This window comes from Delphinus delphis, chromosome 5 (genome assembly GCF_949987515.2).
Source record: "Delphinus delphis chromosome 5, mDelDel1.2, whole genome shotgun sequence".
NCBI classification, from domain to species: Eukaryota; Metazoa; Chordata; class Mammalia; order Artiodactyla; family Delphinidae; genus Delphinus; species Delphinus delphis.
Genome location: NC_082687.1, coordinates 71,331,819 through 71,475,997, shown reverse-complemented (window position 1 = coordinate 71,475,997; position 144,179 = coordinate 71,331,819). Strand labels below are relative to the sequence as shown.

Here is a 144,179-nt window from a genome sequence, read left to right as displayed (position 1 = left end):
TTGTTAAACTATTCTACACTGAGGGGAAAAAGGATCCTAAATCCAGCAGAAGGACAGTGAAGGACGGATGATAATAGCCTCAGTATTCTTCCTTTCAACAGTGTTGGCTACATCCTTCTAGTTGCACAAGAGAATATTATTTCGTGGAGATATACTTTTCACATGCTTCTGTAATAATTATTATAACTCTTCAAATGTGTTTAATAACCTACTCACCCACAGCTCTTTGTGATGACTTAAGGTTTTGCTTAAATATCCCCAGGAAGTAGATTTTCCTTCCCTTTTTGTTATCAGCTATCAAAAGTATACAAGCTACCAGGAAAATTTCATTAACACTGCAAAATATTTCATACATCTGCTTCACAGTTTCTGCAAACCTGTAGTAATTGTTGAGCATGGTTACCTTTGATTCCAAAAGAAAGAAGGGCAGAGCAGATAGAACTTAGTGTATCTCTGTCAAAGAAGCTAAGATCAGGGCTTCCCTGGTGGTGCAGTGGTTGAGAGTCCGCCTGCTGATGCAGGGGACACGGGTTCGTGCCCCGGTCCGGGAAGATCCCACATGCCGCGGAGCGGCTGGGCCCGTGAGCCATGGCCGCTGAGCCTGTGCGTCCGGAGCCTGTGCTCCACAACGGGAGAGGCCACAACAGTGAGAGGCCCGTGTACAGCACACACACAAAAAAGAAGCTAAGATCAATCACTAATCCCCTCCTTCTATTTTACCTCTGTCCTGTCCCTCATGGCCCTTTATGCAGCTGTGCAAGTTGTTCACTGTACACAGGTATCTTTACAAACAGGTAAGTGGAGGCTGAAATGTAAGTCACACTCCATTCACCAAGGCATGTGCTCCAACATAGGGCTGCATTTCATCAGCACAGCCACCTTTTTCAAATTCTCAAAGATACCCTGTGAGCTCACAACTGCTTTGCCTGTCTTTAACTCTTGGGGCATGGATGGAAATATTGACATAATGCTAGGCAGTGATCTCTCCTGCATGAGCAGAAAGGTCCCAACAGAAAACTACTAGTGAGTATCAAACATCCCTTTCTCCTTCCTCCTGAGAAAACCTGCTTTTATTCATGATGGCAATATGCCCAGTTGAAAACATTCAACTCCTTAGACTCCCTCAAACTAAGGAGTGTTCAAGCTACACAGTTGTGGCCATAAGATAGAAGCTGAAGCTTTCCAGGTAAGCTTTGCTCTTTCTGATATAAGTGCCAGCCCTTCCTGTTTCCTTTCCTTTTTCTTTTTGCTTGCAAAGCAGATATTGTGCTGAGGACACCTCAGCCATTTTGTGATTAGATGACAACATGAAGAAAAATATTCTTCCATGGAGAAGGGTGCACCACCAGGAAGATAAAACAATCCAGGAGAGTAACAGCATTATGAAGACACTTCCCCAATACAAATTTCCCACCTCCAGGCTGCTTGTTGCGTGCAAAAAATAAACTTTTTTGTTAAGCCACTATATACTGTCCCACACAGCAGAAAGAACTCTTAACTGACATGTCAATCTGGCCTCTACCTTGGAAGAGATGTGTGAAAAAGTTGTTGCTAGTTTTCATTTCCAGAATAGATTTTGTATATTAAATTCATCCAGTTCAAAAGTCTCCTCATTAATTACCAAGGAGAACCTAACTTACTGTTCCTACTACATAGACCAGTAATTTAAGTAGGTTTTAGTTAAACGGCACAGATATATTGCTAAAGACGAATCATGAAAAACACCAAAGTTAGCAGAAGGAAAGAAATCATAAAGATCACATCAGAAATAAATGAAAAAGAAATGAAGGAAATGATAGCAAAGATCAACAAAACTAAAACCTGGTTCTTTGAGAAGATAAACAAAATTGATAAACCATTAGCCAGACTCATCAAGAAAAAAAGGTAGAAGACTCAAATCAGTAGAATTAGAAATGAAAAAGAAGTAGCAACTGACGCTGCAGAAATACAAAGGATCATGAAAGATTATTACAAGCAACTATATGCCAATGAAATGGACAACCTGGAAGAAATGGACAAATTCTTAGAAATGCACAACTTCTGAGACTGAACCAGGAAGAAATAGAAAATATGAACAGACCAATCACAAGCACTGAAATGGAAACTGTGATTAAAAATCTTCCAACAAACAAAATCCCAGGACCAGACGGCTTCACGGGAGAATTCCATCAAACATTTAGAGAAGAGCTAACACCTATCCTTCTCAAACTCTTCCAAAATATAGCACAGGGAGGAACACTCCCAAACTCATTCTACGAGGCCACCATCACCCTGATACCAAAACGAGCCAAAGATGTCACAAAGAAAGAAATCTACAGGCCAATATCACTGATGAACATAGATGCAAAAATCCTCAACAAAATACTAGCAAACAGAATCCAACAGCACATTAAAAGGATCATACACCATGATCAAGTGGGGTTTATCCCAGGAATGCAAGGATTCTTCAATATACACAAATCCATCAATGTGATACACCATATTAACAAACTGAAGGAGAAAAACCATATGATCATCTGAATAGATGAAGAGAAAGCTTTCGACAAAGTTCAACACTCATTTATGATAAAAACTCTCCAAAAGTAGGCATAGAGGGAACTCACCTCACCATAATAAAGGCCATATATGACAAACCCACAGCCAAAATCATCCTCAATGGTGAAAAACTGAAACCATTTCCACTAAGATCAGGAAAAAGACAAGGTTGCCCACTCTCACCACTATTATTCAATATAGTTTTGGAAGTTTTAGCCACAGCAATCAGAGAAGAAAAAGAAATAAAAGGAATCCAAATTGGAAAAAATGAAGTAAAGCTGTCACTGTTTGAAGATGACATGATACTATACACAGAGAATCCTAAAGATGCTACCAGAAAACTACTAGAGGCAAGCAATGAATTTGGTAAAGTAGCAGGACACAAAATTAATGCACAGAAATCTTTTGCATCCTATACACTAATGATGAAAAACCTGAAAGTGAAATTAAGAAAACACTCCCATTTACCAGTGCAACAAAAAGAATAAACTACCTAGGAATAAACCTACCTAAGGAGACAAAAGACCTGTATGAAGAAAATTATAAGACACTGATGAAAGAAATTAAACATGATACAAACAGATGGAGAGATATACCACGTTCTTGGATTGGAAGAATCAACATTGTGAAAATGACTATACTACCTAAAACAATGACTACAGATTCAATGCAATCTCTATCAAACTACCACTGGCATTTTTCACAGAACTAGAACAAAAAATTTCACAATTTGTATGGAAACACAAAAGACCCCGAATAGCCAAAGCAATCTTGAGAACGAAAAATGGAGCTGGAGGAATCAGGCTCCCTGACTTCAGACTATACTGCAAAGCTACAGTAATCAAGACAGTATGGTACTCGCATAAAAACAGAACTATAGATCAATGGAACAGTATAGAAAGCCCAGAGATAAACCCACACACATATGGTCACCTTATCTTTGATAAAGGAGGCAAGAATATACAGTGGAGAAAAGACAGCATCTTCAATAAGTGGTGCTGGGAAAACTGGACAGCTACATGTAAAAGAATGAAATTAGAACACTCCCTAACACCATACACAAAGATAAACTCAAAATGGATTAAAGACCTAAATGTAAGGCCAGAAACTATCAAACTCCTAGCAGAAAACATAGGCAGAACACTCTATGAATAAATCACAGCAAGATCCTTTTTGACCCACCTCCTAGAGAAATGGAAATAAAAACAAAAATAAACAAATGGGACCTAATGAAACTTAAAAGCTTTTGCACAGCAAAGGAAACCTTAAATAAGATGAAAAGGCAACCCTCGGAATGGGAGAAAATATTTGCAAATGCAGCAACTGACAAAGGATTAAACTCCAAAATTACAAGAAGCTCATGCAGCTCAATATCAAAAAAACAAACAACCCAATCCAAAAATGGGCAGAAGACTTAAATTAGACATTTCTCCAAAGAAGAGATACAGATTTCCAACAAGCACAGGAAAGAATGTTCAACATCATTAATCATTAGAGAAATGCAAATCAAAACTACAATGAGATATCATCTTACACGGGTCAGAATGGCCATCATCAAAAAATCCACAAACAAACAAAAAAAAATCCACAAACAGTAAATGCTGGACAGGGTGTGGAGAAAAGGGAACCCTCTTGCACTGTTGGTGGAATGTAAATTCATACAGCCACTATGGAGAACAGTATGGAGGTTCCTTAAAAAACTAAAAAAAGAAATACCATATGGCCCAGCAATCCCACTACTGGGCATATACCTTGAGAAAACCATAATTCAAAAAGTGTCATGTACCAAAATGTTCATTGCAGCTCTATTTACAATAGCCAGGACATGGAAGCAACCTAAGTGTCCATCAACAGATGAATGGATAAAGAAGATGTGGCACATATATACAATGGAATATTACTCAGCCATAAAAAGAAACGAAATTGAGTTATTTGTAGTGAGGTGGATGGACCTAGAGTCTGTTATACAGAGTGAAGTAAGTCAGAAAGAGAAAAACAAATACCGTATGCTAACACATATATATGGGATCTAAAAAACAAACAAAAAAAATGGTTATGAAGAACCTAGGGGCAAGATGGGAATGAAGACGCAGACCTACTAGAGAATGGACTTGAGGATATGGGGAGGGGGAAGGGTAAGCTGGGACAAAGTGAGAGAGTGGCATGACATATATACACTACCAAACGTAAAATAGATAGCTAGTGGGAAGCAGCCGCATAGCACAGGGAGATCAGCTCAGTGCTTTGTGACCACCTAGAGGGGTGGGATAGGGAGGGTGCGAGGGAGGGAGACACAAGAGGGAAGAGATATGGGGATATATGTATAGGTATAACTGATTTACTTTGTTATAAAGCAGAAACTAACACACCATTGTAAAGCAATTATACTCCAATAAAGATGTTAAAAGAAAAAAAAAAAAAGACAAATTATGACTTTTCCTAAAGTCTTGGTAAGATTCCAAGGAAAGGGGAATAGCAGTTAACATTTAGCTGAGCTCTGCTGTTTTTTCTGTTTAATATGCTCAGCATATACAATTTTTTAAAGATCTTGGCACATGGTCAGTAAATATTGAATAATGATTACAATGATGGCGATATATCAACTGTTTTAATTTCCAAAAGAATGGTTTATACTATAGATAAAAACAGACTGGATAAATTATACATCCTGATGTTACAGCTCCTAAAAAGAACATCCCTCCATCCTAGAGGGCAAAGTGTCTTGCTATTTAAGAACTGTAAGGTTTCACTAAAAATTTACTCATAGTAAACTTTGATGAAAGTCTACATAATTATTTTCATGAAATAAGAACTTTTGTGAGTATCATTTAAAAGGAGAGTTCCAGAGAGTTGGTATAGATGCACAGTGTTTGTGCCCTGATGACTGGTACTACGTGTAAGATGAGAAATAATCATTTAGCAAACATCCTTTGTGCCTTATGTCCTCCTCAGAGTGTCAACTCCAGAGGGCACTGTTTTTCAGCCTCTGTAAGCTTGGATCTTAGAATATTACAATTCACCCCCTACTGAAACTTCTCTCTGTTGTTTTCCAGGCACCATGTCACTAGAGGTGAAAAAGTAGATTACTGTGTTCTCCTGGAAGTGTTCATGGTTTTTTGGTGGAAATATATCTATATTTATACCAAAATAAGGAGAATCTAGTAATTGAGGTGGTTAATCACCTTGCAATTGTAATATATGAATAAAAACTGCTAGAAATACAAAGGGAAACAGGAAAACATAGTACTAGTAGGGTATTTTAAGACATGTCTTTCAGTCTTTGATACAACAAGCAAAAATAATCCTAGAAATAATAGAAATCTGAATAACAGATCTTTCAAACAGCTCTATAGAGAGGAAAACTTGTATCACATAAATAAATACTTTTTAAAATTGCTTATAGAAAATTTCAGACACTGACTCTTTATTTGGCCACAAAGAAAATATCAAGTAATTCCCCAAAGAATGCAAACAACATTCTCTGATGACTGTGAAATTAATCTACAAGTAAAAAAGATATAAACAGCCAATGTGCAACCACTTAAAAATGTTAAGAAAACATATTTAAATAATATTGGGGCCAAGAAAAATTAAAAATCTTGCTTTCAAATTATTTAGAAAATAATCATTAAAAAATATTAAACATCAAAACACATAGGCTGTAGTTAATGCTATTTACAGAAAAATTTATAACTTTAGAAAGTTTCATTAATAATTAAGAAAAAATAAAGATAAATTACTTAAACATTTATGAGTTAGCATAAAATCGTAGAATTAAATAATTCTCTCTTTCGTTAGGTTATGAAATATTTTTACCCAGCTTTGATTACTGGAAATCAGTTAAAGCAAAAATTCTTACCCTGGGCCCATAGATACTTTTTTCTGTGTTCCTATGGTATAAAAGGCTTTTTTTTTTAACTTGATGAGGAAACATATAAAACAAAAAGCTTAGAATAATTGTTTAATCAATCAAAGAAATTTCTCTGTAAGACTAGACTTAACTGTATCTTTACATGATATAGCAAGAGAAAAACTCCACGTGTGTATGTGTGTGTAATTTCCCTCCATTCAATATAAAGAGACAACTCTTGTGTTTTCCATATGTTACTAACTAAGCTTGTGAAATTTTGAAGATGGCTACCATGTATCATCGTTTTCCTTTTGGAAAAGAGTTAATCAACAATATTTTTAGAAAAAAGTGCTTCTGGTGCTCAAAAAAACCTGTATGTAATATGGAGCTGATTTATTTCTCATTAAGGAAAAAAGGAGAATAAACCCAAGGAAGTGCAAGGGTAGAATTCAAATGATAACAGTGAATTAATAAATTAGAAAACCAAAAATCAAGGAAAATTATTTGTTATGTGGTTTTTGGGGAGAGGGATAGGGATAAAACCCTAGGTATACTAACTAGAAAATTAAAAATTTTCTAGTTTTCGTATAAAAATTTTCACATTTTCATATAAAATATGAAAGGGCCATGTGTAATAAGTACAGATTAAAAGAAACTTGAATTGCTTATATGAGAATTCTGCATAATAACACCATAATGATAAATTTCATGTTAATGATACCACGCAATGATAAAGTAGACTATTGACTAAATGTATAAAAAAATTGATCTAAGAATAGGTCTGACAGAAGTTGCAAATAAAAATACAAGATGCATAGTTAATTTGAATCTCAAAAAACAAATAATTTTTAATTAAAAATTCCCCATTCAACATTTAGGCCATATTACACTAAAGCATTATTCACAGTTTATTCAAAATTCAAATTTAACTGGGCATTTTGTGTTTTATCAGACAACCCTACTTAAGAAGAAAAATGGTTACCTTTGAAAATAGTACTGAAGGAAGTCTTTCAAACCTTTCAAAAGACATATTTACTTAGTATGTAAATGGTTCCTAATCATAGATATGTTTCCTTTTCCAAAAAAATCAATAAAGGCGATGTAACAAAGATAATACAATTTCACAAAAATAATACAAACAAAATTAACTATAAACCATTTAATTCTGTAAATAAAGATGCAAAAGTTTTAAATAAAACATTCATAAATAATTACATCAATGTATTAAATTAATAGAACACCCTGAACTGTCCTTCATTCGAGTAACAGAAATATGGTTCAAATGGGAAAAGGTGCAATTATAACAACCACTTCTATCTATCCTCAATGTCACCCTCTAGTTTTCCCCTTCGATATTCTAACAAATTGCAGTCTTTCTGCATCCATTCTTACCCTTTCAAACTCATTTTCCAACCTGCTAACAGAGTAATACTGTATTTTGAAAACACATATATTAACATTTCACACTCATTCTCAGAACACTTAAATCATCTATATATTATCTGTAGAATAAATCCCCAAACTCTTAACAAGGACATACAAAGCTCTCTCAAATCTACATCTGCATTATTTATTTTCTCTTTGTATATGCAAATATGTAAGATATATGTAAGCTATAATGCATAACGATGAAAGCTTAAGAACCCATTATGTAAATCAAGAACTAGAACATCACCAATAATGTGTTCTTTCCTCAGCATATCCTTCTACCTACTCACCCCCAACCAAATAACCACAATCCTGAGTTTTGTGATCATAATTCTTTCATTCTGTCTTTTTTTAAAAATAAATTTATTTATTTATTTATTTGTTTTATTTTTTGGCTGTGTTGGGTCTTCGTTGTTGTGCACGCGGACTTTCTCTAGTTGCAGCAAGCCGGGGTTACTCTTCGTTGCAGTGCACAGGTTTCTCATTGCCGTGGCTTCTCTTGCTGTGGAGCACAGGCTCTAGGCACACAGGCTTCAGTAGTTGTAGCACGTGGGCTCAGTAGTTGTGGCTCGCAGGGTCATAGCACACAGGCCTAGTTGCTCCACAGTATGTGGGATCTTCCTGGACCAGGGCTCTAACCTGTGTCCCCTGCATTGGCAGGCGGATTCTTAACAACTGTGCCACCAGGGAAGTCCTCTGGTTTTTTTTTTAATGAATGAATTTTTAAGTAATAAAGTAATTGGTTTTACTTGTTCTTGAGATTCACAAACGTGGCCTCTTACTGCATAGTTTTCCAAGACCAGCATTTTCTTTCAACCTTGTTTTATTGATATTATTATCATTGCATGTATATGTGGGGATCTACTTTAAGCTGGGTTGGGGTTTTACCAGACAGGTATGATGGATGGAGAGAGACCAAGGAAGCTGAACATGTAAGCAAGGGTGTGATTATAATGATTGCCTATGGAATTTAAAGAAGATATTGATCACACAAGAGGGATGAGGAGCATGGAAAACATGACTTCATCAATGCTTTATAGGTCCTGGTGGGGATCAAAAGATTGTTAGAGTCAAACAACTAGTGGAAGTAAGTTAGAAAGATAGAAAGTGATATTGAGAGAATATATTTCAAATATTAATGAATATGAAAAGATCAAGAGAGCAAAACAAAGATGTGAACTTTTAACTAGATGCCAAAAAAGCCTATTTTTTTGAAATTATAGATAATTTTATAAAAGATTATAAAAAGGTATATTTCAAACCAACACCTAGCACTATATTTAAGGGTGATATCATGTCTATTAAAGGTAGGACTAAAACAGTCTTTTGCCTTATCATCAATGTTATTTAGTATTGTTCTGGAGGAATTACTCCAAAAAATTGAATTTTAGCTCCTGACTAAAAATATTCCTCTTCACTCCAAATTTCTGGCACCATTTTCAGTGATATCAACATTCTGCTCAGATACAATGACCTTTCTCTTTACTTCAGCAGACCTTTGCATCACCAGAGACCAAACGCCTCCAAAATCTCAATTTCTTACACTGTACCCTCTGAACAATTCCTTTGAGTTTTCCCACTCTCTTGCTCACGTATACTCCCTGTGACTATAAAGAGATTGGACAAATTTAAAAACAACAACAATAATACTGTGGGTTACTGGACTTAAAATTATTTCATTATTCTCAATTGTAATTTTGTTATTTTCATCACTTGTTTTACCATCAAGGAACCACTTCTGACCCACTGATCTGTTGTAATACAACAGAAACCAATGAAGCGTGCAAACTTAATAAATGTAAACATTAATATGCAAATGCTATGAAAATAATTACTCTAGGAATTACACTCTCAATTTAATGTAAGTTGAGACAGTGACCAACATAGTCCTTAAGTATATGCACAAAACTTGAGAACATTAATTTTTATTAAGAACATAATAAGGTTACTATGAAAATTATAATCAGTCTTAGAGTTTAAATTTATTATATGTTTGAAAACAAATTAATTACATTTATTTTTCTTCTGCATATGCTAACCTGACCATGGAACCACAAGAGGTCCAAAGAACCCTCATTGTGTAACACTCCTATAGGTTTATTGATGTGGTAGGTTGTCTCTGGATACAGCCAATATCAGTTCTGTTCCTCCTTGTATTTGCATGTCACACCTACGTCAAATAGTTGAATCTAATTCCCTTCTTCTTGAATCAGGCCAGATTCTATTGTCTGACTAATAAAATTCTGTGGGAGTGATATTCAAGAATTTCTGAGGTTAAGTTTCTTCCTGCACCTCAGAATGCTCCTTCTTGAGACTTTCCCTCTTGGAACTCAGCTTTTATGCTGTGAGAAGACCAAACTACAAGATGAGTCTATGTGTAGGAGCTCTGGACTTGAGATCCCAGACAGTGTCACCTGCTGGCTTTGTGAATGAGCCATCTAGAATATCTAGCTTAGTCAAGCCTTTAATGACTCCAGTCTTACCTGTGAGAGACCTAACTTAGAACTGCCCCACTGGGGCCCAGTCAACCCCACAGAACTGTGAGAGATAACATTTTATTTTAAGGCATTATGTTTTGGGGTGATTTTTTACACAACAATAGATAACTGGAAAACACTCCATATTTTTGTAAATTAAAAAATGTATCTTTTGGGCTTCCCTGGTGGCGCAGTGGTTGGGAGTCTGCCTGCCGATGCAGGGGACACGGTTCATGCCCCGGTCCGGGAAGATCCCACATGCCGCAGAGCGGCTAGGCCCGTGAGTCATGGCCACTGAGCCTGCGCGTCTGGAGGCTGTGCTCCGCAACGGGAGAGGCCAAAACAGTGAGAGGCCCACGTACTGCAAAAAAAAAAAAAAAAAAAAGTATCTTTTAACGATTCTGGAATATACTTTTTGCTCAAGTATTTTTCTCAGATCCTTCAGATTTGCTGTTGAAATTCATCTTTTTTTTTTTTTTTTTTTTTTGCAGGAAAGAGGACTGCAGGCTCTAGGGTCATTCTAGAAAGGTCCAGGCACAAAGATGCAGAAGGACACTGTGCTAACCTGTACTGGCAAGAAAGGGATGAGAAGGAATGTGATGTGTATGTGTGTTGGGAAAAGGAAGTGCACAAATTATAAAGGGGATGACCTTTTACCTCTCCACACAACTTGGAAGTTTCTAATGCTTTCCATTATGTCTCAGCATATACGTAGGAAATTTTCTGCCTTCTCCCACCAATCAAGGTTTTCAAAAGGTCCCTCATTCATTCATTCATTCAACAAGTATTTATTAAACAGCTGCTCTTTTCAATGCCCTAAGCTCGGCAGTGATGATACAGTGACAAACAAGACAGACAACTAAAATGCCTGGGATGTACAGAGGAGGCATCCCAAAATTCAGTTTTAAAGAACTTAACAGTAGGATGCTGATGCTATTTATGCAATGATTGAAGAAGTTTGGGTGAGGTACTAAGGCCTAGCCAGGACAATATACTTCAATAATATGATCAAAATTCCTCAAAAATATTAAAAATAGAAATATTATTCAGCCATAAAAACAAGGAAATCTAGGGCTTCCCTGGTGGCGCAGTGGTTGAGAGTCCGCCTGCCGATGCAGGGGACGCAGGTTCATGCCCCGGTCCGGGAGGATCCCACATGCCCCGGAGCGGCTGGGCCCGTGAGCCATGGCCGGTGAGCCTGTGCGTCTAGAGCCTGTGCTCCGCAACGGGAGAGGCCACAACAGTGAGAGGCCCGTGTACCGCAAAAAACAAACAAACAAACAAACAAGGAAATCTTGCCATTTGTGACAATCATGGATGGACATTGAGGGCATTATGCTAAGTGAAATAAGTCAGAAAGACAAACACTGTATGATCTCACTTATATGTGGAATCCAAAAAACAAACTCAGAAAAAGAGATCAGATTTGTGGTTACCAGTTATAAGATAAATAAGTACTGTGGATGGAATGTACAACATGATAACTATAATTAACACTGCTATATGATATATATGGAAGTTATTGGGAATAAATCCTAATACTTCTCATCATAAGGAAAACAAATTTTTTCTTTCTTCTTTTGCACCTATCTGAGATGATGAATGTTAACTAACTTATTGTGGTAATCGTTTCATGATAACTAAGTCAAATCATTACACTGTACATAATATAGTGCTTTACGTCAATACAGTGCTTAAGCATATACAGTGCTGTCTCTCAATTATATCGCGATAAAACTGGGGGACAATTGTGATCAATAGCCTGATCGATCCAGGCAGGTTGCTCCAAGCCTCGGTGCTGGAACTGACTCTCTGGGCAATGCTGTTTCTGGGTACTTGGCTGAAGCAACTTTTAGGGAAACATTATCTCTCATCAGTTCTTCTGTGGCTCTACAGGCTCCAGCATTTTTATGACCACCGTTCATGCCTATGGGACCACCATCCTTGTTCTGACTCAGGAACCATCTCAGTCTCCCAGTACAGCATCCTTTTGCATTGTCCTTGCATTGTTCCTCATCCTTCTCCAAGTTTCCTTACCTCTAACCTCTTCTTCCTTAAACACTTATAAACCCAAACTTTATTCAGCTCCTTTTATTTGAAAATAAAGACCATTAAAAAGTTGCTATCAGAAATAATCTCTAGACCCTAGCAACATAAAATTGTCCTTTTCATTGAGTTCTAATCTGAATTTTATCTCACAGAGTAAGAAAATATGTAATAAAAGTTTAGTAATTTAGTTATAATACCCTGGTTAAAAAAATTATGTGTCAAGGTCTTTAGTTTTTGCAAAACACAAAGTTAAATAATTCTAGAAGAGGAAAACAACTACATAAAACTCAGAAGGAACACTGCTATAATAAAATATTTAAAACATTCATTATTTTTGAAGTAAATACAATTACTTTCTCCCTTTGTATACAACCATGGCTAGTCCACAGAAGAGGCAATGGGAGAATTATAATTTAGACAATACAGTCAATAAAGCTAACCTTACTGTCACTGAAAACCTCCCAATCCATTTAAAGTAAGGAAATAAAACACTCAGAGCTTTTGGCTATAGCTGCAAAGATAAATGAAGTAATGGAGTTACATTAAGTGGCTTAGGAAGAGAGCAAATCTAACCATGGGTGGGAAACTATAAAAATATATGAACTAATTTTTGTCCGCATACTTGCAGATAGGAAAACAAAGAGAAGTAGATCCAGGCACTTTTATACGGAAAAATTATTTGCATAAATCTTCATCACTGAAGAAAGTCCTAATGACCATGGGACATTTTACCAAAGATTTTTTTATGTATTTATACTTAAGTTTAATGTACTTCCAAAGAATTACAAGAATCACAGACCAGTGCTAATCAAAGGAGATCTATATAGTACCAAAATAATTAAATTACAGTATTTCAATAAATAGAACTTGGGTCCTTAAAAATGATTGGAAATAAAAGTAGTAGCCAAAATTCTGTTAGATTCTATTTTTTAAATACCATAGAGGATTTCTTCTTCCACAGTGTTACTCAGGGAAAATTATTTTATCTGTACAGAAACCCACAGAAAGCTGCAAAACTCGAAAACAGCTAAGGTTCTATCCCTTGTGTGCTGGCTACAAAAAGAGAGCAAAGAAAAGGAAAAAAACAGAGTCCAGCGAAAGACAAACTGGGATTGAGAAATTTGTTGGGCAAACTCAGAGGTATGTTATATTATTTCTGGCTCACTAGCATGACAAAAATACCCAGGTTATAGAATTTTATTCAGATTCCCTTTTTTTTCTCTCTACCATGCCTGTTGTAAAGAGTGAGTTCAACTTGCTTTTGCAAATACATATGATATCAAGAATATATTTCCACACTTTTGAAGGCACTTAATTATATTAAGAGGAGGTAAACATTTATAATTATTGAGCAATTGGTTTATTTTTTAAGCTGCTTATATTTCTCTTTTGCAAATATGTCTATTTCCAAAGTCTAACCAACAGTTTTACTTTAAAAAAAATAGGCAATAAGACTTAAAAACATATACACTTTGATTGACAAAGATCTCTAGACATTACAATAAAATGGGCTAAGATATAGGAAGCACAACTTTTTAAAAAAAAAAAAATTAGAAAATAACAATATCACATGTTTTACAACAATAAGAAAAACTCATTAAACTGGAATCTCAAACTTCAGGTGATTATATGAACAAATCATTACAAACCATTAATATTACACTGAATCCAGGCTTCTAATGTATAAGAAATATCATGTTTTAAAAAAGCAAACACCTAATATTAGCAATTAATGACTCGAATCAAGATAAATAACTACTCCTCATCTTTAAAAATTAAGAAGCAGTCACAGAAACCATGTAGTTTATCTGGTCCCTTCATTGAGAGCAGCAGGATCTTGGCATGCCTTTACTAATCCCATTCTCTGATTCCAGAATATTCCTCCATCCTTCACCCTGCTCCAGTCCCAATCATGTCTACCTCTCCCATTTGCAGAATACACTCTTACTCTTCTTCAATGTTCAGCTGTGGCATCACCTCCTGAGCAAGCCTCACCTGTCCCTCAGCCCTTGGTCCCTGCAACACTGAGGACTAGATAAAGTAACTTTATATCGATATTATCTCATTTCGTGCTACTTAGTTAACTGCCTTATGCTGTCTGGGTGTCTTCAGGTGTGAAGCAGCATCTTATTTACCTTTCTCACTAAGTCCTGTGCCTGATGTTTATTAAGCCTTTGAGAAATATTTGCTCTACTAAACTGAATGGAATTTAATTTTTTCCTAGTCAGTTTAACAATCTCTGAAGCTCTATTAATTTGGGCCAAAAAAAAAAAAGTTGAGAAGAATTGAATAAATATTATGGAATGAACTATGTAGCCTTAAGCATAACAATAATAGCAAATCTTTTAAAAATGGATAAGATTAGTGTCTGATTATTGTATGAATGACCAGCCCTTCCACTCTAAGACATAAAACTCTTAGTTAGGTGCCCCCAAGGGAATCTCTCTGTCCCAGATCTGGTCCAGATATGCTTCTACTATTTTTACCTTCTTTTTTTTTTTTTTAAACCACCCACTAACCCTGTTCTGCTCCCAAACTGGTTCATGTCAGGCTAATTACTTCCTTTTTATAAGAGCTTCTATACAAATCTCAAAGACTTCTCAGTCTCTGCTATAATTGATCCAAGCTGACTTTAATGTAGAAACTTTCTCAACTCTATTCCTATAACCCTAACACAGATTTGTAAGTTGGCAAATTTTCCATAGATGTGATTCTTTTCCAAATCCACTTCTGTCAAATATTTTTCAGCAGCTGCCTGAGAATTCCCAGAGATAGTTTTTCTTTTTACTTCTGGAGGCCACTCTGATATTTAGGAGAAGACAATAACTTCTAAGCTAAATAAAACTCTTCTCCCAACATTAGAAAGAAGAAAAACTCTATAGTTACGTGGCATTTTAGCATCCAAAAATGCCTTATGTTTATTAATGTTCCAGGTACATTTATGCACATTGCAATTTGCAGTACCTACATAGTGTACACAACTCATTTACAATGAATCATAAGTCTCTATTTAGATATAAAATTTATTCAATATTGGAGTTTATTTTAATATGAGAATTTGGGATAAATTGTAGATATCAGCTAAAATAGGAGCCAACTCACATCATGCTTGAGTCTTCTGCAAACTTTTTCAAAACACAAAACCTTAAAAAATCTCATTTTTTTTTTTTTACAGAGACAGTAGTAGCAGCACTTAAAATAGCAATTACTTTCCACTTCCATCACAACTATTCATGTGGATATTCACAAGATATTGCTCTCAATGCACTTTAAGCAACAGTTAAAAGAAAGTATGTTCATGTCACATTCTACAAGGCAAAGAGAAATGGAAAAGTATAGGCACTAGAATATCTCAAAACAAACAGTAGAAAGATAATCTATAGGCAACTAAAGGAAGAAAAAAGTTAGAATTTTGAGGTGAGAATTTTATGTTAAAAAAACACATGATTAAAATAGGAAACAAAGATCTTTATGAAGCTTTATTTTTATTGGGGTAAAGCTCTTAGCCAGTTATGTGTTCTTCTTTTAAAATGAACTCAAACTCTTGCATCAAATAAAAATAAATCTGTTAGATTGAATTTGCAAGTAAAACTATATTCAAGCACAGAGAATATTTGTCAGTAATAATATTGAGGAAATAACAACATTCATAATAATGGAAAAGCTAGGTTTCACACAATTTGATTTAAAGCTTTTCTGACTATAAAAATAATAGAAGCTTATTGTAGAAAATTTAAAAAGTCTCTAAATAAAAATACGTGTAATTCTATCTCTCAGAATTACATTTTCACATTTTTCTTTGCATACGCTTTACAACCTGAAATAATATTTGAAATTAAAAATTATGTGGGTTTTTACTATTTAATATTACTATTTAAGTATTATCTGTGTCTTTGATTTATTTGCAGAGAATTGAGACACAACTGAAAATGGCTTAAGCAAATAAAGGTAAATTTTAGCTGGTATGAATAAAAAGGTTACTGAAAAGGCCAGGAGTAAGCTTGCTTGGGCTTTTGTGCTCATATGAATTAATCAAAAATTCATCTCTATCCACCTCTTAGCAGTGGATTTTCCTGTGTTGATTTTATTCCCAATCAGTTCTTCCTACAAGATGGCAAAAGAATCCTGGAAGCTTTTCATTTAGAAACTCCCATGGAAATTTTCTGCCTCTTCAATAATACTCCCACGGAGGGTTCTCAATGGAGTCCTTCACTCTACCTAGGGGGATATAGCATTATTACTCAGCCCTTAATTGCCTGGGAAATTTGGGAGTCATTGGCATGAAGCTGAATCCAAAGTTCTGAGGCTGGATGATATGACTGCCGAGGGAACAAGTAGAGATCCAGAAGAGAAGAGTCCGCAAAATAAAACCTAGGTCACACAACTAGACTTGTAAGTAGATAAACATTTGATAAAGAGCAAGAGCAGTGGATTCTTTTTTGTATAAATTCCATAGTCTTGGTGAATAGTCAGAAAGGCCATGGACTAAAACGTTCATGTATTCTAACATATACCAATGTTAGTCCCAAGGTGACAGATTTTCAGAAGGAAGTATTTCAGTGAACATCACCAGAAAATCAATATCACAAAATCCAATTAAAATAGTACAATTAAAATTTACTACATGGGTTCAATGAAAGCCTACATTCAACTTTAAAGAAAAAATTCATTGCTCTGTACCTAGCGACTATAAATTCCTTCATGGTCAAACAGTTGAATAAGACAGCCCAGCCTGCTCATCTTCAAAATCAAGTTCAACAATACCTGGGAAGCCATGACAAAAGACAAACTGTCACCCAAGATTAACATATATTTTTTCACTTGATGTAAAACTGCCACTTCTAAGGGTATTCAATGTCTTTGAAAATTTTATCATCAAGACCAAACTGCACAAGACTAGAATTTTTTAAAGTAATTTATACTCTATAACAATTTGCAAAGAATTTGGCATAACAGAAAATAAAATACGAAGCTTTACTACTATGTTACGCTCATGTTATAATGAATAATTTGTAATATTTCCTTTAGAATCTTTAAATAATATAAAGTAAACTACATTAAAATTTTTATATGATATAAGTATATATAAATATCCTTATTAGCTTTTGAACATAGCATGGTACATAATCTACATTATTGCTGGAGGAATCCTAAATTGTACAAAAGAAACTATATTTCAATGTTTTGTTAGATTTCTCTGTTAAAATAAGAAATTATGGAATAAAGATGCAGACGTAGGGCTTCCCTGGTGGCGCAGTGGTTGAGAGGCCGCCTGCCGATGCAGGGGACACGGGTTCGTGCCCTGGTCTGGGAAGATCCCACATGCCGCTGAGCGGCTAGGCCCATGAGCCATGGCCGCTGAGCCTGCGCGTCCAGAGCCTGTGCTCCGCAACGGGAGAGGCCACAACAGTGAGAGGCCCGCGTACCGAAAAGAAAAAAAAAAAAAAGATGCAGACGTAGAAAATGGGCTTGAGGACATGGGGAGGGGGAAGGGTAAGCTGGGATGAAGTGAGAGAGTAACATTGACATATATACACTACCAAATGTAAAATAGATAGCTAGTGGGAAGCAGCCGCATAGCACAGGGAGATCAGCTTGGTGCTTTGTGACCACCTAGAGGGGTGGGAGGGAGACACAAGAGGGAGGAGATATGCGGATATGTGTATATATATAGCCGATTCACTTTGTTATACAGCAGAAACTAACACAACATTATAAAGCAATTATACTCCAATAAAGATGTTAATTAAATTTAAAAAAAGAAATTATTACATAAGTTTACAAATTAATTCTTGGTCTACAAGGTCATATAGTTCTAATTTGTAAGACAATCAAAACTTCACTGTGATAGAAAGCATGTTCTGAATAACTCAAAGCAAACTTATTAATAATATTCTTTATCCGCAAAGAAGAAATTAGAATATAACGTTCACATTTATTCTATATACTTCTGTTTTATAGGACTTTTTCAGATAATAATCTCTTTTTATAATTATTTAAAAGCAATTTGTAGTCTTAATGAAGTACTAGAAAAATATATCAACTATGTCAAATTGTAATATGCACAAGGATCAACTCTCTTTCCTAATTAAAAAAAAAAATACAGATTATTTGGGCCTCACCCTGAAAAAAAATCTAATAAAATAAGTCTGGAGTGGGGCATCTGGTTTCTACATTTTAAATAAGCAAACCCAGGTGATTCTGCACAGGTGCTCTGTAGACTACAATTCAGAAAAACACGGATAACGAGGAATAATTTCGTAATGCTATAGAGGAAGAGAACGTTCTGAGCCTGTTAGCAAAAGCAAAATCTAGGAAGAGGAGATAGACAGATCTGACAAATAAAAATTTAAGACTAAACTGTATCAGAAAACACTGATCAAAATTTAAAAGCAAATAATAATTTGTTAAAACTATCTTAAAATAAAAAATCACAGTTAACTCTGATATACTAAAATGTTTAAAAATCAATTAAAACAATGCACATCCTAATAGAAAAGCCCTATAAGATTCTATATCTCAAGAATTTTATGTGTTAAATACCAAAAAAAAGAATTAAGCAATTAACTGAAGAATATAGCTGTGAAGAAGAAGCAGCAGAAGAAGCCAGGAGGATTAGAAGGGGCCAAGAGGAGTTTAGGTTTGGGGGCACAAAGGGTCAGAGCAAGCTGAAGCTTTGAGGAAGTAGAGTTAGAAGGCAGAGTAGCGGAAAGACTACACAAGTCAATACAAAGAACACAGCACTGCTGTCAAGCTCCTGACAATTCATGAACCTCCGCTGCTGACATGATTAGTGCTTCCTTGGATCAGGTTCCATATGTATGATGGCCAGCTGTACTATGGTTTCCATTCTTGGAACCCTATTCCATCTCTGTCTCTCTAATTGCCCTAAATATTTCCTTACTATAAATCCCTCATTATTAAGACAACTTGAGTGAGTCTATGTTTCCTGCGACTAAAAGATTATAACTAGAACATCTGCTGAATTCTATCTAATGCAGCTATCTCGGTGAATATACTAATACACATTTGGCCTTGAAAGTCAGAAGAGTGTTCCTGATTTTTCCATAGTAACGGGTAGCAGCAAGGTCATGATACACTGTTATATTTCATACAACCAGCTAAATAATTACATTCTATATTTATAGGCAATCATCCATTACATAGATTGTAAGTCTTTTGTGGGGAGGAGCTGTGTGTTTTTCCTTTTAAGCCCCCAGCACATACATAGTACTGTATAGTCAACAGACTGTGTGCCTGGATTTATTGTGATCTCTCCATATTCTCTCTTGTCCTGTCTTCACTAGACTCAGATACACACAAATTATGAAACTGAGATAAAATATTTGTATAGTTACCTTTTCTCTTAAATAAACTACCGTTATTTCAAATTAATACTCTCATTTTAAAAATGTTTTTTAATGACATAATTAAAAGTAACTTGGTTCTATTACATCCATCTATTACATTGGTGACACTCTACTTCATAAACAATGTTCCAAAAAATTTCCAGCATGCCCATGTTTTCTTAAACAAGTTTAAAATATATATATTTTTTTTAACATACATTTATATTTTATATATACAAATTGCTATTGGTCGTTCATATCACATTATGTGGCTTTCATATCATGATGCTTTATAACCCTTCAGGGACTTCACTCTGTTCTTCAGTATATGACCTGGTAAAAGGATGAAACATAGCAGACCGACTGATAGATAGATGATAGATAGATAGATAGATAGATAGATAGATAGATAGATAGATAGATGATAGGTAGGCACACAGACTTTTACTTGCTGTTCTAAACAGTTGAACTCATATCCAGGAATTAAATCAGAAGCCACTTGAAAGTGTTATTTGAAGGAAGTGTTCAACTGACAAAAACAAAGAAACTGAAAGTTAACTGTACACAAGCTAGGACCCTCTCCTCATGAAAGCTCCTTTTAAGAATTATTTAAGGAAGTTTATAAAGTATTTTTCCCAAGTATTCCAAGTTAAATGCTTGGTGTAGTTTTATCTGCCTTAAAATCACTTGGTTGTTAAGATTTACTGATGAGGTTTATAGGGTAATGTTGATCCAGATAATCTTTTTTCTGATAATAAACATGATTTGGTCAAGTTCCACTATTAATTCACACAAACACAAACTTCTAGCAAGGAGAATAAAATCACATAAAAATAAAACTAGATTATAGAAAAAGATCAAACTGAATATTCTCTCCATTCTGGAATCTGAACAGAATCTGTGCTGAAAATAACAGTTTGGGGACATATTGAAGAGTTTAATATCAATTGATCTATTTCCTAAAATTCTATGTTAAGAGTCTCTCAGTCCATCTTAAGACAGATAGAATAAAAAACACTGAACAGAAACAAGCTGTTTTAATGTTTGTAGGTACAAGGTCCAAATATACATTGAGATTAGGCCTCATTACCATCTCTGCTTCATCTAGAACTGAAACTTTGATGCATACATGAACTATTGAAAGTATACTTCTTACCAGCACTATCTGGTATCAACAGTGTATAGACGATATGAGAATCCTTTGGCAGGGGAGCACCATGGACACCAAACTGCAAATTCTGGGGGAGATGGCACTCTGTATCATCTCAACAAAACACCACATATAACCAAGCCAAATCCCACATTTGTAATAGCCCCACTGAAATGCAACTCAAAAATTAGGGAAGCAGTTTCTCATATAAGTACTATTCATAATTCAAAAATAGGGATACCTTGTAAACAGGGTCATCAGGACACAGGAAATGCACTCTCTAAAAGGTGTGCTAATGCATGCAGACACTTTAACTCTCATTCAGGCTTCAGAAGTTTCCATCAACATTCAGTTTGCTAACTCAGGGATATAGGTAGACATTCTGCATGAAAGAGAAACACCTAGACTGAATGTGGTAGTCAGAAAGTATCAATATAGCTTAAAAGTCAGAAAATATTATTGTTCACATAGCAGGGAAGTCCAGGAATTGATTGTTTTCAGAGAAGGGAAGATGGCTTAGGATATAATGGTATTTAAAATAGTGTTTACAGATAGTAATTAATGCAAAGTGGAGGTTAGTAGATGAATTTTTAAAATATTTCCTATAAATTTTAAGAATTTTTGTCAAAGTTGTTGAAACAAACTTTCTTTAAAATCACAACAATCGCAGAATTGATATTATTGTGAAATGTAATGTGGATTCAATTCCACTCAAAATAGGTTTATTGAGTCCTATTAAAGAAAACCCAGAACTGGACAGCAGTTAAAACAGTAAAAACATATTTTACTCAGGAACTACTGCAATAGAAGAAAGGAGACCTCATTTCCAAATACAACAAGAACAAGTAGGGATTGATAGCCAAGGATTGGGGTGGTGGTCAATGGATGGAAAATTACTGAGAGGAAACATCAGGGATAAGGAAGGATTCTGGCTAAACCAACTTAACAGGAATCTTGCTGAAGGCAGACCAGGCTGATCAGATATCACCTGGGAGATAGTGGGGGATGAGGAATTTGATCAGCTATTGAAGGTGATCAGATATGGAGGGTAAAGGTTCTGGCTAAACTGACAGCATGATTTTTGCTAAAACTTGGCAATGCAAAGAAAAACAAGGAAACCCAAATGTTGGGACTAGTTGAGAAGATGACTCACAGGATCCTGTCTAAAATTTAGTCAAGGAGAGAATCTGTCAATACATACCAGATACAATGTAATAAAACAATTGCAGTAAGAGGTAAGAAGAAGAATAAGTTACGATTGCTGTACAAAAGAATCTAACACTGAAGCAGGGGAGATATGTCACTTATTTAAATATGGTCATTAGCTCTGGACAAAACTATCATTAAAATCATGTTGCCATGATGGTATAAATCATGAAGGTCCTAAAACCCCACCAAGTTGGATGGCAAGCTTGAGCATGACCCTCCAAGGATTTCTTCACCATTGTCTCTAGTGAGTCTCTACTAGAGGTGGTCCCTGCAGTTCATGAATCTACAGAGCCCCAGCATCAAATCTTTTACTGATGGCCTCCAGTAGTTCTGAGAGCACGTGATCTTCTTCAAGCCTCTATTATGGTCACTACCTAGCTTGGGAGGGGTGTGAAGAGTCTACACTTATATTCCCAGAGCAGAGCTCAGCTTAACATTTCGTGAGACTTCAAGGAAGCTTTAATACCAAATGTAGATATTCTCAAGCCCGCAAGCCCAGTATTCACACAGCACTTCCAGGCTTGGCTAAAGGCTGACTCCATGTGGCAGGGACCAGTGTAATTCTACCCCAGGTACACCTGCATGTACTAACATCTTCAGTGAAATGTCAGATCATACCTTCCACATTTATCCTTCCCACCTGAAGGTCTGCCTTCCAAGTCCTTATTTCTTCTCCTACCTTATGCTTTTTCCAGGAAAACTTACAGAGGACTTATTTGCTCTATTCAGGCAAAATTCCACCCCTCCCATCATCAGTAGTGTGTCCTGATTCTCTCTCTACAACTGGATAATTGCTTGAAAAAATGATTCAATTGTCCATTTTCCCAATGCTGATCTCCCTGTGCTATGCAGCTGCTTCCCACTAGCTATCTATTTTACATTTGGTAGTGTATATATGTCCCTGCCACTCTCTCACTTCGTTGAGGACACAGGGAGGGGAAAGGGTAAGCTGAGACTTAGGTTCTTAAACATGCCTGATATTAGCTGGTGTGGTATTTAATCCCTCTTAATATCCTTCACATCCCTGTGTTTTAATTTTGACATCATAACAGGCAAAAGTTGATTCTCGTGGTTATCAGTGACTCAGGCACTGCCTGAATGGAAAACTATGGTCTCTCCCTCCCTATCTCAATCACACTGTATACCTTAGAACTGGAACTCAGGTCCACCAGACCCAAAATCCATTTGTTATTTCCATAACTACTTGTCATGTTACCTTGGCCTCATTTCCCAAAGATATTTCAGAAATATTCACAATGGGCCCATAGGATCCCAGGTACACTGTTCTTCCTTCAGTTGTCCAAGCTCGTCAAGCTCTTTTCAGCTTCTTGGGCTTAGGGCCTAATGTTTTTCTCTCCCTGGAAATGCTCATCTCCCTACTCTGCACATAGCCACCTCCTCGTGACCTTCAGGTTTTTATTAGTTTACTGTAACAAAATACCACAGCCTAGAAGACTTAAACAACAGACGTTTATCTACTCACAGTTCTGGAGGCTAGAAGTCCAAGATCAAGTTACCAGTAGGGTTGTTTTCTGGTAAAAAAAAAAATTCTCCTCAGCTTGAAATGGTGTCTTCTTGCTATGTCCTTGCATGGTCTTTTCTCTGTGCACAGAGAGAAAACTTTGGTGTTTCTTTCTCTTTTTATAAGGACACCAATCCTATGCAGATAGGGCCCCTTTATGACCTCTTTTAACTTCAGTCACCACTTTAAAGGCCCTCTCTCCAAATACAGTCACATTAGAGGTCAGGGCTTCAACATATGAATGGGGGGTGGCACAGTTCTGTCCCTAACAAGATCTCCAGTTAAAACTTACCTGGCCAGAGAGTGCTGACCTGCCCCTGCCTCTCTAAATTTAATCTCTTCTGTTTTTCTCTCACAGTTCCATGTTCATTTACTTCAGTGTGTTTGTGTGTGTCTCTGTGTGTATATACATATGTACACATATACATGTAGATTTTATACTGTTCATTTACTGAGTCTGTCTTCACCACGATAGTATAGACTATATCATAAGGGTAAGAGACAAGCCCACAATATTCAGGATTATATGTTCAGCATATTAGCATAAGGCCTGGTACATACAGGGCAGGTAATACATACTGTGTGGTTTTCTCACTCATTTATTTATTGCCTGAGAACATTTTAAATCAAAATGCAAAAGAAGAATGATTCCTAACATTTACTGAACTCCTCTATATCCTGGCAGTGTTACATGCATTCTTTAAGCACTATCTCAAGTATTCTTCACAGCAATATAAGCTGTTGCCATTTTATCTTCCAGTCGGTAATGATAAACATTATCTGCATTTATGATCCACAAGAGTGGAATGACTGGGTCAAAACATATGAGCATTTTAAGGCTCTTGACAAATGTTGTTAAACTGATTTTTAGAGAAATTTGTAGTAATTTACACTACTACCACTGCACACCCACACAACTGTTAACATTCATTTTTATCTTTGCTAATTTTAGGGGTAGATGTAGGACAGTATGGCTATTTTAATTTGTTAAATGTAATTTATTTGGTTACCAATGAGTCTGAAGGCAAGGTCCTTGGCTATCTTCCCTGCGCATGTCTTGTCTCATATGCCTCCATATGCCCCTGCTTCTTCGCAGGAAGTTGCCAAGAAGCCTCCAAGAATTCGTGAGTGTTTCAGCAGCATGTTACAGAAAGATCTTAATTGTGATGGGTGCCTTAAAATTGCTCAGGAAACTCATTTTATTTTTGGTTAAAAATTTATTTGCACAAAATTCTTCAATAACTCCTGATGACCTTCAAAAGTAAGCCCAGACTCCCTCTTACAGTACAGAAGTCACTACCTTTGCTGGCCACCACCTCACGTCCAGGGTCATCTCTCCCCATCCCTGCTTCACACTTTATGGTCCAACAACACCCAGCTGCCTGCAGGTCTCTACACGACAGTACTTCTCATTCCTTTCTCTTGGCTGACGATCTCCCCTCTCCCTTGGCTATGTTAGCTTTCCTGCTTTTCCCTTTCCTATTTTCCTCAGCCTCGTTCCATCTGACAAGACACCATTTCTATTCAGCATTATTCAACAAATTTTTATTGTACTATTTTTCTGGGCCAAGATATCACCCTCTCTGTAAGTACTTCACTAGTGACTAGATTGAGTGATCTTCCTTCCTCTGTTTCCCTATAGCAGCCTGTGATTACTTCTTAATTAATTATCCATCCGCTTGTGTCTCAATGTTAAGGCAACGAACTCCTTAAGGGCATAGACCAAGTCTTCATCTTGTATTCTCAGGAACACAGTACCAGTGATAATAACATGGTATAGATGTTTAACAAATATGTTTAAATAAATAGGTGAATTAATGCCTGAGTAAATGAACAATTAACCTTGAGCAGGAAATATAACATTTCTCCCTGGGAAATGGAAGGGAAAAAAGAAATACTAAAAAAAACAAAACAAAACAAAGAAGAAGAAATACTAAGTATGATGAGTATCAGTGAAGTTTTGGAAGGAACAAAAGAAAAAACTCTCAGAATTTAATGTGGGAAGGGATTTAACACAGGGTATTAGATCCCAGAGAAACAAAGACTTGGGGGGTCGGGGTAGAGTCAAGCAATCAGGTGATCAATTACGACAAGAACCAAACTGAAAATAACTGTCAAGACTTTATTCACTTGCTGTGACAGTGTAAGCAAGGGACAAAACAAGACATTGGCTCCCCAATGTTTCCATTTTTTTCCCCATGGAATGGCACCAGCAGGGGTCAGGCATGGACAGCAGGGATCACATCACCACTGAGGAGTCCAGAACAAAAAGCTCATCCTTCTTTATGGGTCCATGAGCTGGCAGGAGGGACTCAGGGAAGAGGGCAAAGTCAAGTAGAGAAGTGCCTTAAGCAAAGTTCCTAATAAGGAACAGGAAGTGCCTTGCAGTGTGAAGACCCCAAAGCCCCTGATAAGGTGACCTGTGATATGTATATGAGTGTGGCTGGACCTGGGTCCTTTGCCTGTCACTCCCTACAGAGAGCTTCAAGGCCCTGGCTGTGCAACAAGTCTGTTGTGTAGAGTGCTTCCCCTTAGGAGGCCCGCTGGGCAAAACCTTGTAGTTGCCTGGGGATCAGCCTGCAAGATCAGCTAGGATTCTGACCTGGAGCTGAACTCCTCTGAGGGAAGCCATTAGCATTCAAGAGTTCAGTATATCTGGAAATTGTAGGAAAATACAAATGGTAATCATTTGCCTGTAGCATCAAATTGGAAGATGGGTGAGAGAATATCCAGAAGGTGAAAAACCTCATATTTGCCTTCTGCCTAAGCCCTTGTTTGCCCACCACTTAGGAGGAATAATGGTTTCTGCTTCTCTTCCACCTGCTACCCCTTGCATGAAAGACTTATTGGAATCTTACTTGGAATTTTGGTAAATATAATTCCCAGGTTTCTATGCCATGTGATACAAAGTAGCACACAAAAGGAAAGAATGATTCTGAGTTGTCAATAAAAAAACAAACACAGGGCGGAAGACAAAATGTTGGGATGGAGGAATATTATTGCAAGATAGACTCATTTGTTGTCAGTTAGACAAGTATAGAAATAAAAGTTAGAATGGGTGACCGCTAGAGGACATTGAGAATTCAGAGTGACTGGGAGGAATGGGAGAGTGAGATGACCAGGAAAAGTCCAAGTGATCACTTCTAAAATGTGAATAGGAAATTCATAAAATAATAGATAACAGAAACTTATAAAGTGAAACATTTAATCTTATTAGTAATCAAAGAAATGAAATAGACACACAAAATTTTTGGCCATTTAAACTTACAAAAGCTTGTAAATGCTATCAGTGATACTTTTATATAAGCTATTCAAGGTACCAAGTAAGTTATACTTACTTCCACTATTATTGGAATCTATTCTCAATTTTCTCAAAGATTATTTGTCAAAGTACATGCAGAACCTCAAAGCTTATTTTCTTTAGCTCCCAGGTTCTATCTTTATAAATTCACTCTCGAGGAAAAAAGTTTGAGTTGCTGGTCAGTAACAACCTAAATATCCAGCAATAAAGGAAAGTTAAAAATAAACTGTAATGTGTCTAAAAGTGGGAATGTTATGAAGCTACTAAAAATTAGGCATTGAAAACAAATACCATGACGTGACTAATTTCGTAATAGTAAGGGGCATTTTCCAAAATTTTGTCTGTTATTTATATAGAAATGAGATTAGAAGGAAAAGCACCAAAATCTTAATGACAGTTTTTTCCGTGATATTATAAGTGTCTTTTCCCCTCACACTGTTAGTTTTTGTTTGCTTTCATGAGTTCTATAATGAACATGTTTTACTTTTATAAAATTGAGGTGCTTTAAGAACCCATTTGAGGAACTTCCGGGAAGATGCCGGAAGAGTAAGACACGGAGATCGCCTTCCTCCCCACAGATACACCAGAAATACATCTACACGTGGAAAACTCCTACAGAACACCTACTGAACGCTGGCAGAAGACCTCAGACCTCCCAAAAGGCAAGAAACCCCCCACGTACCTGGGTAGGGAAAAAGAAAAAAGAATAAACAGAGACAAAAGGATAGGGACGGGACCTGCACCAGTGGGAGGGAGCTATGAAGGAGGAAAGGTTACCACACACTAGGAGCCCCTTCGCGGGCGGAGACTGCGGGTGGTTGAGGGGGAAGCTTCGGAGCCACGGAGGAGAGAGCAGCAACAGGGGTGTGGAGGGCAAAGCAGAGAGATTCCCGCACAGAGGATCGGTGCCGACCGGCACTCACCAGCCCGAGAGGCCGGGACGGGCGGGGCTGCGAGCTGAGGCTCGGGTTTCGGTTTCGGTCGGAGCTCAGGAACAGGACTGGGGTTGGCGGGCGAACACGGCCTGCAGGGGTTAGTGCGCCACGGCTAGCCGGGAGGGAGTCCAGGGAAAAGTCTGGAGCTGCCGAAGAGGCAAGAGACATTTTCTTCCCTCTTTGTTTCCTGGTGCGCGAGGAGAGGGGATTAAGAGCGCTGCTTAAAGGAGCTCCAGAGATGGGCGCAAGCCGCAGCTAAAAGCGCGGACCCCAGAGACGGGCACGAGACGCTAAGGCTGCTGCTGCCGCCACCAAGAAGCCTGTGTGCGAGCACAGGTCACTCTCCACACCCCTTTTCCGGGGAGCCTTGCAGCCCGCCACTGCCAGGGTCCCAGAATCCAGGGACAACTTACCCGGGAGAATGCACGGCGCGCCTCAGACTGCTGCAACGTCATGCCGGCCTCTGCCGCCGCAGGCCCGCCCCGCACTACGTGCCCCTCCCTCCCCGCCGGCCTCAGTGAGCCAGAGCCCGCGAATCAGCGGCTCCTTTAACCCCGTCCTGTCTGAGCAAAGAACAGACGCCCTCCAGCGACCTACACTCAGAGGCGGGCCCAAATCCAAAGCTGAGCCCTTGGAAGCTGTGAGAACAAAGAAGAGAAAGGGAAATCTCTCCCAGCAGCCTCAGAAGCAGCGGATTAAAGCACCACAATCAACTTGATGTACCCTGCATCTGTGGAATACACAAATAGACAACGAATCATCCCAAATTAAGGAGCTGGACTTTGAGAGCAAAATTTATGATTTTTTCCCCTTTTCCTCTTTTTGCCGTGTGGATGAAAGGCTCTTGGTGCTGCAGCCAGGAGTCAGTGCTGTGCCTCTGAGGTGGGAGAGCCAACTTCAGGACACTGGTCCACAAGAGACCTCCCAGCTCCACATAATATCAAACGGTGAAAATCGCCCAGAGATCCCCATCTCAACACCAGCACCCAGCTTCACTCAATGACCAGCAAGCTACAGTGCTGGACATCCTATGCCAAACAACTAGCAGGACAGGAACACAACCCCACCCATTAGCAGAGAGGCTACCCAAAATCATAATAAGTCCACAGTCACCCCCAAACTCACCACCAGACGTGGACCTGCCCACCAGAAAGACAAGATCCAGCCTCATCCACCAGAACACAGGCACTAATCCCCTCCACCAGGAAGCCTACACAACCCACTGAACCAACCTTAGCCACTGGGGACAGACACCAAAAACAACGGGAACTATGAACCTGCAGCCTGCACAAAGGAGACCCCATACACAGTAAGATAAGCAAAATGAGAAGACAGAAAAACACACAGCAGATGAAGGAGCAAGATAAAAACCCACCAGACCTAACAAATGCAGAGGAAATAGGCAGTCTACCTGAAAAAGAATTCAGAATAATGATAGTAAAGATGATCCCAAATCTTGGAAATAGAATAGAGAAAATGCAAGAAACATGTAACAAGGACCTAGAAGAACTAAAGATGAAACAAACAATGATGAACAACACAATAAATGAAATGAAAAATACCCTAGATGGGATCAATAGCAGAATAACTGAGGCAGAAGAACGGATAAGTGACCTGGAAGATAAAATAGTGGAAATAACTACTGCAGAGCAGAGTAAAGAAAAAAGAATGAAAAGAACTGAGGACTGTCTCAGAGACCTCTGGACAATATTAAACGCACCAACATTCGAATTATAGGGGTTCCAGAAGAAGAGAAAAAGAAAGGGACTGAGAAAATATTTGAAGAGATTATAGTTGAAAACTTCCCTAATATGGGAAAGGAAATAGTTAATCAAGTCCAGGAAGCACAGAGAGTCCCATACAGGATAAATCCAAGGAGAAATACGCCAAGACACATATAAATCAATCTGTCAAAAATTAAATAGAAAGAAAACATATTAAAAGCAGCAAGGGAAAAACAACAAATAACACACAAGGGAATCCCCATAAGGTTAACAGCTGATCTTTCAGCAGCAACTCTGCAAGCCAGAGGGAACTGGCAGGACATATTTAAAGTGATGAAGGAGAAAAACCTGCAACCAAGATTACCCAGCAAGGATCTCATTCAGATTTGATGGAGAAATTAAAACCTTTACAGACAAGCAAAAGCTGAGAGAGTTCAGCACCACCAAACCAGCTCTACAGTAACTGCTAAAGGAACTTCTCTAGGCAAGAAACACAAGAGAAGGAAAAGACCTACAATAACAAACCCAAAACAATTAAGAAAATGGTAATAGGAACATACATATCGATAATTACCTTAAACGTGAATGGATTAAGTGCACCAACCAAAAGACACAGATTGGCTGAATGGATACAAAAACAAGACCCATATATTTGCTGTCTAAAAGAGACCCACTTCAGACCTAGAGACACATACAGACTGAAAGTAAGGGAATGGAAAAAGATATTTCATGCAAATGGAAACCAAAAGAAAGCTGGAGTAACAATTCTCATATCAGACAAAATAGACTTTAAAATAAAGACTACTAGAAGAGACAAAGAAGGACACTACATAATGATCAAGGGATCGATCCAAGAAGAACATATAACAATTGTAAATATTTATGCACCCAACATAGGAGCACCTCAATACATAAGGCAAATACTAACAGCCATAAAAGGGGAAATCGACAGTAACACATTCATAGTAGGGGACTTTAACACCCCACTTTCACCAATGGACAGATCATCCAAAATGAAAATAAATAAGGAAACACAAGCTTTAATAATACATTAAACAAGATGGACTTAATTGATATTTATAGGACATTCCATCCAAACACAACAGAATACACATTTTTCTCTAGTGCTCATGGAAGATTCTCAAGGATAGATCATATCTTGGGTCACAAATCAAGCCTTGGTAAATTTAAGAAAATTGAAATTGTATCAAGTATCTTTTCCGACCACAGCGCTATGAGATTAGATATCAATTACAGGAAAAGATTTGTAAACAATACAAAACATGGAGGCTAAACACTACTTAATAACGAAGTGATCAGTGAAGAAATCAAAGAGGAAATCAAAAAATACCTAGAAACAAATGACAATGGAGACACGATGACCCAAAATCTATGGGATGCAGCAAAAGCAGTTCTAGGAGGGAAGTTTAGAGCAATACAATCCTACCTTAAGAAACAGGCAACATCTCAAATAAACAACCTAACCTTGCACCTAAAGCAATTAGAGAAAGAAGAACAAAAAAACCCCAAAGCTAGCAGAAGGAAAGAAACCAAAAATCAGATCAGAAATAAATGAAAAAGAAATGAAGGAAACGATAGCAAAGATCAATAAAACTAAAACCTGGTTCTTTGAGAAGATAAACAAAATTGATAAACCATTAGCCAGACTCATCAGGAAAAAAAGGGAGAAGACTCAAATCAATAGAATTAGAAATGAAAAGGAGAAGTAACAACTGACACTGCAGAAATACAAAAGATCATGAGAGATTACTACAAGCAACTCTGCCAATAAAATGGACAACCTGGAAGAAATGGACAAATTCTTAGAAAGGCACAAACTGCCAAGACTGAATCAGGAAGAAATCGAAAATATGAACAGACCAATCACAGGCACTGAAATTGAAACTGTGATTAAAAATCTTCCAACAAACAAAAGCCCAGGACCAGATGGCTTCACAGGCGAATTATATCAAACATTTAGAGAAGAGCTAACTCCTATCCTTCTCAAACTCTTCCAAAATATAGCACAGGGAGGAACACTCCCAAACTCATTCTAAGAGGCCACCATCACCCTGATACCAAAACCAGACAAGGATGTCACAAAGAAAGAAAACTACAGGCCAATATCACTGATGAACATACATGCAAAAATTCTCAACAAAATACTAGCAAACAGAATCCAACAGCACATTAAACAGATCATACACCATGATCAAGTGGGGTTTATTCCAGGAATGCAAGGATTCTTCAATATATGCAAATCCATCAATGTGATACACCATATTAACAAATTCAAGGAGAAAAACCATATGATCATCTCAATAGATACAGAGAAAGTTTTCGACAAAATTCAACACCCATTTATGATAAAAACCATGCAGAAAGTAGGCATAGAGGGAACTTTCCTCAACATAATAAAGGCCATATATGACAAACCCACAGCCAACATTGTCCTCAATGGTGAAAAACTGTAACCATTTCCACTAAGATCAGGAACAAGACAAGGTTGCCCACTCTCACCACTCTTATTCAACATAGTTTTAGAAGTTTTAGCCACAGCAATCAGAGAAGAAAAGGAAATTAAAGGAATCCAAATTGGAAAAGAAGAAGTAAAGCTGTCACTGTTTGCAGATGACATGATACTATACATAGAGAATCCTAAAGATGCTACCAGAAAACTACTAGAGCTAATCAATGAATTTGGTAAAGTAGCAGGATACAGAATTAATGCACAGAAATCTCTGGCATTCCTATACACTAATGATGAAAAATCTGGAAGTGAAATCAAGAAAACACTCCCATTTACCATTGCAACAAAAAGAATAAAATATCTAGGAATAAACCTACCTACGGAGATAAAAGACCTGTATGCAGAAAATTATAAGACACTGATGAAAGAAATTAAACATGATACAAACAGATGGAGAGATATACCATGTTCTTGGATTGGAAGAATCAACATTGTGAAAATGACTCTACTACCCAAAGTAATCTACAGATTCAATGCAATCCCTATCAAACTACCACTGGCATTTTTCACAGAATTAGAACAAAAAATTTCACAATTTATATGGAAACACAAAAGACTCCGAATAGCCAAAGCAATCTTGAGAACGAAAAATGGAGCTGGAAGAATCAGGCTCCCTGACTTCAGACTATTCTACAAAGCTACAGTAATCGGGACGGTATGGTACTGGCACAAAAACAGAACTATAGATCAATGGAACAGGATAGAAAGCCTAGAGATAAACCCACGCACATATGGGCACCTTATGTTTGATAAAGGAGGTAGGAATGTACAGTGGAGAAAAGACAGCCTCTTCAATAAGTGGTGCTGAGAAAATTGGACAGGTACATGTAAAAGTATGAGATTAGATCACTCCTTAGCACCATACACAAAAATAAGCTCAAAATGGATTAAAGACCTAAATGTAAGGCCAGAAACTATCAAACTCTTAGAGGAAAACACAGGCAGGACACTCTATGACATAAATCACAGCAAGATCTTTTTTGACCCACCTCCTAGAGAAATGGAAATTAAAAAAATAAACAAATGGGACCTAATGAAACTTCAAAGCTTTTGCACAGCAAAAGAAACCATAAACAAGACCAAAAGACAAGCCTCAGAATGGGAGAAAATATTTGCAAATGAAGCAACTGACAAAGGATTAATCTCCAGAATTTATAAGCAGCTCATGCAGCTTAATAACAAAAAAACAAACAACCCAATCCAAAAATGGGCAGAAGACCTAAATAGACATTTCTCCAAAGAAGATACACAGACTGCCAACAAACACATGAAGGAATGCTCAACATCACTAATCATTAGAGAAATGCAAATCAAAACTACAATGAGATATCATCTCACACCAGTCAGAGTGGCCATCATCAAAAAATCTAGAAACAATAAATGCTGGAGAGGGTGTGGAGAACAGGGAATCCTCTTGCACTGTTGGTCACAAATCAGTGACCAATGTAAATTGATACAGCCACTGTGGAGAACAGTATGGAGGTTCCTTAAAAAACTACAAATAGAACTACCATATGACCCAGCAATCCCACTACTGGGCATATACCCTGAGAAAACCATAATTCAAAAAGTGTCATGTACCAAAATGTTCATTGAAGCTCTATTTACAATAGCCTGGAGATGGAAACAACCTAAGTGTCATCATTGGATGAATGGATAAAGAAGATGTGGCACATATATGGAATATTACTCAGCCATAAAAAGAAACGAAATTGAGCTATTTGTAATGAGGTGGATGGACCTAGAGTCTGTCATACAGAGTGAAGTAAGTCAGAAAGAGAGAGACAAATACTGTATGCTAACACATATGTATGGAATTTAAGAAAAGAAAATGTCATGAAGAACCTAGGGGTAAAACAGGAATAAAGACACAGACCTACTAGAGAGTGGACTTGAGAATATGGGGAGAGGGAAGGGTAAGCTTTGACAAAGCGAGAGAGAGGCATGGACATATATACACTACCAAACGTAAGGTGGATAGCTATTGGGAAGCAGCCACATAGCACAGGGAGATCAGCTCGGTGCTTTGTGACCACCTGGAGGGGTGGGATAGGGAGGTTGGGAGGGAGGGAGATGCAAGAGGGAAGAGATATGGGAACATATGTGTATATATATAACTGATTCATTTTGTTGTAAAGCAGAATCTAACACACCAGTGTAAAGCAATTATATTCCAATAAAGATGTTAAAAAGAAAAAGAAGAACCCATTTGATATTTTAGTTTATAAACTTGAAATCAAACAAATCAATATTGTTATATGATTCTCCAGTTTTCCACCAGCTCCCATCAGACCACGTATGAAATTAGGAAACCAGGAGTTTATATTAATCTGAGGTTATATGCAGTTTAGCAAAACAAGTTGGGAGAAAGGCAAAGGGCTTAGAGAGTTGAGAACGTGAGACACCATGATATCTGACCTGGATAGAAACAAAAGTTAAATGTCTTGGGAGTGGGAAAAGAATACTGGGGAAAAAGGAAAGAAATAACTGAGGAACAGAATACTAATGACAGTTTTCTCTTGAGATGGATCAATTCTCGAAAACAGCAACGTCCAGAGTGTGGCTATGGTAGTAGAATGGGAATGGAGAAGAAATAAAAGCTGCTGCAGCCATCAAGGATCTCAGGATGGAGTGCAGGATGCACCATCCACACAGATAAGCAGGACCCTTGAGAAAACAGCAGGATACAGTAAGGACCCCATGTCCTCAATGGATCCAAAGGTGTTCCCTGGAGGAGGGGTGACAAGAAAGAGGGTACAGACATGGCCTGAGAAGCATGAGGAAGTGACAGTGGGGGAAAGATGAGAATTACAGCATTGCCTCCAAGTTTGAAGTTCTCAGAATGTTTCTTTTTTTAATTAAAAAAAAAGAAACTTTGATTTTTACCATTTTTAATTATCATCACTCCTCACAAAATGTGTTCAGATGTAACCAATTTTCCTGTGGTACCTTTATGATTACTTAGCTTCTGAAGGGGAAAAGGTTATAGTATCAGTTAATTTACTTCCCAGCTATCATTGCAGTGATTAATGACTGGCCACACAAAGAAGTGTGCTTTTAATTTTTTTTCTCATTAAAATTGTGCAAGGAATGTTGACAGTACCAACTGTACCTTAACAGGCATTTCAGATTCAAGAATAGTTGAGAATCATTCTGTGGATGGTTGCTCCAGTGAATAGATTTCAAATTATGTGAAATTGGTTTCATGTTAAAAGTGCAAGAGTTTGGCCTAAAAATACATTAATTTTATTAAATTGTTTAGTGGCTTGGAGTAGCGGCTTGAAGTTCCCTTTGGACAGAGCTAGATAAGGGTAAGGACAAATGAGAATACCGCTCTCACTGCCTACGCTATGTCCTGGGATAATGCAAAGGAATTCTCTAAGGTAGTGCTCCCCAACCTTTTTGGCACCAGGGACCAGTTTTGTGGAAGACAGTTTTTCCACGGACCCACGGACCGTGGGGCGGAGCGGGAGGGCTGGGTGTTCAGGCGGTAACGAGAGCGATGGGAAGCAATGGGGAGCGGCAGATGAATCTTCACCCGCTTGCCCGCTGCTCACCTCCTGCTGTGTGGCCCAGTTCCCAACAGGCCGTGGACCGGTACCAGGCCGTGGACTGGTACCAGTCTGAGGCCTAGGGGTTGGGGACTCTGCTCCAAGGTTATGGTAAACTATCCATCCTCAAGGTGGTAAAATGGGAACAGGGTTTCACTGAAGCCAAAGGAGCATGAAGTTAGCTGATACTACTTCTAGTTAGAGTTCCCATCAACATATTCTCAGGTAGGAGCTCTCTATCCAAGACGTCTTCCTCACTAACATTTCTAGCCCCTCAGTGTTCCTCCGTGGGCTGTCTTATTGCAACCCAGGAGCCTGGACTTCTTACACAGTGGCTCAAGGCCTCAAAACCCAGGGAGCAGAAGTAGCCAGTCCTCTTAGAGGCTGGGCTCAGAACTGGCACAGTGTCATGTGCTGGCCAGATCAGTCAAAGCAGCCCAGATTCAAGGCAGGATGTAGACACTGTACAGAGAGGGAAGGAACTGTTGGCAGCAGCCATATTTCCTGGGAGTGGACGTGGGAAGGTGGAGGCTATGTCATAAGGGGTATAGAAAATAGTTGTTCTTAGCAGATTGAGGAAGAAATTACAAAATTACTTGGAAAAACAGGTGGTATGATATAAACAAGCATTAACGCTGTGGTGAAGATATAAAAATGATTAGACATGAAGAGTGCTATGAACTAACTCCACCCCCCCTTCCAATTTATATGATGAAGTCCTAAACTCCAGTACTTCAGAATATGACTGTATTTGTGTATAGGATCTTTAAAGAGGTAATTAAAGTAACAATGAGGTCATTTGCGTGGGCCTAATCCATTATGACTGGTGTTCTTGTAAGAAGAGGAGATTAGAACGTAGAAGACACAGACTAAGGAAACAACATGAGAGGACACAGGGAGAAAGCAGCCACCTGCAAAACAAGGAGAGAGGTCTCAGAAGAACCATAATTTAGTGACACCTTGACCTTGGACTTGTAGCCTTCAGAATTGTGAGAAAATAAATCTCTGTTGTTGAAGACACCCATTCTGTGGCAATCAGTATCAGTAATACAATCAGTATCCTCAAGATACTTAACTCCACTGAAGGTGTAGACAGATAAATAGGGGTAGACACACGATGCTATGGGAGCATATGAAATAGGCATTGTATTCTCTTGGTTTGTATTTTGTACTTGCATAATGTCTCATTGCTTTTTCTGATAGTAAAATGAGACATTCTACATAAAACCCTGAAACATAATAGATGCCCACTATATATTGATATTAGTTCTTAGATACTTCCTTCATGCCTATTGTATAAACACATAATGTTTTTTCTCCTTCTACCCGTGGAAGGAAAAAAATGTAGAACGCAAGAGTGGAAGAGTCTAAAAAAAGAAATTCCATTGACCCACATCTCTTGGCTTTATACCCAGAGTATGGTGACCTGGCCTGGGCATATCTGGCTCATGTAAGAGAGAAGCCTTTCACAACCAAATGGCTGCTAGTTCTGAAGTTCTATGAAACTGTGTGCATGATCCAGAATGATTCTGATGATAATCTTAAAATATTCTGGATTAGTTCATTCTGCTCAAGTTAAAAAGCACCTTCTCAAGATTAAACTATGAAAACAAAGATTAGTAAATAGAATTTCTCATTATTTTTAAATAATATGAAAATATAATGTTTAAGGAAATTCTAACGGCTGTTTAAGGAATCTATTTCATCAAAGTTTATAAATGATGAAAGGTTTACTGAAAAGAGTTTATGCCGAAGGGAATTTATCCTGGGAAATCTTTCTGGAAGTGTTATATCTGATAAGATTAAGTAAGTATTAATGCATATCATTCATCAAGGAGAAGTTATTTATATTTCTGATTTCCTGTTTTAATTTAACATTGTTTCTTAATAGTACTTATGACTCAGGGCAGATAAATAGGCTACAGGTTATAGGCATGCAAAATATCATACCAGGCTCAATGACTCCTTACAGAAGCACAGGCCCAGGGTCATGTCCAAAAAGATATAAAATAGATGCTTCTGTAGTCAGTGTTTACAAAAATTATGCTAGGAAAAAAATTCCTTGTATAGTCTATATATTTTTGGACTTGCTCCAGCAATCTCTCTGGGCAAATGAAGAATATAAACACAGAAATGCTAAACAGCATTTTGAGGCCTCCACAAACAATCACACTCTGAGAAAATCCAAGGAACCTGAAAGAATTCTATAAAAGTTCCTCTAATACACTTTTGATCTAAGAAAAACATTGCTTGTACTCGTACTGGCTTCTCTCACCCCGCCTATTCAATAAATTACCCCTCCAAGGGAAGTTCAGAATCGCTGTTTATCTACAAGTCCCACACTTTTTATTAAGTAAGAATGATTTCCCTAGTTACCACATTTTAAAAGGCAAGACAGGCTGAGGCGATGTGCACTCTTCACTGCTCAGTGAGAGGACTTTGGGCTGTTGTTGTTCCCCTCTCCGTCTGCCCCTGCCTGCATTCTGCCTCTAGGAAATATTTAACGTGGTCCTCTTCACGTTCTGCATCTATTCTAGCATGGCTCCTCCTTCTCTACCACATTACACACCATCACATACAGTCTCAGAAGGTTTGCTGGCGGGACAGATAAAATCCATGTTCTTAATTTATCCCCAGAGTTTGGGAATTATACTTTAGTTACCAAAATCCTCTCCTCAGATTACGTTCAGTTTCAAGTGCCATTTTTTTGGTATTGCTTTGTGTTTTGATACCTCCACAATGACAGTTATGTGCTAAGTGTTCTACATGTGAGAGCTACATACAGTACAGTCATCTTCTTAGACAGTGTAGAGAGTACATTTATTTAAACCCTCCATACTATGATAACCTAATTTATACTCCAAAGGTTTGGTAATACTGGGAGGAAATACTCACTAGTTTACTAATTCCTTGGAGTTCTTGATTGCAAAGAGCAGAAATCGACTCTGGTTAATATAAAAAGAGAATGGGATTTATAAGAAAGACATAGGATTGATCATAGAACCAATTTTAGGGCAAGAGAACCAAGCTCGTGAAAAGAGCATAATTCAAAAGAGACCAGGCAGAGAACATAGCTCAGGTCTGGTCAGAGAGAAAGTCTAGTCTAGCAGGTATAACCCCAGCTACGTATTCCCTGCTTCTGTTTCCATGAGTATTTCTAAGTGTCCCTCTGTCCTTGTATCACTTTATCAGGATTCCAAGTACTGAACCAGAGGATCTAACTGGCTGACCTTTGTTCACATGCTACTAGTTTCCAAGAATCAACTGCCTACTTTGTTTTCTGCTTTGGGAGATAGAGAACACCTTCAATATAATAAGGATGTTCAGATGCTTGGGAGCCAAATAATGAAACTTCAGCAAAGACCCTCTTTCAAATTCATAAAATTGTGTTAATATTGTAATAACACAAAAAATGTTTAGCTGGCTCTGACATGATCCCCTCACCAGTTATACTACTATGCTGAAAAAAATGTTTTCCACTAAGTATGTATATCAGTTAAGGTCATCATTCTTTAGTTATAATTTCATTCATGATATATGGAATAGCAAATAGTATTTCTTATAATCTCATTCCAGAGGATCTATTACAGCTGTGGTAACTTTCCATTTATTGAGTAACTACTATATTCCAGGCACTAGGCTAGGTAAGTTATCAGCAGCATCCTATTTAGTCCCCAAAAGGACTTTGCAAGCTCTGTATCACTCACTTCATTTTTTACATGAAGAAAATGAGAATCAGAAAGGTACATAATGGTCTCAAAGTCACCAAGCTCTTTACAAGTAGAGCCAGGACTAGAATCTGATGCTGAAAGCTCGACCTCTGTGCACTGGTGCCAAATCAAATCTTGGAGACAGTTTTGGGTGAAGCAGAAAAGAATAGCTTTATTGCTTTGCCAGGCAAAGGGGAACACAGCAGGTTCCTGCCCTGAAAAATTATGGGTCCCAACCTGGGAGGATTTGATGAGGAGTTTTATAGCAATAGTTCAAGGGTGGGGTTGCTGATAAGATTAAGGTGTGTGCAGGGCCTCCACTCCTCTAATCTGGTCTCAGGTAATCTTATTGATGAGCTTCTCTGCTTCCTTTAATGTAGCCTCAGGAGGTGGAACCAGGATCCTGCCCCAAGGCTGCACTATTGTTTCCTGGCTGCCCCTCTCTTGTCTCAGCATCCCTTCCCTCCTCAGATTAGTAACAGTTAGAATCTGCCCTTTGGAACTCAGGGAAGGTCATGGGGCCTGGAGTCAAGAAACAGAGGGGCAGAAAGGCTTCCACGCCCAGGAGCCCCACAGGGTCCTGCTCGGTTTCAAACATAGAATTTCCTTCCTTCCTTCCTTCCTTCCTTCCATCCTTCCTTCCTTCCTTCCTTCCTTCCTTCCACTTTTTCTTTCTCCTACATCAAAGTCCTTGTTCATGATATTTTCTCTGCTTTGCAGTATAAAAGCCTGTGAATTCCACCTTCATGAAAGAAGTCCTTTTTTTTTCCTGAAAATATATATTTGGTTACCATAATCATGGTTACCATTACTGTTCTGCGGCCTGGTAGGAACCGGGCCACACAGCAGGAGGTGAGCAATGGGTGAGCGGGCAAAGCTGCATCTGCTGCTCCCCATCGCTCCCCATCGCTGGCATTACCGCCTGAACCATCCCCCACGCCCCCACTCCCGTCTCTGGAAAAATTGTCTTCCACGATACTGGTCCCTGTTGCCAGAAAGTTTGGGGACCACTGGTGGACTGCACCCCACAGACCTACAAGCCCTGTGCTTGCCCAGCTCCAAGACTGAAGAAAGAGCCTAGAGTCCGCAATAGAGACATTAATGGTTTAATGAATCAGGGGAGCATTCATGTCCGAAGCAAGGTCGTGGAGCAACACCCCACAGTGTGAGGTGGACGGCAGGCAGGACATGGTGGCAGTTGTTGCTTCTGGGGGAAGGGGAGATTGCCAGTTACAGTGGGAATTGACATCAGGTTGGCTCATTGGTTACCAGGGAAACTAGCAGAGGGGCACACCCCTCACAGCGCCTTTAATAGGAACAATTACTAGCTGGGCCCTGGGGCAAGTATGTAGGAAGGTCAGTCATGAGATTGGGGTGTCAGTGAAGCAGGCACTGGTCAAGCAGGGGATGTACAGAAAGCAAGAGAACAGCCATGTTGAGTGTCCTGACTATACATGTCTAGTCTGGTGGGCTTTTTAAACTTTAAAAAAATCTATATTGTGATTTATAAGATAGAAAGATAGATAGATAGATAGATTTGGTCTTCATTCCCATTTTTAACACAGAGCTCCTGAAACCTTTGGAATTTATGAGTGCAATAATAAAAAAAAAAAAACTTTGGAAGTGATAAGTGCAATTTGTTATGCTAATTAGGTGACTTTTGGACCTCACCTAAGCTGGTTGCCAGGAGAACCAACCATGTAATTAGAAGGGTGTAGCTTTCAGTCTTACCCTCCCACTTCTGGGAAGGGGAGAGAGGCTGGAAGTTGAATCAATCTACAATGGTCAATGATTTAACCAACCATGCCTATGTAATAAAGACTCTATAAAGACCCAGAAGGATGGGATTCAGAGAGCTTCTGAGGTGGTAAACACGTGGAGATTTGGAGAGAGTGGCACACTTGGAGAGAGCATGGAAGCTCCTTTTCACCATACCTTGCCCTACACATCTCATCCATGTGGTATTTATCTGCATCCTTTATCATATTCTTTCACAGTACACCAGTAAGTGAAATGTTTCTCTGAGTTCTGTGAGCCGCTCTGGTAAATTAATTAAACCCTAGGAGGGGGTCATGGAGCCTCTGATTCATAGCCACTTGGTTAGAAGTACAGGTAAGAACCTGGGCTTGGGGCTGGCATCTGAAGTAGGGGAAGGGGCAGTCTTATAAGACTGAACCTTTAGCCTGTGGAATCTGATGCTATCTCTGGGTAGATGGTGTCAGATTGAGTTGAATTCTCAAACTTCCTGCAGATGTTCAAGAATTACTTGTCGGTGGGGTGGGAAACTACCCCTCCCTCCATACATAGAAATTTGGGTCCCAAATCACTCATTTAAAATCATTCCAGACTTCCACTCAGAAATAAAAACTGATTTGAAAAGCTATAGATCCTTCATTACATCACTGAAAAACAGAACAGACCCCACTGTACTCTAAGAAAAAGTGGAGCAGGAGATTGTCCGTATGGTTTTATAGTTGGCTTTCTTTACTGTGAACCAGATCAGAGTAGAAAGGCATCTGTCATCAGACATCGCAAAGGCCACTGCCCTAGTTAAACTGTTGTGAACTGGAGCACTTGAGTCTCAGTAATTCAGGACTTTTTTTATTTTCAGCACATGTCCCCATTCATTCTTGTAGAAATGAAGGCCATCTCTTGACTCCAAATATGCCATTTACCTTTCACATATAATCTGTAACTTTTGTCCAACCAGTAAAAACAGAAAAGTGAAAAAAATGTTGCCTTCTCAGATAAAAGAAGTTGAAAGTGTTTGAGTAAAAGGGAAAGGGAGAAAGTTTGCTAGGGTCTATTCAACCAAAAAAAATACATTTCTAGTTGTGTACCCTAAATGGCTTCCTTTCACTTTATCGTTTTTTCTGTAACGCATCCTACTGACCATAAACAGATATCACCATTAACAAAGGAAAATACCTCCATTCCATACAAATGCATATAATGCAAACACTACTTGCAATGAGGGAAAAAGCCTATATTTTGCAAGATTTTTCTATTCAAGTGCCAGCTAGATCTGAATCGGCATAGCTTATTTCAACTAGAGTTCAGAAATGGACCCAGGATTCATGCAGGTATCTCTTTAGTCCTGTTAGATACTCTGGATTCGTCTTCTATCTTATTATTGTATTATTTTTCCCTGGCAGGTGAAACTCTTTGCCTCTGTCCAGTATTGACTAAGGTCAAGGGAAAAGGATAATCTGAGTAGAAGAGGTAGTAGACATGTTGACGGCCATGAGAAGATGCAATTAGGTTTTTGCTCAGTAACAGGAGGGTTATGTTGTGGTTATGGACACTGGAATCCAGCTCTCCTGATTCAAATTCTGTTTTTTGGCTGAATAACCTTGGGCAAGTGATTTAGCTGATCTGTAACTAGTAGCCTCATTTGTAAAACAGAGGTGATGATAAGAGCACTTCATAGAGGTATTGTGAGGATTAAGTGAGTCAATAAAGCATCTAGGTCAACCCCTAGTAAGTCTTGAGTAAATATCAAAATTATGCAAATTTCATGCATACATTTTCTCATATTATCATTCTTCCAAAATATTTTCATGTAGTTACCTAGCATTCAACCATAGAGATAAACAATAATTGATTTAACTTACTGCCTATAATAATATATTTTCGGATTGTTTCAATTTTTCGCAGTTACACCTTTGCCTATTTTTTCAGATTAACATTAAAGTCACTTTGTATCAAAGTATTTAAAGAAAACTACTCCTGGAATTTTAATTGGAATTATATTAAGTCTATACATTTATTTGGGGCACAATATTTTACAAAGTCCAATTTTCTCATCCTGTGATATAGGATGTCTACATATCTAGTCTTCTTTAAAAGTGCCTCTAATATTTTATAATTATTTTTATAGAGATCATCTATATTTATTTTTACATTAATACTTAGGTATTTCATAATTCTGCCATTATGAACTATTAAATGAATTTATTCCTATTTCTTACTCTTATGAAATATTTAGTATTTTGTTTACAGGGCTTTTTATACAGATGTTATAATTTTTCATAGTAAAAAAATCAAAACTTTTTTGAGTATAACTGTTTTTATGCACAGAAAAATAATGTCAACCTACATCCTGAATTTAGAGCAATATTTGCCTATACTTTTTTTTAATTAAAGAACTTTCTAAAAGATAAAAATTTAAATCCATAATGTAAATGTACCTCTAAGAAATAGGACTATATACCATAGAGAAATCACTATAATAAACAGCATTCTTGCTTCATCTCCCTTAAGCAAAGGGTAAGAAGACCATCTTAGTCCAAATAGAAAGAGCAAGAACTTAAGGAAACTCCATGCTTTGTTAACAGGTTAATTAATGAATTATAAAGTACAGAAGTCTAACATTTACCACAGTGCTGCCTTCTTTTCAACATATTCCTCCTTAGCATTCTTCTCATACTTCTGTAATTATCTTGTTTATTTATTGTTTACTTGTTTATTGTCTTTTTTTTTTTCCTACTCCCAAAGTAATTTCTATTAGGGCTGCAGCCATGGTTGTCTTATTTACTACAATTATCAACACCCACTGCACAGGAGGAAAAATTTTTCTTTCTTCCCTTCTAGGTTCTTTGGCTGACCAAATAATTAAATTGACATAAGGTAGATTAACAGGAGAAAACAAATTTAATTTCATACATACAGGAGCCCCAAAGATATGAGACCTAAAGACAATTTGAACAATTGAGGCCTATATGCCATCTTGAGCTAAGGAATGGGATAGGGGTCTGGAGCTTCAAAGGGGAGGAGGTAATTCACAGGACAATCACAGGAGCAGTTGTTTGGTAATTAGATATTTTCCTTGCCATATGGATAGGTCTTTCAAATAAAAAGTTATCTCTGATAATAACTCCATCACACATTCCCCCTTGTCACTGTCTCTTTTCTTCTCCACATCCAGCCCCTGCACCTGCATAACCAGTGTTTTCCTCTTGACCTATTATTCATAGCAGCACGTAAATATCTTTCAATGTTTCTTACCTTAAAATAAAAATCCTTTGATTCAATATCACTCTTCATTTATGGCCCATTTCTCTGGCTTTTATAGGGGGAATGTGTGTGTGTGTGTGTGTGTGTATATATATATATATATATATGCACATATGCATACACACACGTCTTTATAGATATATACATGTATCTATAAAGATGCATGTAGGTTGATATATCTGGTGATGGGAAGACATACTTTTTTTCTAGATGTTTCTTTCTTTCAATAAAGTAAGAAAGGTCATCAACTAACAGTATGAGAGGAGTATTGGAGATTTGAGCAGTGAAGAAATGATGTGAAACAATCAACTCAGAAAGTGCGAAAGTGAATTTATCAATAGTAGGGTAATGTAATAGGACTCAAAAGGTTGTACTGAGCAGCCATTTAAGATGTAGTCATATAATAAAATAGAAACAAGTGACATTTCCTCCAGTCACATTCATCTATTCAGGGAGCAAAATGGCAAGGGTACTGAGGATATACATATTCAAGGGAGAAATTATAGTAATGAACCATGGCATCTAAACCAAGTAAGAAGGAAGTTAGGGCTTGAAAAAGTGGTGAGTGAATGCATTGTGCAAATGGGACCTAACAATAGTTGTGAAAGTAAATGAATGGAAAGGCAGGAGATTCTTTGACTCTCAGGTGAATCAAACCCTAAATAACACCTCCCCTGAAATTCTCCAAAGGTCCTGGACAGTGTGACTTAAACAACTTGTACACAGCTTGAACTGTCATGAAGATTTCTCAAAAGGCTCACTGTAGATTTCCTCTACCCAGTCAGCATATGATTTTATTTACTTACAATTTCTCAGAAATACATCCATTAAGAAAAGCAGGGTCCATCAGTACAACAACTGTATCCCTTTTTATTTTAAAGTATTTTAAATTGTTTTAATGCACCAACCAATAAGCAAATCATCATTAAAACCAAACAGCCTATTAGAGCCCCATCCTTAAGTGCTGTTTTGTCTCTCTGCTTATTATTCTCTCAACAGCGATAAAACAGAAATCATATGACCAAATGTGAATGCCAATACATTTCCAGGATAATCTGAGCGACAAACAAATAGAATCCTGTAATGCCATCTCAAATAATCTTCAGAAAACTGTTAGGAGGGCAAAAAGCCCATAAAGTAAGGCACAAGGGTAAGCAATGAGAAGCTGCTGTCCTTCCATGGCCAAGGCTGAAGTGAAAATTTTGGAGGCTGAGAGACTACACCAGCCAATGATGACCAGTGCCAACACAGTTCCAAAGGTGCCCCTAGAGCAAAGACAAAGGAGATGGTTATCTTACACCAGGAGAAAAAGGTTATTGAATCACAGCTGCCTCTGAAATGTCCTTGGTACAATATTTATAACCACTTTCTCAATTTGTAAAAGGAGGGTGAGGAACCACAGGAACTCAAAGGCCTCAGCTATTTAGAAAATTTTTGAATCAAGTTCACCACTAGAAGCTAAATATTTTATAGGGTGGTAAAAACTCAGATTATTGGAAACAGAAGAATTGACCTGCTGTCACTCTCATGAGTCAACATTCAAATCCCAACTTCCGAAATTCTTTCATATAAGCTATGGTTAGAGACTTCTTTTACAGCTACAGATTTCTTTTCCCCACTTTCTTCCTAAATTTACCCCCAGTATGAGCAGAAAAATGACTGGACTCGCATTCCAGTGGGGTTCCTACTCCCCAGCGCACCCAGGTCCATGTCCTGGGTTTTTGTCTAGGACAGCAAAGCCTGACACAGCTCAGTGAGGGAACAGATGCAGCAGTAAGGCACAGATGTGTGTGGCCTCCCACCTCATTGCTGAAGATCACTTTGGCAAATAAACGTGTGGATTTTTATAATATCAAAATGGATTTGTTCAAATTGGTATCTTCAAAAAGTAACTGTGGAGACAATTGGTTCTTTAGGAAGAAATGGGAGTGAAGTGACTTAAAAAAATTGCAAAGTGAAATGGTCATTAGGTCAAGTGCTGCTAAGTACCAGCATATTGTTCTAGCCACTGTCAAACTATACTGCCTCACTTGATCCTGGCTGAATCTGAAATTGAGAATCGTGTTTATTATTTGTGAGAATGACAGAAATACCTACTTTTAATAATTGAACCAAAGCAAAACAAGTGAAAAAGTGTACAATATAGCTTATGATGCCTTAGATTATGAACAAACCAAAAATATTTTAAAACACTCTAGTAAGTATTACATTTATAGGTTTAGTTAATATCTATTAGAAATAAAATTTAGAGTGATTCAATTTACAGGTTTTGGTGAACAAAAATGTGAGATTATATATAATTCATTTGAATGTTATAGTAATATGCCCAAAAAGGCAATTTCAGTTTAATGGTCTTAGAGATCAGATAGCTTATTCCCCATTAATATAATTTAAAGGATTTCTAATTCATCCTTTACATTTCAGAATGAAAATCTAATGAAAAATGTCCAGACCTCTGATGAGTCTCAAAATTCAAGAGTTGTAGTTTTTATTTTCTTTCCCTAATAATCTGGAGTCATTTAAGATACCCCAAAGCTAAACTTTGATGGAAATAATGTCTAAAACCTAGAATTTTTAAATGGTTGATCATTATAGTATTCTTTGGCAAAAGCATCTGACAAAATGGAAGTTGTAAAACTGAACTCTGTAGTAACTTGTCAAACATCTGTACCAAACAACATAGCAAACAGAACAGCTTGCTAAGGAACATGATATACAAAAAGTGGAATTTTTCCATGGACAAGACTCAATAAATACACCTTTAACTCACATTGTACTTATACATTCAAAGTTTCCATTTTCTGTTGTATTCCTCTCTTTTACGTGTTAAGCACTCGCTGGTAAAGTAAGAGTTTGCTCTGTTATTCTCAAGACTATTACTTTCAAAATGAAACCATATTAAAACAAAAAAAGCATTTCCATCTATGTCATTCTCAATAACGTTATGAAGAAAATATCTGAGATTATATCTAAACAAAAATATTAAAGTCTTTCTAAAATGTTTATCTGGCATTGGCAAAATTCTGTATGTAATATCCTATCCAGTATAGTGTTGATAACCTAAAACTTGGATCATCCAAGAAAAAAAAAATGTGAATTGTGTCTCCTTTGGATGTGGAAGAATGAGCACTGATGGCAAATGTTTATTTCTAATTGGATTTGGAGCATGACAGGTGACAAAGGACTATGTAATTACTTACTCTTCCCAACCAAAGTGGTAGTGATATGCACTGCCCGACAGAAGCATATCTACTGAATCCCCATTAATATTTTTGAATTGCAAATACTATCTGCCCAGGAAGTAAAAAGGAAAAAAAAATATTGACTGAGCATATATGCTATAAAGTTCTCTAGCAGTAATATCCTCATTAGGCTTCCTGGGAATTCTGCACTGCAAGGAGTCCAGCTGAGAAAGAATACTTGTTTCCTGCCTAGAAGGCAGAGTGTTTGGGAGCTGAAGCAATTTGTCAGTGTGCACCAGGCACTTACTCTTCTTAATTCAAACAAGTGAATTTTCTGTTGTTGGTTATATTACCCATGACAATAGTTCATACTGAAGGATGTGACAACTTACAAAGTGCCAATTTTAAAGATAACTTCGTTTAATTTATTTTTTAAATCATCGAAAGGAACAGCACCTGAGCCAAAACCGACCTACTTTCCTGAATCTGTATGTAGCTTTTAATAGCCAGTTTCCCCAATCCCACTACTAACATGATCAGAAAGAGGCTAACTGTTGTACTGGTGTGGCAAACCTTAGCGATGATTGTGCAGGTGGGGTCAATTAGCACACACAGACGCTTACTGCAGTGAAAAGAAGATGGCACAGCTGGACAGGATGACCATGGGTATCAGGCAGTAACCCAGAACACTCGCCACGCAGCCACAGGACACCCCTGAAGAGCTCATCAAGTTTAGTAAGGCGTGAATCCCTAAGCAGCCAATGGCACTCGTGCCATACACGTAACCAAACTGGACTTTTCCTGCCTGAAACAACGGGAAGAAAACGGTTTGAACATAGAACAAACATCAAGAAGAAATCAGATTGTCAACAAAGCAGAGAGTATTTTCGAATCAATCAGCTCAATGCTGCTCATGTCTTTGTAGTATAAGTCTCGAGACTGGGAGTTCTGGAAAAAATACTGCCTGTTATACGGATTCAGGTCATGAAAACAAACACCACCACCCCCCCTCCTTGAACTATACGTGAGATGGCACAAGCGTGCTTATATTTCCAGATTTATATTTTTTATCATAGATTGCCTATTGGGGTACTAGGCATAGGTAAGGATATATTTTTCTCCCCATATCTGTTGAACAATTAAATGGATGAATAAGTTAATGAAAACATTCCAATTTAGTCTTGGAGATTTACAAAACATATTAGTAATATTAGCAAACATCTGTCAGATTTACTATGTTCGGTCCTATTCTAAAGATTTCACATATATTAATTTATTTAATCCACACAACATAATTAGTTGGTACCATTGTTGTACCCATTATACACATGAGGAAACTGAGGTGCAGAGAGGTTAAGGAACTTGCCCAAGGTAAAATAATGGTAAGCAGTGGAGCTCAGTTTTGAATCCAGGCAGTCCAGCTCTAAAATTTAGGTCTTTAACACCTGCAGGAGCTCTAACAAGTCGTAAACAAGGGGACTTATTTAACCTTATTTAAGCCAGTATACCCCAAACTTATCTGACCCCAGAATCCTTTGTTTTCATAATGCCTATTACCAGCTTAACTGAACAGACTTTATGAAAAACTGATTTATATAAACCAAGTCACAAAATCACAAAAGAGGTATTGTTAAAGGAAGTCAGTAGTGTTCAGGATAGACCACTGACCTGAGGATTCATCAAAATAGCCATCACCCACAGAGCACGAGAGACTTGTTCCTGAGCCAGCACCGTTAAACTCATCCAGGGAAAGTCACAATCTACTACTGATTCAACCCAGGATATTTTAATGTTTGCTACCCGAGGGTGCCAAAGCTCCAGTAAAGAATGCATGTCATTTTTATATATATACATTAAGCTGGTTAGAAATTCTAGATAAAGATTGAGGAGGCTGACTCCAGTTTTCATGGGAATTATTTGAAAACAACAAAGGATCTGGTAAGTTGATTCAGGGAGAGAGCTTTTTAGCTGTCCTTTTTTCTGCTCCATAGCTGTCCTTATGTCTTACAGAATAAAGAGATATTTATTTTGTAATTAATTAATGGAGAATATCATGACCGTTTTAATGTTTAAAATTGTCCGGCTATTTTGAAGTTTTCTTCCTCTGCAGTTGGGGAAGTTGATCACTACAAAGTTCTTTCACAAAATGTCCCTGGGCTATGCTGCAGAATTCTTTGCTGCATTAGTCATAATAAGTCCTCCTGGCTATTTTGTGAAATAATGCCAATAATGCTAATGGGCATGCTAAAAGAAACACATCAGTTATGTACTGCTCTATTGGGTGAGTTTGCTCCACTTGGAAAATAGTGACAATTTCAAATCACTTTCATGTATTAGAGAAACATTCTACTTAATATTTTAATTGGGTGGGATAATTCTGAGGTAGGAATGGTTGTAATGGTGAAACACAACTTCCCTGTACCCAAAGGACACATAGCTGGTCCATGACCCTAACCAGTTTTGTGCATGGGGTAAACAGAGGGTGGATAAAACTAATTTGGTAGTAAAATTGTCCTTTTCCATATCAGTTACTGACCTCTCTCCTTATCTCTTACTCTTGTTAGTTTATCTAATTTGAGGTACAATTCCATCTGGCAGGGCCAGTCCCATTTTTTAAGTTGTTTCAAATTCTAACAAGGACTTGTAATTGAAATGGAAAATAAATGTTCGATTTCTTTTTAAATTCAAAAATTTTTAGGTCAGCCTTGTACCACCCTTATTACTACATCTTTACTTGAAATACTTCTTATTCTTCTGATTATGCTTTTATATTGGCTGTGCATGTTCCTTTTCCAGATCACACTCTTAGCTCTACTAGAAAAATTAAATGGAGCCATAGCTTTAAAACACTTGTGTTCATGGTTTGGGGGGTGAAAATAATTTTAAGAGGAAGAATAAGTAAAGTTAAATTTGTGTTGAGTGTTTGAAGCAGTTCTTTTTAGTTTGCTTCCTTCAACATGAAGAAAGTCCACTGAAAGGTGTTGTGCCTTATATAATTATAAATCATAAAAATGATGAGTATGTAACTATGAATCTTACGCCTCCAGAGATAATGAACAGATTTGAATATTGTTTCTGGATTTAGTTTTGCTTTCTCTAGTACAATGCATATACCAGCCCATAAAATCATCTTTTACATTTTAATTTTAGATATCCAGGGCAGGGTTAACAGCCTCAAATGGACTCTGAGTTAAATTTGGCTTTATTAATATCCAGTGGAGTTTTTCGGTCCTTATTGTTCTACATGTATCAGAATCAGTTCTGAAGTGACCACATCTAATGGTAAAGGTGAAGTGAAAATATTTGCCTAAAAAGTTTGAGAAAATACGCACTTTTACACATTCCCTAAAATTTCACAACTGAAACGAACCTTAAGAACCACTTATATAAACCTCCTTTTTGATCTTCAAAATGAAAAAAATGAAGGCCAAGAAATAGGAAAACAAAAAACAAGGTTCAGGATCACACCTGGAGGCAAAGTTAGGGGCAGATCCAATTTTTCCACTTTCAGTTGAGTTCTTTGCCTGTATTACTTTGCACTTAAAACAAAAGAGAGGATATTTAAATAATTCCAACTAACATTATGTACCCAAAAATGATCTTAATGGGATTAATGCTTTCCTTCAAGAGGTGGTAATAGTAATATTTTCTACAGAAAAACAAACAGCTGTTATATTACAAATTACCTGAAAAAGAAAGATGAGTTAATATATTAAATTGATTGTTTCTGACAATTTGATTAATTGACATGGTCTTACTTAGCAGCTTAATCTAAGATTATCAAATTACTATGACAAAGACAGAAGGGACGTTAGAGACTAAATTAAAACTCTGGTTGATATAGTGCTAGATTATTTGAGTATTTGCATTTGCTGTAGTTCAAAGGAAGAAATAAGATGCTATAACTAAGTACTATTGCATTGGGTAAATATGATGTGATTATTGACCACACTACAATGCAGAAATTAGATTTCTATCAGAATTTCGATTAGTATTATGTAATTAATAATGAAAAGTGAAGACTCATTTAGTTGCAGATACATTTTACAGCTAGTTTTGAGAAGTATAGCTGCATTAGGGAAGTGGATAGCTGTAAGAAAGGAAAGTGAAATGAGTAGTTATTTTAAGGACTTTTCTTAGAATCTTTAATTTCCTATATTACCTCTCTTGCCAAATTTATCTCTTTGTGCCCTAATGAAACTGTACTTGTCAGACTGGCTTGACCATCTTGTTCATCCTCTGTTTTTAATGTATTGTCATTACCTCCTTAATACAAAATCATAGACCTTTCTCATTTCTTCTTTTTCTTCCCTTTTTTGGGTGGAGAAATCATTTTTCTAAACTATAAGCTAGAATACCTTCTAAACTTAACCTAGGTGGAAATATGTTTTTCTTTTCTGATGACTCTGAATATCATTACTCCCAGATTTAAAGAACAAAAGAGGCCCATACACAAGACAAATGGAGATGTCAGGGGAAAAATTGCCTTCATAAAAAAGAGAAAACTAAAATGATAGGGGAAATATACAGGTTGAATAAACAAATCACTGCTTATCGTTGCAAGTCAATTTATTCATAATAGCCTAACCAGAAACAAGGAGACTCACCCCATACCTAACAGAATATTTGAAATAGTCTAGAGATAGATACACCCCAGCAATGAAAATGATGAGTAAATAGAGGGGATTTGTCCAGTGTCACAACAGAAATCTCACAGAAAACAAGAAATAAAATTTCAGCCCTCTGTTTCCCAAATCCATGTGTTCCTCCAACTTTTTCAGATCGACAGTCTTTTCTAAACAACAAAAAAGACTTAAATTACAAGCAAATCATTTATATGATTTCCTGCTTTGTTGAAAATCTGTCTTGGTGATTTGATTTTTGAAATTCTATTTAAATTTACATTTTTTATCTGTTGTAATACATGATGGCAGTTTCTCTGTGTCATTATGGTTCTATTAAATATGTCTCTCTCACCAAAAAAAAATGTAGTTATGAATCAAACAATTTTCACTTCATAAAGTGCTATACTTTCTTCCGTATTTACAAAGACCTCTTCAAAAATGACATTTGAAAGGACGTGCCTTAAAATCTGGTACTTGGCTGTGGTGTATGCCGAAGTATAAATATAATGCTGTAAACATGAAACTTAGATAAACCAATGTTAGCTTAAAAAAAGGAAAAAAAAAAAATATGTAATGCTTGCTGCCGTCCATTACCAGAAGTAGGGAAGCTCCTAGGACCCCACAAAACAGGATGGGCCCAGTGAGGTCTGTTTCATTCATAAGGCTGCCATCTGCTGGCTTCAGTGGGTTTAACACTGTCAATGTTTTTTGCCGTATGTGATCAAAATTAATTCCAAGTTCTATAAAGAAGAAGGGGGAGGAGATAATATAAATATAGAAAAATAAACATGAGTAATATTCTTTAATTAAAGTTAACAAATATTATTAATTTACTTAGCACTTTAATCTGATTGTTATACCTTCATAGTTTAAAGTTCTACGTAATATATAGCAACCTTGAAACAAAAAAAAAAGACTTTTTATTCCCACACAATGAGCTGAAAGATATATTTTAGAGAAATAATTCCATCAAGGAAAAATTTCCCTGCCTTCTGCAGCAAATAGAAGCTTAAAATGCAGCCAAAAATGAGGAAATGGACATTATACAGTAAAAACAAAATATAATGGTAGCTAACAAACGAAAAGTCCCATCTTAATGCCCATTGAGATATTTCTTTTTCCTGCATTTTCTATTGCTTACACTTCTGAAACTTGTCCTACCAAACATGCATAATTTTCAATTAGCAGTATTATCTAATCTAAAGACACTTAGCCTAGGTCTGGGATTTTACTTATACTCCGCCTGATGAGAAGAGCAATACCATGCTAACTGCCTGAAACTCCACAGAAGAGAAAAGGCAATGGCTCATTCAGCAAGTAAAAGCAATCATGGCGTGCATACATATTTTAATAAGGTCAGTGCTGTGTGTTGTTGAGTCTGTGTATTCAGAGATTAAATTCTTGAGACAATTAACCTTTCCCTTTTATGAGTGGTGATGCTAGAATAAAATATCCAAAAGCAGTGGGCTCAGTGTCCATGAGTCTACACTCAATTAGTAATTTCTAATTATTTCTCCAATGCCTTGTTTTTCAAAGAATTCTGACTGTCCCTTTACAGACCCCGCTGCTAGATTCTGCTCCTCTTATATCTTTTTCATTAAAAAAAAACAAAAAAACCAGCCATTTGACATCCACTGAATATAGAAATAAATGCCAACATCACACCAGTTACTTTCCTCACCACTCCTATAAAGCTAAACTTTAAGATGCATCTGGAGTAGAAAAAAAAGGACATTCATAAAGGAGAATATAACGTCACCACTTAGGAACCAGTAATCAAGCTGGTTACCCTCCTTCTCTCATTTTAAATTTGAATATGGGTGAGGTGGAGGTTAGGAAAAACTGGAGCTAAACTACTAGAAAGTACATACATTTGAGCTAAAAAGAGTGGAATTCTTTTTAACTGAATATTTTTACTGAATTTTGCTGTAAGCCTTACAAGATTTACATGTGTTGGTCTTACTGACATGCATTGAGGCTGGTACTGTTATTTTATTCCTACTTTGTGCATCAGATGGCTGAGGTTTGGAGTGATGAACTTTTCCAAAGTCACAGAGCCAGTAATAGAAAACTAAATAAATAAAATAGTCCAATTAAAAAATGGACAGAAGAACTGAACAGAAATTTTTCCAAAGAAGACATACAAATGGCCAACAGGTACATGAAAATGTGCTCAACACCATTAATCATCAGGGAAATGCAAATCAGAACCACAATATCATCTCACACCTGTTAGAATGGCTAACATCAAAAAGACAAGAAATTAAGTGTTGGCAAGGATGTGGAGAAAAGGGAACATTTGTGCACTCTTCGTGGGAATGTTTATTGGTGCAGCCAGTATGGAGAACAGTATGGGGGTTCCTCAAAATGTTTTTTAAAAATAGAACTACTGGGCTTTCCTGGTGGCGCAGTGGTTGAGAGTCTGCCTGCCGATGCAGGGGACACGGTTTCGTGCCCCGGTCCGGGAAGATCCCACATGCTGAGGAGCGGCTGGGTCCGTGAGCCATGGCCTCTGAGCCTGCGCGTCCGGAGCCTGTGCTCCGCAGCGGGAGAAGCCACAACAGTGAGAGGCCCGCGTACCGCAAAAAAAAAAAAAAAAAAGTAAATAAAAAATAAAACTACTGTATGATCCAGCCATGCCACTTCTGGGAATATATCTGAAGGAAACAAAAACAGGATATCAAAGAGATATCTGCACCCCTGTGCTGAAAGCAGCAACTGCCAAGACATGGAAACCACCAAAGTGTACACTGCTGGATGAATGTGTCAAAAAGTTGTGGTATACATATATATATATATATATATATATATATATATATATATATATATATATACACACACACATATATACAACCAAAAAGTTGTGGTACACACATATATATATATATATATATATATATATATATATATATACATATACATATACATACACATTGGAATACTATTCAGTCATAAAAAAGCAAGGAAATCCTGTCATTTGTGACAACATGAATGGCCCTTGAGAGCATTTTTCTAAGTGAAATAAGCCAGACAGAGAAAGTCAAATACTGCATGGTATCACTTGTATGTGGAGTCTAAAAAAATTTTAAGTCAAACTCATAGAGTTGGAGCAGAAAAGTGGTTGCCAGGGGCTAGGGATAGGGTACAAAACAAGAGGGTACAAAAGAAAAAAAGAACCCATGCTTTTAATCATATAGCTGTTGTTGAGTCAACATGCGTCTAATCTCATAAGGTTTGTAGTTTTTTGAAGTGAGCCCAGTTCTCCCATGTGAAGGATTGTCTCCCTAAATCATTGGTACCTGCCATTCAACTTCCCTTCCCGGAATTTAGTAACGCTCTTTGGTCAGAGACAGGGTATAATTCAACTTCTTTTATAGTTGTGTATACCACCTAAACACCTTGCAAAGCTGACATTCTACACACAGAATACTAGATGAACTTTCAGTGATCGCCATGACATACAGGGACCTTGCTCTAACAGGGGCCTAGACATTTTTAGAAGGTCAGCCAGACATTGCCCGAACTAGGATAGAAAGTGTATCTTTCACTCTTTTCACATCCAGGTTGACAATTGATAGCCAACCCAAGCTTGAAAAGAAAGAATTTGAATTTAATTTGAATTAAATAAATAGTGAGCAAATCATTTACATTTCAACTTCCCTTTTTAGTTTCACAGTGTATTTATATATTTCTTAATGAACATACACTTTGGAGTATATGAGTAGTTCACCAACTTAAAATAGGTTAGAATGTCCAATGCGATTTTTAAAATAGCAGAAGATTTTAAAAATTGAGAAATACTATAGTTTAAATGAATTTCACCTGAGGCTTATGTTGTCTTCAAACTTTATTTTCAATTTATATATTTACGTTAACAATATGTTTTCAGTATTCACCACAATAAAGTGGCCTTTAATTCAAAATACCTTTCTCCTCTAAAAGCATAATCATTATTCCTGAAGAAACCCAGATGAAAATGCTTTATGAGACATTATTACTGATATCAGCCATTTATTTGATGGCATAATTAACTTTTGCATGTTTCAACATGGAGTCATGAAACAATGAATGAACATAGGACCTACTAAATATTTTCATAAGAAAAAATATTTTGTGTGTTTTTTACCAAAATACATCTCCATAATATTTTGTTTTCAAATTTATTATAAGGTATGCAAATGAGATACCTATTTATCAATTGTAGATACCCTAATATAACAACTTATTTTACAAGATAAAAAAAGATGAAACTGCTGTGAAATTTGAATGCAAAATTTATTGTTTTGCTGTCATCTAGTGGTAGTAAAGTATACAATATATATGTTATAAAAATGAATTAATATCTTTGTTTACTATGCAAATTGTGGCACTGGCCTTTCAAATGTAAACATCAGGCTATGCTACAAATGTAAATATCACAGTAATTTTTCTAGTCTGACAGATTTGAATTGACTATTATTCTTCAAGTTGCATTTGTTAACATTGATTATACATGATCAAATAGCAAAGGTTATTATTCTTACATAAAACGAAACAAGTCTTTTAGACAACTAAGTGTTTAAGGAATAAATGAGTACACTTTCAAATAACATGTTTTTGTGCAAGGGATGTTAATTATTATAACTTCATAATTTTATAGGTTGTTTTGGTGTACGCTCAATAAAAACTAGCAAATGTCTTTTATCATCTTATCCTAGAAATCCTGCCTATGGTCTTTTTATATCTTTTAGACAGATGAGGGTTGAGGCTTTCACAAAGTCACCCAGCCTGAAGAACATATTGGATCAGAGTCTAGAAATTTCATAGACTCAAAATGCAAAATTATATCAGATACTCTCTCTTCTAATATACAATATATTTGGTGGAGATAATCACAAAGAGAAAACAAAACAATCTAGGAATTTCTCTGAGATGTAGTAGGAGGGGAAATTTAGTATATTTCCTATTTGAAATTTAAGAAGACATCATGGGAATGGAGGCATCTGAGACAAGTAGAAAAAATTATTTTCAGTAAATGTTACAGGAAAAATTGATTAATCATTAATGAAAAAAAACAAAGTTAAATTCTACTTCATGTACTAACCTAAAACAATTTTCAATGAATCAAAAATTTAAGTGAAAAACAAAAAGATAATTTAAAAATTTAAGAATCTACAAGAGGATATAAGCAGTATCTAGAGCTGGAGAAATATATTCTAAACAAAAGAGCAATTGGAAAGAAAAGTTACCAAGAAAAATATTGTGGAGTTAAAAACATAAACATGATTAATAAAATGACTATATGCCCTAATATCCCACAAACAAATTAGATGGCAAACACAACCTAGGAAAAAAAAGCTTGAAATACATATTCCAGACAATAATTAATATCTTTACCATATAAATATCTCTACAAATAAAAAAGGAAAGGAAAAATCTTAAGATTCCAATAGGAAATCTGGCAAAGAACTTGAAAAACAGAAAGAAGTAAAAACATGTAAAACAATAAACATACGAAAAAAACATATAAAACAGTCAATAAACATATGAAAAAAATGTCTAACTTTTCTAGTAACCAAGAAATAAGAAGTATTCTTTTTTGCCTTTTTGCCTATCAACTTAACAAAGACATTTCCTATTCTACTATGGAGGTCTGTTGGCTCATTATTTTTCTAGATGAGCCTGACAGTATAAATGACTTTTGACCCAGTAATCCCAATGTTATAGTTCCATCCTAAGGACAGATTCTGTACAGGTCAAAGTTTTTACTATGATATTCACCAAAGCATTATTGATTATAAAGAATGACCTCTATGGTAGATTTAAAATATAGTACTTGTATATAGTAAAATATTATGAAGCCATTACATGTCATATTTTCAAATAACATTTAATGACTTTAAAGAATGCCTGTATAGAAATGCTTATGATATAAAGTAACTTTAAAAAATATAAAACTTTATGCCCATAGTATGATCCAACTTTTATTTTTAAGTATTTACCAATATATTCATAGTCAAAGAAATATAGTATTTCATTTTTTAGTGTATATATGTATATATTCATAGAAAAACAGAATAAAGGATGGAAGAAATTACATCAAATTATTAATGATATGTCTCAGAGACAAAATTTTTGGTGATTTTTAAATATTTTTATTCATATGTTTCTATATTTTCCAAATTTCTATTTTGAATATAGATTAATTTTATAATTAGTCAATTGATAGTTTTTTTTATGTAGAGATGTTGGTGGAGTCAAGGAAAATTCTTGATGAGAATGGCTTATAACTTTCAGGTGTTAGATATCAGATGCAGAGGCAAATTAGAATGAATTGGTTAAGCGTAATTGATCCAAAAACTTAACTGGCTTCTAAAGAGCCAACAAATCGATTATATAAATCTCTGTGCTTTTCTGAATGGTTTAAATCTTTCCTCTTTTCTTAATTTGAAGGCAAAGAGAGAAGAATGTTTTACTATCAGGGGGCTGGCTATGTTCATAAGAAGCAAACAATGATCTTTTGATGTGAAATATTGGGAATTTTAGCCTATCCCTTTTCACTGGACTACATACAAAAGAGTTAGAGCAGTTAGCCTGTGAATATTTCTCCTTGGCTTCCAAATTTTTTTTTTTTTTTTTCGGTACGCGGGCCTCTCACTGCTGTGGCCTCTCCCGTTGCGGAGCACAGGCTCCGGACGCGCAGACTCAGCGGCCATGGCTCACGGGCCCAGCCGCTCCGCGGCATGTGGGATCTTCCCAGACTGGGGCACAAACCCGTGTCCCCTGCATCGGCAGGCGAACTCTCAACCACGGCACCACCAGGGAAGCCCGTTGGCTTCCAAATATAAATCTCCTTGAACTTTAGTTTTCTAGCATCATGTTGATATTCCTTAAGAACAAAAGTGGCAGATATAAATTGGCTGGATTAAAAAAAAAATCAATGGATGGAAGATGCCTGAAATCTTTGGGGGCCACTTTTAACTGCAAGGGTCCCTAGGTTTCCTTGCCACCAACAGTGCTATTTACTGGAATCATATTCCTTCCCACTTAGTCATATCTATCTGAGATGTGCGGGCTCACATGAGCCAGGAAGGGAAAAAAAACCTGTCTTTTCTCCATGACAACAAAAAAAGAGTACTGAGAAACTACCCACTTTGCTCCCAGGCAAACATAGCAGAAAATAGTAAGATATGCTTGTGGTTACTCTGATATAATCACTCTGCCAAAAGATGTCTTCACTGTTGTCTAGATATGGTCAGGGAGTCCACATTCAAGAAACAGTGAAGAAACATTTAAAAACTGCAAGACTAGCACAGCAATAGCTCGTATCTACTTCCAATTGTCTCCACACATACAGGAGACAAACTCCCAAAGGTTTAAGTGTGTTGGTCTGGCAGACTCTTGTTTATATGTGGAATAATCACATAAAACACTGTGTGCGGCATGCTGACAGCGCACATTAAGAGCTGATTATTGCTATTGTTCTTTGAGCTGTACACACATTAATAGCACTTCCTTAACTTATCTTCTAGTAAAGGAGGCTCTTCATCAAAACTGTCAATGTAAGAAGATGGTGAATAATAATCCTGGTTGGATGCTGGCTGAAAGAATTGTCCCGCATAACTGGATGACACGAGCGTCTCTGGTGGGACGAAGGCAGCCTGAGGCTGCTCACTGGCTTGTTGTCTAGAAAAAGGAAAATACTGATATTTACACATCTAAGAAAGGGCTATTATGACAAATCAAGGAAGGAAACTACAATTTTCCTTTTATGATTTCTCCTAGTTTTTATGACTATTTACCCATGAAAGAATTAACTTGCCTGACGTTTAAATTTAATCAAAAAAAGTGACTAGTTGTGAAAAAACTCTCTAGAAGAATGATCCATATTGACTAACATGTATTGATAATTTACAATGTGCTGGACACTCTCCTTCACATTTTCTCACGTAATTAAAATTCTGCAAGGTAAAAACCGTAGTTTTAATCCCATCTTACAGAAAAAGAAATACAGGTTCATGGAGACTGAATGACTTGCCTGGTAACACACAATAACATTCAGGTGCTGGACTGTGAACTGAAACTGTCTGAGCAGTGCCCTGATCCCTACACAATGCTGCTTTTTCACTGGTTTTCAGGGACGGTCACCAAACAGGACATTCCCTATAAATCTGTGGAGGCAGCAAGTAAAAAATCATAGTCATACTAAGTGAAGTCAGACAGACAGAGAAAGACAAATATCATATGCTATTGCTTATTTGTAGAATCTAAAAAAAAAAAGATACAAATGAACTTATTTACAAAACAGAAATAGACCCACAGACATAGAAAACAAACTTATGGTTACTAAAGGGGAAAGAGAGGGAGGGATAAATTAGGAGTTTGGAATTAACATATACACACTACTATGTTTAAAATAGATAATCAACAAGAACCTACTGTATAGCACAGGGAACTATACTCAATATCTTGTAGTAACCTATAATGGAAGAGAATGTAAAAGAAGAATATATATATATATATATATATATATATATATATATATATATAACTGAATCACTTTGCTGTACACCTGAAACTAACACAACATTGTAAATCAACTATATTTCAATAAAAAGTTTTAAAAATCAAAATTTTAATAGTAGTCAATTCATAGGAAAAAAAAAAAAACACCTAAACTGACCGTTGTCCATCAAGGAGTAGACTTTTTAGCTCTGGCTATTCCCAGACAGTTATTGACAATCAAATTATCTTTGAGAACCTGACTTAAAAGTCTTCCATAGCTGACTTCACTGTCCGTCTTTTGAAATGTGCAGTTTAGTTTTGTTGAAACACCATATTACAATATTTCCTTGATTGTGCTTTTATTTGGTTTTTATTTCACCATTTGTGTGAGAAAGTTGGAAAACAATCTTAGTAAATAACTTCTTGCAGGAAGAGAAAGGAAGGAAGAAAAAAGGGCTCATCCATGAGGTTATTTGGTCATTTCAAATTGTTTTTACCGAAAGGAAAGGAAAGGGAAGGGAAGGGAAGGGAAGGGAAGGGAAGGGAAGGGAAGGGGAGGGGAGGGGAGGGGAGGGAAAGGAACATAAAAAGTGGTCCTTGATTTCCTTGATTACAGAGCATCTTAATTAGCTCTTTGAGAAGGTAAATACTGAAACTTTGATGATTTCTGACTCAACACATTATTCCAAATTTCAACTGAATTAGACCAGAATAAACACTGGACTCTGGCTGCTAGGATTTAAATATTACCTTTGTTAACAGGCATCTCCTATTCCTGTAAAAATCATTTCAAACAACTGTGAAGTGAGTGCAAAAGCCTCCTTTAGAACGACTGGCAACATTCTTGGTCATTTTCCCCTTCTTTTGCTTTCCAACTCTATGTATTATATTTCTGCCTGTAATGCTAGTCCCATGGTAGGATGTATCCTGAACCAAGTAGAGTGCTTAGCAAACAGGACTCCTGGAGTCTGACTGCCTGGGTTCAAATCCCAATTTTATAATCTTAGGCAAATCATTTCACATTCTGTGCCTCAGTTTCCTCATCTGTAATATGAAGACAATAATAGAACTCATAAGGTTATGATGAATTAAATTAGCTGAAATAAATAAAGCACTTAGGTTAGCGTGGGGCACACAAAAAGTGATCAATAAGCATTAGCTAAGTATCTGTATGCTGTTCTCTTCCCGAGACTGACACTGAAGCATTCTAGACACCTTCCTCACACCCTGAAACAGCATCTTCTCTATTTGCAAATTGTTGTCTCCCAGTCTGCCACTTCCTCAGAGAAAACAACATTAATAGGAAGTCAAGAGTTTGTATTCCTTCTGTGCTGATCATCTCTAGCTTTTTCCCATTTTGGTTTCCCTGGAACACCCAGACTGACTTCGACAACATCCCACCCACCCTTTGTTTTCCTACCAGGAGAATCTCCACTATACCCATGCCTGGCTTGGCTTTCCGTCTCTAAGCCAGGAAGCAATGGCCACACCTGGTCCATATACAACCCCTCTGAATGCTCACTAATTCTTCAATATTCCCCTTCTCACCACCTATACATGGGGTTATACAGTTCCAACCAGCCTGAAGAGGCTTGTCTTTACTTAGATGATATTGTGTTAAGATACGGCATGGCCTCCAGCTTGGGAAAAATATTTAACTGTTTCTGAGACAACAGGACTTAACATTCACCTTCCAATGTAAATAGAGAAGATCACTGTTAGAAGACTCAGTTATACTTTCGGTGGTTTCAGAATTATGTCTGTTGCACAGAGTCAGTTTTCTGTCGCATCACATAATCAATAGGTACGTATTTTATTAGAGGCTTTGTTTTTCCAAAACTGTATGGACTTCCATCATGAGGGTCAATTGATGTTCCTTTCCTTTTTCAGTCTGATCCCTGGGGGAATGGGCTTGTATGACATTCCCAGATCCTGGCTCAGCCAGCGGGTACACATAATGATGTGCCATTAACTATGCTTGAAACACTAAAGGAATCGCAGGTCTAGAGACTCAGAAAAGCTGATAATTCAGTATCTATCTGTTCAAGTCCTGCTGAAACATTCAAAGGGAGTTTTCCAGTTGTTGTCACCTTTCTGCAGAAACAGCTATTTCTTACTCTAAATAATTGGAATAGATTTCCCATTTCAAAAGCTGGAAACTGCAGTGGGAAAATATAGCCTAGAAAACTGGCTGCAGTCATTGGAAATAATGCCTATCTGAATGACTGGATAGTTAAGTTGTTTTTTTAATGAGAAAACTCCATCTTGTTCATCCTAAACTAAGAAAACTTGGTTAAAAATATAAATATCTTCATTCATAAGAAGCACATTCAATCAGCTTTCAGATCACTACGCCATTCATTGAGCATAACAAGTGTTTTAAAATGAGCTCTCATACTGAGGAGGAGGGAATGGGGCAGGGGACAGGGAGAGAGAGACTGATTATAACTAGCTACTGGATTCCTATGTCTTTTGCCAGTATGATGAACATCTTATTCTGATTTGGGGTACATTTTAATTGAACTATTCACTGTATGAATAAAAGATCAAGTTTCTGGAGTTATTTGATGCACACTTGTAAATCACTGACCTGACTCCATGTTTTATGTACCTCATAAAAGTACCACAGCTAATATGCCCTTTTCTAATTCCTGAGACTTGCAGTATGGGTTGGAATTTACCACATCCAAATCAGGACTTGGATTTAAATGCTAAGCATCTGAAGTAGGCCAGGCCATCAACCTAATGCAATATAATCATAACTTGCCCTCACTTGGTTATATTAATTTCCATCTCCTTGTCATCTTGATTTCTGGTCAACATTGATATGTGCAGTCAAATGGAGAAAGAAAATTGGGTGGGCTGGGGTGGGGGGAGAAGGCTGTGGTTTGAGTCCCTGCTTAAGGAGACAGCTTTGTCTCTCTTTTACTGGACTTTTCAGTTTCGTTTAGTCTGAAAATGTGGATTGCGGATGCTGCCCAGGTGCTTATTCCATCTGGAGAAGAGAAGGGAGAAAAGAAACAGCAGGCCACTGGATCCCTTCAATAAAACAGGAGCACAGAGCTGAAAAATCCTATTAGATAGCTTTCATGTGGCTTATATATTTTGAGTTACCATCCTGTAATACCTTCATGCTCAAACTACTCCCTGGGCCATCATACACTTTTCTGTTTTTTCTCGACCTTCCAAACTGTAAATCATAAATGAAATAAAATTAACTTCTTTTTCTGTTGTTGGATTCAGCAATGATTGAGGCAATTCTAGACAGCTTTATCCTTTTCCCCCATTTTTCTTATAAATATTTTAAACACATTTAAGTTGCCTGGTGATAATATTCAGATAGATAGGTAGATAGAGGTATGGATTGCTTTTCATGTTAAGATGTTCTTATGGCAATTTGACTAATGCTAGACAACATAGACTAGGGGCATGAATGAGATAAAATTCCAGATATTTAATTTCTACAGTTTTAAAAACATTGGTTACCAATTCCTTTCCCTATCGCTTTAGAGCAGTGGTTCAGCACGAGTAGTAAGGATGTAGCTTGTGAAAACGGCACCTATCTGCTTGTGTCTGCAGGAGTCATCAGCCCATAAAAACAACATCCAAATTGTCTTGGGTGTAGTTGAAACGGAAGAGTTCCCACTGCCTGTTGTATTTATTCTGTTTTTTCCTCCTTATTCTGGAGTTTTCAAGGTACTTACCTGTGTTCGAAAAATAAACTTCAGGAATTAATAAATTTGAAGTATTTCTTATGTGGTTATTTGCCCTAAACTTGTTGGGATGGCACAGTAACCACACATCCCAGTTTGCCTAAGATGATCCCGTTTATTCTTATTGTACCAACATTGTTATTAATAGCACACATTTTACTCTCAAAAATGTCTTGATTTTACAATAAATTATATGCCCCTTAGTCTAATCCAACAACCTTGGACTAGTAGCCTAACCCCATTTTTTACGAGCTGTGTGACCTTGGAAAAATTCCTTAATTTCTCTGTCCCTTCTCACAGTTCACTAATGTAAAAGAACATCTAAAGAAGCAACTGTGTAACCAAATGCATGTTTAAGTGACTCGGCAATGGTGTCCATTGCTTCTGCAAACTATAGTTATATGAAAAAATAACATATATATTATAATGGTTTTACTTTAACACACACTTTCCTGCACGTTATCACAATTGTTCTTCGGACAATTCTCACGAAGCAGGTATTATTAACATCCTTATTTCTCAGTTTAACACACTCAGTTGGGGAAGTTGTCTTTCCCAATGTGACAAAAAACAAATACCAGAGCCAGATTGAACCAAATTCTTCTCATTCTAACTGCCCTATTTGGGGCACTAGTAGAGGGTAAATACTAAATTCTTAATCATTTTTTAATTTATTTTCAACTCAAGTTGAATTGTCAACTCAAATAACTAACACATGCTGAACTACATTTATCTCGATTTCAGTTAGGAATTGCCACACTGTATTATAATAGCGTATTTAATTGTCCCCCCTCCAACATAAATTTTTTAATTTTGTGAGGGAAAAGATTATAGATTTCTTCTTTATCTTTGGGTTTATAGTGCCTTTCTTAATTTCCGACACACATGCAGGCACTCAGTAAATGTTTATTAAGTTGAATAAAATCGGTTTCTTGAGCAATATCCTGGGAAATATCAGGTAAAAGGAAAATGTTTTCTGTTTGTTCAGGGCCTGTATTCATGCTCCCGGTTAAGTGATGTTTTGAAAAGAGGAGACAAGTCTTTCACCTGAGGCGACAAGTCTTTCACCTTGATCGCCTGAGGCGATCAAGGCCATTCATGGGAAACTGAATTCATTTCTCTGCCCTTTCCTAACATTTCTTCTTGGGCATTTTACTGAGATATAGCGGGGAGAGGTTTTGCTTCCCTCAAGGGAAACTCCCTACCTGAAACTCCCTGTCAAAATATTATGACTTCTTAAAATGAGAACATATTTTCTCAGTGTCAAGTACTTACTTTCTAGATCCATAAAGATTTCCATAGGCATTAGAATCATTATAACTCTGCTCCTGATTTTCAATGTTATAATTAGATTGGTAAAAGTCAGAGTCAAATTGTTCCAAGTTTGACATCCTGAAAAATAAGAGTGAAAAATGCAGAAGTTTAGGAGTCAATAAAGTTTCCCTTGAGGTATTTATGAGGATTAATAGATGCTGTGATTATGGCAGGATTCCTATTAGAGAACAAGGTAGTCTTTGAATGGGGGAAGGGTGTAGAAATGTATGCTAGAAAGTCATTTACAAAACCTATATCTTCAATTCACTTTTCTGAAGTTTTCACTCAGTAGGACTGTGACTTTGACTAAATTGACTTTAACTGATCTGAAAAAAAAACATTCTTCACCTAATACCTTATTCTCAGCAGTTTAAGAGAAAAAGTTTAAAAGTTGGTATACATCTAGAAAGTTTTCCCTTAAACAATGTTAGTTCCCCACTATAAGAATATATATAGAGAGAGATAGATATACATATATATACATATATATGTGTGTGTGTATCTATATCTATATCTATATCTTGTTGCAAGGCCAGAAAGCAAACAGCTAATAATAATAATGTTTGATTTTCTCATAGAGCTTTAAAGTGTGCTAACAGCCTCTCTTCTCCCCAAAACATAGACAAAACTCTAAAAACTAATCTCCTAGTTCTACTTTATAATTCCTAAAAGGTGTTTGAAACATTTTCCTTTTCTCTTGCCCTGCCTGCTGCACTTAGGCTTATGCTAAGTCCGAGGGAGAAAGGCTCAATTCTGCTACAGGAACAGAGTCTATCTTTCCATACACCATCTACATAGTTTTTATTCACTTCTGGGAATGAAGAGGAGTGCATGATCTTGATATAGACCTAACGGTTTAGAATAGCAGAGGGAAAAAGAAAGACTTGACAGGAGGAAAAGGTGGGGAAAGAAAACAATAGCAAAGTGGGTAATAGTGTCTCTTTGGATGAAAATTAGAGAATGGAGTAAAGAATCTTTTCAACCTGACAGATATGGTTTTCAACTCAACATTTTAACCTTTATTTTTTCTTTGAAAACCTTTCTATTTCAAAAGAATGAATTTAAAAATCACTAACAGTAATCCATATAATTATAATAAATCTATGGAATACTACTTACAATAAATTTCAAATGAAACTGCATAAACAGCCTTAGCTCTAAGGGCCTCATTAATCAGAAATATGCAAGTAACAGTTGTCAAATATATCAAATTTTTTTCAGCTCAGTAAAAATACAGAAAGCTTTTCTAAAATTAGATTCATACATCTGATACAAGAAGTCAAGATTTTTCATTAGTAATGTGTATAAAAGTAGCTATGATTATATAAACTAAAATCAGGACTAGGAGAGTGTTAAATCTTTTAACAACTTATAATTTACAGAATTTAAAGTTTAAGAGCAGAACTTTCTCAGTCCATGAAAATATGTTATTATAAAGCATAGAGAGTAATTTTACTGGAAAATACAGTCAGTTTTCAGAACATGCAAAGCTTTATGTAATATGACTATAGGTATTAAAGTCCTTACATAACCCAGCTTTATATTTTGTTTAAATGCCAAATTTTTTAGAAGGATCAGACACATACCTTTATATTATTTTAGTCGAAAGATCCTCCAACAAATGTAGCTTTATCGGAGAAATTTTTAACAACAGCTCATGAAAAGATGACCTGCTGGCTATATATATAAGCTTCTAAATTTGTACTCTGACACTCTGAACAGATGCTACAGCCAAAAAAAAAAAAAAAAACAAACAAACAAAAACCTGCCCAAAGCCAAACACAGTATCTTGTTATACTTGTTAAAGTGTATACACACAGTGAATGGTGTAGAGAAAATTTGATAAAGTAAATGGTGGATTCAGTTTCCTTCTGTGACTAATATACCCTTAAACAATGATTTAAAGTTATTTATTTGAGGCAAACAATAAAGAGGCCTTAACACTCCTTCTGCTTTTTAGCCTATGAGAGTAATTCACCCTAGACAAGATTTCCCAATAATATGCAGTAAAAATCAATATATGGTACATGATCTTAGCATGATGATCTTAGCAACAATCTGAAAATGAATGTTATCAATTTTATGCAAATATGAACCATTCAGTTTATATAAACAACGTTTAGGAAGACTAGCCATGATCTACCTCTGATATTTTTCCGTACTTCTTACTTCTCCATCACAGCCCCAAATGGATATACTAATGTGATCTAGGAGCACTCCTCATTTATAGGGCATGTTCTCTCTCATTTTTGACCCAATCTTGACCACTGAAAGGCACATATGATATTGTGATTTATAAGAAAAATATATATATGGTCATCCAGTTGACCAAAATACATTTCTCATATATATATTTGGTCTTTGCTCATGGTTCCTCACTCATAGCTCCCAAAACCCTTGGAATTTTCTAAGTGTTGAGAGTGACAAAGGTGTTTTGGTATGTTAATGAGGTAATTTTGGGACGTCACCTACGGATGGGGGCTGGCTGCCAATGGAGCCAATAATGTGATTAGAGGGTTGGAACTGTCATTCCTATCCTAACCTCTGAGGAGGGAAGAGGTTCTAGATGTTGAATCAGTTGCCAATGGCCAATGATTTAATCAATCATGACTATATAATGAAGCTTTCATAAAACCCCCAAAGGATGGTGTTTGGAGAGCTTCTGGATTGGTAAACATGTGGAGGTGCTGGGAGAGTGACACCCTTGTGGAGAGGGCATGGAAACTCTGCACCCTTTCACCATACCTTGCCCTATGAATCTCTTCCATCTGGCTGTTCCTGAGTTATATCCTTTCAAAGTAAACTAATAGTCTAGTAAGTAAATTGTTTTCTCTGAGTTCTGGGAGCCACTCTTGCAAATAAATTGAATCGAAGGAGGAGATCGTGGTAACCTCTGATTTATAGTCCATGGGTCAGAAGTACAGGTAACAACCTGGTCTAGCTACTGGTATCTGATGGGGGTGGGGGAGACATTCTGTTGGGACTGAGCTCTTAACCTATGGAATCTGACGCCATCTCTAGGTAGATACTGTCAGATTGAGTTGAATTGTAGGACACCCACCTAGTGTCCCAAGAATTGCTTGGTGCTGCATGGGAACCACCCCCCTGCAACGTGTTGGAATTGGTACCACAAATAATTTAGCATCACATTAATTTCCATCCCAGGAAACTGCCTGAATTTGTTCCCTTTACATCTGAAGTTTACTTCCAGGAGGTTTCTCCCTAGTTCTGACCCAGGTACCCTGGTTAATACTCCCAATACCTATCTGGATCTGGTGGTTTTGTCCTTAATATCAACATCATGGCTGGAGGTCAAGTTCCCCTGCTATCTGCTTCTTGCTGACTTTCCTTTATAGAATGTGAGACTCCCCATGTATCCAGATCTCAGTAACTGAAATCTACTGTTCAAGGGTAGATTATGTGGCATTTTGGAACTTTCAACCAGAGCCAACGGCAGAATGGTAAAGTAAATTTTTCCACATTATTTTAAAAGATTTGGAATTTGAATTTCTTTAATCAGAGGTATCTTTTGCCAGGTAACCAGTCAAGTAATAATGAGTCATGCATTTTTTGAGGATCTATTGAATACCAGACTGTATTCTAGATGTCGTAATTACAGAAGTGGATGAACTAAATAGACCTGCATTTCAAGAGCTATGTTTTAGCATCAATTCTACTATATCTACAATAAATAACAATGACTAGCCAGGTACTGTTCCATGAACTTAAGGTTTAAGTTATTTAACTTTCACAACAACCTTATGAAGTATTATTATCCCATTTTACAGAAAAAGAAGTAGAGATTAAATAACTTGCCCAGGTGGAAGCTAGTTGGTGGAAAAGCCAGTGTTCGCAACCTCATAGGCTGAGTCCAGAATTCACAATTTATCCAAGACAATTTCATGAATTAACCAAAATCTATCAAGAAGTGATCATATACTGTTAAGATGGAGAGTGCAAAAGGGAGAAAATTGGAGTGTTCAGTGAAGTCCTCTTAAGAAGGTCATTTGATTTGAGACCTGGTTGATGAGAAGAAGCCACTTGAAAGACTATGTGAAGAGGATATAAAGCAAATGCTCTGAGATGGCAAGGAATTGGCAGTTTGTAGCTTAGGGAAAAAGCCACGTGGTTGTGATTTTGAATCAAAGAAAAGTTGAAGGAGATGAAGTAACAGACGTAGGCAGAGGCCAGATCATAAAGGCCATGGTAAGGAGTCTAGATTTTATTATGATTGAAATAAGATGCCACTGCAGGTTTTTAAGCATAGGATGATATGATCAATCTTGTGCAGAAATTGCAGAAGGAGACTTGTCAGGAGGATGTTGTGGCAGTAACACATGCATGATATACAGGTGGCTTGGACTAGGGTAGCAGTGGAAGTGGGAGAACTGGTAGAAAAGTCTTGGCAGCTGAGGGAAGTGAAATGGAGCAGGACCCTATGGTCCTCCCCCCACCCCCTGTGTCCTGCCTGCTTTTTGTCTGTGGAAAAACTTTAGCCAAAGAATAAATTTAATAAGAGAAGTGAGAAAATGCAGAAGCAAAGGAAAACAGTCAAAAGAGACCAAATAATAATAATTTAGTCATTAAACATAGTCAAGGACTTCTAGTTCCTCCTCAGCGGCTGTAGATAATATTCTGAGCCATATCCTGTGAGCTGTCTTACAGATACTGAAACCCACACCCAGTGGAAGAAGTTAACTACATGATGACCAGATGGTAGCCATGACATAAGCTGCCACAATTCCAAGAACTGGCCTCAAAGAAATGAGAACAAACAGACCCTCAAACTGAAGACTAACTGTACCTAAAGCAATCAAGATGACGCTGGTTTGACCACTGCATGACCAATTTCAAGATGGCTGTCAGAGCTGAGTGTGGTGTTTCTGCAGGTAGCCCCTCCCTCTGATTGTCGGGGGTTGGGGGGGAATCGGCCTTTGGACGGGAGTCCCCCCTCCCCACCACCATGCCGGTTGCCGGCATCCAAAATAAAGCAAACTTTCCTTTCCATCAACCAGGTCTCTTTATTGGCTTTTGAGCAGCGAGAAGCAGGACTCCACTTTCAGTTACAGAGGGATGAATTGAAGGGGTCAGGACCAGAGCAGGTGCCGAAGTAAGGAAGAGAGTTCATTCCAGGGAAATGATGTGAAGTTGTCTGAACTGGGGAGGGTCCAGTGCAGGTGGAGAGGACTAAACAGGTACAAAAGATATGTGGAAAGAAGATTTTATAGGGTTTAATTTCTATTGCATAAGAGGGAGAAGAGAGGGATAATTATTGAAGATGATTTCTAGAATCCTGACAACTTCCCCATCCTAGTGTATCAACATTATGGAAAAAGGCCAAGTTGCTATACGGTAGCCAAATTTAGATCATCATGCTTTCTATTCCTCCTTTCAAAGTTTTTTATGTGAGAACGTAAGTCTCTCCCTGTAACAGCAAGGACTCAGAGTGCATTCTTTTTTCTGATGTACAAAGTCATTGAAAAGTTTGCCAAAGATAATATTTTCAATCTTAGTCCATTTAGTTAAATTTTAAACTTACTTTGTGGTTTTGTACTTTTCAGCTTAATTTTTCTTCATGAAAAACAGCTTGATTAAATGAATTGCAGAAAAATGAGAAGCAAAAATGGCATATAAAAATGCAATTAATCTAAGCCTCAAGTGAACTGTAAGGCATGAAACATTGAAGACCAAATGACTTCATTCTCCTGACAAGTGCTTTAATGGGCCATTAATACATGCCAGAATACTTTGAAGCTACTCTTATACGTGTAACACTGTATATGTATAAAACATACATGTAAATATTTATTTCCACTAATGAATTACCCAATTGTTATAATGTATGTTGAAGGACAGAGTTGAAATTGATATTATAGTCAGCCTGATCAATTGATTAATTTAGCTCATCTACTTAAATAATTATTTCTGGGTTCTGAATGATCAAAAAGACTGGATAATATGAATAAGTATTCTCACCCGATGTAAAGACCACCATGTTCTACTCACAGCCACTTTCCTTTCCTTTCCCTTTCTCCTTCCTGCCATCCTTTCCTCGCTTTTCTCTGTCCTCTCTCTAAACTCTCTTCTGGGGTCATCTCATCCATTCCCCTGGCTTTACAGACCATCTATATAGAGAGAGTTCCTGAAGTCACATATGTAGCCCTCACATTTTTTCTCAGCTCCAAACTGTTTATATTATAGACAATTCAAACTTGACATAATCCAAACTGATTTTTTTTTTTTAATTTCTACCTTCCCCAACCCAACTCTCTCTTCTCCATTTCAGGAGATGGCATTACAAACCACTTATTCAAATCAAAAATCATCTAATCCTTCAATGAATTGTATTGATTCTATCTGTAAAATATATCTCCCACTAACTCTCTCCATCTCAACTGCTGTCACCCTGGTGTGTGCTCCTGCGTTCTCCCACTTAGACTTTTGTTTGTAACTATTCAATAAAGTGAAATACTCTTTTTAAAGTAGCAGATCCAGTAGGTGGTCATACAAGTGTACGTAATAAAGACTGTAAAAATCATACCATTAATGGACAGTGACTTGCCAAATCAGGAAAAAGTTTCTTTTGTGGTTGCTGACTGCAATTTGCAGTGGGAATAAGAAGAATCCCCATCTGTAATTTCTTAATCTCCCTCTGGTGATCTGTCAAGTGTCGAAAGATTGTAAGTTGATCAACAGCTGTATCTGAAATAATTTGCCCTGTACCTGACAATTACGCATACATATTTATGTTAAATTAAAGGATTAGGGGTTAGATGGTTGGGTGAATAATCACTACTATTAATCTCGCCTACTCAGAAACCAGTATTTCAATTGTGTAAGGCTCTCTAAGAATCACATATGATTATGACATCCATTACTGTAACCATTCGATATAAAAATAGAGGCTCCAAGAGGCTGACTTCTGCACAGTCACACACCTAATATGTGACAGAACCTAATCTGGAAAATCAGTTCTCTCACTCAGCCCCATTTCCTTTCATAACTCAGACTGTTTCCCCAAAAACACTATCAATGGCTGTCTGAAACACTAGTTTTGGGATGTACCGGTTTGAAAATACTAAACGATATTTATTCACAATCTCCAACAAATTATTTTCAGCTGAATAGAGCTGCCAATGAACCAGGAGAAAAATATGTCATCATTTTCTACCTCTGCCGAAAGACAAATGGGTTGTTTGCTATCAATGTTTATGAAGTAATTATTTTGGCAGTCTGTATTGCAATTTAATGTGCATTATACTATAAATTACTACTCTTATTAAGGCAGAAAAAATAATACATGTTGTGTTCCATTACTTTTTAAAATACATTTTGCTCAGTGTTCTCTACATGCTCCTTTTGTTAATACCACATAAGATTTGTTTCTGATCATCTGCCCTTTAAAGACCATGCTGCTTCTATTTTATAAGCCTGAAACTGCAGTCCTGAATATTACACAGTCATATGAAAGTGGACATAAAATTCTGTTTCGTTGCATGCATTTTAAAGAGTTCAATGTGTCCTATGACAAGAAAAGAAAAGAAAAGAAAATTACAGGGTTTTCTTTCATTAATGCTAACATAATTATCCCTGACTTTTAATTTGGCTATTTCTTGTTAGCTTCCACTTTTGTCTTAGAAGAAAAAATTGGAATCTGGCAGAATTATTACTGAACACGTACAAGTTTTTAGTTTGATAGCAACTAACTGTTAGCAAAATATAATTTACACCTGAAATTATGAAAATTGATATGAGTAGTAGTTAATTTGTACATTCTTAGTAGCCGTATTATTATAATAATCATTTTTAAATATAATGAATTAAATTTACATACAATATAAATTTAGCATACTGATATAACTAATTTTATAGGAAAATTTTCCTAGGAATTACATAAGTTCCTCCACAGGTTATCTAACCACACGGATCCTCAGCTCCCTCATTCATAAAGTAAGAATAAAATTTTTTCCTACCTCGTAGCTACTATGTATTTTATCTTTATCTCATGAACTTAATTTTATTTTTCCCTGTGTTTCATAATATACCTAAATTATTAATCAATCGATACATGTATATAATTTATATGTGTGTATACATGTACATGTATAAATAAATTTGTGTATAAAATATGAGGATTAAACAGGATTTTGAACAGGAACAATTAACACAGGCAGGGGCAAGTTGCAAATGCTCAATAAATGTTATCTGTTATGATTATGATGATTACACTTATCAACAACAACAACAAAAACACACAAAAAGCTGCAAATAAGAGAAAGTTTACTTGAGATTTTTTTTTTTTTTTTTGCGGTACGCGGGCCTCTCACTGTTGTGGCCTCTCCCGTTGCGGAGCACAGGCTCCGGACGCGCAGGCTCAGCGGCCATGGCTCACGGGCCCAGCCGCTCCGCGGCATGTGGGATCTTCCTGGACCAGGGCACGAACCCGTGTCCCCTGCATCGGCAGGCGGACTCTCAACCACTGCGCCACCAGGGAAGCCCTACTTGAGATTTTAAGTATTGCAATTCAGGAGGCATAGATTGGAGTAGCAACTCAAAGGTGCTCCGAGGTAAATGGAAAATGGCGGGAGTTTATAAAGGCAACTTACAAGACTTTCCACAGAAGGTTATTTTTACAGAACTATGATTGGTGTCGCAGGCATTCAGTCACTTGTTGGCAGCAGGTTGGTTGCTAAGCTGCTGTCTCTAGAGCGTAAAGAAAACAAGTCCCAGGTGGTCTCAGGATGGCCTAATCAAAAGTTTATGTTGCATCCAGATGTGGACATGTGTAAGTTCCTCTTCCCTAGTGGTCTCCCAGCTCCATTTTGACATAAATGACTCCATTGTTTTTTGTTCATGGCCCATAACTTCTAGGTGGGAAAGAAGTTGGATCAATAGAAGGTGACTGTATTTACTCTTGTGTTCATTATTCACAGTCACTCAACACATAAATATTTTTAGCAAACTCTACTTTGATAGTATACAAATTTGTATGAAAAATCCATTTTACCCAGAAGATGGTGGTAGGTGGGAAGAGTACTTACATTGTCATGTAGACAGGTTGTGATTACTATAGACATAAAACATCTCTTACATCTTATTACTATAGACATAAAACATCATGCATCTCTTATTTTTTAATAAAGAAATAAGATTTCTAACAACAGAAAGGCTAAGAGTGAACTTTATTGCCAAGATACCCCTTATTATTTTGACTAACCTCCCTTAGGCACCAATCAGTAAAGACACAAGCATATACTGGCTATATTGCTTTCATCAGTGAAGGGCAAACTCTTTCCCAATGCTCTGCCATAATTATACCTTTGCAACTGTACCATTACTGAGATTTTTTCCAAGATATTCCAAGTTTAAACTGAATATTTTATTATCTTCACTGGGTGAAGGTAGTTACAGAATTTTTAAAAATTATCAGACATGGCCTATATCTAAATGTAACTGTCAATGTACAAATTCTATTTCATAAAACAATATCGCGACCTTCGTTTGGCATGAGGACCTCACAAACTACTTACAGCTTAGAGTTTTAACTTAATAGGACGTTTACTCAAACATTGCCTTGATACAGAGGAGCCCTATCATGGAAAACTCTCTTCTTTGCAGTATTTATATTTTCATTCACTGATATGAGCTGGGGAAAGTAGCGTACAGAGTAACAAAATAATATTTTGAATACAACTTTATTTTCTTTAAAAAAAAATCTGGAGTCTCTTGTTTAAAATGGCACTAGGCTACAAAATTACTTCACAATTCCCAGCAGAATACCTATGGTGGTTTAGAAAAAAGATCAGTATTCCACTATCTGAAAACACTTGGAATCACCTGTTGCCAGAGTCTGGGCAAAATTTCTATGATAAAGCTGAGGACTCTGTAGTGAGAAAAATGTTATTTTTGTTTTTTTTGCCCACGCCGTGCGGCATGTGGGATCTTAGTTCCCAGACCAGGGATCGAACCCTGGCCACCTGCAGTGGGGCACAGAGTCCTGACCACTGGACCACCAGGGAATTCCCAAGAAAAATGATTTTAACCATTGAGGAACAAGTGCACAAGGACAGCCCACCCATAGAAATGACTTAGGAAGATTCCTGAGACCCTTGGAGATCTAGATTTTACACCAATGCTGTGGCTGGACTGGCCCTTGGCATTCTTATGTTGCCAGATGCCCTCAGCAATAATCACAGGAAACTTTGAAAGAAACAAGGTTTATTACTTACAAGTTCTGGAAATTACATAGCACAACTGGGGCCGCACAAAGAGGTAGGAGAGAGAGAGAGAGAGAGAACGTGGGCCTGGGGTTCTACCTTTATTAGGATCAAGGGTGGGGGACTAAGGAGTCATGAGCCCACTTTTTATTGGTGAATTTAAAACATCAGAGCAGGACTTTAAAGTGTGGGAGGAGAAAAAAAACAAGTGGTCCACGTGGTCAGCTATCAAAACCAACTAAGGTCTCTGAAACAAAGGAGGGGATCAGGCATGGCCTGGCTCTTGAACTAATCCTGTGCCTGGCAATATGTTTCTTTGAGACAGCCATCTTTGACGTGGAGGCCTCTGCATGCAAAGCTTAAGTCAGGCGCTTGCATTACAAAAAAGAAAAGACCCTACAACTAGTGACTTAATGTGTTTCTCAGAAGAGAAAGAATAGAGGTGACCAATGCTCATCTATAAATGGCAATGAGTAATGTGAAAACAAGAGCACAGATAATATACCTGTTAAGGGTTTCACAAATGTATAAACCACAAAAATGTTAGATTCATAAACGAAGTAATCAAGAACATCTTTTAAACACTGTTGTCCTCCTAATTTTTTTTAGGTTTTATAAAATATATTACATACATAAGTAAAACCATAATGCAGACTTAAGTGCTTACTTAAAATGTATTTTTGGAATGAAATTGGGTCATTTGTGGAGACATGGATGGACCTGAAGAGTGTCATATAGAGTGAAGTAAGTCAGAAAGAGAAAAGCAAATATCATATAATAGTGCATATATGTGGAATCTAGAAAAATGGTATAGATCATCTTACATGCAAAGCAGAAATAGAGACACAGAGATAGAGAACAAATGTGTGGATACCAAGGGGGAAAGGGGTGGGGAGGGAGGAATTGGGAGACTGAGATTGACATGTATACATTACTGATACTATGTATAAAATAGACAACTGATGGGAACATACTGTATAGCACAGGGAACTCTACTTAATGCACTGTGGTGACCTAAATGGGAGGGAAGTCCAACGGGGAGGGGATATCTGTATGTGTATGGCTGATTCATTTTGTTGTGCAGTGGAGGCTAACACAACATTCTAAAGCAACTATACTCCAATAAAAATATTTTTAATAAAATTAAATAAATAAAATGTATTTTTGAAAAATTAAAAAAAAAAAAAAAAAAAGAAAAGACCCAAATGTCAGGGCTTACACTACAGTTATAGACCCTCTCAATTAAACTGTAGGGATTTTAGGAATGTTAATGTTCCACAGCAGCCACATGAGTGGCCCAAGTGATAAAAGGGACTGTAGTGGGAAGAAATGTTGATTGTCGGGTTGTTTATAAATCGATCCATAAAAAACTCAAAAAGGGAGGCAGCATATTCGCTCAGCAGATACTTCGCTGTTCTCTCAGTGGAAGTTGGTACAATTTTTGGACAGTAAGAATTCTTACACAAACTTTGCAACTAGTACATGTTCTTTTTGTTGCAATATGTATATTTGTAGTCGCTTATAAAAAGTGCATATGTGTCTTAGTGTCGTCCCCTTAATCCTAAATCTTTCACACCACGGAGGAGACATCATTCATGAGAGGTGAGAATTACTGGGATTCAAATCTTAAACTTCAAACCTGAAAAGGTACATTTGACCAAGAATGTTGCAGAGAAATCTATATGCAAGGCAGAAGATAATTGGAAGATTAGTTAGTGAGGTGGAATCAGAGCCTGGGGACTTTATTTCAGCTCTCTATGCTTCCACGTCTGGCCAGCAGATAAAGTTCTTGGTTCAAGGAACTCACAGCTGTGGACCCTGTAAGGGCACTGTCAACCTTTGCTTCTTGAACCCTTTCTTCTTTTTTTGTTTCTTGTTTATCTTCATTCTGATGGACACATGTTTTTCTTCAGCTATACTGAAACCATTTATTAAGTTATACCAACCATTCTGACCTGTACACCATTCCTTTTTCTTGAAGTGGTTTTGGATATTCATGATCTCATCTCTTACAGATAGATTTTAGGCTTTAAGAGAGCAATGTTTTCGCTCTGATTTCCAAAACTCGGAAGGAAACAACAGAACCACTATTGTGAGCATCAAAGTGAGCACAGAATTTACTGACTGGCAAAGCAAGAGAACACACACCTGTGAAAAATTCAATGAATACTTTTCTGAGGGGAAACTGCAGGAAGCATTATGAGCTAGGGAAGTGGTGGGAGTTCATGGTGGTTTTGTTAGATGAGGATTGGTGTTTATTTTCTGGATAAAGCACAGGGGTACGTAAGTCTCTACAAGTTTAGTTAAAAATAAGCCCCATGGTACATTGGTCAGGAAAGGGTCTTTCAGTTGTGCCCAGTGTTAAAGAGAAAACCCCAGGCCCAAAAGTATATCACTTGTGCTATAGCTGGTGAAAGTTCAATGTACCTGATGGCCTAATAGCTTCAGTTGGTTAGAAGCATTTGTGGTGAAACACAGAATTTAGGCTAAATATATCACAGGCAATTACTGCTATAAGTTGAAAATCTTTCTTTTACATATCTCATTACAGCCATAATTTACCACTTGCCATAATTATATCCAGGGCTTATATTCTATCCTGGGACGATACTTTAGAGCTTATTTACATTTGTATTTCATCATAGTATATAGCACAGTACCTGGATATAGTCAATGCTCAATGAAAATTGTTGAATTAATGAAAACTAAATAAGGTAACTGAACATTTTTGTATCATTTTTTAGAATTTTCTCAAGATTAATGTATATGCATTATGAATAAAAATTGTGTAACAGGATTTCTTAACATTTTATCAGAGTAACATACTCTAAAATATCACATAACATAGTGAAATCCCCATCAATTTTAACTTTTCTCTTTTCTCAGTCGTTTCCAATTTGCAGTTTATTAAAACTGTTTCACTTATATGTTTACTTCTCTGTGCTTCCAATTAACGGATAAATTGATTCAATGATAAGTTGAATATCCACTATTCTTGTTCACAGCATTTAACAAAGAGGACTAATAATGAATACACTCCCAAATTCATTTGACAGAATTGATTTTCAGGACTGACCATTTAAAATATATTTCTCACATCATGGAATGGCCTTTATAACTTACATGAGCTTGTTTTAGTATATATATATATATATATATATAATGTGATATATAGATCATGGAGTTAGAAACAGTAATAACTCATAGTAATTAGCAAAACTGATAAATTAATTGATAACAGCAAATATTAAAGACAAACATTTCTATTAAAAAATAGATGCATCACACTCCTTGGTATTTACCCAAAGGAGTTGAAAACTTATGTCTACACCAAAACCTACACATTGATGTTTACAGCAACTTTATTTGTAACTGCCAAAACTTGGAAGCAACCAAGATGTTCTTCAGTCTGTGAGAGGATAAATAACTGTGGTGTATCCACACAATGGAATATTATTCAGTGCTAAAAAGAAATAAGTGATCCAACTATGCAAGGACATATAGAAATATTACATGCTTATTACTAAGTGAAAGAAGCCAGACAGAAAATGCTATATCCTGTATGTTTCCAACTATACGATATTTTGGAAAAGGCAAAACTAAGGAGACAGTAAAAAAACAGTCAGTGATTGCCAGGGGTTGGGAGGAGGAAGAATTAATTAATACGCAGCACACAGAGGATATGGGAAATCTCTGTACCTTACTCTCCATTTTGTTGTGACCCTAAAACTATTTTTTTTTTTTTTTTTTTTTTTTTTTTGCAGTACGCAGGCCTCTCACGGTTGTGGCCTCTCCCCTTGCGGAGCACAGGCTCCGGACACGCAGGCTCAGTGGCCATGGCTCACGGGCCCAGCCGCTCCGCGGCATGTGGGATCTTCCCGGACCGGGGCACGAACCTGTGTCCCCTGCATCGGCAGGCGGACTCTCAACCACTGCACCACCAAGGAAGCCCATAAATCATTTATTTTGACAAAGAAGGGAGATAGGAGACATTACATTCATCCAACGAAATGATACCAGAGGACCTACATCATCATTTTCTGGAAGAACAGAACCAAGTTTCTCCACTAAGACAGCCACTGAGTTTCATTTCCGAGATTTCCCTAGCAATCATTTCTGCAAACCTGTAGGCTTGCATCCAGTAACACAAGCTGCTTTCTCCCCACTGTTTGACCTCAGCCAATTTAATTAGCTTCTTTGGATTTCAGTTTTCTCATCAATAGAATGAAGTTTTTGGACTATATGATGTATAAAAACATCTCCTATAACTACTGAGATATTGCAGGTAAGTGTACCTTAAAAAATAAATAAATAAAAGGCTACACTCTTAATGTAGCCACAGCAGAAGCTTCTGATGGCAGACTATTACCTGTGATGCAAAGCTGTTTGATATACAGCCTGAATGTGCCAACAATTTCTGCTCACATATTTTATTGCAAACTTAAATCTACTGCAATCTGCAGAGATGCTTTTCAGTAGAGCCCCTAGGCATTTTTTTTTTCTGACAGTTGTTTACTTTTTTCATCTTCTTAGTGCAACTTTAAAAGGGTTTATTCTTCTTATTCTTTACTCTAGATGTGACAATTTCTTTCCTTGGGAGCAAGAAAGAAGTTCTACAACTGCCAAAGAGAAATAAGCACAAAATTTTGGAAATGATACTGTCCTTAAGGTAACTAACTCCCTTTCAAATAAATGAATATTTATGTGAAGAGTTTAATAAAACTAACATTAAGAATCAAAGCAATTAGAAGAGGCAAATTAATCAGCAAGTAATGATTCACAATGAAAGAATAAAAGATGTCAGAGAAGCAAAAAATAAAACAGGTAAGAACTAGATGCTAATGTGATTATCTAAGATGAAGTCACAGAAAAATTTATTCCCTTCAGGAATAAATATCTATTTTCCTTGGCAGTTGTACACTTAGAAATGCACTTCGCTGGGCTGTTTACGAATCCTTTCATCCCTGTAATGAACTTTATTGTTCCCCAGTATCCATCTTCATTTTTCTCTCCTATCAGCACCTAGTTTTTCCTTTGAAGAAGACCCTGCTGACTTTGTGTGAAAGCCATGTGATTCTGACTAGAATGACAGTACACCTTCTGGTAGAAACATTGTAAGAGCTAATGTGTCTTTTATTGCTGTCTCTTATTTTGCTACTGTTATACTTGTTGGGTTTGGATACTTTTTCAGTTTAAACACTTCTAATCCTAATGCCTCCGCCCATTTTATGAAGATAAAAATTATACACCAACATCCATATTAAATTACTTATAAGTAATTTAATTTTTTATAGCAAAATGCATCAAAACTCTTAATGAAGTCCTCTTAAATGAAACACAGTTGCTCACCGACATAGTTTTGGAAGAGGACATAACTTTCACCTTCTTCCTAGTGAAGCTGTGTGTGCCCAAACATACGACAGTCCAAAGAACACTGGGCTTTCCCTTGGGGTTATGGAAGTTAGTCGACTGAGAACCAAAGCTCTGGGCCATTCGTGTGTGACTTAATTTGATGCAGGAGCACCCCATCGTCTCAGCAGGTCAAAGACTTTAAACTGGGGCATCAAATAGGTTTCTATACACCCCAAACAGTAAGAGTAAGAATGCCAAAGACAAGTCATTTTAGTTATTTCTAAATCCCTGAATCAATTTTCCATTGAGAAATTTGTGGACTTTGCTTTTAAGGATCTTTTTAAACCATAAAGACCTATATCCCATGAAGTTAGAAAGTAATCGGGTTGGTTTTCATCTGACAAGACCACCACGAAAGTTTCAAAAGTGCAAAATGGAACGAAATGTTGCTTTTTCTCTTGTAGTCCTAGTGAGTTTTTGAAACCAGTAGATAATACCTGTGATGAGTGGAAATCAGAGACCAGTTGATATATTTCAAGTGTGAAACACGGACAATTATACTAATCATAGGATTGTTTTGAGGATTAATTGAGGTAATATTTATAACATGCTTAGAAGAGTATGTGACAGATAGTTAGCTCTTTATAAATGTATATAAATAAATCATATCTATTTCATGTTTGCATCCTCATGGCTTAATACTGTATTCTTGGATACATAAGGAAATTCCTGAACAATGTCAACACACACCATACAAGCTATTCTGTGACTGCAAAGCTTGTTTTTCTCATTTCACAAAAGGATACCCTAAGATATGGCAAGTGCTTTTCTCAACTATTTTATTTTCTACTCTCTGACCTCAAAAACTCACTCAATACCACTGTTTTTGTTTTATTACCTTTTTATATATGGTTCCAAAACTCTAGCCCTGAACTTTTTCCCAAGCTCCATTTACAACTACCTGTGAGATATTTAATATTTATGCTTCACATTTTGGTAAACAGCAATTACATTCTCCAATCTAGCAGAGTTAGAAAATTTGGATGCCTCCCTCTCTCTCTACATCAAATGAACTCAGTTAATTCTATCTCAAAATGTCTACCAATCACTCCTTCATCCTTATTCGCTCCAGTGACTCCTTCAGGCCCTTACTGTGTCTCACCTAGATTATAACATGGAAGACTCTCCTCTCTCTGCCTCTGTTTCTCTCTCATTACTTCATCCACTTTCCTCTTCAATTCATTTACACACCATTGTCATAGTAGGCTTCCTAAGGAAAACCTGTGTTATTTCCTTACAATCACTTCTGCACGGAATGATAGTGAAACGGTAAGTAGCAAAGACCCTATCCAAGGTCCTTCAGAAACTTGGCTGAAATTGTTCTTTCCATATATAACACCAGCCAATTTTTCTCCTCCTTTCCCCAGATACTTGCTATTTTCTGATATAAAATATTTATAAAGCCTTAATTTATGTGCACAATTTGAAAAACAATATGAAAATCAAAAAAAATAAGTCACAGAAGACTTAAAAAACTAACTGAAATGTGAATTCCAAGCTGTATTTTCCACTGTAGACATGTTGGGGCACCATTTTAGCTGGTTAATAGCAACTCTGGAGATCCAGATCCTTTGTTAACATCATGTTAAGTTGCTCTAAGTTTGTGTGTGAACCTGTGATAACTATTGAACTGATATTAAATATTTATTAATGGTATTACTGTTAAAAATGCTCCAACATATCAGTAACTTTGAAACAGAATTTAGAGGTCATAAAAATTATTGTTTATATATATAATTTTTAAATTTATGATTCCCTTTCTTATGGGCTGAATTGATATTTAAAGTTCACATGTTGAAGTCTTAACCCTGAGTACACCTCAAAATGTGAACATATTTAAAGATAAAGTCTTTAAAGAGGTAATTAAGTTAAAGACAGGTCATTAGAGTGGGCCCAAATCCAATATGACTGGTGTCCTTATCAGAAGAGGAGATTAGGACACAGACAGGTATTGAGAGAAGACCATATGGAGACACAGGGAGAAGATGGTCATCTATAAGCCAAGGAGGAAGGCCTCAGAAAAAACCAACACAGCTGACACCTTGATCTCGGACTTCTAGACTCCAGAACGGTGAGAAAAAAAATTTCTGTTTATGCCACCCCCTCTACTGTACTTTGTTCTTGCAGCCCTAGCAAATCAATAGACTCTTCAAATATGTTTAAAAACATAAATACAATAGTTGCAGATTACTGTACTATGCAAGAATGTAACTTCCCTATTATACATTCCCTTGTATGGGGAAATGAGCCTCCATTTATATGTTTTTAATTATATGTGCTCTTCAGAAACCCTTGCCTCAAGTAAAACGCCGAGGTTCTAATCTTGGCCATTTTCCTCTTCTGAGCATTAACTCAATGTCATACCTTTTTACTCATTCACCCTCGCTCAGCAGAGTTTAATGGAGTGGTTAAGGGTGTAGACTCTGGAGCCAGTCCACCTGGGCTCACAGCCCACTTCATCACTAACTCTGTGACTTTAGGCAGTTACTTAAAAAGCCTGGGCCACATTTTTCTCAGATATGTGTACAGTAGAAACAATCATAAGAGTACTTGCATTAGAGGGCTCTGTAAGAATTGAGTTGATATATACAAAGTGTGTAGAATAGTATTGGGAATATAGTAAGTACAATTATGCTAGCAATGATCCCTCTGCTTGATTAGGCTCCAGTTATCTCTTTCAGAAAACCTTTTTATCCTTCAAGGCCCAGAAAAAAAATGATACCTCAACTTTGAAACTTAGAGTGACTCCACTTCCCCTTTCTTCCCGGGTTGAATACTAAATGATCTTGTGTTGTCAAAGGTATTGTAGAGGTTTGAGCTTTGGTTTTTAATCTGAATTCAAATATAGATTTTTTTCCATTTACCTATTATACAATTTCAGACAATTTGCTTAATTTGTCTGAGTCTGCACATCTAGTACATTACATGACAGGCAGGCTCAGTATTTTTCTAATAAATACATATTTCATCTTGGGTCTGGGAGGATAATGTCAACCAAATAAGATATTACAGTATTCCCAAAGTGTGAGACTAATGGAGGTACCAAGATAATTTTAGGCTGAACATAGACATGGCCTTAAGGACACTGAATCATACAGAGAAAACTCTTCTTTCAATTTTACTTCAATACTGCTGATTAGGTCAAGAAGAATTATCTCAGTTTGGTGCTATGTTTTAAAATTCTTTAATGCTTATTCATCCCCATTTTTAATCAAGAGAGATTCTGAGCCTTTATCAGGTAACATTTATTTAGAATTGAATCACATTTAGTATTAATTATACTTATTTTTACTTTGAAATTTAGGACAGGTCACAGTGCTTTTTCCATTTATAGAAAATGATACAAATTTTTCTTTTAAAATAAACTCATTCAAGTATAAAAGGTAAGTTGATTTAAAGAAAAATATCACTTAATAATAGTGGTATGAGGACATGGTGAAAATCGAGGATAATATTAAAATTACTGAAATTTGGGCAACACTAACTTATATGAATTATTAGAAACGATTGTGTTCAATACATTTCAAGGTGGCTATTAAGTTCATTCTGTAAGATGACAGTAGCAATTAGTGATGTATCAAGTATTGTTTTACAGTAGTCCCAAGAAAAAACTAGAAACAGTACAATGGTAAACTCAACACAGCTGCTGCTTTTCTTCTGTACCAGACCCTGGATATTGCATAAAAGCCCACGGGAGATAGTGGGAGACAGACACTAGATGTGGTATACAGGTCTCATTATCTCTTATCATTATCCTCCACCTTAGAGCTCTGCTTGCCCCACAAGGTAAACACTGTTGAAGTGGTAACCCGAAGGTGATAGAGACAGGGCTTTCAGGATGTAATTTTTTTCCTCCTTCACTTCTGGCCCAAACTTTCCTAGGATACATTATTGCAATAAATTTTACTGCCCGTTTCCATTCGGATGCACTTCAATACTAGCGATACCGCAGATAACATGGAGAATACACCTCAGCTTCCAGATTTTAAAAGTTACTCTCGTACTTTACCACTTGGTAGGTTAACCCCCAAGGTTTCGCTAAGAGAACTGCTAACACTGCCCGCGAGAGCTTCCCTCACGTGACCTCCTTAGAGCTCCGCGCGGAGGCACGCTGACGTCAAGACGTCATGCGACGTCCGGACGTCAGCGAGTCGCCGAGCGTCTTGGGAGTGCTGCCGGGGCCTTTAGTTGGGCCGTGGTTCGCAGCTTAAGTCTTCCTCCCTGCTTCCGAAAGTGTGTTTGAATCCTGTCTTTCAGCTCCTAGAGGGGGCGTCTTGGAGGAAACGGAGCCGGGGGTGATGGCGCCGTCGCGTCTCGGGACCCTCTCCTGACGATTCTGTTGCGCGGGGGGATGTGGACGCTTGCGGGTCAGGGCTGCTGGCGCAGACGCGCGCTGGCGGCTTGGGCCACCCGGGCGGCGCGTCGGGGGCTGCCCGGGCCTCGCCCCGCGCCGACCCGGGGGGCTGCAGCCGAGTCCAAGACTCCGGACAGGAGCTACAGCTCTGCGGACCGCAAGGTGACCGCCTCTGAGTTTCTCGTCAGCCAAGTTTTAAAACTTGGGAGGGGGCTTATTTTGCTACTGTTGTACTTGTGTTTGGATACTTTTTCAGTTTAAACACTTCTAATCCTAATGCCTTCGCCCATTTTATGAAGATAAAAATTATACACCAACATCCATATTAAATTACTTATAAGTAATTTGGGAATTTGGGAATGTGTCGGCCTTCCTAGGACTACCTGTGAACGCAGGCTGCGCTTCTGAGAAGGGCGCGGGCTCCGCTCGGGTTTCTGACTCCATTGCTCACCAGTGTGACCTTGGGCAAGTCACGCCCTAACTTTCCTCATTGGTGATATCAGAACTCTTTTATTGTTTATGCGAGGTGCTGGTCTCAGCATGTATTTAATTTTAAAAGCCTACTGGGGAAGCTGCTCGTTCCATTTTCGTGCAACTTTTTAGCCATGGGACTTGGGCAAGTTACCTGACCTTCCTGTGACTGTTTCTAACGTTGTTGAATGAGATGCTCATAAAACTCCGAATGGCTGTTTGTGAGGCTTGCGCGGTGTAAGGCACAGACCTTTTAGCCCAGTACCTAGACTGTAAGGAGTGCTGGGTATGCCTTAGCTTCTGTTTGTTTTATTATTTCGTTTAGCCTCAGCCGGAGCAGGCTTGTGCAGTTCTGACTATTCCTGTGGTTGGAGGAGGTGGGGCTCCAGCGACTCTTAAAAACTGTACTGTCTGATAACTGTGAAGAGATAACAGTTTAGGCAGTAAAGTAACTGAATGCAAGTTGTGAGTAACTGCGGATAAAAAAGACTATAATTATTCGGTTTTACCCTTTTCTAAAATGCCTGTGGAATGTAAAATGGATTTATGTTGCAATTCCCAGATCTTAAAAATGGTGCAGGACTGTATATCTTTTGAATTGAATGGTGGGGGTGGGAAATCCACGGGGCAAACAAATCAGGTTTAGTTGTTTTGCAGAATTCCTTTCAGGTGTAGTTGCACTCTTATTGTGCGCCTTGTATTGGAGCATTTACAAAAAAAAGGAAACTTAAGCTCATGAGAGTTGTGTATTTCATTGTAATTTCACTTTTTTTTTTGCTGGTTAGGAGATAAAAATTTGGAAAAATGAAATGTTTTGAGTACAAAAAACTGACATCTACTTAAATACCAGTTTTTAGCAATTTACAGTGAGTCTCAGTAAAACAGTAAAGGTGTATGCAACTAAAAACAGAAGTTAACTTTTCAAAATATTTTAAGAATTAAAGTGATAAAAAAAGAGGCTTTTTTTCCTGATGTGGTCATATTTTTTCCTTCTATCTCTCCAAAGAAGTTGTCAAATAACAAAATCATCTAAATTAAACTTCTGAAGGCTCTACTAGGAGCACAGATTTTTAAGTAGACTGTTGATTAAATATGTGATGGGGGCGAAAACTTTTCCTTTTATTCTTTCAGCTTCTCTGTAGCTTTTTTGTTTCAAGAGATTTTGTTAGACCAGGTGCTCCAAGGCAGTGGTAGCATTGGTCTGAGGCCTGTTAGGAACCGGGCCGCACAGCAGGAGGTGAGGTCCAGCAGGGGGGAAGCTTCATCTGCCGCCCCGCATCGCTCCCCATCACTCGCATGGCTGCCTGAACCTCCCCCTGCCCCCCATCCATGGAACAATTGTCTTCCATGAAACCGGTCCCTGGTTCGAAAAAGGTTGGGGACCGCTGCTCTAAGGCTGTAGAGGAGTTCTACGTATCTTGTGTTCTCCATTCATGAAAGTACATTCAGTTCCTCATTGGCCCTCGAGTGATGGAAATCACTTATGAGACTTTTATTTAGCTATATGGTCACCTTTGACAGTGAAACCAATGTTTTTGATGGTCCTGTTGTAATCCATTGCTTGTAATACGACTTTAGCCATATGTCTCTTTACTGTCAGAGGAATAATATAAACAATATAAATGCTATAAATGAAATTGTTCTAAGAAGACTAAAAGAACATTCTTTAATTTAGTATACTTGTTTCATATTGTGCACAATTTATACTCATAAATGTAATATGTCTTTCCCCTTTCTAGGAAAAAATTGATATGTCTAGATTCTCTGTTGAAAACACTCGAAATTTCAGTATCATTGCACATGTGGATCATGGCAAAAGTACTTTAGCAGACAGGCTCCTGGAACTAACAGGTATTTTCATTTTATATTCTATACCTAATTAATGGCAATGAATAATTGATAATTTTACCATGCTTTTTAAAAGTTTGGTTTTAATTGTATATGCAGTATTGTCTCTTTTTAAAAGCTCAGAAATATCAATAAACATTTGTATTTATAGGGGCAATTGATAAAACAAAAAATAATAAACAAGTTCTTGATAAATTGCAAGTGGAACGAGAAAGAGGAATCACTGTTAAAGCACAGACAGCGTCTCTCTTCTATGATTATGAAGGAAAGCAGTACCTTTTAAATCTCATCGATACACCGGTAAATTTAATATCAATTTTTTCTCAATTGTTAAAGTCAGCCTTGTATTAATACTGCAAACAAATCCTTTTTTCAGGTTTTGAACTGAACATTAAACACCTCACTTTGCTTTTTGTTTTCTCAGTGTTCTTATGTTAGTGTCAGTTGTTTCACAAGCACAGGCTAAAAAAGAAACCTATTAACTTTTTATCCAGTGGAGTCAATATATTTACCATAGTGCCCCTCCCTAAGAAACATTTAAACTCCAACACTTAGAGGCATTAATATTTTTTGTTTCTCAGGGCCATGTTGATTTTAGTTATGAAGTATCCAGGTCACTCTCAGCTTGCCAGGGTGTTTTACTTGTGGTGGATGCAAATGAGGTAGGTACTTTAATTTTATATGATGTGATATGCTACTTGGTTGTTCCAGGGTTTTCCTTAAAATGCTTTGGGAAATAGAATTTTTGTGTTTGAAGAAAATAAGATTTATTTTATTACTTAAAGTTATGTTTTGGTCCTGTTAATTTGAAGTTTTATTACACTAAAGTTGTCTGTGAAGTTGACTAGTTCATTCTTTCAAAAATGTTAAGAGAAATTGTTGAAGAGATTTTTGAAGTATGTCATGTTATATATACATCCTGCCAAAAAAACCTCAATTTTAAGCAGTTCTTAATCTGAGGTTTCAATTTTTTAGCAGAACTTGAAAATAAATCTTTATTTTTGAGGTCATTTGGGGTGTTTTTAAGGTAATAATTTGGGAAGTGTTAGGTTTAAAGAAACATGTCAATAACATTACCAAGTTCTCTGGTATAAATATAACCATAATAACATATTGAGATGAGAATATAAGAGCTATGATATACTATTTAAAGTAAGCTTTTGATATGTTTCAGTTTCTCACAGACTCTTCATTCAAAACCCAAAGATTTTTTTGTTGTTGTGTTAAATCTTCCCTGAGCCTGTCAGGGAGAGTCAGTCTCTACCTTACATACATATACTGGGCTTTACAAAATGTGTCACAAGAGTCCTTTGGGAGGCTTAGAGGTCTTTAAGGATCTGTGTTTTACTACTTTGTCTCCAAAGCCTAATACAGTGCCCTCTAAAAAACATTTCATGAACTGAAAGAAATTTTCACAGGGAATGATCCAGATGCATGGAAGTATAGATACCATAGTTTGCCTTGTACCTTTGCTTTTGATGAGGATGTGTGGAATGGTCTTGAATTACAACTTTTGCCATAAATGGTGGAATGATCATCTTAGTGTCTTGTGTCTTGTTATTTCCAGGGTATTCAAGCCCAAACTGTAGCAAACTTCTTTCTTGCTTTTGAAGCACAGCTATCGGTAATTCCAGTCATAAACAAGGTAATTTGTTAGCACAACAGTGCTATTTATTATTTTACTTTGTAAACTATATAAAGGAAAGTCAAAAATCTGCGTGTAACTTTTGACTCCCCACAAACTTAACTACTAATGGCCTACTGTTGACCAAAGCCTTACCAGTAGCTTAAACAGTCTCTTAATGCATACTTTGTATGTTATATGTAGTTATATGTATTGTATACTATATTCTTACAATAAAGTAAGCTAAAGAAAATAAAATGCTAAGAAAATCATAAGGAGGAGAAAATATATTTACAGTACTCTATTTATCAATACCCTAAGTTTATGTCACCTGTTTATAAGGTGAATCATCTCTCAGTACTTACATCAATATTGTCTTAGGTGATACAAAACACCGTAGATGTTATATGTATTACTGACACCAGATATCAAAAAATTAAAACATAATGTGAAAAAGAACTTCATATTCATTTGCAGGTATAATGATTCACACATTGATAATGAAGCAGAAATATGATTGCTTTATGGTATGATACTGTATGTGATTGCTTCATGGAAACCTAGCATATACACTAATGAATGAATCCTTGTAAAGTTTTTATGGCATACAGTATTACAGTCACGTTTATAACAGTATTGGAAACATTGCTACATTTTAAAAAAATATGCTTATATATAATTATAGGCTGATATGCAGTTTCTCCAGTTATGAGAGGCATACTGTATGGTAATGTAATTCTTTGAAAGCAAAGTTATAAAACAGTAAGAAAACCAACACATTATTAATTTTATGTTAAATATCACTCATCTTATGCCTTTGCTAGGGATAGGCTATCCACTCAATACAAGTCTTGCACATGATGTTCTACAAGTGTATTTTTACATATTTATTGAAAAAAAATCTGCACACAAGTGGACCTGTGCTGTTGAAACTCTTGTTATTCAAGGGTCAGTTGTATATTGGTGGGATTTATTTCTTTGAATTGCATATGATAAAATTGCAGCTCAAGCTACTATACCCTGGCATGTAGTTGAGAAGATGGTCTCCCTGACTTACATGGAGTGATGGGGGGCTGTTTCTGTAGTAAAGGGCAGGGCAGGCACAATAGTGTTGGACTAAACCATATAAAGGAAAAGAAAAGGACCTTATGAACTAGGATGAAATAGTGTAACACAGGACACTTAACAGTTAAGTGCTAAATTGAGCAGTGTTGATAAAGCTTACTTTTATATTTTAAAATTAATAAATTAAGAGTCTTAATTAAAAATCTGCATGGCATTCAGTTTTATTTTTTGATATTGAAGTTAGGTTTAAAAGAAGCAAGGTTGCTTATAGGTAAGACAGTTTGTTTTTATAAGTTATATCTAACTTATAAAATCGGTTTACATGGTGTTACTGAACTCTTCTGCCTTGAATAGCTAACTGCCTCAGTTTCATGCTTGCTCTGCTGTCTGCCTATTTTCAGTGGCCATGCTTGTTAAAATTATATTGCCTTTTTCTAGATTATTCTTATTTTAATACTTTTGAAAATAAAATCATAAAGGGGTCAGTTAGCTTAAAAGCAGGTATGCTTTTATCTATCTCCAAATACCACTAATAAATAATACATTTTAATTTAATTATATTAAGACATAATGAATTTTTCTTTTTAAGATAGATCTGAAGAATGCTGATCCTGAAAGCGTTGAAAAACAAATTGAAAAGGTGTTTGATATTCCAAGTGATGAATGTATTAAGGTAAAATACTCTTTTTTTTTAGAAGACTTGGTTTTACTTTCAAAAATCTCAGGTAATTGGCCTAAGTATATTATTATCTTACAGTTCTACAAAGTTCTTTTTACTGATATTTCATTTGATCTTTGCCAAAAATCCCTATTATATGGTTAGGACAGATAGAAATTACTCTTATGATACAGTTGAAAAGACTAAGAGTCAAAGATTTTATCACTTTCTTAAGGTTATAGACCTAGTTAGCTAATGTGCCAGGACTAAAATGTAGGCCTCCTGCAACTCTTTATAGTATTATTTCTTGTATGCCATTTTGCCTCTATGGAAATATTCTCTTTGAAGAGCAGGGTCAGACTAATTTCAAGGCATATGTACATATCATTCTTGGAAATAGATTTTATTTATATCAAAGTTGATACTATTTTAAATTTGAATTTTTAAATTTACCTTTTAAATGGTGCTTTGGGTGTTAAATAGCCATCACTGAACTGTGCTGTGCTACATGCTTGTGTAGTAAGTCTGTCAGTGCAGTAATACAATGTTTAGCTTCCACTTTCAATCTTGTTTGAGTTTTGAAAAAGCAAGTTTCAACTGATGAAGTGAGTTTTTTTTAAATTTTAACACATTGGATGATTATATAAACTTGATAATAACGAGAAAAAGAAATAATTTTTTTTCTTGGATATATACGTAGAATTTAATGGTTTTTATTATGAAGAGGGACCTCATTGTAAGGCAGTTCTGAAATTATGGTATCATGACTTGGATTATGTTATATTGAAGTATAATTAACTGTTCAGATTTTAATAAATATTTACCAAATTCATTCATATACTTAATTTGGTGTGTGCCAGCTAGGGATAATAGCAGTGAACAGTACAGGCAAGACCTCTGTCTCGTGTTTATATTCTGCTTGGGGAGGCACTCACTGAATAAGTAAAAAGAGAAGTAAGTATAGTAATTATTGAATGAGACATATGTTATCAAGGAAATACATTAACGGAGTGTATTGTTCCAGGTGGAATTACCATACTTAACAATGAAAAAAGTCTTTTTCTCAGAGAGGAGCTGTGATGCAGAGTAACTTAGGGAATTCTTCTCTGATGAACTGAGACTTGAAGAAATGAAGAGTTGGGAGAAATGCATTTCTGGAAGAGGAAGGAGCAAGTGTAAAGGCTTGGCATGTTTGGCAAGGTTTGGCATGTTTAAGGAACAGAAAGAAGGCAAGTTAGATGAAACGGCTTTGTAGGTTAGGTGGGAATCAAGTCATTCTGGGACTCTTGCTGTGCTAAAGGGTTTAAAATTTTTAAGATAATGAAAGAATTTTAAAGCAAGAGAGGAAAATAAGCTGATCATTCAGGTTGCCTTATAGAGAATGGATTAAAAAAGGGTAAGAGGAGATATGGGGAAACCAGCTTGTAGTAGTAGCCCAGGTGCAAAATGGTGGTGGCTAAGTATGTGCTGCTGATGTTGAAGAAGTGGGCAAATTTGATGTGTATTTTGTGGATACTGTAGATTTTGCTGGTGTGTTACGTGTAAGGAAGTGAAATAAAGAATCAAGGAGGGTTTGGATTTGAGCAACTGGTTGAATACTGGTATTTGTTAATATGGAGAGGACTCGGGGAGGAACAGACATAGTGGGAAAATGAAAAGCTCTGTTTTGGACATAGTGGGTTTGAAATGTCTGTTAGACATCCAAGTAGAGATATTGCATAAATCTACAATTCTGGCATTTGTGGAGAGGGCTGAGTCGAAGATATTTAAAAGTCTCTAGCATGTATATAGTATTGAGGCCACAGAAATGGATGCCGTTTCCTAGGGAGGAAGTGTAGGTAGAAAAAGAGGTCCTAGAAGCCAGACTACACTACATTATTATCAATTTGTAGGGGGTTTTGAGTAAGAATTTGAGAAGTATTAGAGAGTAGGATTCAAAAGAGGAGGATGCAAGGATTGAGTTTTCAGAGAGGTGAGAATATAGATTGTAACAAGAGAGAAGGCAAAGAGGTTGTGTATACAGGTGCAGATGGATTTGTTTGTTTGGGTAAAGGAGTTTTTGATGTTTTCTGTTTCCTTAAATGAAGTAAGAGGCAACCGTATCTGAGAGTGAATTGGCCATAGGGAAAATGTGTAGATTGAAAAGGAAGGTGGTGTGAATTATCTTAATGAGCGACAATGTGAATTTAGTAAGGGATGTGTCCTGGGACGACCAGGAAATGTTGACTGCACATTGAGATCTGTGGTCATGAACTTACAGAAACCAGCCAGACCAGTTACTTGACTTTTCTCCAGCAATGTTAAGCTGCTCTGATTATAGGCATAGAAAAGGCACATAGTTGGATGCAGTCACAGTTGAGGTTTTACCAACTGCTTAGGATAGAGAATAAAAAGTAGTTAAACAGAGTGATCACAAACAGTTGACCCTTGGAGTCTCAGCTGTGAAAAGAGGCAGGGAGGGGGGTGAATGGATAATGAAAAAAAAAAGTAGCCTATTCAGTGGATTAGAGGTTGTGATCTTAAAGGATTGTTGCAAAGAATGTACTAGAGTCTAAAGCAGGGTTCTCATTAGGGGGTAGTTTTGCCCCTAGGAAACATTTGGCAATGTCTGAAGTCCTTTTTTGTTGTCACACTGGGGGATGGATGCTACTGGCATCTTGTGGGTAGATGAGAATCCATGGATACTGTTAAGCATCTTACAGTTCATAGAACAGCCCCCCAAACAAAGAATTATCCAGCCCAAAATGTCCTTAGTGTCGAGTTGAGAAACTCTGATCTAGAGGGACTTTAAAGGGTAAGAGGAAGTATTCATGGAATTGGGTTTGAAATAAAGATTTCAGAGATAAGTTCAATTACTGGTAATGACAAAGGTGAGTCAAATGCACGTGTGTTTTGAGTCTTTTGACCTGTATTTTCAGTGTGAGAACAATAGTAATAATATGCCCTACAGTTACCTGTATGATATCCACAAATACTGCTTATTCACACAGCAACCTTGAGGTTTAGGTAAAATATGAAAAATCAGTTCATTTATCAGATGAAGAATTTGAAGCTTAAAGAAATGTGTATTGTTTGAAGTCATTTATTACATGTGGAGTGATGATAATAACCCAGATTTTTTTGAACTCTTAGTCCACTGTTCTTTCAATACCATAATCAGAATGCTTTTGTAATTTAATACCAGAGAATCACCTAACTGTAATGGAAGGGCAGTTGTTGATATGTTATATGCTTTGTGCTTCCTTTTACCAAGTTCTTCAAGCAAATTGATAAATTTTAGAGTTCTTTTTCCCTTCTAATTATAAAGCTCAGTCACAAGGATAGAAAAGTGAAGTCTTAACTTATTCAGTGTTTGTTTCACATACATATTTTTAGATTTCTGCTAAACTTGGAACGAATGTTGAAAGTGTTCTTCAGGCAGTCATCAAAAGAATACCCCCGTATGTATTTTGCTCTTTTTATACTATTTGTTTAACAGTACAAGGTCCATCAGTTTGATCTGCTATTTTAGCTTAGTAGCTATGGCAAATGTACTCTTTGCAGTCAGTGAGAATAAATTTTTAATTTATTTTTAGTAACATATAGAAGGCAAATACAGTATAGAAAAATAAAAGAAAAAAGGATGATAGAGATCTCTTAACAATTATTGCAATAGACTTGAATACATTGGTAATTATTGTTTTTTCTTAATCCTGAACAAATATATTTAATCAGTTTCATAAGTAATTTAAAAACAGTCATTTAAAATGTATTTAAAACTTGAGGTCGAATTAAAACTAATATAGGCATTATACCTTATAGAAACGTCCTTTTATTTTAGCTGTCAGTTAATCAACTGTACTAGAATAAATTAAGCATAATATTTGAGTTAAAAAGGTGTTATATTAAGATTTTAATTTATTTATTATTTAAATTTAATTTATTAGTGTTTGTTCTTTACTTATTTTTAATAGTCCTAAAGTGCATCGCAAAAATCCCTTGAGAGCTTTGGTATTTGACTCCACCTTTGACCAGTATAGGGGTGTGATTGCCAATGTAGCATTATTTGATGGAGTGGTTTCCAAAGGAGATAAAATTGTATCTGCGCATACTCAAAAGACGTATGAAGTTAACGAAGTAGGAGTTCTGAATCCTAATGAGCAGCCAACTCACAAACTGTAAGTAATCTGCATTAGTGATTAAAAGACACTTGTATGTGTTTCTGTCACAGCCTTTCTTAACTTGGTGCGCTTAGAATGATCCCAATTTGATAACTTAGAAAAAAAACAAAACCTGATTATTGAATGCAACTACATAGTGAATCCTCTTTGAAAAAGAATCTCATGTGTGAGGGACAGTAGGGATTTGATGTATTTTTTTATTCCTTTTGACTAGCCACAACTAATTTTATATTCTGGTTGCAGACTGGGTCCAACATTGATGTACTTGATGAGACAGTGGAAGAGATAATTCTCTCATCCATATCCATATCCATACTGGGTATCAATTTTTGACATTTAATTTTTTTGTAATTAGATTTTTCAACATAAAATAGTGAAGAAAATTCGATAATTGTTTTCTTTAGTGTGGAATTCATGGTAAAACTTTGATTAACAAGAATTTATGGCGTTTGAGGTTAGCAAGGTAGTGTACATTATAAAACTGAGTTCTGAGTTCACTTATAAAACAAATATTTATTGAGTGCCTATTCCATCAGTACCCCAGATACTAAGATAGATTACCTTGGGCACATAGTTTTCTAAGGTCTTTGTTTCATCATTTGTCAAATTCAGGATATGAACCAGGTGACTGTATAGGCCACAATTGATAGTTTAATGTTGTATGTCTAAAACTGCACTATTTTGTCATATTTTTAGGTAATTGAAAGTCATAAAGTCTATTGTAATTTTCTCAAATATTTCTAAAATCTGTCTATATTCTTATTTAAGTATAGTTGATTTACAGTATTATATTAGTTTCAGGCATACAGCGTTATGGTTCAGTATTTTTATAGATTATACATTAAGAGTTATTGCAAGATAATGGCTATAATTCCCTGTGCTATGCAAAGTCTGTCTATATTGTGTCGCATATATATTGACAATTACTGCATCTTTAGTAAAGATTTTTGTACCTCATCCTAAATGGAAATTATCATTTAGGAAGTTTGCTTTAAAAAAAAAAAAAAAAAGCTACAACTCTGAAATCTTGGATTTGCTCTTCCTGCAAGAGGCACATCAAACAGATAATCAGATTTGTTGAGAGTTCACATTTTTTTGCTTGGTTAAAATTGTTCTTTTCTTTTTTAAAGGACATTTGTAATATAATTCACTAATAAAACAAATATTACAAGGAGCGTTTTATGTTTCTGCATTTATCAGTTTCACTGTTGTTTAATATGCAGAGGTGGGCAGAGTCATTAAGAAGGTCCCTAGGCTTATTGTATTGCAGAGGTCCTTGGTAATGGATTGTAAGGCATGGGATGTTCTTTTGCTGAAGAGTTGAGAATTGATATGTAGCACTTAGTTTCAGTTTGATGAGGTTTTGTTTGGAAAGTGTGATCATTTCCTAGAAGAGTAGAGCTGATTGTGAGTGTGCACATGAAACATGAAAACAGTAAATATTTCCATATAATAATTTTATTTAGATATGCAGGACAGGTGGGCTATCTGATTGCTGGGATGAAAGATGTCACTGAAGCACAAGTAGGAGATACATTATATTTACATAAACAACCAGTGGAACCCTTGCCTGGGTTTAAATCAGCGAAGCCAATGGTATTTGCAGGTGAGGAGCGCACATATTCAAAGGATAAGGGCCAGTTTACTCTAAATTGAAATAAAATTTATTAGAAATACTCATTTTAAAGAGCACCTAATTCCTGTTAAAATAACAGTTACTCTGTTTTTCTTAATTTTTTTTTTTGTGGGCGTGCTATTTACATAGCAGTTAATTGCATATGTATGGTGAAACTTTATGTGGGAGATAATTGCCTAAATTTTTTTAGGACTTCTTAAAAATTAACCTTTTAAACAAGCCCTCTGATATATTGGAAGAGCACAGTAATATGAACTTCCTTCTTGTTTCACTAGAGAGTAGGTCATTGTGTTTGAAATACTTTCCTAATTAGGATGTTTTTATTACTAATTATCAGTGGACATTTACTGACTGCCTTCCCCTTAGCTGGCCTTTCTTTAATACTGTATTATACTAGTGTAGGCATGGCAGAAAAGAGTGTCACCTCATGTATGCATAACTTCAGAACCTCTTATTTCTGCATTATATTACATACATTTGAAAAAGGAAGACCTGATTGAAGGTCATCTGGTTACTCTGTACCGGGTATCCATTCCTTGTTTTCTCGCTTTTGTATTTCTCATTGGGAATTATAAATGTTGTTTAACTCTCCCTGCCCCTGTTAAGACAAAGTCAGTCATCTGGATTTTGAAGAACTTAAGAGGTGAGGACTTGGGTTTGAGGTGAAAGAGAATCTGATGAATCAGTAGTTCTTGTTTTCATTTCTACCTCTGCTTTTTATCTGCTCATGGAATTTCATTTGTGGTTGTGGATGTCTTGCACTTTTGTTTCTTAAAATAAACACAATGTATTTTCCTGATAGGCTTAATTCCCATGGTTCTTTTTTGTTTTCTCTGTATTTTTTGCAAAAGCAAAAACATCACTTTGTGAATCTAGTGGTAAATTCAAAGTTTATGAAACTCGCAAAATACTTTGAAGCCGATTTAACTTAATATTTATAGTTTTCTTAGCAAACCAGTATTTTGGTCAGTGAAATACAGAAAGTAATTTAAAAGCTAAGCGATTAATTTTGAACTTGGCAGCAGTGCATATTAGCTTTTCTAGGCAGCGTTTCACATGTGATAATTAGAAATCATTGTGTCCCCAGGAATGTACCCTATAGACCAATCTGAATATAATAACCTGAAGAGTGCTATAGAAAAACTGACTCTAAATGATTCCAGTGTGACAGTTCATCGGGATAGTAGCCTTGCCCTAGGTGCTGGCTGGAGGTAAGATTCAGTTATGTTGTAGTGTTCCATTTTTATTGAAAAGTAAAGTTTAAATGGTGTATTGCTCTTTAACATTTCTGAAGATAAGTTCATATTAGTGTAAAATGAACTAAACAATGTCTGCCTATTTCTCACTGTGGATTCATATTCTGTGGGTAAGTTTTAAAGCTATTTTACCAATGGAAGATTTTATCTTATTTAATGAATTTATGTTAGCATTTAATTATGATATGATAGACTGAATGACTCTTTTGATTCCACTCCTCCCCCACAAAGTAGCAGTATATTCATCAAAGAAAATACAGCCCGTGGGACATAAACATTTTGGAGTTTGGCTTTTTCTCCCCCAGGTTAGGATTTCTTGGACTTTTGCATATGGAAGTTTTCAACCAGCGACTTGAGCAAGAATATAATGCTTCTGTTATTTTGACAACACCTACTGTTCCATATAAAGCTGTTCTTTCATCAGCAAAATTGATAAAGGTACTGTTGTGAGTCAGCATACAAAGGAAAACTCAATAAATGTATGTGTGTGTGTATGTGTGTGCAGAATACAAGAGAAATATTTTAGTACACCAGTAGCTGAATAGCTATTAAAACTAAATATTTCTTGATTAATAGTAATAAAAGTTGAATTACCTTATGATGGAGAAGTTACTTGAGAACTAATTTATGCAGTATTTTTCTTAACCTGATAAAACATCCACATTATCAATACTAGTCTGTTACTAAGGGTAAAAAGTAGAGTTAGTTCTGAAAATACTGTTCAAAATTCAGCACAAAGATTAAGAGTATAATTTCGGTCATAAGTAATTCATCTTATGAAAAGTAAAGCATTCTGTCCTACATGGTGGTAGGAAATTTAGATTTCAAGTTAACAGTAGAGACAATATTCTATTCAGTCTAAGTGGCAATCTGTTCATTTTAAACAAATATTAACTGGCATCTGTAAATATTTTCCAACAAAATTAACTTGGGAAACTACTTACAGTGCCTTATAAGGGGCAGATTAAAATGTATTCTTCCATCATATTTTTCTAAGTGGTGTACACAATGTGTTTTAGTAAATGTCAATAACCAGAATATATTAATGATGGTTCTTAATGTTAAAGATTACAGTTGGAGAGTTTTTAATCTAAAGTGTGTTAAGATAATATTCTAACCTTTAAGAATTCTTTTGTGTTTATTCCAACACATTCAGTAACAGTAAATTCTAATATATATTATAAATAACAAATTTTAAAACATTGTAATTATTAAGATTTCTTTTTAACTATTGGTGATTTTTCTTATTTTTAGGAATACAGAGAAAAGGAAATTACAATCATCAATCCTGCACAATTCCCTGATAAGTCAAAAGTAACAGAATATTTGGAGCCGATTGTTTTGGGCACCATTATCACACCAGATGAATATATTGGAAAAATAATGATGCTTTGCCAGGTATAAATGTAATACTGTTTGATACAAAAGTAAACTTTAGTCTTCTCAAACAGTGGTACCCAGCTTAGGTTTTGAATTGTTTCTCTTAGCAGTGCACGTTGAATTTAACAAAAGAAATTTTCATAAAGATCTATATCTTTATATATTTTACCTATTTATACATGTAGATATACATATATATAATTACAGTATTTTGATTTTTAAATAAAAAAATAGAGCCAGAATTTTTGATCATCTGTGTTAGTTTATTGAATTGATATTTTAGCCTAAAGGAAAGGAATTTGATGGCCTTTTAACTTGAGTAAAGTATAATTTCCTTTCGCCTTTTTGAGTATTTGAAATTGAGTATCATTTGAAAGATAATTATAATACTTGAGAGACCTTTGTTTGGAAGGTATTCCTCAGTTTGCTTTAGTTCTTGCCACATTGTAATAAATGATTTAATCCACAAATTTGATATAATCATAGTCCTTAAAAAGTACGTTATTTGAAATATTCTGACATATATTGAAAAGAACTCTCAAATGACTAGTGGACTTGAATTTTAATTGTCTTGTCACAAAAAACTTTAACTTTAGTCACTTAATTTCTCTGGGCCTAAATTTCTTTTATTTGTAAAATAAGAAATTAGAACTTTGACTTTATCTGTAGCTAATTTGATTTATTGTTAAATGAAATACTGTATAATTAAAAAAGACAAAGTAGTTTGATAAAGACAAAGGATTAAAAGCTTTGGTAGCAAATATATTGTAATTGAGATACAAAATGGTTCTTCCTGTATTATAAATATTGGTCAGATGTTTTTACTAGATTAAAAAAATATTCCTTCGTTTTGCCCATTCTTTAAAGTTGATAATTGACATCTTCCTATATCCATTAAATAAACCATTATTTGATTAGGTTATCATTCAATACATTTTTTATTCCCTTTTCAGGCTCGAAGAGCAGTTCAGAAGAATATGATGTATATTGATCAAAATAGAATAATGCTTAAATATCTCTTCCCTTTGAATGAAATTGTGGTGGATTTTTATGATTCTTTGAAATCTCTGTCTTCTGGATATGCTAGGTAAAAATTTAATGGGAAACTCTGATACTTAGACAATTTTTTATGAAATATTGACCAGCAAGTGTTTACTAATACTCCACTTATTTAATCTCAGTGATCTTGAAGATGGTTGAGAATCACACTGTAAGGTTAGAAAAGCTTGGAGCAAGCTTATAGGTGTTACAGAGTACTTGTAATTTGCTTAATGGAAGAATGAATTTCTTTGATTCATCAAACTATTACTCCTTTCTTTTTTTTTTTTTTTTTTGGCGGTACGTGGGCCTCTCACTGTTGTGGCCTCTCCAGGTGCAGAGCACAGGCTCCGGACGCGCAGGCTCAGTGGCCGTGGCTCACGGGCCCAGCCACTCCGCGGCATGTGGAATCCTCCCGGACCGGGGCACAAACCCGTGTCCCCTGCATCAGCAGGTGGACTCTCAACCACTGCGTCACCAGGGAAGCCCCTATTACTCCTCTCTTAATGGCAAAAATTTTAGTGCCCTGTTCATGAGAGGAGTTGTACTCCTGTATTTCGATTAAAAATTATAATAATTTGAAAAAGCTACTATGACCTCAGTGACACTTTTAAAATGTATTTGTATGTTATGTAATCCTAGGAGCATCTGTGTACATTTGGAAAATAGAAGTACATATTTAGTCTGTAAAAAATGCTAGGTGTGCCCCTGTATTTGTGAACACTTCAATAACTTGGTCTTCTCAGGAATAAGTGGTCTGCATCATGAAAACCATTATCTTATCCCATAAAAGTACATGGAGGAACAGCCTGGTAAAACTGAAGAAAGAGTATAGCATTGTGGGAGTATTTTTTGTTAAGGCAAATAACTCTAGGTGCCCTTAGTGTCCTAAAATCCTACATTACTAGATAGCATATACTAGGATATAAAGGAAATGTAAAATATAATGGGGAAGTTGATGGAAAAGTGAATGTTCACATCTGTAAAACATGCATGAATGTACATTCATACTTAAAATTAACATTCAAAGAAAGATCCCAACGTTTTGAAGAACATGCTACAGTGACCTGGAAGTTTACTTTGTGAAATGAGCTTTTCAGTGAAGAGAGTCAGCGTAACTCTTGATACAAAGGAATCTTCTTTATTTGTATTGAGAATTTATTTTTTCTAATACGTCAGCGAATTCTTTTCCTATGTCTTCTTTCAGACAAGAGCTTGAGCAAATAGGTAGCAATGTAATTTAAAATAAACTGAATTGAGGCAGCAAGTTGTTAAACAATTACTATAATTAAAAGAATGATTACTAAGTGTTTATAACACTTTTAACAAAAGTCTATGAATTCTAGTTTGCATTTGGGTACGACTTTGAGTTAAGTGGTCTTAAAAATCTTTTAGCTTGGAAAATTAAATATATTTCACATTAAGTGAGAGAACATGGTTTATTGTGAACTATGTAAAAATAATTCCAGCTTCCAAAATTAAGGTAATTCTTATGTTCAAAAATACATGTGGATAATGTTTCACATTCTAAAATATTGAAAGTCTAAGATTTTGGAGCATAGAAAATTATAAAGCTGTAAACAAGGTGGAAAGTCTAGGGACTAAGTCTATGTCTTATCTCCTCTTATTCTGCATAGTACTTAACATGGTACCTTTATATAGTATATGATTAATGATGTTTGTTGAAAAAAGAAAGGATTTTGGCAACACTTTAGACAGTAATCGGGTTTTAGAGAGTATTAGTGTCACTTAGTGACCTTCCTGCTGAAAACCTTTTGAAGCCAAACATTTGCAACTCTAGGCAGCGGTTTGTTTTAAAATTAAGGCAGGGGCTTCCCTGGTGGCGCAGTGGTTGAGAGTCTGCCTGCCGATGCAGGGGACACGGGTTCGTGCCCTGGTCGGGGACGATCCCACATGCTGTGGAGAAGCTAGGCCCGTGAGCCATGGCCGCTGAGCCTGTGCGTCCGGAGCCTGTGCTCTGCACCGGGAGAGGCCACAACAGTGAGAGGCCTGTGTACCGCAAAAATAAATAAAATAAAATAAAATTAAGGCAGGAGGAATACACATGTTCTCGTCCATAATTGCAAAGACATGAAAGCATAATTGAAATTTTCTTTCTCATAAGACATCAGTTTTGTAAGTTAAACCTGTTTTGATTAGCACTTTAAGCTTTGACCATATCGTTAATAGAAATAGTTGACACTTACTAAATGCATATTGTGCTCAGCTAGGCTCTGTTCTTAACACTTTTTATGTACTAGGCTGTTCAAGTGCTTTACATGTATTAACTCATTTCATTCTCAAAAAAGCCCTGTGAAGGTTCACACTGAAGAGCCATATATGAAGTCCAGAAGTCTCATTTATTAATGGCTGCTTAGCACTGTCATAGCATTTATTTAACTGGTAATAGAAAACTAGAAAGAAACCCAACTCATGAGTCTGAGAATGACTCACTAGAATATACTGTTGTCTACAGCCAGCCAGCTGCTAGGAGGGAACATTGGGTAGGTGACATTTTCTTTCAGTGATCCATTTTCTTAGCCTGGCTTCAGTTTTTTCCCCTTCCTTTAGTAGAGCATGTTCCCCTTGATTTTTGTACCTAATTTCATAAATGTAAAAAGATGAGGACGTTTGTTCCTTACCGTGGTCATGTAGATCAATTCATCTGAAATTTATATGTAACATTTTGTTTGAAAGTTAGATCTGTTGGGAGGGATATGGCAGGAGGTAGAAAAAAGGTATTTTGAAAAGAAAAAAAATGTAATCTCTTGGGAAATATAATGTTTATCTATCACTTGGACATTTTTCCTTGTTAGTTTTGACTACGAAGATGCAGGCTACCAGACTGCAGAACTTGTAAAAATGGATATTCTACTGAATGGAAATATTGTAGAAGAGCTAGTAACTGTTGTACACAAGTAAGTTTAATAGAAACTAATCACAGAATGTGAAAGTACCCACTTTTTGACGTTTTCATTTTAATTATTGGTTGCTCATTTTTATTTGACAGCTACATTTTGAAAACTTAATTAAAGGCAATCAAATTTCCATGTACTAGTTTTTCCTTCCATTCTTTTTCCATGCTTCTCTTTCCAAACTGTTAAAAGGAGAACAGAATTACAATAGCCAAAAGTAGTAGTGTCATGGAAAGAAATGTTTCCCTTACCACATGAGACAAAGTAAAAGAAAATGTTTTTTAAACTATGATAAATTTAGAATTGAGAACAAAAAGTTTTTTATTTTCATTAAAACTTTTATAATAATGAAAAATGAAATCCCCTGTATGTTCAAGAAATAGTGGATTGGTTAAAATAAATTATGGGGCACCCATATAATAAATCTATTAAGCCATTAAAATTATATTGTAGAGTAATATTTGGTGATGTAAAAAATGTCTATTAAGTAAAAAAGGGTAGAATATATCATAAACACTATGATCCAAACTGTAAAAAACAATTAAATATAAATATGTATGCAGAAAAATAACTACAAGGATGGATATATGTTTAACAAACATTCTAGAATGTTTTACAGTGGTATTAACTAGAAAGCTACTTTAAATATTCTTATTTAGGATATGTGAATAACTGCATTTTTTCTATCTCAGAGACAAAGCATACTCTGCTGGTAAAGCCATATGTGAACGTCTGAAGGATTCTCTTCCTAGGCAGCTGTTTGAGATAGCAATTCAAGCTGCTCTTGGAAGCAAAATCATTGCAAGAGAAACGTGAGTTGAAATTCATTTTTCAACCAACACTGGTTGGTTTTAGCAGTGATATACATAGAAAATGAAAGAATATTAAAAAACTTAACATTGTCCTAAACTTTATTCCTACTTATAGATACATTAATCTCTTAATTCTACTCAAGTGATGACTATTACTTTGAATTACTTATACGACACTTTTGGGTGATAATTCTTTAGTTATTAATATATATGCTGTGAGGAGTTTTATTTCCATTTATTTTATTCAGTGACCCCACTGAATTTCATAGTTAATGAATTTCTATAAAGTTTTTATGGTTTTATCTCTTTAAGTAGATTATAAACTAATAGGAACTGGAATTAAAAAGGTGTTGGAGGTAATTCTTGCAAGAGACAAAACTAAATTATGATTTTTACTTGAAGCATTTAATATCACTTCCCCAGAGCCAGTCAGGTTGTAAATTGTAAAGGTGAGAGAGGAATGCTGGTATGATGTTAGGCTTCAGGGGTTTGCAGTAGTCTTGGGATAAATTGTAAGCCTCTGTTTGCAGTGAATTTCATTTCCTAACACCATTTTGCTTTAGTTATTTTGTGTTTCATAAATGCCCAGAGATTAGGCAGAGTGAAGTTTATTTATAATAGGGGAACATCCAGGAAAATGCCATTTAAAACAGTTAGCAAATAATCATTCAAACATAAATGTGCTGAGGTAGAGAATACCTTAAAGAAGACTTTTATACCTTCTTATGGAATACAAAAAAGTGGAGCTATTTTCAAATTTTGATCCTCCAAATTTCTCAGATACATTATAGAAATAGATTATTGCTCCTTAAATGACTGTATTAAAATTATTTTGTTTTCCCTGAAATGGGTTTTGTAAAATATATCGTTCTTTATATTCCTAGTCACTCTTGACCCACATTCGGTAGAGTTAGTAATGAGATAATAACCCTTTTAGTTTTTTTGGTAGTGGTAGTAGTAGTAGTATTTTTAGGTTGAGCTGGAAATGACCTTTTATAATTGTTGTAATCAAGCTCATACCGTGCTTAAATTTGACCTCTTCAAGACTGCCCACAAGCCTTGACCATTTTTTATTCTTAACAAAGTTTGTGTTGATATTCATGTTGAATTAATTTTCTATTTTATTCCAAATACATGAAAATAAATACAAGAGCATTTAAGCTATCTAATTATTTGCTTACGGCAATTTTATATAGGCGTGACCTGATCTTAATATGTTTACTGAAGGGGAGATTGATTTTGAAAATAAGTACTTTTAAATAGTATAAGTTATGTACTTATACAGAACTTTCTCGTTTACAGTGTGAAAGCCTATAGGAAAAATGTTTTGGCAAAATGCGTACGTATCTACATGTGTTCTATTTTGTAATATACCTATTTTATAAGTTTAGAATCAGAGGGGGTATAAATACATTGGTTTCCACTGTTGGTTTTTATAATACCTTTTATCTCATCTCCATGTTTTCTTTTTAAATAGGTAAATTTCAGCTTGACTTTAAAAATAGCATACTCATTCTGATCACATTTTCCCATCTTATTTTTAAAATTTTCCTTATGTGCAACTATCTAAGAACATTTTTATAATAGTTATGATCAGGATAATGTTTTATTGTTTTAATTTATAAGGACAGATTTTGAAGACAATAACTATGTCTTACAATGGGAGTTGAAACTGAAATTGAAATCCATCTCTCCTGCATTACTTTGCCAAGTTTGCTGTTTCGTCTATTAAAAAAAAAAAGATTATTATGAGAATTAAATGATAAATGCTTTTTCTAAATCCTTAGCATAGGGACTGACACATTTAAGCCTATGTGAGTCTCTGTATTAGACTACAGCTAAATCTAAAATTTCAAGCCCTTGAATCAGTAAGGAGATGGATAACTTTTCCTTGACATGCATAATGTTGTACTGGGTTTCCTTGAGGATCTTCATCTTCTTCCAAAAACAAATAAATAAATAAAGCCTTTATTCTTTTGAGAAGACAGTAAAATTAGGATCTGCTTGGGCGTAACTTTGGAAGTTACCCTTAGGAAGACACTTTGCAGGTGTCTACTTCATGGATAATAATTGTAAAGTTTTTGTAATTGTATTGATGTCTCTTGGTAATTGTAGGATTATTTTTCTGTGGAGTGATTTGGACTTGTAGTTTTTAAAAATGTTTTTCAGTATGGTGGTGATATTACCCGAAAAATGAAACTTTTGAAGAGACAAGCAGAAGGAAAGAAAAAACTAAGGAAAGTTGGCAATGTTGAAGTTCCAAAAGATGCCTTTGTAAAAGTTCTGAAAACACAATCTGATAAATAATTGGTGGGAAAATATAAGGAATTTTCATAAATTAAAAATTGTGTATCTTTTATTTTTTCTTTGTAATTTATAATATGTTGAACACAACAGAATGAAAATTATAAAATTTGCTTGTTACTTTCCAGGTTTTCAGTTTTAAATAACCTCTTGGCTTTTCTTCGAAAGAGAGTCATGGGTGGATAAGAGCATAGATTCTGAAGCCATATTGCCTGGTTTCAAATTTCTGTTCCACCACTCACTAGGCAAAGTGACGTTGGCCAAATTACCCTCTCTTTGTCTGTTTACTCTTTAGTAAAATCAGGATTATACTATTACTTACCTCCATAGGCTGTGAAGATTAAATATGTTTACAATATTCAGAAGACTGCATGACACCTAGTCAGTGCTCAGTGAATCTTAATTTTTCAAGCATATTCTTTACTCACACTAAAAGGCCCCGTACTTAAGATTCTATCTAGTTTCAAGCCCAAGATACAATATTTTCATAATCACCTCAAGTATCAACTTGTTAGATGGATATATTTAGATATATATGAATCTGTTATTCAATATTCAAATAACAGCATCTAGACATGTGCTGTAGTTTTTCATAAAATTTTTACAAATGTTACTTTGAAACTAGACAGTTTCATAGACAGTGCATATAAATTAAAATGATAGGAGCTGTCTTATTCTGAGAATTAAAATGCATTTGTGCAAAGTGATAGATGTTTGATATTAGCAGCAGCTGTTATTAATGACAGTTTAATAATGATTGCCTAGATTTCATAATTGAGGAGACTGAGTAAATAACTTAAGGTCACATAGCCAGTAAACAGTTGTGTTACTTTCAAAGCGTGTCTACTCAAGTCAATAAACAAACCAGAGGGCAGACTGTATTACAGTAAGATAAAATAATTTAGCCATTGATTTTTGTCCTTTACTTTGAATGAATTGAATGAGGTTAATGTCTTCTAGGGATAAGACTATCAGTGATAAATTTTATACAAGGTTGTTATATTATGAGATAATTATAAATTCAGATAGTGGGGATTTACCTAAAATTGTGTATGGGGGTTACATAACCTGTGGCTTATGAGATCTCATGACCAAAGTATCAATATTTTAGAAAATGGCAGTATTTTTGAAACTAGAAAAGCATTTTAATGTCATTCCTAAGACAAGATGTTCTACCATTATTGCCAGGGGAAAGTTACAAGTTGGTACCTGGCACATAGTATGTATGGTGTGTCTACTATTTAGTATTTGTGTCTTATTAGTATGCTTACAGTTTGGATACTTTTTTTTCCCCTTTAACCTCTGACTTTTTAGGAAAGTTTACTTGTAATAGTAGTACAAAAAGTATTTTCCAGATTTTTTAGCATACTCTTAAGTTCTCTCCCCTGGCCACTTTCCTAAACATGATTGAGAGTTGTGTATCCCCCAGAGGGCCTTATATTACTAAGATTTTTGTGTACGTTAAAATAATGTAAACTATTAGTATTAGAATAGCCACCGTTTATTGAGTTTAATATGTGACAGCCACTGTGCTAAGCTCTATAGACAATTCCCTCATTCAAACTACATGGCAATGGAGGTACAGGCACCATTACCATCCCATTTCACAGGGGAAGAAGCTCACACTTATGTATCAGTATTGTCCAACATCATCACAGCTCTTGACAGCTGGGATTCAAACAGTGGTTTCTTTCTCCAAACCCCAATTCTTAGCTACCATGCTTTATTGCCTCTTGTGGAAATATCTTCAATAGACTTAGTTTTTTGCTTAACTGCAGCTTAGCTCCTGAGTTAGGGAGTTAAAGTAGCAGGAACGCAGTTTGCTGTGGACCTTGAGTATATGGACTTCGAACTTACAGGGCAGTGATGGAAAGGAGATTTTGGACTGTTTCAGCAAGCACATTTAAAGCACAGAAATAACAGCTGAACCGTGCACCAATCTTTAGTTTTTTCACTAAACTATATGACCTTCTAAGGTAGTTTGCACTAACCAATACTTTATCACCAGGTGTGGGACTGGGCGATAATACTGATTTCACTTCCTGTTCAAAAACCATGTATAATACTTAAGGCTATTAGAAGTTCATTATCTAGAATTAAGGCAGCATATTTTATCTTAACAGTCCTATTTATTTCTAAATTTGCTATTTAAATGTTTTAAGGAACTTAGCTGTAAATACATTTCAATCACATAGGCAATTAGCAGGTATGTAAGTGATGCTTCTACTAGGTGGACTTACAGAAAGCAATATATGCAGAGAAAAGGAAGCATATTTTACTCCCCAAGGAGCAGAAGTAAGAATTATAGGCAGAGACATTGTCTTTTAATTTAAATCTAATTGCATAATGACAACAAATAAAAAGTAAACGCAAGCTCATAGCTACTGTTAATTGTTAGAATCTTTCAGATGTATGTGTTCAATTTCACTGTTGGAAATAAAATTTAGATAACTTACATTTGTTTATTATAAGCTTTATTTGAGTTAAAGATAGAAAACAATATACTTTTATTTGCAATTTAATAATGCAAGTTGTTATGGCAATCTAAAATAGTTTACAGTAACTTTATATTATACTTCATCATATGATTCTTTTAGACATTATATATATGTAAGGAATAAAGCTAACCATTTATGAAGTTTAATGATAATCAGAAAATTTTCTTCAAAAAAAATAATTTCCTTAAGTGTGTTGCTAGGTATAAAGCTCCTAATTGCTAAAATACTTAAATTAAGTGCGTGAACCCAAGTCGTTAACTAAAAATAAGAGCACATCTGTTTAAAAAAGTGCTACAGAAGGTGGTGCACAAAAAACATGCACTTATACATACTTTCCAAAAGGACGTAAACTGTACTTTTAGGCACTGCAGTCTCTTCAAATTTTCTGTACCAACAATATATAGCAGGACTTTTGATGTCCAGATGCTACTGCAGGAAGATGACTAAGGCAACCACGTGCAGAAAGCTTGTGCAGAGAGAATATTATAAAGATAGCATTCCGGAAGTAAAGGCTTGCAATGATAGTGGTTTGATACCTGAAAGGCTTGGAGTGTCTTCCTGTGATTAAAAAATTAAAATCTAATAATGCCACTGGAGTCATATACATGGTACTTTATGTACAGAATTGTCACCTTTAAAATGACTTAAATTTGTAAACAGGCAGACATTGCATTTCTGTGCTATGTTATAGAGTGACTGTGGCTTCTGTAACAACTAGCTGATCAATTGTGAGAGCCAATTACGTCTAAACCCTAGTATAAAATGGACACGTTGTAAATATGGAATGTTTAACATATAGATATTAGACTTCAAAAATGACAATATTCAAAGATTCCCCAAGTTTTATCATATTGCATAGCTGAAAATTCATCTATGTATAAAAGTGTTCTGTTCATTCAAGCAGAATTTTGATCCAGTCTCCTTCAATTTGCTTCTTTCATACTGTATAGTGGATCCACAAGTTTATTGTGCACATGCATTAAACCTTAAAGAAAAAAAGCACAGTTCTAGTTGTATTTCTTATTTTGAACTATATCTTATTTAGAAAACAAAAGATTTAATATTAAAATACAAGTATACTGGCTCCCATCTAGTACAAAATAGTTAAATTTATTGGAAAAATGCAAATAGAAATGTTTCAGAATGTTTAGTTTTAACTACCTAGCATATATCAATTTAGTTATTTATGAAACCACGGATCTGGAATGGGTACATGTTCTTTGTGAGTAACCAGAAGTAGGGGCAGTTCTTGTCTTTAGAACTTCCTTCAGTATGACAAAATAACAAATTTGAATACTAATTACATCTAAAAGTCTGTTGAGTTTGACCCTCTGCCAGTTAATCTAACAGACTCCAACAAAGGGCTCAGAACTGTTGTTACAACAGTTCTCTAATATATTACCCTATCCATTCATCTGGCAAATTATTTTCTACTATTTTGACATGTGTATTTACAATAGGGGTTGATTACAAGCCACACAGGTTTACTAAAACAATAAGATAACCTAAATATCAATTTCCAAGTAAATTTAAATTTCATCTTATAATTGGTATGCTTGTAAACTGTCCTTAATTTTATTAAAGCTTCTTGGGAGATATATTCCAGTTATTCATGTCTTAATGCACATGTATCGTATTTAGGGAAATAAACTGTCCCAATTAATGAACTAAAGATTTTATATTGTGCAGGTTAAAGAAATCAGTTAAATTTACCAGGTTGTTAAGAACATGGAGGCTGGGGAAAGGGACTCATAATGTGGTTTTCTTAGGAAATGGGATTACTGGATCGAGGAGACAGGGTACTTGTTAGTAAGAAGGTGTACTTTGTCAGAAAGGCTGCAAAAGCACTCTAAAATCCAAACTGTGAAGACCTACTTTTAAGAGATAAGCAAAGGGACATGCAGAGAACACTTAAGTATACGTGTAGTAGAAGAAAAACCAGGAGTGGAACAGTCTTAAAAGGAGAGAGAAATATTCACTCGTGAAATTGAAAGAGAGAATGCTAATTAACTCAACAGCTCACTTCAGTGTCTAATCAGCACCTCAAACTTGTTAACAACATCCAGACCCATTTTCCCCTTCTAAACCATTTCTTTAAAAATACTGTATATGGTGTTACCCTCTGATGAGCTGCTAAAGCCAGACAACTGAAATTCACTGTTGATTTTTTTCTCTTTCCTTTTTAAATTCAGCAGCAAGACTGGTGGGCACTACTTTCAAAATATTGATATATCCCAAATTAGCTACATTTCTTCATCTCCACAGCACTGCCCTTAGTCGAAGCCACTTTCATCTCTAATCTGATTACCAACTCAGCACCCTACTTTCATCACTTCCCATTGTCCAATTTTTCTAAAAACAGAAGCTAGATTATACCATTTCCCAACTTAAAATTCTCCAATTGCTCTTGTCACTTAGAATATAATTTAGATTGTATTATATTATATTATATATATTATATTATATATATGTATATTATTTAGATTCATTTATCCTTCTGATCTCATGTCCTCCCCACTGTCCCCCTTTTGTGTTACACTCAACCCTGGCTTTGTTGCCATTACCTCAGAAAGGCTAAGCTTGGTTATAGTACAGGGTCCTTATATTTGCTGTCTCATTCAGCCTGGAGTGCTCTTCTCCCTGAGCAAAGCATGATTATCTCCTTTTGGCTTTTTGGGTCTCAGCCCAAATGTCACCTTATAATGAATTACTGTTTCACTTTCTTTAGAGCAATTTTCACTCTTAGAAAATGTTTTTCCTACCATGTCTCCAACTAGAATCTGAGGTCCAGGACCTTAAATTTACTGCTCTAAGTCCTGGGTCTATAAAGGTCATGATACATGTTGGGAGCTCAAGAAACATTTACTTTAAAAAATCTGTGAAGATTCAGTGAGATGGTCTCTGGAAGCTTTTTTTAAATTTAAAATGAATCTAGAATATAGTTAAAAAGGAGGCAGGAAAAAAGGAGGGAGCAGAGACCAAGATTCTGTAGTTCAAGGTCCTGAAGACAGAAAAGTATCAAGGGCACTGGCAGAACGGCTAGACATGAAAGGAAAGGATGCTTAACGATTAGGATAAATTTAAAATCTTGGAGGTAGGACTGTGGAGGAACTGAAGTTAAGCCTTCCATGCAGCTGGAGGGACAGAAGGGTCAAAAGGTTAAAATAAGTAATGGGAAGAGTTTGAAGAAAGCAAAACAAGGAGCACAGCTAACCCAGGAAATGAAAGAATTATGTATAAAAAGTACCAAACTAAGCATAAAGGCACTTGATCGGTTCTGCCTCCACCTCAGGTATATGGCAGCCATTTATCCATCTGGCCTTACTTATAAAATGGAGTAACCTCAGCTCAAAAATTTAAAAAAGAAAGCAATGTACTCAACATAGTGCATAAAAGTCTTATAATGATGTTTGGTATATATGTCTGAGATAATGTAATCTCTGATACTTGAATGTTTCTATAGTGACAGTTCCATAAAGTTATATAACCCTCCCTTCCGTGCTTACCAGTGCAGACAAAAAGCCTGTGATAAAAATCCATGAGTATGTGGACAAACCAACAAATACTTCATTCATTAGACTGTTTTATGCAAACTATCTCCGAGGCTGGATTTGAAGCACACTGGTTTATTGGCATTTGTTCTTTGCTCAAAAAATGTTAATACATACGAATATTTTTCTCAGGGCTAATAACCCCTCCCCCCCAATACCCTTTTGAAAGGCCACTGATATGCAAGCCCTCATTTGCCTTTTCACTCTTAATTTTGTTTTTAAAGTATAAGCTAGCCCCATTTTATCGGTATACTTTGTTCTCTATTAAGAGGTGTTCTCTATTAAGAGGAACTTTTTCTGCAACTGTGTTAGCTCATCCTTACACCTGTGCTATTATGGCATTCTCTTCAAATCTAAGTGTTACCATCTTCTACAGCTCTCAGTCCCATCAGCTCCATTCAAGTTTTCATCAACTACTATGTAACTATAAAAATCTCTCCCTTAACATCCCTTGGACTTCACAGTGATTTACATAATTTAGCACTTAAACTGAAATGGTATCAACTTCATGTGTCATCCATCTACCTGCCCAACTACCTAGAATTTACCAAGTGTCTGCAGTGTACTAGGTAGGTACCCTTTGAGATGCTCATCTATTGCAATGAACCAAAACTGAAGTCCCTACCGTCATGGAGCTACATTTTATTTTCTCGAATCACTTAGTGAGCCAGTTTTATGAAGAATGCCAACTACTTTCAGGCAGGGATACTTGTACTTCTTTCGGGTATAACAACACATGAGACAATGTACTTGAAGGCACTGTAACCCATGTTTCTTGGCTGATGACATTAACTGGAAAATATAGTTTACATTTACCAAAAATAAACATTAAAGGGTAATTTTTTAATACTGTAAAAGGTATCTGCTAATGAAAAATATTTACCAAATAATTAGCTCTAAATAGAACCAATCTTATTTAAAATAATATTTAACTGAAAAGTTTAACAACCAGTATGTAAAAAGCAGCAAAATGGAGATTGGAGAGACCCAAGAGAGGGGACAAACAAAGACAATGGTAATCTCAGCCATGTGGTTTAGAAGATATACCTCTTCCAGAGTATCAGCTCTTTGAGGATCATTCTACTTGATATAATTCATCTATCATTCACTTAAAGCTTTGATCATGGAAAGAATACATTAGAGCTTAAAAACACACAACTTAAAACATCAGGATAAACATTAAAAATACAACTCCTGTAAAGTTTTTTAAAAACTAAACACTGGCTGTAACTTGTACATAACATAAAGCTAGTTCCAAACTAAAAATAATTTTGGAAATTTTAGTACTTGCTTTCTGAATAATAAATCAAGAGTTTGCTATGACTAAAGGTAAAAACTGACAACGTTCTACACAAGAATGTGATAAAAATAAATAACTGCTTACTTAACTCATAAACAGAAGTAAATTCTAATGAGTATTGATAAAAATGCATAGACTTTCTGATGTTGCTTGAAGAAGAAAAGTTAAATATAATAGATTTTATAGTTTGGTTCAATCTGAATTCATTCAGCCTCTATCAAGCTATTGGAGCTATTGGAGTAAGGCCTAAAAAGGATAAAACAAAAAGAATGTTCACCATGATGATGATGTCTTGAAAATATATTATCTCAGGACATAAAACATAGGTTTTATTTTTTAAAAAACAAAAAACTAGAATAAAACAAATTAAAATGTTTTCCTGTGATTTACTTATATCTTTCAAAAGATATATACTGAAGTAAACTTCCATATGCTAATGATTTTTATTGTTTTAGATGTAGTTAACCTAGACTTCAAGAGCTAAATAATTAGAACCCTTTAAGATTCCTCTTGACACTTTTAAAGGGATGGCAGAAGAAATAGTGATGTGAATGGTATTCGAAGAATTACAGATTATAACTAAGGGATTCATTTCCTTCAGTATATCTTGCAGTGATATAATAATAAGGATATGACAGATACATAAAACTACATTTATAACGTATAAATTTATGAAGTCATTTTACCTAATATCAAAATATCTTACTGTAAGATGAGGTCTATATATATAGCCCAGAACAATACTGCAAATCCATTTTTCTCCATATTGAAGGAGGCATCCTGACAGAGGCTGATGTCCTGAATCTCTTCAGAAATATATAAAGCTCCAATGGAAAATAATTTCTAAGTGACTTTAACATCCGTACTAAGCCTGTTAATTCACCTATAAATGGGATTATAAGAGTACCCATGTCATATAATTGTGAGATTTAAGTAAATCAGCAAGTATAATATGCTTAGAATAGCACCTGGTCATATAACTATTGGCTATTATTAAATGTTTACTTCACTAAAATGTAAAAATTTTCTGATAAAAACTAAGCTGACAAAAATCAGACAAGTATAGGGGTTTATCTGGGGATTACTGGTGCTAGAAAATGGCAATGTTAAATGAATCTCCTCAAAACTGTTATTAAAATATGTGGATAGGGTTTCCCTGGTGGCACAGTGGTTGAGAGTCTGCCTGCCGATGCAGGGAACACGGGTTCGTGCCCCGGTCCGGGAAGATCCCACATGCCGCAGAGCAGCTAGGCCCGTGAGCCATGGCCACTGGGCCTGCGTGTCCGGAGCCTGTGCTCCGCAACGGGAGAGGCCACAACAGTGAGAGGCTCGCATACCACACACACACAAAAAAAATGTGGATAATGAAGATTCCTTCTATTAACTTTTTCAAGGAATCTAATATTTGTGATGAAACCTGGACTACATGGAAATAGATGGGTAAACCTCCATCTAAGAGCTCTTATTCACAACCCATAACTGAGGTATTCCCTGTTTTTATCTGTCAAATTACTAACAAGCTAACAATTTTCAGTTTAATTTGGTATATTTGTGACTTGGTAAAAAACTGGTAATTTAACTGATAAAAATATAAATGACTGGAAGTAATCTAAGTGCTTAACACTAAGGAAACCTTTAACACCTTTTATTAAAGAGATTTAAAACGTATTTTCATTCATATAGTATCAGTAGTACACTTATTGCATACTTTGTGAATTACTGAACTATACATATGACTAATTACATAATATTTTCATATCAGCTATATAAATACAGGTGCTTTGTAAAAAGTACCTATTTATACAGCTTGTTTATGTGTGTGTATTTATATGTGGAGTTGACTCAAGCAGGGAATGGCTTCTAAACTGAGTGTATTCAAAATTGTCCTTGAAAATCTCTTAAACACCTATCACAGCAAGTTTATATGGTTATATATATATATATATATATGGTATGGTAAAGTTTAAAAATTACTGAACTAGACTGTAGGAAGAAGCAAAAGGAAGCTAAATATGCAGAAGTCTGGGCAAACTCTGCTTACTTGCAGAGTTTATTCCATACTGTTTGACATTTAGCAAAATTTATTGTGAAGATTAAATGAGATAGTGGGCAACCCATCTTATCCCCTGATTTCATTCTAAACATAGCTGAGAGGTTAGGGTGGGACAGGTAAACAACGAAAAAATTAGAAAGGACATATATACATTTCCTTTGGGGCTATTTAATCTTGTATATTCAATATGAAAGTAAAATATTTAATTTTGGATTTCAAGAAACATCTTGTTTACTGGAAATATAGATTGAAGAGGTTTTCTTCAAGAAAAAATATTAGGAAATTACTTTGAAAGCTAGTATTATCTGAAGTGAGACATTTCTAATCCTTAGCACAGTGCCAGTTTTCAATAGGCCACAATGCAGAATGTAACTCCCCAGTCATACTAAGTTTTAATTGTCATCTACAATGGAATATTCTCCCAGTCTGCTTTTGAAATTTCAGTGCTCACCTTTAAAGTATTTCACAGTTTTAACTCTTAATTCTAAAGTAGCATCTTCATCACATACAAAAATAGTTCGGGGATGTTGCTGGAAGGCTGAAACAGTCCACATGTGATTGACTCCTTCTTCTATTGCTTTGTAGAGAGCAAATGCCTTGTGTGCACCTGTTATGAGGATCATTACCTGAAAAATCGTGGACATTACCTGTCAATTCTTAAAACATGTTCCAAATGATTAAGAAGCTCTATTTTTTTTAAACAAAGAATTTAGCACCAATATTTTTCTGAGGGTTAAAATAAAAATAAACAGCTCCATATTTCTTCATAGTTCAAGGTATTTATTTCTGCTCTTTAAGGTAACAGGCAAGCACAAAGTGTATCTCTACTTCTGGCTGAACAAAGTAAAATAGTGTCTTGTAATGGAGTATTATTGAATATACCATAATGCCTATGATTATTAACACATTAAATACTGATGTGCAAGAAGAGACCTGGGAGAATGAAGAAAAAGAAACAAAAGGGATGTTTTGCAAAAGCAGAGTTACAGATCAACAAAGAATTTATGTAACCAGAAATGATATATCAAATTGCTCTAGCCCAGATAAGCAATAGATATTACTTTGGAAAAGCAAAAGACTCTGAAATAAGATATTTTAAAAGTAATCTAGAGAAATGAGCCTAAAGACTGTTTCACTGAACGGGTGCTATCTAAAGCTGTTTTGGAACAAAACTAGATTTAAAGAAGGGTTCAGAATCTACTTAAATGCAGGAACTGTCCTTTAAACACACATAACTGAGACCATCCTTAGGTACAGAAAATCCAAGGTCTTTGTCCCAGATCCCTGATAGCCTATGAGATAAGTCAAAGAATGTATGCAAATGTGAGTGAGTGTATACAGGTGTCTGAATGAATCTTTTCTTTAACATTTTTAGCAGTAAATCAATCCTGTTTTTACAAGTTAAACCGTTTATGTAATGTAATAAATCTTTAAACATTTTTCCTCATTATTTTTAAAAAAATGAATGTTAAAGTGGTTGTAATTCTAAAATATCTGTAACAATGTAAAAATTCTGTATTTCACATTTTATAACCAGACCTTCTAAAACAGGGAGGAAATTAAAGATTAATGAACCAGATATTACTGTATTTCTTTTATCCAGATTCATTACTTCTCATTTTGAAGCTATATTTGATTAATATCAAAGCCCATGAATGAAATAAGATATGTATGAATTCTTACTGTTGTTATTGATACTTCTTGTTCTTAAGTATAGAGATCTAGGCTCAGTGAAGAATTAATATGCCTTCACCTATAATTAAAAGCATTTTTTAAAAATTAGCAATGCTTGATATAATAAGGTAAGCACAGCACTGATTAATGGGTCTATTAGTTTTCCTTACTGGAAATTAATATTTTTTTCTTAAGACTGATACGTGTTACAGAGGAGTTTGAAAAAAAAAAAAAAGAAAATATTCAAGTTCTTTGCTCCATCCTGTCTTCTAATTCAGAATCTTTGGGATTAGGACCCAAGAATCAGGGCCCCTTAAGTGATTAGTATGCAATCTTGGCAGAAGTCCTTATACTAGCACTTGAAAAGGCTTTTTAAAACTATTTTAACACACACTACATTAAATGAGAATATGTAGTGATTGCTGCATGATGGATATTTTCTGAAGTTTAATTTATTTCAGGAGTTTTAAAATGTGATTTGGTGGTTTCAAAGTTAAACACCGAACTTAAGCACTTTTCGTGAATTATTATCTCATTTAACTACCCACATCAACAGCATGAGATAAATACTATTCTTACTCATATTTCACAGATAAGGAATGAGGCACAGATATTCTGTAACTTGCCCAAGGTCTTGGTAAGGCTACTATATAAACAAGAGGTCTGATTCCAGCATCCATATCCTTAACAACTACAATAAGACATATATAACCTTTAATTGAGAATTAAGAAGAAATATCTGGAAAATCAGAAATTGAAGAAAATCCCTCTTGGAATGTAATTTGACGTTGATAATACGTGATTATTTCTACTCTATCTGCTCCACTATTCTCAAGGAGAGTATTTCTTGTATTGTGAAAAAGCTTAAGAGTAGCCCTATCTGAAACCAAATCTTAAGGATAAGCAGAAAAGAAAAGGGGGCACTTCAGACAGTTATGGGGTGGTCAATAAAAAGCTAGAAATTTGGTAAGGCTGAGCATAGGGAAATGAGATGGCTGAAAACTGAATTTTGCTAATACAGAGCATATTATGCCAAAGAGGCTAGATATCATCTTGTGATGAAGCAGCAAGGAATCAGAGACTCTTCATTACATGCATGAGTAATAACTATGTTTTTGGGAAAAAAAAAAATTCAGGCTGTAATAGAGAACAGGAAAGGGAAAGAATGGCGATAGCCACGATTTAGGATGCCTTTGCAATAATCCTTAAAAAACTGATATAGACCAGAAGTAAGGCAGCTCCGATGGATTTATCTCTGTTCGATGGAGGGCTGGATCCTTAATTATCTGTAAGTTAAATGGTGGAATGTGGTGACTGATAAGATGTGAAGAAGCTGAGAATGACACACGTTTCAAGTTCAGATAATTTTCATGGAGGGTGTTGCTATTCACCAAGGGAGGGAGACAATTTTGGTAGAAAGATTAATTTAAATTTTGAACAGTTTAAGTGTAAGGAGTCAATTGGAAATATGAAATCTGCAGCTTCAGAAAAAGAACTGGCTAAAGATATGTACTGGTAGTTATCACTATATTGAGCGTAGTTGACCTTTTTAGAATAGTACTAAATCTACCAAGAACAGGGTTCCAAAGTGTGACTGCTATTGATGTGTTAATTAAAAAAAAAAAAAAACACCACACAAAAAAGGTCACTGCCCAGAAGTATGCATAGTGAATACGCAGTGCTAGGAGATGACCCCCTAGGTAACAACAACATTCAAAAGGCAGATGGAGGAAGAAGAGCCAGGGAAGCATACTGAGAAAGAATGGTCAGAAAGAAAGAAGAGTAATGGTAGAGGTTTATGATGGAAGAAATAGTCCATAGGAATAAATGATGAAAAGAAGCCCAGTAGGATAAGACCTGTAGCAAAGATGATAGTCTTAACAACTAAGAACTTGTCACTGGTGACTTCTGTGACATTCAGTAAGTCAACAAAATCAAAAGAAGATTTTTAAGTTTTACTGGTTTTTCCTTATGTCATCGCAAGAATAAACATTCAAATTATTATAATTATATATAATAAGCAATTCTAAAGATGCTACAGTAATTAAAAACAACTTGTGTCTTTTCTTTTGGAATTACCTTTAAAATATAAAGCATTATCTTTAAATATATCTCAGTAAAAACAAATTTTAATCCTTTGAGGGTAAATGTGGCTTTCATCAAACAGCCGGAAGTCAATAAAAATCAGATCTGGTGGTTCAGGTAGACAGCCAAGCTGTGGATAGAACCAACTTTGTCCAAAATGAATTATAGGCAAAACTATCATTCAAACTATTCTCAACAGTTACTGAATACCTATTATGTGACAGGCAGTGTACTGTGCTAGATATACATGACTCATAAACACTTGGAGATTATAAACTAATGAGGAAGGGTATTAAACAACGAAACATACAGAAACAATTATAAACTGCAAAAAGTGCTATAAACAAAAACTGTGGTAAAAGAATAAAAGAAAGTAATTTTGATTATAAGAATTATGGTCAGAAAATGGAACTCTGAAAGCTGAAAACGGGTGCCATTTTAGCTAAGCAAGGGCTAGAGAAGTAGAACATTTCACAATTAATTAACATCAATGTAAGGCCTCAAAGCAAGGAAGGAGTGAAAACTGAGGGCAGTGACTTGTGTGGTTCATTACCTAGTGGACAATTCCCAAGTCTTAAGAAACCTGTAATAACTTCTGGGTTGTCCCTTCCAGGGTCTGTACAGAAGGGCCTCATTATCTGAGTTGCCAAAGTGTGAAGATACTTATTGATGCACTGACCACTTAAAGATTTGTCTCCCATTCAAACCTACTTTCCACTCAACAGTGACATCTGTCCCACACATGGATTTAAATTTTAAATATATTTGCAGTTATTGAAAATGACACTGAAGAACAGCTCACATCACAGTTAAAACCACTGGCAGATGAAAATGTGTACACATGAAGCCCATTAAAATTGAAGATAAAGAAAGTCATTAAGTATAATCATGTGATACTTGTTTCAAAAGAATGCTATGAAAAATCTAGCAAGACAATAGCCAAGACAATGGAAACAACCCAAGTGTCCATCAACAGAGGATTGGTTTAAGAAGATGTGGTGTACGTACACACACACACACACACACACACACACACACACACACACACACTGGAATATTACTCAGCCATAAAAAAGATTGACATACTGCCATTTGCAGCAACATGGACGGACCTAAAGAATATCACACTAAGTGAAGTAAGTGATACAGAAAAAAACAATACTATATGCTATCACTTATATGTGGAGTCTAAAAAACAATACAAGTTAATCTACATAAAACAGAAAAAAACTCACAGACATAGAAAACAAACTAATGGCTACCAACGGGAAAGGGGGTAAGTTAGGAGTACGGGACTAAAAGATACAAATTACTATACGTAAAACAGATAAGTAACAAGGATTTACTATATAGCACAGGGAACTATTCAATATCTTGTAATAACCTATAATGAAAAATAATCTGAAAAAATATATATATAACTGAATCACTCTGCTGCACACTGGAAACTAACAGTATTGTACATCAACTATAATAAAGCACTAAAGTCCTTGGGAAAACTACTAAATAATAAAAGTTTTGCCATAATTTTCTTTACAGTCATGCTGGGAATGAATACTGTGAGGTGAATAGCATCATATAATTTTGTTGGAAAAGTCAAACAAAAGAAACAAAATCAATGTTTGAATACTGTTAATTCTAAGAATTAGCATAAGAGTTGCACTGTAACTTTAATTTTGTTATATGTAAGAAATCGTTTTGCATAACTTTCATATTTTAGAACTAAGATTGCTCTAATTTTTTTCAATTTATTTACTATGAAATTTCAGTCTTTAAAAGGTCTTTTTTCATAAACCAATTATCGTTAGATGTAAAACTCCATTTTGAATGACAGTTCTATTTGTGCATTCAAGTCTAGATATATTTACATTAAGATCAGTTACTCATTCACCATACCTTGTCTGTACTCTTTCCTCTGAACTTGTCCAATCCTGCTGCCAGAAGGGAATGGAGTTTTGGGTTTCCATATAATTTAACCACTTATAATCATGATCTGACTATAATTTGGTCTGTTATTCTCAGGGCAGGAAATGACAGCCCAATTAAAAACTAAAAAATTTGAGTCTACTGTTCAGAACTCTTGCCTTCTTAAACATACCAAATTCAGAACAGATCCAGCCCTAAAGGGGTTCTTTTTCCACTGGAAACCAACTGAGCTATCCTCCTACAGTCAAGAATCACATTACACTAAATTATCCTAAGCCTCCAAAAGCAGTTTAATGTTAATTATGACTGCATCTTTGTTGCAACAGTCCTTTCACAAGACTATATGATCAGTGTGATTTTAGGACCTCAAACTGTGAAAGAAGAAGAGGCAAGTAAAGCAGTACCCCAAAAGAGATGGTGCCTAATTTTTAGTTTCCAGCTCCAAAGACTTAATTTACTTGAATTCTAAACATGGCAATGAGCCTAAAAGAAATTACTGAAAGCCAGACAACAATTTATACTGCAAATAGGATTAACCCAAAATAGCACTTATTTGACACCACAATTTCTCCAAAGTCTATAGACATCAAAGGAAAAACATCAAAGAACATTTAATTCTTACTTCTCTAGCATCCATCACTGTCCCCACACCAACTGTTAGAGCCATAGTTGGCACTTTTGATAAATCTCCATCAAAATATTTAGCATTTGCCAAAATGGTGTCCATTGCTAGAGTCTTTACTCTTGTCCTTGATACTAAACTGGATCCTGGCTCATTGAAAGCAATATGACCATCTGGACCAATTCCTTTCAAAAGAAATACATATACACACACATATATACATAAGTAAATAAGGTTTCTCAAAGTTCAACATGATTTAAAGACCAAAGAAATAGTCATAAACACGCTTACCTTGTTTTATTTGATAGCTGAATTTCTAATGCTGCAGTAAAAGATTTGTTCCTGTTTTTGATTCAACAAGTATTTCAATGTTTTCCATATGCTTAGCATTGAGCTAGCATGATTCTAACAGCAAAATTAAGTATCACTTTATAATAATACTTTATAAAGCAATTTCACATGCATCCTCTCAACAACACATATATTTAACAATCTTGTGACATAGTCAGATTAACCATATCTATTTACCTCATCTCCCCCTTTTTTTAAGCTCAAAAGGAAACTTTGATGCTAAAGGATAATATATGATTTGTTCAAGGTAAATAATTTAGTAAATACTAAGACAAAACTCAAATCTAAATCTTCTGATTCCTAACCCAGTGGTCTTTATATTCACACTTTAACTTGCTTGGTTCTAGTCTAGATGGGGCAGTTAACTACTGGACCTCCCTGTAGTATAGTTTCCTCACTTATAAAAATGTTTAGATTGGACAAGATATTATCTAAGGCAGTAGTTTTCTTCAAACTTTGACTGCAACCTACTGCAAGAAATACATTTGACACTGCAATCTAGTACACATATAAACAATTAAAACAAGAATTGCATGAAATAATACCCTTACGAGGAGCCATTCAAGCTATTTTTGATTACATTTTGTTTCATTAACAAAACGTACAAAGGGAAATGGTGGATGTGACTGACCATATTGATTTCATGCCCTAATAATATGTGACAACCACAATTTGAAAACTCTGCTTTAAGGAGATGTACTGCCAGCTGAAATATTCTAGGACTGCCTCTAAAATATAGATAAGAATATGACATTTCTTATTTGAAGGAAATTGGAGGTAAATCTTTTCATAAAATCAAGAATCTTTCTATGGCTTAAGTAAATCAAGTTTTATATACATGGACCCTACTTGCTAGTCAGATTTCTGGCAACTTCAATCAAAAAAAAAAACCCCACAAGTTCTCTGGATCAAAATACTGGTTATACTTATATTCTGCATATTTAATGATATATAGGTGTATCTTATTGGCTCTTAACACACAATTCTAACAACTTTTTCCCAGGCTACAACAAAGTAAAATATGACAAAGAGTAACCTGGTTTTGAATGAAGAAGGAAGAACTGAAAACCTTAGGAAGCAAATATGAACTACCAAAGCACAATAATCTAGGAATTTTTAACAATATAGGATTAATTTTTAATCTAGTACGTAAAGCCAGACCTATATGTGGTTAATATGTATGGTTTGTTTCCACTATTAAGTATATATATGCTTGTCTATTTTAAATCACAGATACGCTTATCTCTCTAGATTTGTAAAACTGTTCTGCTTTTCCTCTTAAGTATACATCTACCTAAATATTTTTATTTATATGTCTCTATGGAGGAAAGGATGGAACCAGGAAAATAAAAGAGTTCCAGAAAAAAATAGAAGGTCCTCAAAGATCAGTATTAGTGGTCTCACCGTTGATTTGGGTCACACAAGTGTACAGCAAAGCTGAAATTATCAGGAATGGTTCATGATGGAGAAGCGTCAATACATTCCCTTACTATCAGTAACTATCAAAAATTGAGCTTTTCCTGATATAAAATTATATTTTTAAAATGTTCAGAATGTTTTACAAAGCCTTATAAAATTTTCTTAAAAATAATCATGAACTCTAAACACCATGGTTAATTCTTATTCAGTCTTTAAGTGTAGACTAAGATATCAACACCTTTTTTTTTTTTAATTTATTTTATTTTTGGCTGTGTTGGGTCTTCATTGCTGTGCACGGGCTTTCTCTAGTTGCGGCGAGCGGGGGCTCTCTTCATTGCGGTGCGCAGGCTTCTCACTGCGGTGGCTTCTCTTGTTGCTGAGCACAGGCTCTAGGTGTGAGGGCTTCAGTAGTTGTGGTGCGCGGGCTCAGTAGTTGTGGCATGCAGGTTCCAGAGCACAGGCTCAGTAGTTGTGGCACACGGGTTTACTTGCTCTGTGGCATCTTCCTGGACCAGGGCTCGAACCCATGTCCCCTGCATTGGCAGGTGGATTCTTAACCACTGCGCCCCAGGGAGGCCCGAGATAATCAACACCTTTATGAAACATCTCTAAAACCTCTGAGTCTGGATTGTGTGTCTTTCCTGTGTCTATAGTTCTATGGGCTAGAAAGTAAACTTCATGAGAGTAGACTTTCTCTTCTTCATAACTGTATCCTTACTATTTAGAACACATGACACACAGGAGGCCCTCAATAAATAATGGTTGAATAAATGAATGGATGGTTGGTATTGTTCAGAATGTTCAGTACAGTTTTTGCCCCCTTCTACCCTGCTCTGCTCCCCTCACAACAGGGGCTAGACCAATCATAACACCCTATATCTCATATTGTTTAGGCAGAACTGTTGTGATCTAAGGACAAGTACTTAGGCCAAGCTGAAACAATCAGAATTTCTCTCTGTAAATCTGAAACTTGACCAGGAACACAGAAAGAAAGAAGGCATCTAGAGCTGAGGCATTTGATGACAGCACTGCAGGAGAGGATCAGGTGAGTCCCTGCTTCAGTTCATCTGAGGCTCCTGGTTCTTGTTCTTTTAAAGACTTGTTTTTTCCAACTCTGATGTCAGTTCTGTGAGTTACCCCAGAATTATTCCAATAAATTCACTTTTAGTCTCATTAGTAGACTACATTTACTTGCAAATCAAAGAATCTAATCGTGTAACCAAAGTAAAGGGTTAAAAATTTCCCCAGTGTCTTATTTTTACCTTTTAAACACAAATTATCTTAAGATAATTTTATAGTTAATAATGCTTTTAGAGTCTATTTATAGATTTCCATGTTTGTGTACTTTATTGCTGGGTATGGATCAGGAATTGCATGATACACCTTATTCTTTCTCCCAACAATTCTGTCATCAGATGAAGAACTTCTGAGTATGTATTTCCTCCTTTCTCCTTTCTATAGAGGGAAGGGAACTCTTGCTCCATTTCCCAGGAGTGAGCAATGGTGGATTAATACTCTGGAGCTCTTCTCTGATCTTACTATTTCCAAATTCAGAGGGGAGGAGTAGGAAACCCCATTCTGGCCTCAAGCCCAACCTGCAATCTCTAATCCAACTTTACCTTTAATAAAGCTGATATTTTGATCCCATTTGGCTCAGTTCTTAGTGTTTTTATTAACCAAACCCTGGAACAAAAGAAGGGTAAGTGGTAAGACCCAGATACCAAGCCTCATCTTGAATATCCAATGATAACAACCTAGATCAACAAAGGTGAAGAATCAAATGAGATTCTTTCATGAGACAGATCCAATAATAGGGTATCCCAAACAGGGGAAAGTTCAAAGAAAATGTAATAAGCCAACCCTCCGTTCCCTATACACAATTATATGTCCCTTCGATAATAAATATAAACTGTCAGACCCTGGATTAGCCCACGACTACAATGAAGGTGTTAATGGAAGAGGAAAGGAAATCCTGTTAAATTTTTTTGCAAGGGGAGAACTACAGGAAGTTTAAGACAAAAATTGGTTAAAAAACAAAATAAAGTTCTTTTTAGTAGTAAGAGTCAGTGATAAACATAAATAATTATGATTATGCTCCATTAGTTTCAAAGGTAGAACTAAGGTGAGTTATTGTGAGGAAATGCACTGAAAAACTTTAGCTATAAAGAAACAAGAAGTGGCTTAAAGCTATGGGGAAAGAAGAAAGTTTACTATAAATCTCTGAAAAGGGAGATTAAACCTTAAACATTACATTAAGCTAAAATATTTTCCGGAAAGTAGGCAAAAGGACAAAATGGAGTTAAAGAGCTCTTATCAGTTTTTTTTCCCCCAAGTAAATTCTCCTTCCTGGCATTGAGACCCCAAGGGATTTGTCACAAGAATCCTTATGTAAGGTCAATAAATTAACAGGAAAAAATAAGTCCTCAAATAAAGAAGTAAAAAAATACTATTTATGTTATCCATTCAGCCATTTTTAATACTGAAGTTTTAATAGTTGCATATCTTTTTGTATAATGGTAAATGAGTGAAAATATTTCTTGATATAACTAAGATAAACAGTTTAGGTATATTATTTTACAGTAATTCTACTTGATTTTGGTAGAGTTTAGAAAATCTAAAGAATGCATGGGTAGCGCACTCCTTAAACATTTTCAAATATCTACTGCCTTGGCCTTGATATTGGTAGGCGCAAACGGTAATTATCTCAGAATTGAGCAATACGGACAAAACTGGAATGCAAATGTTTTCCAGGAATAGTGAAGTAATATCAGCAAGTTTTATTTAAAAAATAGATACTGTCTATTTTGAAAAGCAAACTAGTCTAACTTGGATTCTTGCTCAGATAAAAAAACCATCCTAGACTGTCTATTTAAGAAAGTAATTGATATTAGTTCTGCTAGGTAGAGATAACAATTTCCTCAAAGAGAAAAACTTCAGTCTTGCTGGATACCCTTAGAGGTAAATCAGTAAAAGAGCAGGACATTCAATGAACTAAGGAAAAATTACTTCAGAAACTACATCTCAGAGACAGAGTGGAGTAACACTTAATGGATTACCAACTACATACCAAGCAATGCACAAGGCATTTTATACATGTTATAATGTGGTTAATTCTCATCAATTCTGAAATGGTTAATATAATCTTGTTTTACAAATAACTTAATTATATTGAATTAGTATACTGAACTAGTTTACTGAAATCAATAAATTTCCTAAGATCTTACAGATTGTAAGTGGCCAAAACAGGATGCTAATTTTTGTCTGACGATAAAACCGAATTTTCTCCAAAGGCAACCAAACACCTCTACAATACCTGGCCACCTCAACCATAAATTAACCTTAGTACAGGTCTATTGAAGATCTAATTCATATAGTTTTGAGCAGTCTTCTAATAAATTAATTGTAAGATATACCTGGATCTAATGGATATATCTATCTCTATATATCTAATGTTAATTTAGAGCTTTAGCATGTTTAGTTGAATACTAAAGAATCTGGCAAAAAACAATTTTGGTTTCAGTTTAGATGATGTACTATTCATATGCTCCATACTGATAGCAGAAAACCGTATTGTCATTACAAAGGAAGAGATTCTTTCACCTCTTCAATGGTAGATCATGAACACACAATATACATACACATATGTATGTTTGTGTGTGCACGTATATATATAAATTTCAAGTGGAATTTAGTTAATTAAACATTTACTTTAGAGTTTATTAAGACAATTATACAGCTTAATTCATATTAACTAAAGGCTGATGATAAAAATTTTACATTCTTAACTGATTTCTTAGTGAAATGAAGCAATTTGAATGATCAGTAGAGAAATGTTAAAATCCACCTGTTCCACATGCAGACTTTCAGAGATTTAACGCCGTAATTTGATAAGAAAGCTGGGTTGGGGTTTTAAAGAAACAGTAGAAGAATAAGAGTATCACTGAGGAAAAGAAACATCACTCGTTTTCTAAGATGTGGTAAACTATCAGTTCTAAAGAGGTAATTAGGCAGGGATTAGGACCTATTTCTCAAGCCATAATTTAAACAATCCCCACTTGCAACATTAAGATTATTTTTTGATGAAAATAAAGTAAAATAGAAATCAATAGCTGAATAAATGGGTATTACAGACAGTCACAGATGTTCTTTACATTACACGAAGGTAAGTTTTTTTTTTAAAGCACCTAGTTCAAATATTAATAAATGATTAATGACAAAATGTTTTACGTACCTCCAACAAAAAGATCAATTCCTCCAGCTTCTTTTATTTTCTTTTCAAATGCATCACATTCTGCTTGTAAGTCTGTAGCATTCCCATCAAGGATATGAGCATTATTAGGATCTATATCAATATGCTTAAAAAAGTTATTCCACATATAAGAATGGTAGCTTTCGGGATGATTTCTGGGAAGTCCTAAATACAAAGTTAATAAATAAAAATGTAACTATTTCCAGAAATAAATCTAAAGTTTACTTTTCTGATTAAGCCATAAATGCTATTTAAAATATGTAACATTTCTATACCATATTCAATTTAAAAGCATTTTTATACGGAATATATGCTTATTATGTGCCAGGCATTATTTTAATCACTGTACATGTATGTATTAATTAATGTGTACAATGTCTATGGAAATAACTATTATCAATCTCACTTTATAGATGAACAGAAACACAGAAAAGTAACTTTCCCAGGGTCACAGAGCTCACAAAGGGGCTGGAGCACAGAAGTCTAGTTCATGTGCATGTAATCACTATATTCCCCTTCTCAAATACAAAATTTTAACCAATAAGACTGATTTATGTGTTAAATTCAACATAAATTAAATGGCCACACAACTGAAATCTTGATCTACGTTCTTCCTCTGTTATTCCTATTTACATGCAAGGTATACTAAATTACGACAGTTCTTTGACAATGACTCAGGCTACTGTTAAAAATGTGTACCTATAAAATTTAAATTTTAACACAGAGTTTATATATATCACTGATCTTTCTAGTTAAGCAAGGTCACAATCAATAAATTATAAAAGCTTCAAGGCTACAAATAGCCTTATATTTAAAAAATATTTTACTAATTACTTTTACATACATATTAATTCATTTATCCCCACAACAACACTGGTTTTAACTTTGCCTTAAGAAAAAAAGAAAAAGAGAAAAAGAGAGAATGAGAAATGTGAATGAATTGGCTCAAAGTCGATGGAGCCAGGACTGGTAAGTGGCATAGCTGAAGACGAATGCAAATCTTCTCATTTCTAGTCTCACGGTCCTTCTACTACGTCATGCTGTCATTACAAAAATAGTTTTTTTTATATAAACTCCCAACCCCACTACAAGGTAATACATTATACTCTAGAAATATATTCATATTACATTCAAAACAAATTTAAATAATGTTAATATTCTCAATATATTAATTTTTTAAAAATATAACATGTCCAAATAATATATTCAAATAATATAGCTTACCTACATATTCATCCATGTTAAAGGTCTTCACATATTTAAAAGAAAGGTCTCCATTCTTGTGATATTCTATTAGTTTTTTATAACATCCTAAAGGTGTACTCCCTAAAACAGATAAACATTCCATTTTCTAACATAACTTGAAAATCTAATTTTAAAAAAAGTTTATATTAACCTTATTCTCTTCTTACTTAATAGTATTTTATATTTCTAATTTATTAGGCAAACAATTATTAATTTAAATACACATTCAGTTAACAAATATATGTTGAATTAGTCTCTCTACAAGGTAACCTAAAATTTTAGTAAACTGGAATTTGCTGAATAAAGCTGGGAATCTGTCAACAGAAATTATAGCTTGGAAAATTATTCTTGTGTCGCTGGATATTTGGAATTAATGGTGTATATTCCAGGATTAGAAACTTCTAGAGAGCACATGTGAATTAGAAGAAAAACAAACGTCCCACCTTTAGAGAAAAAACTATTTAGAGAGGGATTTGTAGCATAAATGCTACATAAATAGGTCAAGTATTGACCATTCAATGAAATCAAAAGTGAAACCAGAGCTGAATTTAAACACTGCCTCTACTTTCAAAATAGAAAGTGGCAAGGATGGAGTGAGGAGGCTTATCCTTTAAGTTTTTAACTGGAGCTCCTGTTTCTCATTTTGTGTTATTTTCAGCATATATCAGCTAAAATGTATAAAGTAAAATGATTTCTAGGAAATGGGATCTTGGCTTTGGATACTTCATCTGAGTTCTTAATGTTATTGTTTTATAAATGTGATTCTTTTATGTTTTATGAAATTAAGATCTGCTTGATAGTGCTCCATGAAACGACACAATAAAGATAAATGAACTTAGCCACTTGAGGATGGCCTCCCTTTGTTTTTTAAATCTGCTGTATTTTTTCATTTTAACTACAAATTCGAAGACTAGATTGACTACATTCTTACAACAAGCAACCTGGCCCACACAATCTTGGTCAGAGTATTGGTTTCTAGTCCGCCCACCATCACAAAACAAAATAAAACACCCAAACACAAAATTTCTACTCAAGAGGCAGGGAGAAGTATGGCAGAACTAAGCAGTCTCTGGCAAAAAAAAAAAAAACCACCAGAAAAACAAAAAAACAACTAATACAAAAAAAATCCAGAGTAGTAAAAAAACTGACTCTCATTTAAGATGACAGAATAATAGAAGTGGCTAAATATCACACAGACAGGTTCACAGAACAGAAGACTAATAGGTTTTCTTAAAGTTAAGCACACATATTGTTTTAAATTGTCATTAATAATTTAAAATTTATGTGGTCAAACTTTACAATTCTCAAAGAACTACAGCCCACTAACATGAAACCTAGATGAAAGATGGATAAGTATGCTCTTCTTTCTCCTTTTCTAGAAGCATAACAAATTTTCTGTGTGTATCTTTCAGTGTCAAGAGAATAGTTATAGGACTCCCTCCGTAATTTAAGGACATATGAATATAAAAAGAAGTTGTCACAATAGTGATAAAAATCACATTCATTTTCTACTTTTTAATCAAAGTGGCTGAATAGAAAAAAATCAATGGAAGATATGGTACACGGTGAACTGGTAAAAGAAACTTCATTTTAATATATTTGCTTTGCAATACTCATTTACTAACATAACTAATTTAGCAAGTGCTTACTATGATTCAGATAAAACAAAGATTATGACTGTTTCTACCCTAAAAGAACTCACAGAATACGGATAGACAAGTACAAAGTAACTATAACACAAGGAAAAATATAAATAACCTATAAGAAGTCTGGGGCAGTATAGTGAATCAAAGAAGAAAACACTATAGTCTTGCTTGTGGGAGAAAGGATGAAAGATGGCATTTCAACTGAGTCTTTGAAGAAGTGAAACTCCCACAATCAAAGAATGGGTTAAGTTGTAATTGAAAATAGAAAAAAGATGGGGGAGGAGGTTCAGAGATGACACTTGTATGCCTACCATGTGCTAGATACTATGCTGGTGTTTCATACATTAGCTAATGTAAATCTCACAAGTTTGGGAAATTGGCATTATCTTTCCCATTGTGAAGGTGGAAGAATTGGGGTAAAAAAATTAAGGAATGTGCCAAATATCACACACACGGCAGTGAAGCCAGATATTCAAGAGATTCTCATAAAGTTCTTATTATACAGTATGCTAGCAACATGAATGAAAGTAAAGCCAGCAAATTCAGGTCTTTTCTTTGAACTACAAGCCGTGTAACCTGCCTACCCTGATTCAGTGTAGAGGAATAGTGGGAATAAGTCTGGGAGGCAGGTTGGGCCCACAGCATGCAGGCCCTTAAATATCAAGTTTGTCAACATCACTTCAATAAATATATTACTGAACAGGGCTTCCCTGGTGGTGCAGTGGTTAAGAATCTGCCTGCCGATGCAGGGGACACGGGTTCAAGCCCTGGTCCAGGAAGATCCCACATGCCGCGGAGCAACTAAGCCTGTGCGCCACAACTACTGAGCCTGCGCTCTAGAGCCTGTGAGCCACAACTACTGAAGCCTGTGCGCCTAGAACCCATGCTCTGCAACAACAGAAGCCACCGCAGTGATAAGCCTGCACACCACAACCAAGAGTAGCCCCCGCTCGCCACGACTAGAGAAAGCCCACACACAGCAGCGAAGACCCAACACAGCCAAAAATAAATAAAATTTAAAAAAAAAGATATATACTGAACAGATATTCCCCAGAATTGTGCTTGGTGGGGCGTAATTACAACATAGCATGTTGTTTACAGAAATGTATGTTCAAATTTCAAAAGCATGGGGTGGGGGGAGGTAAGGATGGGGCATGATTAACACTGTCATTGGTCAATGAAGGAGAAAAGTAGAATATGTTAACAAAGGTTTTCCAGAGATATACCCTTGGCAGATGTATTATTAGGCAGTAATACTATCCAAAATAAAGCAGAAGAATTGTATATCAAAATACACAAAAACATGTTTAGCACTGCTGGCGTTTATGGCTCTGAAGCCTTTCTGCTCCCATACTCAAATTACTGCTTATTTCTTCATAATTAAGACAAAGTGATTAAGGCAGCTACTCTGAGCATGGCCCAGGTTTACAGAAGGCAAACTGATACAGAGGGCATGTTCAACCACTGGGGCTCACATATCAGAACTGTGGGTGCTGAGGGGGCCCATTTCTGGTGTGCACAATTAAAAAAAATTCCTCTTTGCCGTTCTTACCAACACCTACTGCCATGGACCGAAAAACAAAAAGCAAAACAACAAACAAAAAATCAACTTGGTGAGCTAACAGTATCTTTCATGGAAATTATGCAAGTGAAAAACAATTATGATTGTAGCTTTTCTAAAGTTGACATGTATGGGGGGAGGAGCAAGAGGAAAAAATACTGTTTAAATAAAACACACTTAAGAGAACCTTAAATTTACATAGTGTTTACAGTATACAAGGGACTTGCTCTTATTTGAGCTTCAAAACAGCACTGTAAGCTATTAATTTCCTTATCTTCCTTAAAAGTAAGGAAAACAAGATTATGGTGTAGAATAAGTGCCCTTCAGTCACCAAGAAAGTAGCAGCTCTGATTCCAGGTCCAATACTCTTTCCTATGTAAGTCAACAATATCAAATAAAGTACCATGTATCAGTGACACTACTTGGTTATTTTTTAAGAAAAACCTTAACCGAGAACTAAATCCAATAAAGTGTATAATTAATGCTTATGTTCATTCTGTCATGAAGACATACCTGTCTTCAATTTTTCACCTGTAATACTTCTAAAATAGAAAATAATCACAGAAATAGCAAAGGGCTAATAAGATAATATGAGGCATATGAGGTAAAATTAAGAGGCAGTAGTACATATTGTAGGTACCTCTTAATGATCAATGAGAAGGCTAATCTCCCAAGAAATTGCATGAATAGTGAAAGCAACATCCCTAAATACAAACAAAAGACTACTAGAAAAAGGTACAAAAAATATCATGACCATGACCTGAGCTTTATTTCCTTTTCAATTCTTGAGTGGTAGGTGAGACAGAATTTTAACAAATAGTAATGAAACTTAGATACCAGATATGTCTGTATCTATACATTTGACTTGATATCCTAATATGTTAAATCAGTGATATGACAAGAAATAAACAGGAAATATATTTTACTAAGAAAAAGCCTTCAATCCCACAACCTTGAGTACCTAATATGGAAAAAAATGGTGCATTACCTGTTGGCAAACCCAGTGTAAAATATCTGTCCTGTCCAGGTCTGAATTGAATGATGCGATTACAGATGTATTTGGCTGCCCATTCACTAGCCAAGTCATAGTTATCAAGAATTACAAGCCTCATTATGGTGATGCACAGCTTCCAGGACAAGAAGTTCAAACCTGAGAAAATTCCATTGTAGAGCACTTTAAGTAATTTACAGTCAAACAGAAGTAAAATACATTGATGACTTTTAAAAGGACAGTACTTGAGAAAGACATGCATGTATACAAATACAATCTGTACTTTTAAAATAGTAATAATGGCTGTTCTCTTTTGGACGAACTTTGAGTTCTGGGCAGTGGGCTAGGTCATTTAAGTACAAATATTAATTCTTACAACAACCTTCTGAAGTACATACAACATCCAGTTATAGATGAGTAGAGGGACTGACACAATTTGACTGAGTTCACACAGTTACTAAGTGACAAAGCTGAAATTTATATCAAGGCAAATTTACCATAAAGACATCACACTGCACTATCTCTACAGGTATACTATATAAAGCAACATAAAACAAATCTAAAGGCAAACAAAGCAGCACTCATTTATTGATTGCAAATTCATGGTAGTAATGATTACTCAGCACCTTTTGGGTTACTTACTAAAATCCAGAACTCTCCCTATGAATGATGTAATAACCAAACCTCCCTTCTGTATAAAAGTGATACCTGCACTTAAAAAAATTTCAATCAATACAGAAAGATAAAAAGAAGTTAAAAAAAAAAACGAGCCAAATCCTGCCACTCCGAAATAATGCTCATTACTATTTGGTATACATCATTCCAGGTATCTATCTAATGCACACATATAAACAGGATGTATAGAAATAATTTCTAACAATGGGATCATACTAGACATGCTATTTTTTTATTTCTAACAATGGGATCATACTAGACATGCTATTTTTAACAAAAAGCATAACGAATTGAATTCTTTCTGCATTAAACAGAAGCAAAAGAAAATAAAGTGAACTAAAGAAACTGCTGATCTCTGGGGGAAAAAATTATTCACAAAAAGCAATTTCAGTTCCTAAAAGTATTCTAAGGTTAAGAAAAAATATTATACAAATATTAAGAGATCAGCATCATTTAAAAACTATATGATTCCATTTTAGACAACGTGGATTGACCTACTACCATGAAAGGTGTGAAAATTACATTCTTACACTTCCTCCCACCCCGATTTCTGTAAGATGTATTATTTTATACTGCCAAGATTTATAACATTTACAATCAATGTGTTCTACAACTATAATTCCCAGATTTTAATTCTTAGTTTTATTATACTTAAATGGATCTGTTACCCACACCAATCTTTTCACAAATGGCTTCAGCAGTCCTGAATTCTGTACCCACAAACCATACATACAGAAGTCAAAATCTTTACATTAGTGGGAGCAGGAGGTCTTATTACAATGAAAACACTGAATCTAAATATGTCCTTAAGAACATGATGATTTAGATTCTGGCATAACAAAAACTTACGATCACCATGATCTAGAGTTATGGCACAATAACAAGAGATAAATATCATTTACAGACAATAATTTACAGTTAAGTCATGAATTCAGTCCAACAGATGGACTTGGCCTCCATTTAAATTCATTAATAATCTAATGGCAGAAACAATTTCAAAGTTACACCAAAGAATCAGAAACATTTCCTGGCTGTTTTAGCCATCAAGAGATATACTTATCTCTAATAAGGATATTCAGTAAAATGACTACTGATAAAAAGAGAAAAAAAAAAAAAAAACCCTGTAAGGTGAGGAGGAGGAATGGCATTCGAGCTTTCCAAGTGTCTTCTGTGTTTTGGGGCATGCTATTTCTTTTCTCAGTTCAACACACTTGTGAGGGAGGGCCTATTAAATGCCAAGCACTAAGCTCTGTAGACACAAAAATGACAAAGATAAGGATCCTACTATCAAAGGGCTTAGACTCAATAGTCTCTGGGGAAGAACTTATCCTCATTTTTCAGATAAAGAAAAGTGCAACTCACAAGTTTATTACTTAAGTTATAAAGCTATTAAGTGGTGGAGGGCCTATCTGACTGAAAGATACATGCTTCCCAAAAGTGCCTTATAAGGAAGAATCACTTAGGATGCCTGTTAAAAAGATTCCCCGGACCTTTCCCTGGACATGGTGTTTCAAAAGATATGAAATGGGGTCCACGGAATCTGCACAAATATCACAGGTGATTCTTACAATCAGGATACATTTGGAAAATAACATCATACAAGACGACTGCGTTGCACAGAGGTTCAAGTAAGCCTCTCAGACCAAACACAGGCACGGTTTGCTTTCTTAAACTCTTCCGCGAGTCTACAGTTCAGTTCTAAAAGTCCCAAATGAATCACCTCACCCAGAGAAAAGTAGAATGCCACATGTGTTCAGATTTTTAAATGTGTCTTTTTCCAGTTTTTGCCAATCCTCACACATCTGAATTGCTGCTGCAGTCGACCATTCTCTGACATCTTGACCCGACAGCACTCAAAAAATGACACAGCACCACCTCTGCCCTCATCTTCCTCTGGTGCTGATTCATTTTGGGTGTGCGTCCCTTGGACAAAGAGCTGCCAAACACAAACCTGAACTTTAAAGCTGGATGGGAACTTCTAGACGACTTGGGTTACACAGCTATTTTAGAATCTGTACTAGAATCTGGAATCTAGGCTTACAGAATCTCTGCTCTGCGCTTTTTCCCTGAAACACACTACACCTGACCTCAAAAGATTCCTGAAGCCCGACCAGGAAGGGGGCTCTCAGAGCAGGGTCCAGGTCAGCGTCCCGACGAGAGGCGAGAAGCAGCAGAGAAGGCTGTGGTCCCTGCCCGGAAGGCGAGGGCTGCAAACTCACCTCACCTGCCAGGCCGCTGGGCCCGTCTCTCCTTAAACCCTAACGAATGCAAATGAGGATGACTATTACGAATTTGTAACAAGTGTCAGGAGAAGACTGCCAAAGGGCAGGGGCCAGGAAAGCCCCGTCCGGAAGAGGACGACCAGTCAAGTTGGAGGCTCCCGGGACCCCCATCCGCCCGGCGTCCCCGTCTCCGCATAGAGCCCACCGGTGGGTGCAACAAACAGCCGGGCCCCCGCCCGACTCCCCTTCCAGGCCCTTCCCGTGTACTCACCTGCCGACCCACCGGCTCTTCTGACGCTGGAACAGCGAAAACAACCAGCAGCCAGTCAGCCCGGAGAAACACCAGCCGGCGCGAGGAGCGTAAAGCCTAAGAACCCGGATGTAAATCTAGGCGCCGAGGGGAAGGCGGAGCGGCCTGCGGGTGCTGCGCATGCGCGCTGGTGCTGCGCATGCGCGCGCCTCCGGCTCGCCCCGGGTGAGCTGCAAAGAGGTCTTTGAGTTGCGCGAGACCGGAAGTCTTTACTTAACGTGAGTCTCAAGTTGTTGGGTCATCGCCTCGACGTTGTTCGTTTTTCATCTCTCACAGGTTGAATGGCGGTAGATTCTTTGGGTTTATGAGATTTAGCATGTAGGACTACAGTGCTCATACATAAGCATTACTTTAGTTGCTGCTTATAATAGCAATATGAATTCATGTCTCTCTACCCCAAGCTATTGAATGTCTACTTTGCAAGCACAATGACAACTAAGCGCTTTTTATCAATAAGCTCATCAAAGTTAAATTTAACATGCTGCAGAAAGGCAAATCTTGGAGTGGCTCAATAAGCGTAAACTCTAGAAGGAAATTGATGAGATACGAATTTGTGCTGAGATTCTAGGAAAGGGGTAGAGGAAGCAGAATCTGCTTTGTACTGAGTATCACAGATCTTTGTTCATGAGGTGGATGGAAGGAAGCAGGGCTGGGGAAGTTATTGTTAAGAAAGCAGCAGTCACTCAAAGGAAGGGTCTTGTGGCCTCACCAGGTCCCATTAGAAACACTGTTTAGAGTTCTGGGGTGACAGGCAGACTCAAGTTTCCTTGGACACTGCAAAGTTAAGATAAATGTGTAATGCTACAATCCTAAATTCCTTATCTGAAGTTCTGCACCTGGATTGTAAATCCACCCTGCTTCTCTGGATCAAATGAACCCCCCTGGCTCACATTTTTAAGGCAAGAGTAGAATGTTCCATTCTCAGATAAAACTTCAAACAGCAAAATTTCTCACAAACTGGTACTAGGGGACAGAGCTTTTTGGCACTATAGCTTTGAGTTAGTTTACAAAGACAGTTTCAAATACCACCCCAGTACTATAATTTATCATCTAACAAAAATCTAGTGTGCATCTACTGTAGTCAAAAAGACCTACAAATAATAAAAAGAGCCTTGCAGGGAATATTATTGGAGCATAGAGTGATATTTGTGAAATGTATTCTTTCTCAATGGTTTTACTTCTTCATGTGTTTCTGACACTAGAAAAACAAGTTCTGTCCCTGCTGTAAGTGCTGACGATGGTTAATTCTGCTTTGATTGCACTGTTTCATGTCCTGTCTTCCTTTTCTCCCAAGTTGGTGTTTCTCACCTCTTGCAGCCCATATGCCATGCTTTGTATAAGATTAAAGCAAGAAATTACTGCCATCAAAAGCAAAATATTTAATACTAAACAGAAAAAACTTGTTTTTGACAAGGACAGGGACAAGTATGCTGAGTCACTCATTTTTCCATTCAATAAATATTTAGTGATTATGTGTCAGACACCAACATGAGGAAAACAGACACACAGTCTTTGCTGTCAGTGAACTAAGAGTCTTGTGGGGATACAGACATTACCCAGCAAATCCTAATAAAGGAAAGTAGTCTCAGTCATGAGACTCTAATTGAGACATTCCTTTATGTTTGGGGATGACCTGAGCATAGAAAGAACCTGTGTCTTGTCCTCCAGATAAAGCCCCAAGGAATGATAAGATTAACAGAAAGATCCTCTGAACCAAGGTTTTAGATGAAGAGTTTGGTAGGAAAATTTTAACAGGCTATCACCCAGGGAAGGTGATAGATTTACAGCGGCATAAGAGCAGTACAGTAGAGGTAGTTAGATAGGTGACAGGAAAATATGCCTGATGACAGCCCTGGTCTACTACAGGTCACAAAGAGAAGCATCAAACAGCAGTCATACCCTGTCATCCTGATAGCTGGCACAGAGCTGAAGTTAGCTGATACAGAGCCTGAAATAGTGCTTCAGTCAACATGTATCATGCAAATGGAGGCCGATGGACAAAAGATGTTTCAGCAGACACCAATGGGGATATATACTGAAGACCAAAATGCAGAGGAAGAGATACCTATACATTAAGTGGATGTCAGAGAAGAGAAAATGGCCCCAGAACAGATGCCTCCACCGATGTAGATGCCAGTAGCCTCCCCACCTTAGATGCCATCCTAAGTCAAAGGTGGGGAAGAGGGATAGAAATGACAGAATTTACATTTGAAATGACTAAGGAAACACTAAAACAATTAAATGAACCTGAAAGATAACTTTTGTTTCCTGCTCTCATGAGAATGGGGCTTGAGGGAGAGATTTAAGTAAAAGTTACATTAAAGCTGTATATTATATAGAGATATTACAGAAAAATAAGAAATGGCACATTGGAATTTATGGCCTATGCAATTTCTATATGCTACAAAAGGTTTTAGCAGGGTATACCATGATCAGATTTGTATGTAAAACAAAAATTACCCTGTATGCCTGTAAAGAATAGACTGAAGTTGGGTCAGGAGTAGATCAGGGAAAGCTGGATTTTGCCAGAATGAATACAGAGGGGGAAACTGTAAGCCCAGGAAATAGTTTGCACAAAGGTATGCAGGCAGGAAAGTAAAAGGCATATATATGGAATTCTGAATGACTACCAAGTGGCTAAGATAGGATGTATTTCAAAAACTAGAGAAAATGAATCTGGAAGGCTATGCATACAAGTTGGACTTTATATTGTAAACAGTGGGGAACCACTTAAGCTTTATGAGTGTAGTAAAGACTAGCAGATTGTGTTTTAGGAAGAAGGAAGTAGAATGGGTGGGGATTGTATGATAGCAGCAAAAATCCAGACACAAAAAGACTCTAGGCTCATTTTGTATTTTCCCTGCCCCAGCCATAGTACTAGGCATTTCACTAATCACTGAGAGTTTTTGGTTTTGCTTTGTTTTGTTTTGTTTTTTATCAAGAATGTTAGGTTTTACCAAACACTTCCTGCATCTATTGAAATGATGGTGTGGTTTTCCATTTTAATCTGTTGGTGAATTATGGTGATTGATTTTTGAATATTAAATATACCTTGCATTGCTGAGATAAAGCTGACTTGGGCATGGTTTTTCTTGTCATGGTCATGGACTTTCAGTCAGAAGCAACTAAACATTTGCCTGGATAGTTTTTGACAAATGACTCTTTCCCCAAGAGTGGCTTGAGTACTAGGCAAGAGTTCTGAATTAGACAAAATAAAAAAAGCCTTTCAGTGGCTTCTTCCAAGGTTCTTCTGTCTTAAAGAGAGAGGTAGGGCTTCCCTGGTGGCGCAGTGGTTGAGAGTCCGCCTGCCGATGCAGGGGACACGGGTTCGTGCCCCGGTCCGGGAGGATCCCACATGCCGCAGAGCGGCTGGGCCTGTGAGCCATGGCCACTGAGCCTGCGCATCTGGAGCCTGTGCTCCGCAACGGGAGAGGCCACGACAGTGAGAGGCCCGCGTACCACAAAAAACAAACAAACAAAAAAAAAAAAAAAAAAAGAGAGAGAGAGGTAAAATAATAATGGCTGTTTTGGGGAATGAGGGTTTGAAAGTGCTCCAGCCCAGTTTTTCTCGCTATAGTACTTGGAATGTAAACTTGTTTTTGTTTTTGTTTTTGTTTTTCCCAAGGCTACCATAGTTCTGGGAGCAGGGGATGGGATATGGGTAAGTTAAAACAAACAAAACTGACCGTTCTTATTGATAGTCCTTCAACTTTCATGAAAAAGCCTCCCAGGTTGCTGAAAGACTTTCAGTAGTCTTCACAGTTTTCAGAAATGTAGATTTTTATAGTTTGTCAGTTTTCTTTTTGTTTTTATGGGGGGATAAATTTTTGGATATCCTTACCCTGCCATTTTTGCTGAAGTCCTCAATTGATTACTTTTTGAGTGAGCGTTGACAGTTTGTCTTTCAAGGATTTTTAAAATTTATATGTTGCCAAAATTATCGGCATAACACTGTAACATTCGTTGTTATCTGTGCAATCCTTAGTGATTTCACTGCTCTCATTTCTGATATTGGTAAATTGTATCTTCATTTTTTTTCTCCCTAATCACTGTGGTAAGATGTTTATTAATTTAATTGATCTCTCAAAGAACCAAATTTTGGATTGATTGAGTTTTGCATTGCTTTCTGTTTTCCATTTCATTGATCTCTACTCTGATCTTTACTATTTCCCAAGGTCTGCTTACTTTGGGTTGAATTTTCACTTCTTTTTCTAGTTTCTTAAGTGGAAGCTAAGATTATTGTTTTGCAACCTTTGTTATTTTCTCATATATACTTGTAGTGCTGTATATTTCCCCTCTTAGAACTGCTTTAGTGGCATCCCACAAATTTTTATATCTTGTCTTTTCATTTTCATTCAGCAGAAAATTCTTTCTAATTTCGTTTTTGATTTCTTTTTGACCCACAGGTTATTTAGAAGTGTATTCTTAGTTTCCAAATATTTGGATATTTTCCAGATAGCTTTCTGTTTTTTATTTTACTTCATTTTTCTTCAAAGAACATCCTTTGTATGACTTAATTTTTTAAAAATATATTAAGATTTTTTGTGGCCCAGAATATGGTATATTTTCAAGTTCATTAGAAAAAAAAATGTGAATTCTATTTTGGAGTGGATTACCCTGTTCGGTAAATTAGGTGAAGTTGGTTGATAGTGTTCAAATTTCCTATATCTTTACTGATTTTATGTTACTAATTTTATGAATTAATGAGAGAGTAGTTTTGAAATTACAGACATTTGTGTATTTTTTGTTGCCATTTTATCAGTGTTTGGTTCATGTCTTCTGATGCTCTGTTATTAGGTACATAAACATTTAGGTTTATTATGTACTCTTGATGAATTAAATACTTTATCATTATGAAAGGATCTTCTTTATCTTGAGTGATATTCTTGGTTCTGTAATCTTCTTTGTCTGATATTAGTATCATCATTCCATTTTTTTGATTAGTGTTTGAATGGAATATATTTTCCATTCTTTTAACTTATTCATATCTTTATGTTTAAAGTTAAAAAAAACAGATTTATTGAGGTATGATTGATATACAAAAACTGCACATATTTAAAGTGTACGAGTTGATGCATTTGGGCATATGCATACACCTGTGAAATCATCATCATAATCTAGGAAATAAACATACCCATCACCTCCAAAAATGTGCATATGTCTCCCTCTTGCCTTTAGTTAACATGAGATCTACCCTCTTAACTAAATTTTAAGAGTGCAGTACAGTATTGTTAATGTAATAGACACTATGTTACACAGCAAATCTCTAGAACTTGTTCATCTTACATAACCGAAACTTTATATACATTGAACAACAAATTCTATTTTCTCCTGCCCCTAGCTTCTGGCAACCAACGATCTATTCTCTGCGTCTATGAGTCTGGCTATTTTAGATACCTCATATACGTAGAATCATGCATTATTTGTCCTTCTATGACTGGCTTAATCAAAGCGTAATGTACTTCTAGTTCATCCATGTTGTCTCATATGGCAGAATTTCCTTCATTTTAAGGCTCAGTGATATTTCATTGTATGTGTATATCACATTTTATTTTTTATCCATTCATCTGTTGATGAATATTTGGATTGTTTCCATAGTTTGAATATTGAGAATAATGCTGTAGTGAACATGGGAGTTAAGGTATCTCTTGGAGATCCTCATTTCAGTTCTTTTGGATATATACCCAGAAGTGAAATTGCTGTATCATATGGTAGTTCTGTTTAGTTTTTTGAGGACTCTGTTTTCCGCAGTGGCTACCGGCAATGTCCAAGGGTTCCAATTTCTCTGTATCCTGACCAATATTTGTTATCTTCTTTGTGGGGGTCAAGGGGATAATAGCCATCCTAACTGGTGTGGCAGGATAGCCACTGTGGTTTTGATATGCATGTCCCTCATAATTAGTGATATTGAGCACTTTTTCATTTTGGTCATTTTTATGTCTTCTTTGGAGAAATATCTATTCAACTCCTTTGCCAATTATTTGAGTCATTTGTCATTTTGCTATTGAGTTGTAGGAGTTCCTTATATATTTTGGATATTAGCCCCTTACCAGATATATGGTCTGAAAATATTTTCCCCCATTCCGTAGGTTGTCTTTTCATTCTGTTGATTGTCACCTTTGCTATGCAGAAGGTTTTTGGTTTGATGTAGTGTTGCTTGTTTATTTTTGCTTTGCTGCCTGTGCTTTTGGTGTTATCTTCAAGAAATCATGGCCAAACCAATGTCAAGAGTCTTTTCCCCCATGTTCCTTCTAGGAGTTTTACAATTCAGGTCTTATGTTTAAGTGTTCAATCTTTTTTGAATTGATTTTTGTATCCATTTCATGATTTTGCTTGTGGATATCCAGCTTTCTAAGCACCATTTGTTGAAGAGACAGTTCTTTCTCCATTGTGTACTCTTGGCTCCCTTGTCAAAGATCAGTTAATCACTTATACCTGGGTTTACTTTTGGGTTCTCTATTCTGTTCCATTGGCCTATATGTCTATCTTTATGCCAGTTCCATACTGTTTTAATTACTATAGGTTCACATTATATTTTGAAATTGGGAGATGTGATGCCTCCAGCTTTGTTGTTCTTCCTCAAGATTGCTTTTATTCTTTGGGGTCTTTCTGGCTTAATATCACTTATAGGATTTTTTTTTCTAATTCTGTAAAAAATACCATTGGGATTTTGATGGGGATAACATTGAATCTGGAGATTGCTTTGGGTAGTATGGACATTTTAACAATATTAAGTCTTCCAATCCATTAATGTGGGATGTCTTTCCATTTATTTATGTGTTCTTTAATTTCTTTCATCTGTTTTTTGTAGTTTTCAGTGTTTTGTAGTTTTCAGTCTTTCATCTGCTTGATTAAATTTATTCCTAATTACTTTATTCTTTTTGGTACTATTGTGAATGGGATTGTTTTCTTAATTTCCCTATTTGGATAGTTCTTTGTTAGTGTAGAGAAACAAAACTGATTTTTACCTGTTCATTGTATACCCTGAAACTTTACT

General features: G+C 36.0%; 3 protein-coding genes across 9 annotated transcripts; 1 reads left to right on the top strand and 2 right to left on the bottom strand.

Annotated features, from left to right (window-relative positions):
* Positions 1 to 45,117: 45,117 nt before the first annotated feature.
* YIPF7 (Yip1 domain family member 7) lies at positions 45,118 to 67,616 on the bottom strand. The gene is made up of 6 exons (XM_060011755.1): positions 67,241 to 67,616; positions 65,616 to 65,732; positions 59,650 to 59,808; positions 52,738 to 52,885; positions 48,142 to 48,323; positions 45,118 to 45,601 (listed from the first exon to the last, which is right to left on the bottom strand). The coding sequence occupies exons 2-6, from the start codon at positions 65,729 to 65,731 to the stop codon at positions 45,439 to 45,441; spliced, it is 768 nt and encodes a 255-aa protein (XP_059867738.1). The 5' UTR covers position 65,732; positions 67,241 to 67,616; the 3' UTR covers positions 45,118 to 45,438.
* A 17,832-nt stretch (positions 67,617 to 85,448) lies between these two features.
* GUF1 (GTP binding elongation factor GUF1) lies at positions 85,449 to 107,322 on the top strand. Of its 2 annotated transcripts, XM_060012614.1 has the most exons (17): positions 85,449 to 85,799; positions 87,848 to 87,959; positions 88,108 to 88,256; positions 88,538 to 88,618; positions 89,524 to 89,601; positions 91,235 to 91,318; positions 94,679 to 94,743; positions 95,257 to 95,460; positions 96,930 to 97,069; positions 98,187 to 98,310; positions 98,661 to 98,793; positions 99,610 to 99,753; positions 100,689 to 100,822; positions 103,590 to 103,691; positions 104,381 to 104,500; positions 105,803 to 105,839; positions 106,670 to 107,322. In XM_060012614.1, exons 1-17 carry the CDS (start codon positions 85,635 to 85,637, stop codon positions 106,805 to 106,807), a joined length of 2,010 nt encoding a protein of 669 aa, XP_059868597.1. In that variant the 5' UTR covers positions 85,449 to 85,634; the 3' UTR covers positions 106,808 to 107,322. The 2 variants fall into 2 exon arrangements, with proteins under 2 accessions (XP_059868597.1, XP_059868598.1); XM_060012615.1 differs by lacking the exon at positions 105,803 to 105,839 and having other exon boundaries at positions 106,670 to 106,846.
* A 1,089-nt stretch (positions 107,323 to 108,411) lies between these two features.
* On the bottom strand, positions 108,412 to 137,257 carry GNPDA2 (glucosamine-6-phosphate deaminase 2). 6 transcript variants are annotated; one of them, XR_011246485.1, is made up of 9 exons: positions 136,376 to 136,625; positions 133,973 to 134,134; positions 129,757 to 129,858; positions 128,515 to 128,697; positions 122,514 to 122,698; positions 116,658 to 116,832; positions 114,840 to 115,036; positions 114,238 to 114,399; positions 108,412 to 110,287 (listed from the first exon to the last, which is right to left on the bottom strand). XR_011246485.1 is itself a non-coding variant. In XM_069540694.1 (8 exons), the coding sequence occupies exons 2-7, from the start codon at positions 134,094 to 134,096 to the stop codon at positions 114,873 to 114,875; spliced, it is 933 nt and encodes a 310-aa protein (XP_069396795.1). In that variant the 5' UTR covers positions 134,097 to 134,134; positions 137,144 to 137,257; the 3' UTR covers positions 108,417 to 110,287; positions 114,840 to 114,872. The 6 variants fall into 6 exon arrangements, 3 of the variants coding, with proteins under 3 accessions (XP_069396795.1, XP_069396796.1, XP_069396797.1); XR_011246484.1 differs by lacking the exon at positions 136,376 to 136,625 and adding an exon at positions 137,144 to 137,257 and having other exon boundaries at positions 108,417 to 110,287; XM_069540694.1 differs by lacking the exons at positions 114,238 to 114,399; positions 136,376 to 136,625 and adding an exon at positions 137,144 to 137,257 and having other exon boundaries at positions 108,417 to 110,287.
* Positions 137,258 to 144,179: the final 6,922 nt, after the last annotated feature.

What these genes read in the sequence shown, in the direction of transcription:
- YIPF7 (XM_060011755.1), bottom strand. Translation starts at nt 65,731, where the DNA reads ATGTCAAACTTGGAACAATTTGACTCTGACTTTTACCAATCTAATTAT. An exon ending in AATCTTTATGGATCTAGAAA is followed by an intron (nt 59,809 to 65,615) that starts GTAAGTACTTGA and finishes TCCTTTTTCTAG; the next exon opens with ACAACAAGCCAGTGAGCAGC. An exon ending in GAAGAGCCTCCTTTACTAGA is followed by an intron (nt 52,886 to 59,649) that starts AGATAAGTTAAG and finishes CTTCTTCTTTAT; the next exon opens with AGAACTTGGAATTAATTTTG.
- GUF1 (XM_060012614.1), top strand. Translation starts at nt 85,635, where the DNA reads ATGTGGACGCTTGCGGGTCAGGGCTGCTGGCGCAGACGCGCGCTGGCG. An exon ending in CAGGCTCCTGGAACTAACAG is followed by an intron (nt 87,960 to 88,107) that starts GTATTTTCATTT and finishes TTGTATTTATAG; the next exon opens with GGGCAATTGATAAAACAAAA. An exon ending in CAAGTGATGAATGTATTAAG is followed by an intron (nt 91,319 to 94,678) that starts GTAAAATACTCT and finishes ACATATTTTTAG; the next exon opens with ATTTCTGCTAAACTTGGAAC.
- GNPDA2 (XM_069540694.1), bottom strand. Translation starts at nt 134,096, where the DNA reads ATGAGGCTTGTAATTCTTGATAACTATGACTTGGCTAGTGAATGGGCA. An exon ending in TAACATGGATGAATATGTAG is followed by an intron (nt 128,698 to 129,756) that starts GTAAGCTATATT and finishes CTTTGTATTTAG; the next exon opens with GACTTCCCAGAAATCATCCC. An exon ending in AACTGTGAAATACTTTAAAG is followed by an intron (nt 115,037 to 116,657) that starts GTGAGCACTGAA and finishes TCCCATTTATAG; the next exon opens with GTGAATTAACAGGCTTAGTA.